At 36.9% G+C, this 121,892-nt stretch overlaps 5 protein-coding genes and 1 non-coding gene across 6 annotated transcripts; 3 read left to right on the forward strand and 3 right to left on the reverse strand.

The window, feature by feature from the left end:
* Positions 1-13,193: 13,193 nt before the first annotated feature.
* Positions 13,194-18,607, reverse strand: LOC107806382 (pectin acetylesterase 8-like). The gene is made up of 13 exons (XM_016630527.2): positions 18,008-18,607; positions 17,557-17,678; positions 16,998-17,080; positions 16,347-16,476; positions 16,182-16,261; positions 15,984-16,070; positions 15,764-15,888; positions 15,597-15,657; positions 15,440-15,493; positions 15,287-15,364; positions 14,600-14,705; positions 13,716-13,861; positions 13,194-13,578 (listed from the first exon to the last, which is right to left on the reverse strand). Exons 2-13 carry the CDS (start codon positions 17,675-17,677, stop codon positions 13,441-13,443), a joined length of 1,209 nt encoding a protein of 402 aa, XP_016486013.1. The 5' UTR covers position 17,678; positions 18,008-18,607; the 3' UTR covers positions 13,194-13,440.
* Positions 18,608-23,445: 4,838 nt separating this feature from the next.
* Positions 23,446-24,633, reverse strand: LOC107821078 (uncharacterized). Its single transcript, XM_016647481.2, has one exon. It carries the CDS (start codon positions 24,631-24,633, stop codon positions 23,446-23,448), a length of 1,188 nt encoding a protein of 395 aa, XP_016502967.2.
* A 581-nt stretch (positions 24,634-25,214) lies between these two features.
* On the forward strand, positions 25,215-25,319 carry LOC142181359 (small nucleolar RNA R71). Its single transcript, XR_012710027.1, has one exon. It is a non-coding gene; the product is annotated as a small nucleolar RNA R71 (small nucleolar RNA).
* Positions 25,320-49,182: 23,863 nt separating this feature from the next.
* Positions 49,183-56,890, forward strand: LOC107821499 (pectin acetylesterase 8-like). The gene is made up of 13 exons (XM_075252748.1): positions 49,183-49,611; positions 53,806-53,947; positions 54,054-54,136; positions 54,207-54,336; positions 54,439-54,509; positions 54,606-54,692; positions 55,035-55,159; positions 55,246-55,306; positions 55,400-55,456; positions 55,779-55,856; positions 55,975-56,065; positions 56,297-56,445; positions 56,565-56,890. Exons 1-13 carry the CDS (start codon positions 49,183-49,185, stop codon positions 56,661-56,663), a joined length of 1,602 nt encoding a protein of 533 aa, XP_075108849.1. The 3' UTR covers positions 56,664-56,890.
* A 54,248-nt stretch (positions 56,891-111,138) lies between these two features.
* On the reverse strand, positions 111,139-112,747 carry LOC107774576 (aspartic proteinase CDR1-like). The gene has a single exon (XM_016594152.2). The coding sequence runs from the start codon at positions 112,674-112,676 to the stop codon at positions 111,321-111,323; it is 1,356 nt and encodes a 451-aa protein (XP_016449638.2). The 5' UTR covers positions 112,677-112,747; the 3' UTR covers positions 111,139-111,320.
* A 6,204-nt stretch (positions 112,748-118,951) lies between these two features.
* Positions 118,952-120,480, forward strand: LOC107814374 (aspartic proteinase CDR1-like). Its single transcript, XM_016639789.2, has one exon. It carries the CDS (start codon positions 118,963-118,965, stop codon positions 120,313-120,315), a length of 1,353 nt encoding a protein of 450 aa, XP_016495275.1. The 5' UTR covers positions 118,952-118,962; the 3' UTR covers positions 120,316-120,480.
* The last annotated feature ends 1,412 nt before the right edge of the window (positions 120,481-121,892 follow it).

Consider the following 121,892-nt stretch of genomic DNA (forward strand, 5'->3'; position numbering starts at 1 on the left):
ACGAAGGCAAATCGGAATAACTCATCATTGATCTAACCATTTCCATAAGAGTCCTATTTCTTCTTTCAGCTACACCATTTTGTTGTGGAGTTCCAGGTGCAGATAATTGAGATGTAATTCCACATTCTGATAAATAACCAATAAAGTCTGTAGAGAGGTACTCCCCACCACGATCAGATCGTAGTGTCTTGATATGTTTATTATGTCGCTTTTCAGTCTCAGTCTTGAATTCTTTGAACTTTTCAAAACATTCAGACTTTCGACGCAACAAATAAATATATCCATATTTTGAGTAATCATCTGTGAAAGTCACAAAATACTCAAAACCACCTCTTGCTTGGACATTCATTGGACCACACAAATCAGAATGAATTAATTCTAATTTATCACTTGCCCGATTTCCTTTTGAGGGGAAATTTCGTTTTGTCATTTTCCCTTCTAAACAAGATTCACAAGTTGGTAGTGCCTCCACTTTCAATGAACTTAAAGGTCCATCCTTGACCAACCTGAAAATTCTGTTCAGATTTATATGACCCAAACGCAAGTGCCATAAATATGTTTCACTCAATTCAGAAGAACGTTTTCTCTTGCTTGGTAAATCAACATTATTCAGTTCTTTAGGTGGTAACGGTTTAGGAATAGAGTCAACAACAAAAAGACCATTAATCAATGTAGCCGAAGAGAGATAACACTTATTATGAGTAATAACATATTTATCAACGTCATGACAATTAAAATCATAACCATCTCTCATAGCGCTAGAAACCGAAATTAAATTCCTTCTAACGGAAGGTACATATAATGTGTCTTTTAAAGCTAAAACTCTACCACTACCAAACGAAATACTAATATTTCCTAATGCTAAAGCTGGGGCTGCTGAACCGTCTGCTTGATAAACATTGATTTCTCTTTTACTTAGCCGCCGCGTTACCTGAAACCCCTGCAAATAAGTGCTGATATGATTAGTGGCTCCCGAATCTACACACCATGACATGGTAGAAACAGCCGCTAAAAATGTTTCAACGACAAGTAGATGTAAATCACCTGGTTTATTTTTCAGCTTGGCCAGATAAGTTGGACACTGCTTCTTATGATGCCCGGGCTGCTTGCAGTGATAACACTTGCCCTTAGCCTTTTTCACACCAGCAGTCGCGCCACCAACAGAGGGTTTTTGAGCCTTTTTCTTTTTCTGCCCGCCTCTCGGCTTAGAAGAAGAACCTGCCTCAAAATTCAATGCCACGGGAGGAGCTTGGGACTTGATAATAGTCTCTGCCGACTGCAGCTCATTCAACAATTTCACAAGGGACAAATCCATTTTGTTCATGTTATAATTCAGGCGAAATTACTAAAAACTGTCAGGCAAAGTCTGCAGGATCATTTCAACCTGCATGTCCTTATCAATGTTAGCTCCAAGGACCTCCAGTTCATTCAGAAGACTCATCATCTTCAGAACATGGTCCCTGACCGATGAACCTTCAACCATTATGGTATTCAGAAGGGCTTTCATGGCAGTCTGCTTAGCCGCACGATTCTGATCTCCGAACATTTCTTTGAGATTTTCCAGAATGTCATAAGCAGACTCCATCGACTGATGCTGATTTTGCAGACATTCGACATGGATGCCAAAATGTAACACCGCGCCATCTCATCAGCCTTAATCCATTTCTGGTAAGCCTTCTGTTCATCATCTGTGGCATCATCTCCAGGTTTTTCTGGACACACCTCATCGAGCACAAATTTGTACTCTTCAGCAATTAGAACAATATCCAAATTTCGTTTCCAATCAACATAATTTGGACCCTCAAGTTTATTTTGGGTAAGAACGGCAGTAAGGGGATTAAAAGCAGTCATTGTTAATCTGGGAGATATTAAATATTTAAATAGATCAAATCAGTTTGTATTATGAACATTAAAATTCAAAACACATTATATATATACAATCTATGCACCTTGAACAACAAATTTCGATGGGAAAGAAGCTATTCTTGCAATATACATATATAATGACAGATTTTCACTCCATAAACTTAAACATGTCATACTCATATGGAGAGTAAACTGTTAATTTAAGCCAAGTGAATATCAACATTCAACATATATTAGTCTCATTGAACCAACATGCATACTCAGATGGAGAGTAAATACAAATAATCAATGACTAGTATAACATAGTGATTATTCATAATATTTTTATCCGATATGGAAGAAGACCTACGTCAACGTGTAAAAACATTATATCACTGATTTTTTAAGTCCAGGGACCAAGGGAATTGATCCCCACAATTTCTGGAATTAAAAACAACTAAAAAAAATCAGAATTTTAGAAAAACAGCAAAAACACCATCTAAACGACCCCGAACGCCCAAAAAACGACTTCAGTCATGCATAAAATCCATGAGTATTGCTCACTGGGCCGTTTCGCATGGACCTGCCAAGTTTCAGGTCAATCGGAGCCCGTCAACTTTTTGACCTCCGATTTTCTGCCCTAATTCAACAGAACGTGTTTTTCCGTTTTACATGATAAAATTCAATTTTCAGATTATTCTAACTCAACATCACCAATATTAAAAGGATACATCAAGTTTCCAGAATAATCAACACAACCCATAACAGATAATCACACCAAAAAAACAGTGCAGGTTTTCAGAAAAACAAACTTTGCATGTAATTCAAAACTTGCATATAGAACATGATATTAATCCTTATGGTTTATCCTAATTATTTAATTAGACGTGAGTAAGCTCTGATACCAATTGATGAAATATATACCACAGCGGAAGCAATAACAGAATCTTATTCACGTGTAATCTAAACAACTAGCACGTATGGAGATTTTAGGATTACCTCTTGAAGCGTAAACACAACAAATCTAGGTCGTTCTCCAGTTCCTCAGTTGAAAACACGCTAGCAGATTTCCACAGTCTTCTACTGTGTTACCCAAACAATAACCGAAAAAAAGAATTTTGGGTGGGCAAAATTCTAGTAGAAACCGCAGTCCGAATCATGTAAAAAACGTCCAGCCCTTATATCCATATATATAGCTGCGTTTTTAGGTCAAAACCGTTTTCAAAACCTGTTAGGTTTCCTTCTCCCACTAAGGGACGGTTTCCACGTTTTCTTTCCCACTAAGTAACAGTTTCCACTATTTTCTATTATTTAGGCACAGTAGGGACCACAAAATTTAATTAACAAGGCTTCCTATTATGATATTAATTTCGAAATTCTGAAACTAATTTCCATCATAATAAATTACGAATTATTCCACTAAAAATTCGTAATTGCACTCCTTAGATCAATTTCGAAATTCTTCCATAAAACCTTATTTAACTCCCCATGTTAAGATACAGATACTAATCAATCAAATTAAATTACTGACTATTTAATTTATTGATTACTTCCTTTAGACTTACACTTAACTTATTTCATGTGTCGGATACAAAATCCACCGGCCGGGTTTACACATGAAAACTTATAAGCTTTCATAAAGGAGTATTATCAATCTCAAAATTGAGACATGGATTCCATCAACTAATTATTACTTCGCCAATGTATATCATTGTTATCCAATTTACCAGGCTTATTGACTCGCGAAAGAATCTCGCCTTTTAATAAATCAAAACAACAAGTGACATACACAGCTATAATTATATCAGGATTAAGAGTATAAGTACATTAAATGGACTAGAAAAATTATTTTATAAAGTCAGTATAAAATACTCATCTCTATTTGATCCGTTCAATACATACAAAATGTACTAGCACAAGAAGTTGGAATTAAACCATTCCCATAATCAAGATAAATTATATTTAATCTTGTGCTACAATCATTCCGATGATTTGTCCAATTCCATCATTAGATTGTGAACATTAACTTTTATGTCTTACAAGAACCGATGATTTAATCTTCCGTGTATAAGCTAAACTCTATACACTAAATCATCTACTATGTAAGCAATGGACGCACAAACCAACACATGATCTATTTAAAATGAAACTTTATTGAATTTAAACAAATAAATAAATAATTGTTCATAAAGAATACTATAACAATACCCATGGCTTATAGTATATTCTAACACTGGCACCTTTGATTTGGTATTTTGTGCAATTTAATGTCCGAGCACAGTACAGGAGTATGGGGGCTTTGGAATTCTTGATTATTTCTTGGTTTTCGATCAAAAATGGATATTAATTTTTGCTGTGCTAGGAATCAATAATTAGAAATTCTTCCCATATTCGTTTCTTGGTTCTCTACATATGTCTTGTTTTCTTTTATAGTTTCTCTCTGATTTTTTCGAACTTGATCACATAATTGTCTTCTAATTTATATCATGGAATTAAAAGAATGATTTTAGATAGAATTGGCAGCTTCTTTTATCTTCAGTATAACAATCTAGTATTTTGATACTCACTGGCTCGATTAATTGAGATTCGCTTCGCATGAGGCTCATTAAAGAGAATTGCTCGATAATTGAGATTCATATGCCTTGATGAATTCGACATACAAAAATTTCACACCCTTCTTTATCTCTAAAGATAGGGTGTCCTAACCATCCAATCGTTATTCCATCCCGTTATCCATTGAGCCCGCTCGGAACAATCCCCTTTTTGCCGTATTATTGCCGATGTAATCATAGAAAGCAAATATTTCAGAAATTTTAGACCAGACTTCAAAAAGGGCGAAATCAGGGGCTAATCTACCTTTTTAGTCCGAGTTAAGACAAAGGAATGGTCTCACTCAGGGGGAATGCACCCTCATTAAACAAAGAAGCTGAGCGATTGACAATTCAAACATGGGTTTGATCCACATTCCATATTCCATGAAAGATTTATCATCCGAAAAGAGAAAAAAACGGAGTCTTTGTCAAAAGAAATGCGTTAAAAAAGGACATATGTATAGAACCTTTCAACAAGATAGTGCCTTTTCAACTCTCTCAAAATGAGAGAATTTTTTTTATGTATGGCTAGTGGTGGAATCACATAGTTCTAAAGAGTGTAAATTGATACTTTTTTGTCAAAGAATTACATTATTTTGATAGGTAAAGACGATATATATATATATATATATATATATATTGACTACAGTTTCACTGAATCATTAAACGAATACTTGAAATCTTGTTCAGACATTATTTCATTTTTTGTAAGGCTCTTTTGGTTAGCCTGGTCTTTCTATGTTTGAAAACTCTTTAACTTCAAACTTCTTATTTAAATATCATGATATGTTTAAAATCACAAAATATGTATGAAAAATCTTTGTTTTTAAACTCTATGCAAGTTAAATACTTCGATATAAAATGAAACTGAGGAAGCATTATATAGTTTCAATCAATGGATCCAATGTTATGGAAGTGCTAAAGAGCATGCAACAATGGTGAAAATTTTGAGACTGTAGTTTTTTTCCTAATCCAGCACCAAAGGGAAGAACTCGGACACCTAAAATTTTCAAGAAGATTCTGATTATATACTGAATCTTGAATCTGGAAGCCTTGAAATAACGGTAAAGTTGTCACTGCGACTTAAAAGTTACGAGTTCAAACCGTGGAAGCAGCCATTAATGCTTATATTAGGATAAGTTGTCTACATCACACCTCTTGGAATGCGACCCTTCCTCGGACCCTGTGTGAATGCAGGTTGCTTTTGCGCACCCGGTTGCCCTTTTTTATTCTGACTAGGTATTAGTGTACGCGCGTTGCGCGTGTGCCAATATTAATGAGAATAAACTTTTTAATAACAATATAATTAATATAATATCTAAAAGATTTGTTTGCATTAGACCTCTTTTATTTTCACTGTCGTGATTCAATTCTGAAGCCAAAGAATTTGATGGCTCCCATTCTTGATTAATAAGAATAATGAACGCTACATGACTCCTATAAAAACTTAAAACGATTCTCTATGTAAATGGTTTTTTTTTTGGTTGTTTAATTTAATTACATTCAGTTACTTTTTAGTCGAGACGATACGAGGTGATTTTAATAGCCTTCAACTTCATAATGATTTTTCGGTATAGCAATTTTTCTTATCGAGTGGGATCAATCATTCGTATAGCCATATACTTTGTGATCACTAAAATGATATTAATATTGATAATATGTTTTACATTTACCTTCTAATAAATATTTTTCTAATAGGTATGCAGTAAAAAAAGTAAATTGATTGTTTTGTACTATCAAGTGTATATGCTTGAATATTTTTAGTTCATTGGTTTGGAAGAAATTGACAAATAAGGGTACTTTTATAATTATTAAAACTAAAGCTACATATCAATGTGATGAGATTACTTCATATCAATAATATTTTGATTGACCAACTGGCCGATTGCTTCATGTATTATTACTTTGTGTCTTGTCTTTAAGGCATGCTCCAAAATATATTATCAATAATATTTAAATAATAATAATTACTATATTTAAAAAAAGTACACCTTTATAAGAGTACATCGTATCGAAACTAGCACGAACTTGTTGCTTTTTCTAACTTCGTGTGGGAATTTATAGCTCCTGTAAATAATTTAAAAGGTTAATAAATAAATTTTAGTTAATTTTAAGGTATCAAATTTTAGGAAAAGTAATATGACGAAGTTATAATTATGTTATATAGTTGGAATAAGGAAAATATTTAAATAATGTAAAATCTTGATTATTTTAAAGTTCTAAATTTTAGGACTTCCTACATATTTCAAATAAGAAGAATTTAATAATAAGATTTTAAAGTCCTAAATATTAAAAAACTAATTAAATTATAAGATTGTCCAATATGAAATAGCATCATAATTGTTAAACATTAATTTTTTTCCTATTACAAAATTGATAATAAAAATATTGTTACGATTAAGTTGTCACGACCCAAAATCTCACCATGGTCGTGATGGCGCCTATCGTGTTACAAGGCAAGCTTATTTCTAAAATATTACTACTAATTTGATTATAAAAATTTAATAAAACATTTCCAATAATTTAATTCCTAATAAACTAAACCAACTCTAAATATAAATAATATAAAATACGAAAATGAGCCCCAAACATCGGGGTGTCACTAAGTCATGAGCGTCTAAAACTATGAACTAAGATATATAAACTGTCTAACTGTCCAAAATAAGAAATGACAAAAGGAGTAACAAGGTCCTGCGGACGCTAGCAGCTACCGTGCAATCTCCACAAATAGCTGGCCTGAAATCAACTATCGCCGCGCTCTAACTCACATGAATCTGCACATAAAGTGCAGGGTGTAGTATGAGTAAAACCGACTCAGTAGTAACAGAAATAACTAAGGAACTGAGCAGTAGTGATGAGCTAAGCAAAACAGTCCAATTATTTATTTTTCACAATTTTAAAAAATAACAGGAATAAACAGGTAAATTCCATAACTCAGTAAATGCCACAAAGAAATTTAACAGTTAAATGCAGCAACAACAAAAAGTAAATGCAACCTCACAGCAAGGTCACTCCATCACTCAGCACTCGCACTCAGCACTCAACACTCAACACTCAATACACTCAACACTCTGCGCTCACTGGGGGTGTGTACAGACTTCGAAGGGGCTCCCAAATCCTAAGCGCTAAGTACGGACAACTCACGTGCTACCATATCAATACCTGAATCCGCACGGTCAACTTACGTGCTACGTGGACAACTCACACGCTATGGTATCAAATACGTGGACCCTCACGGTCAACTCACGTGCTACGCGGATAACTCACGCGCTATGGTATTAATATCCTCACAACCAGGCAAACGGCCACACTCAATCATGCCATCATATCAATACTTGGATCTGCACGATCAACTCACGTGTTATGCGGACAACTCACGCGCTATGGTATCAATACCTGGACCCCCACGATAAACTCACGTGCTATGCGGACAACTCACCCGCTATGGTATTAATATCCTCACAACTAGGCCCTCGGCCTCACTCAATCATGTACCTCTCCAGCCTCACAATGCACCACCAATAAGGGGACACAACCCACATCAAGTATCACAACATATCAGTAAAATAATAGAGACTGAGGTAAATATGTACAATAATGTCTATGACTAAGTACAAATATTGTGAGCATGAATAAAGCCTAAGCACGATCTCTAACATGAAGGCAAACAAATTCAACAACAAGTAAATATATAACCACAGATAATAGCCATTTGGCCTCACAACCTCACGGGCAGGACGAACCAAGTTTCAATCCCTCGCGGTGCATACCCATACGCTCATCACCTAGCGTGGGTTTCACCGTCAAACAATCACATGATATAAATTTCTCCAGGTTTTATACCCTCAAAGCCAGAGTTAAAACTGTTACTTACCTCAACAACGTAAAATCCTACTCTGGGATGCCCTTGTCTCTGAACTCGATCTCCAAAAGCTCTGAATCTAACCATAATCAGATTAATACCATCAACATGTGCTAAAGAATCGAATTCCACAATAAAAACTATAAAATATGCCAAAAATCCGAAATCGGCCAAAATTCGGCCCCCGATCTCACATTTCGGAATCGATCAAAAATGGCAGAATAATAATCCTCGTCCTCTTCCGAGTCTAACCATATAAAATTCGTCAAAATCGGACTCCGTTTGGTCCCTCAAATCCTCACTTAAAACTCTCCAAAACTCAAGTCCTAACTCCCTCAATTTCACTTTGAAATCATCAATCAAATCTCAAAAACCAAGATGGATTTATGAAATATAATCAAAATCAAGTACAGAACACTTACCACAATCCCTATGGTGAAAATTGCCTCCAAAATCGCCCAAATCCGAGCTCCCCAACTCAAAATATGAGTGAATGAATAAACCCTAGTTTTATATATTTTCTGCCAGTTATTTTGCCTTGTTTCTCATGTCAAATGATCCCAAAACTCATATTTTATGTCTCCAATAAAAATTTTTGTGAAATTCTAGCCAAGTTAGGCTTTTGAATCACTCAATTTGACCTTATAATGAATGAGATATGTAGGTTTTAATATATGCAAATAGTGCAGATTTTTTAAATACGCCATCAGTGGCAATTTCGTAATTAATATGAAAAATCTGGCAACCTAATTCTTAGTAAAATGACCATAAAATCCTCATATGATGTCCAAATTCGATGGTTCTTTTTTTCTATGGGTTCGTAATTACGATACGGATCTAATGCTTCAATCAAAAAAGAAATCAGAGCTCATTTGTTCAATATGATATCATTTATGCTTGAAGAAACAACGTCGAAACATAAGAAAAACGAGCGCAATACAACCCAAACCTATCCGAATCTCACTCGAAGACCTCGGGACCTCAATAAATTATTCCAACAAGTTATATATTACTACCCGAACTTAGTCGAACCTCCAGAACATCCAAAACAACACCAAAACACCAAATCAACCTCGGATTCAATCCTAAGAACTTCTAAACTTCCAAAACTACTCTGAACCTAAACCTACTAACTCGATACAACTCAACACAGCTGAACATCACATAAATAAGCATAGATGGGGGAAATGGGGCTGCAACTCTCAGAACGAACGACCGGGTCGTTACATCCTCCCCCTCTTAAACAAACGTTCGTCCTCGAACGAGTCTAAAAACATACTTGGAGTCTCAAATAGGTGAAACCTTCAGCAATACCTTCTCGTCACATTCAAATCATATGAACTCATCTCGCGGTCACATCATACTCATCACGTATCCATCCAGCCACCATTTCCACTAATAGGGATACTACTGGACATATAGGTTCACAAGCACATGCTCACATAATCAACACCTCAATGCTCAATCTACAATCAAAATACGGCCTCAAGTCCTCCAGACTAGCCCAACATCAACACACAGAAATCGCATCTCGCACCTCATTGAGGAAATCACAAGCCATCGTTACACAACTGATACCGAGCGCTTACGTGCGCATACGAATGCGTGGAAGGAATTTAAAGAGTTACTCTTCAATCTGAATCAATATAGCACGATAAGAATTCAAGAATGTGAAATTTTCATAAAGGTTATGCAGCCTCCCGAAGATAAGTACAAACGTCTCTGTACTGATCCGCAAGACTCTGCTAAACCCGCTCATGACTCGTGAGACCTATGTAACCTAGGCTCTGATACCAATTTGTCACGACCCAAAATTTCACCATGGTCGTGATGACGCCTATCGTGTTACAAGTCAAGCCTATTTCTAAAATATTACTACTAATTTGATTATAAAAATTTAATAAAACATTTCCAATAATTTAATTCCTAATAAACTAAACCAACTCTAAATATAAATAATATAAAATACGAAAATGAGCCCCAAACACCGGGGTGTCACTAAGTCATGAGCGTCTAAAACTATGAACTAAGATATAATAAACTATCTAACTGTCCAAAATAAGAAATGACAAAAGGAGTAACAAGGTCCTGCGGACGCTAGCAGCTACCGTGCAATCTCCATAAATAGCCGGCCTGAAATCAACTATCGCCGCGCTCTAACTCACATGGATCTGCACATAAAGTGCAGGGTGTAGTATGAGTACAACCGACTCAGTAGTAACAGAAATAACTAAGGAACTAAGCAGCAGTGACGAGCTAAGCAAAACAGTCCAATTATTCATTTTTCACAATTTTAAAAAATAACAGGAATAAACAGGTAAATTCCATAACTCAGTAAATGCCACAAAGAAATTTAACAGTTAAATGCAGCAACAACAAAAGTAAATGCAACCTCACAGCAAAGTCACTCCATCACTCAACACTCGCACTCAACACTCAATACACTCAACACTTTGCGCTCACTGGGGGTGTGTACAGACTTCAGAGGGGCTCCCAAATCCTAAGGCCCTCTGTCTCACTCAATCAATATCAATACCTGGATCCGCACGGTCAACTCACATGCTACGTGGACAACTCACGCGCTATGGTATCACTACCTGGACCCGCACGGTCAACTCACGTGCTACGCGGACAACTCACGCGCTATGGTATTAATATCCTCACAACCATGCCCTCGGCCTCACTCAATCATGCCATCATATCAATACCTGGATCTGCACGGTCAACTCACGTGCTATTGTATCAATACCTGGACTCGCACGGTCAACTCACGTGCTATGCGGGCAACTCATACGTTATAGTATTAATATCCTCACAACTAGGCCCCCGGCCTCACTCAATCATGTACCTCTCCAGCCTCACAATGCACCACCAATAAGGGGACACAACCCACATCAAGTATCACAACATATCAGCAAAAGAATAGAGACTGAGGTAAACATGTACAATAATGTCTATGACTGAGTACAAATAATGTGAGCATGAATAAAGCCTAAGCATGATCTCTAACATGAAGGCAAACAAGTTCAACAACAAGTAAATACATAACCACAGAAAATAGCCATTAGGCCTCACAGCCTCACGGGCGGGACGGACCAAGTTTCAATCCCTCGTGGTGCACACCCACAAGCTCATTACCTAGCATGGATTTCACCGCCAAACAATCACATGATGTAAATTTCTCCGGGTTTATACCCTCAAAGCCAGAGTTAAAACTGTTACTTACCTCAATAACGTAAAATCTTACTCCGCAATGCCCTCGTCTCTGAACTCGGTCTCTAAAAGCTCTGAATCTAACCATAATCAGATTAATACCATCAACGTGTGCTAAAGAATCGAATTCCACAATAAAAACTATAAAATATGCCAAAAATCCGAGATCGGCTAAAATTCGGCCCTCGGCCCCATATCTCTGAATCAGTCAAAAATGGCAGAATAATAATCCTCGTCCTCTCCCGAGTCTAACCATATAAAATTCGTCAAAATCGGACTCCGTTTGGTCCCTCAAATCCTCACTTAAAACTCTCCAAAACTTAAACCCTAACTCCCTCAATTTCACTTTGAAATCAGCAATCAAATCCCAAAAACGAAGATGGATTCATGAAATATAATCAAAACCGAGTAAAGAACACTTAGCCCAATCCCTATAGTGAAAATCGCCTCCAAAATCGCCCAAATTCGAGCTCCCCAACTCAAAATATGACCGAATGAATAAACCCTAGTTTTATATATTTTTCTGCCAGATATTCTGCCTCGTTTCTCGTGCCAAACAATCCCGAAGCTCGTATTTTATGCTTCCAATGGATTTCTTGTGAAATTTTAGTCAAGTTAGGCTTTTGAATCACTCAATTTGACCTTATAATGAATGAGGTATGTAGGTTTTAATATTTGCAAATAGTGCAGATTTTTTAAATACGCCGTCAGTGGTAATTTCGTAATTAATCTGAAAAATCTGGCAATCTAATTCTTAGTAAAATGACCATAAAATCCTCATACGATGTCCAAATTCGATGATTCTTTTTGCTAAGGGTCCGTAATTACAATACGAATCTAATGCTTCAATCAAAAAAGAAATCAGAGCTCATTTGTTCAATATGATATCATTTATGCTTGAAGAAACAACGTCGAAACATAAGAAAAACAAGCGCAACACAACCCAAACCTATCCGAATCTCACTCGAAGCACTCGGGACCTCAATCAATAATTCCAACAAGTTATATATCACTACCCGAACTTAGTCGAACCTCCAGAACACCCAAAACAACACCAAAACACCAAATCAACCTCGGATTCAATCCTAAGAACTTCTAAACTTCCAAAACTACTCTGAACCTAAACCTACCAACTCGATACAACTCAACACAGCTGAACAACATGTAATTAAGCATAGATGGGGAAATAGGGCTGTAACTTTCAGAACGAACGATCGGGTTGTTATATAAGTAGAGGATTGTATTTGATTTTGTCCTTGAGATTGGGAATATATTAATGTTAAGATTATGAAATATTCTTGGTAAAAGGTAAGTGTTTACCTATGAAAACTCGTCTATGAGTGAGATAATTGTTTTTGATGATAGTTCAAACTTTCCATATTTATATTGTATTTAATTGTCCATGCTCTATATTTATTATATAAGCTAAAATCATAATGGAATATAAAGTCCCAAAATATTAGGATCTCTCACATATTTTAAATAAGGAAAGATTTAATTAGTAAAATTTTAGTTGAATTAAAATCCATAAATAGTAGGAAGATAATTAAATGATTATTTTGTCTAGTGTAAACTCTATTTTTAAAAGGGGTAAAAAAGGCGAACGACATTTCGCTAAAGGCCTTCGTACTTTTAATATAGTATAAATAGATTATTTACTGAACTGTAAAGCATAGCATAAATTTGATATAAAAGCTGAATTACTAACTCTTACATTATAACAAGATACATAATATTGACCTCAAATTAAAGATCCATAATAGTTTCTCTTGGGGATACCAGAGCACACAATTCTGTGCAGTATTGGCTTTCCCTTATTGTAAAGCAATTGATGCATAACTTCTCTAATTCAATATTTTTCTTTCTCACTTTCTGGAAAATTGAAAGCCCGTATATTAATAAACCAGAGAATAACTTCCATTAATAAACCTATAAATCCATATCGACCGGCTGAACGTCCGATTCAAAATTCCGATTTTTGCAGGTTTTGTCACAAGGGTAAGGACAGTCAATCTCTTGGAATCGATTTCTGTCGTAAAACCAGTCTCCAACTGCTTTGGCAATTGTCTGCAGAATGCAATGTTTTAGCAGTGTCAATGGTTGACTAAAACAGGAAAACAGAAGTAAAAGACATTGAAACTATGAAATTTTTTTTATAATAAACCTAATATCAAAAAATAGTTTTTACTGCCCGGATTGCATACCGTGCTAGCTAATCTCGGAGAGTCATCCCTTAGCCATGTCTCCTGTGTTCCGGTTTGACAATGTGCATAACACGAATTGATGTAATACCCTCTTGTTGAGGATGGTCCAAGCCCGTTTAATGCTTTTAAGAACTCGTTCCTATAACCTGAAAAATAACTCCATGTATTAGACATAAAGAGCAAAGTACACCTTACAAGGAAACCAGGGGCGTACGTAGGAGTTTTTGTAAGCAGTGTCACCATTTTAGACATGAACAAATAAGAAAATTATTGTAATAATATCATGTTTAAAAAAACAATCAGAAAAAAGATATAACACAAGCAGCATCCCTCCAATTCAAAAAATCTATGTGCTAGTCAAGTAGTACAAACGTATTGATACATAGAATGAGGCTACACTAGTTCGAATTCACGGCCCTGCACAAAAATCTTCAAGCTTTGACCAGATAAGCTAGACGCCTCTTTGTGACAAGTGGTGTCACCTATTATATTTCACCTCTTTTCTTGTTTTTTCATTTGAATTATATATACATAATTAGTAAAGATTTTCAATGAAGTGGTGTCACGTAATGCCGCTTGGGCTAAGGTAGATCCGCCCCCGAAGGAAACTGAGCCCTCTGTTTGTATCGTTCTAAATGAACATATTTCATAGAATGATTTCGCACCTTCACGCTTGCTATAACTAGTTATTTTTTAGATTTAAGTATTAGTCACAAAGGACGGCCTTATTCCAGATTGTTGTTACTCTGAACGGGTTCTAAATTCCTATGACCGAATTTTTCTGGCCTGTCAACTTTCTAATGTAATAAAGAACAGCCTCTTTTTTTTATTTTCTGTTTGTTACTTTAGCATGGAAGCTGGGAAAAGGGCTTAAGAATCTTGACCTTGCATGGTTTCGAGCTGAGCAGACGAGCATTTCAATATGTCAAGCTTGCAGTTGCGCCAGGTTCCACGAGGATCAGCAACACCAGGGGCTAAAATGTTCTTTATCTGAATATTTTAAAAATAATAAGTAAGCAAAAATCAATTATTTAAAGAGCAAGATTATTCTCATATATATGTACATATATGATATATATCTATATAAAACATTACTTTGATATAGTGAAGACTGAATTTTATTGCAGCTATAACCAAATAACAAAATGCTAGCAATGCTTTACCTACATTAATATTATCGATAACACATTATAGGACAGTGATAAAGAGAACTTGTCTCATAAGAATAGAGTAAGCAGTTCGGATAAACCACAACTTGTCAAAGAAATTGTAGTACATTACCAGACGGCCTAGTCTCATTTTCCAAATAAAAGGACAGCCCGGTGTACTAAGCTTCCGCTATGCGCGGGGTCCAGGGAAAGGCTGGACCAAAAGGGTCTATTGTACGCAACTTTACCCTGCATTTCTGCAAGAAGCTGTTTTCATCACTTGAACTCATGACCTTCTGGTCACATGGCAGCAACTTTACCAGTTACGCCAAGGCTCCCCTTTTTCATTCTAAATACTTCATAGAAATTGGAAAATTGCGGAAAGGAAGAGAAACTAAAAAGAGAAATCAGAGATGCACTGACCTGCCAGGAATCATAGGCTGCATTTACCAGGAAAAGAGGTGTCTTGATTTGTTGCGCGACATTTTGTGGGAAAAAACACTGCAACATAAATTTTGGCGTTTTCACATAAGATGCATCAACTAAGGGGAAAATTATTTTGAAAATAACTCTTACCAATCCCGGTTTTAGTCTTGAGGTACATGATTGAGGCAAATTCTTAGCAGAACCCTGAATCAAGATAATGCAACACACTGAGGACGAGCAAAACTCAATATATAAACTTTCTCAGTGACATAAAGACCAGCAGAATATATGATAAAAGTAAGCATACATGTGTGTTAACAACATCGCTGTAGAACTGTTCAATATGAGACGCACCAGAAATAGTCTTCCTGCAAACGGACAAGCAAATTTTACCAGTAGCAAAGAGGAAAGCTAAATTTCTTGCTAATTTTGAGAGTGCCACAAACATTTAAAAAAAACAACAAGAACGCTTACGCATTGATAAAGAAACCAGCATCTGAAAGACATTTTACTTTAGCGCCCGGTGGAAGGAGGCCTTTAAATCTGTCACAATGTAGAATTGCAGCCAAACTACCAGCTGAACATCCAGCAAGAATAGCCTACAATTAGAAAACTCTCTGTTAGAAACTAAACAATATCGGACGATGAGTGTATAACTATCTCCAATAATTTGTGATCAATTGATGCATCGTACATTCTGAGCGCTCTTCATTCCTTTTGCTAAGAAATCCTCCATAACAGCTGAAAAAATCCTGGCTCCTCTGTAGTATACTTTTGTTCTCTGAATCAATGTAAATAATCCAACTCTAAAATTAATCTTTCATATTAGCAGACTAGGACAGTATTGTTATTTATATCAAATCAATAATTATAGTATTTACAATAAAATTACCGGATCGACTGCTTCAACGTCACCAGTAAAGGATGATCCATCACAATATCTGATTCTAATTCTGTTCCAATTGTAAAAGTCTACAATTTCCAAAACACTGTTAATCAGAAGAATATAAAACACAGGCACGAAAACCATGTAGATAAGACAAGGGTAAAGCTCCACCTGGGTTAAACTTAGCCTTGTTGCTCAAAATCCCTGAAAAAGACACTGTCTTTACCATAAGTTTAGATGATCCTAATCGTGTTTTTGTACGGGAAAGGCAAGTCGTGGCATTGTTGCACCATGCTCCTCCCTGAAATTCCAAAGTCATAGGATGAATTCAAATGCAAATTCATAAAAACAAACTAAAATTTTAAAAAATTTCACAGAATTCACTTAAATTATGTCCAAATTCTTCTTCGTTCTAGTCATCCAAGCAGTTGTGAAGCCACCTAAAACCAAGAGGTGTCAATTCTCAATTGACACCCTGTCGTCAAAAAATTATGTTATGTAGTTGGGTAAAAAAAATATTTGTGCATATATACTATAGGTTGAATCCACTTGACTTATTCGTGTGTGTATATTTTGACACTCCTTAGTGAAAATCCTGGCTCCACCACTGCATCCGAGCAATCAATTTATTTATATTATACCATTAAGAAACCTATAATCCAACTTCAAGTGCTTTTCATAACTAGTTACCAGAAATTGAATTGAAGTAAAAAGGCCAATTATTGGACAGAAATAAGATTATGAACTATAGAGCCTAGAAATCCAAGTCTTAACTCTGTTAAAAATTGGACTAGTAAACTTATAGTGAATTAAGAAACAAACCTCAAGTTGGATAAACCAATTGTTAACACCTGCTCCAAATCCTTTATCAAAATGGTATGCTGGTGGACTCCCATCCAAACATACTGCAAACATATGATTGGCATCAAAATCAACACATTTTTACATTTTTGAATTCTTTTTTCTCATAGTCAGTGGCGGATTCAGGATTTAGACGTTGTTGTGTTCTAGCCAGAGGCGGACTTACTTGTACCATTGAGGTGTAAACTTCGGTAGAAATTGTATACCTTAAAAAATGATTATATGAATAACTTGGCACCCGAACACTAAAAGCCTTTAAGAGACACTGATAAAAGAAATAATGATGCCCCATCGGATAAAAATCCTGAGTTCGCCTCTGGTTCTAGCTTCAAATATAAGTACTAAAATGTATATTCAACTCTATCTACCCTTGTTTTTCACATATATATACACTTAAGGTTGAGTTAGAAGTCGCGGGTTCTTGCCAAATCCGCGACTTCCATATTGGATCCGCCACTGCTTAGAGTTATTTAGACAAAAAATTAAAAAGATAATCACTTTGATTCAAAAAAATTCTTACCAGCTCCTTTTGCAACAGCACTCTGAAGATAAGTAATATCAACAGGGTGTCCTTCAGTTATTAAAAGAATAAGCAAAGTAATTATTACACGTAGCCATTGTTGCATTGCCCTTTTAACCATTCTGCAAATTATTTCATGAAAAATTACAATCAATAACATAATTAACCAAAAAAATATATATATGCAGAAGATCCTAAAGATTGACAGAAAAAGTGAAACAAAGAAAAGAAAGCGGTGACACTTCATTCAGAATTTTTTCATATATTTACCATATTTAGCATGTAAAATCAATGTCTCAAGATTTCATTCCTTGAAAATTAATTTAATGCTACCCTTTTTTTAAACTAAAAATCTATGATAAAGAAAGAACAAACAAGAATCTATAAATCCATATCAGAATCAACAAAAGTTTACTAAAAATAGAATTGAAATTATACTTCTATATAGTACCTGGAATACAAAAGAGATTGAAGAAAATCTCAAAACTGAGATTATTTGATGTAAAGTCTGTAGTAAATCCAATTATGTATCTTGTTTCTGGAGCTAAAACAATGGTCCAAAACCAGATGTTAGTCGAGACTCGAAAGTAGAAGCTTATATATATACTGAAAAGAAAAAAAAAGAAATCTAATTATATCCACTACGTTGTAAAATTTTCACACTATTATTAATATAATTAATATACTTTAATAGGTTGATCTGATATTGTAACATTTACACAGTGTCTAATTCTATTGGAAGACTGTAAAGTAAAAACTTTTCCAACAATATTGTTTGTTTGAGATTTAAGGGAAAAAATTTAGGAAGCCTCTTTAAAAGATTTTTTTAGTAAAGAAGCAAATGTATATATGAATAGTAATCCAAGAAAAATCATTCAATTCACAAAAATTCACTTATCTCAAGAAAAGATACATCTTAACATGCTTTTTTTATTTATTATTTATATGGTAGAATAAGAATCTTTTCAAAAGTATTTTTTCCAAAAGTTATTCAAAAGTATTTTTTCCAAAAGCAAAAATATAATAATGGAGAAGCAATGAAAAAAGAAGCAATAACAACAGCCAAATTCATTCACTTTTATGTGTCTAATTTGGACTTCTTACGTCCTTTAAGAAATAATAATTTTAATATGTATTTCACCATATAATCCCTAATAACGATAGCATTTCAAACAGTCTTGAAAAATAATTTTGCAAATAATATAATTAGTGCTAAAAGTAAAATAAAAAAATATACTTTTATTATAGTGGATAAGTAAAGGTGAACCTGAGGATTAAAAATCAAAAAAAAAAAGAATAAAGTGCTTATGTAGAAGGGGTTTTCGAACAGAATAAAGAAAGAAAGTAAAAAAGCAAAAAAGGAAGCTGCCGACACACATTCGGTTAAGACAGAGATTAATGTACTTTTGTTAAGAAAAAGGTTGCTAAATACAGACATTAGTGTAACGTTAGATTTGACAAGTGCATGTGCCCAATGACGAATATCTTATCGTTTTACGCGCTCCTCGTTCAATGAGCTGGAAACCAAATTTAGAAATAGAGACATTTGGAGTTTTCTTTATTCTTTTTTTCTTTTTCTTTTTCGGATTATTTTTCTTTTCTACTAGTATTATTTTTAACCTATTCTTCCAAGGGTCAATATTGATTGATTAAAAGTGTAAACTTATTAGTCGGTTAGTCTCGTTACCTTTTTAATTACCGTCTTTTATATGTTCATTCGTAATTATTACCTCCTCTATTTTAATTTACGTGAACTTATTTAACTGGTACAGAATTTAAGAAAAAAAAATATTTTTGGAGTTTATGGTTCTAAACAAATCAAAAAGAGAGCCAAAGTATTTGTATAATTATAAAAACTTCTCATTAAGGGTAGAATTGTAAATTTAAACTAAATTATTTTGTTCAAATTTAAAAATAAATCATTCTTTTTAAAACGTATCATAAATAAACAGATTCATATAAATTGATCGAAGGAATTAATTATTATCACATGAAAGTTGACTTTTTGACCTATATGCATGATTAGACGTTCCACAATAAGTGAGGTGAGAGGATTTAAAGGGGGAAAAAGAGGGGCGAACTTTAATTGAAGCAGGGGCCGAGCTCCTCATAGAGAGTTAAAAATATTAAAATTTAAATTTATTGGATTTATCAGATTCAAAATCTATAATTTAAAGTTACGTGAGCAGTTTAATTTTTAATGTCAAAGGTACCTAAATTCCTTCGGTTAGAATGCCTATAGTTATAGTGGAACACATTTATTGTAATTGATTAAAATTTATTGGAGACGTGTCATGATTTCTGTTGCCCCCAAACGCACGCGCAAGTATACGTGGTCGACAAGTAATATAATGATAAGTTGAGTGTCGAACCCACAAAGACTTGTGTAAACTACTCACTACATCACTAAAATTGTTATTCAATCCAGCTAAAATCAAAGTCCAATAATATGATTATATTATACTACAATTCTAAATAATAACTAAGTTATCAAGTAACGAGTTGATTGTTGTGTATTCAGTAGAGACAAGTATTACAGAGTGGTGATCGATTCACCAATCGTATTGTGTTCTAATTAACTCTCCCTTTCATATAATTCACGCATGGTTGCTAATTAATCGATAAATGCTCTCATAGCCTTCTCCCGAAGTACTACTCACATATTCTCAATAGATTAACGTCTATATTCCTATGAAATCAATCTATTAAGGACGCATTAAGATCATGATATTTAATTAAGCACGGTGACTAGGTATATTCCTATCCTAACCACAAATCCGCTCCCCCTAAGGGTTAAGATCATGCTCTCTCCAATTCTTCTCTAATCTAAACATGGCTTTCCCAAGCATAGCATAGATAGTAAATAGAACCTAACTGTTGGCCAGACAATTAAGCAATTAAACACAGAATTGAAGAAACAACCATATATTGGTGAATTATAATCAAGGTCAAGTCAACGTTAAACAATAATATTCATGGCTAAATCACAACCCCAGAACAATAGGTGTTTAGCCACTCATGATGTAATCAAACAATTGCATAAGTTTTGATTAATTGAAATTACAAGAAAAGATGAAGAATTCTGAGATGTTCTTGCTCCTCAATGTTTCTTGCATGTCTTTTTGCTCCAAGGTGCGTCTCTCCCCTCAAAAATAGGTTTAGTCTTGCTTTTATATCAGTTGGGTAAGTCTAGGGCCGAAATAAACTTGTCCCGGGCAAAATAGGATACATTTCACGTCACCAGCGCCCAGCCCGGCGCCCTCCACGGCGCCCCATTATTTGTGCATACTGTTTTTGGCACCACAAGTGGCGTCAGGCACGGCCTGTGGCGCTCAACTGGCCCTTTTTCCCGGTTTCATTCGTGTTGGCTCAAATCTCGTGTGTTTCGCCCTGTTCTATTTCGAATTTGGAAAAATGTAAAACGTGAAAGTTGTAACCCTTTGAGTTAGGTTTCCAACCATATATTGTGGAGCCACAATTGAGTTTTGAGCAAAAGGTTATGTGTATTTTACTAGACAGTACGCAATATGCCCTTTCGAGTCTTCGTTTATTCTTAACTATCAAAGTTGACCCCTGACACGATCCCGACTTAATTCCTTGGGCTTTTACTCAGACTTCAAAGCTCCAAATCACTTGAATTCATTCCATAATATCTATATAGCTCGGAATCACTCTTACAAGACATAAAATACATCGTTAGTGCAAAACATTAGCGATTAAAGCGCAAACTCAACTAAAGTGCAGTAAATTAGAGTGTAATAATCGACTAAAATACGTAATTATAGCCTATCATCAATACCCCACACTTAAATGTTGCTCGTCCTCGAACAATGGGACTATCTAATAAATCCCCTCAACTACGTACAAGTATCAATTATAGAGGAGCACTTTAACTTTTAACCACACACTATACCCTTGACTATGATCAATACCGGCACACAAGCATGAATACACAAAAATTCACATTCTTCCTGTTTAAGCAAGCCTAAGTATAATATTTCAATTCAATAATTTCCAATAACCTAATTGTCACCACCCAACCTCACAAGCCGACTTGCAACCACTAAGTACCCTCAATTTATGCACTTACCCAACAAGAAAGTTTACAACATTACCAATCATTCATGAGATCATGTGCGCTCACCAACAAACTGAGAGTGAATATAAATTGGTCCACATATTTAAATATGCTTTTGAACATAATTTAAGGACATCACACAATTGAACAAAATTCGCTCACTCTCACAAAGAATTCATATGCATCCCGTGGTCATTCCATAAGCTTGCCCGTAGTGTATATCTCCACTAATTTAAGCTAGTCAAATCTAGGATCAATTAGGACTTTTAGGTTGTAATGTAGGCTAAGGGACGGGTATGATATATTTAGAAATAGTGACTCACCCTCCTAAGCACTTTAATACACTGCATTTACACTTCAAGCACATATTCTTCTCAGCCAAATCACTTGTCATATACAACATAGCCCTCTTTTCACTTAAGCACTTCTCTATTTTGTCACTAGCACAAATCAATAAGAATTGGAGGTGTGTATTTTTCTACATTATTTGAACTATCATTTTTTTCTCTTTTCTTGCAATTTTTCTTTTCCTTTCTCTCTCTTTTTTTCTTCACACACTCCATACATTAAAGTTCATCGGCTAGTGACTTTTGATTTCAACTTTAGTGTACCAATGAGCCCTTCCATGTTTCCACTCGAAAACTACTCCCCAATATCTCACCTTACTTCTTTTAGCGACTAAGTGCATTAGGAGGTAAAAGTTCAATCAATATCAAATTAAGAACAAAATAGGGGTATGACTTGTATGTGGGTGCCAAAAGAAAGGTCTATAGGCTCAAAGGGGCTAGCAATGGAAAATTATATTTTTATGTGACAAACACATCTATGATCAAGCAAGAAAAATGCGTACATCATCTCCTAGATTAGAACAACTCACAATTTCGCTTCAATTAACACACGGAGCAAGTTCTAGACTACACAGGATAGCACAGAAAATTACGAATCCTCACACACACGTTACACATGACTCAATCAAGACGGTTCTGTTCAACTCTCAGTTCAAGCAAGCACAAATAAATGAGAAATTTAAGCAACATTGCACTATGCGGCATACAAGTCAGACAACTGAGAAAAGGCATCACAAAACAGGCTATTTACTTTACTTAGGCTTTACAATTTAAACCAAATACATGGGAAAACAAAATGTATGTCATAGCCTAATGTTCCAACATCAACCATGCCAGTGAGTATCTCAGAACGACTCTGTTTCTTCCTAAACTACTCCTGAAAAGAAATTAAAAGTGCCCGGTTCGAGCTACATCCTTGGAAAAGAAAAGGTGCCCAAAGAAAAACCAAGGAATACTACCTAGCTATTCAAAAAAAAATCTTTTTGGTGTTTTTTAAATCGGACTTTAATCCCTCAAGAAAATTGTCCAAAAGATCCATCGTCGGGAAAAGTCCGAGCTTTTTCAACTTTTTTATAACCTAGACTATGTCTATTACGAGTTATAAAAGAAAAACAATTATACTCCAAAAAGTAGTTTCCCCACCCCACAGTTATATTATGCATAGTTCTCGATGCATGATCATAGAGAAATATTAAAACAAGGGTGAGAAATACTCCCTGAGACCCTCTCAGACCTAGCTCGGACATGATCCTCAATATTAAGGGCTGGGACGACCCCACACTTAAGATCAAATATGCTCCTCAACTCCAACTTTGGGTACTCAGACTTCCCCTACTCTACAAAATAAAAACAACACAAAACTTGGCACTAAAGAAAATTAATCAATAGATAAAAGATATACAGGTTGGGTTGCCTCCCAACAAGTGCCTTATTTATAGTCGTGGCACGACTCTGCTATTCTGCTCAGGCTGGGCGCTTTCTCTTCTTCTTTCTCCCATGAAGTCTAGCCTTTTTGCACGCACTCGGAAGGTCTCCTCTTTCATCTCTGGTTCTTTTCTCAATTATCTTAACACGCTCAGCTGGAAATACCACCTCATTTAACTCAGTTGTCCCATCTGGATCACTATAATTCACATAAGGACTCTGCTTTATCTCCTTCGATTCTACCACAGTAATCATGCACAAGTCCTCATAATGCTTAGGAAGCTTAAGTGCCTTGTACACATTAAAAGTGACCTCCTCATCGTCAACTCTCATTTTTAACTTCCCTGCTCTCACATCAATAATTGCTCCACCAGTAGCTAAGAATGGTCGCCCCAAAATAATGGGCATTTCCTCATCTACCTTGTAATCAAGAACAATAAAATCAGCAGGAAGAATAAACTTTCCCACTCGAACTAACACATCCTCAATAATTCCTTCGGGCATGACTAGTGACCTATCTGCTAGCTGTAAAGTGATTGTATTAGGTATAAGCACCCCCAATCCGAGTTGCTTGAACAAAGAGGATGGCATCAAATTTATACTAGCCCCCAAATCACACGGGGCTCTACCAACTTCTTGTTTTCCAAGAGACAAAGGAATTGTGAAACTTCCAGGATCCTTCAACTTAGGAGGAAGTTTACTCTGAACTCTGTCACTGCACTCTTCAGTAAGTGCAACTGTTTCGAACTCTGCATGTCTTCGTTTGTTTGCCACAATATCTCTGAGATACCTTCCATACTTAGGCACTTCCTTAAAAATTTCCACCAAAGGCAGATTCACACTCACCTGGCTCAAAATATCTAGGAATTTCTTGTACTTAGCATCATCTTTTTGCTTCTGCAGTCTTTGTGGAAACGGAGGTGATGGCCTAGTCTCAATTACTGGCTTGGGTCCTTTATCATCTTTCTCATTCCCCTCAACTGGCTTGGGAGCTAATTCTCCTTCAGGATGATTTGTATTCTTCTTTTTCTTTGGAACTTCTTCTAGTGCTCTTCCATTTCTCAAGGTAACTGCATTGACTTGAGCTTTAGGATTGGGCTCAGTATCACTTGGAAGAGCTCCAGCTGATCTAGTGTTTTGAACACTGGCAAGATGTCCCATTTGACGCTCCAAATTTCTCATTGTTGCGGCGAGGGCTTGCTGTTTAGCCATCACTTTCTTTAACATGTCTTCAAGGTGACTTGTAGGATTCACTTGTTGATCAACCTGAGGTAGTCTATATTGCTATTGAGGTGCATGAGGCCTGTATTGATTCTGAGGACCTTGGTTTCCACCCCAAGAGAAGTTTGGGTGGTTCCTCCAGTTGGGATTGTAAGTGTCCCCATATTGATTAGTTTGGCATCGATTTGCATTACCCACAAAATATACAGACTCTGGATTTGCTGGGCATAGATTGCTCATGTGACCCTCTCCACATACTTCACAAATAATTGAACTTGTTGCACTGGTTGGGCTTGTTGCTTGTTAATGATCATGGTCATCTGATTGACTTGGTTGGTTAGCGTAGAGACATGTGCTGACAATGCTGAGACAACATCTAATTCGAGAACCCCTGGTGATTTTTGTATTGTGTGTCTGCCCATCTCTCCTTGCCAATCCGGATTGATCTTGGAGAATTTGTTCAATAATGTATATATCTCGTCAAAGCTTTTCTCCAACACTTGACCCCCAGCCACAACATCTACCACAATCTTTGTTTCAGAATGTAGCTCTTCTATGAACGTGTGAGCTAACACTTCATTCGTCTGATTGTGATGAGGACAGTCTCTGAGTAGGCCCTTGAACCTTTCCCAAGATGAGTATAAAGATTCTCTTACCTTCTGTTTAAAGGCAACTATCTCACTTCTGATCTTTGCAGTTTTGCCTGAAGGGAAGAACCTTGCCAGAAATTTTCTCGCTAAATCATTCCATGTTGTAATTGAATTAGCTGGTTCTACCTTTAGCCATCGCTTAGCCTCGCCCAACAAAGAGAATGGAAAAAGTGTGAGCCTCACATAATCTGGAGTAACCCCGTTAGTGATATAAGTATCACTAATCTCCAAGAAGTTCAGAATATGCTGCTGTGGATCCTCGTGTGGAAGACCCATAAATTGCCTGTTTGCATGAAGTAGCTGGATCATACTCTATTTCAGCTCAAAGTGCCCAGTGATTCTAGGTTTCACTATGCTGGAGGTATACTTAGAAATACTGGGCATTGCTACCTCCTGAACAACCATATGTTGCTCCTCTGCCATGTTCACAACAAATTGAATGAGTGCTTGAATATTGTTTGTATCCCTTGCTTCCCTCAACATCCAGTGAAATGTTTTCTCAGGTTCGGGGTCAAAACCTTGAAGTCGGTCATGGCTTCTGACCCTATGCATTCAATCAAAGTTTCTGAGATCTGAGCAACAATCAAGTAACGTTAGACTACACTAAATAAACAATTAAAGCAAAAACTAGCAAGTACTTAATATTCAAGTCCCTGGCAACAGCGCCAAAAACTTGTTGCTCCCAAATGCACACGCAAGTATACGTGGTCGACAAGTAATATAATGATAAGTTTAGTGTCGAACCCACAGAGACTTGTGTAAACTACTCACTACATCACTAAAATTGTTATTCAATCCAGCTAAAATCAAAGTTCAATAATATGATTATATTATACTACAATTCTAAATAATAACTAAGTTATCAAGTAACGAGTTGATTGTTGTGTATTCAGTAGAGACAAGTATTCCAGAGTTGTAATCGATTCACCAATCGTATTGTGTTCTAATTAACTCTCCCTTTCATATAATTCACTCATGATTGCTAATTAATCGATAAATGCTCTCATAGCCTTCTCCCGAAGTACTACTCACCTATTCTCAATAGATTAACGCCTATATTCCTATGAAATCAATCTATTAAAAACGCATTAAGATCACGATATTTAATTAAGTACGGTGACTAGGTATATTCCTATCCTAACCACAAATCCGCTCCCCCTAAGGGTTAAGATCATGCTCTTTTCAATTCTTCTCTAATCTAAACATGGCTTTCCCAAGCATAGCATAAATAGTAAATAGAACCTAACTGCTGGCCAGACAATTAAGCAATTAAATACAAAATTGAAGAAACAACCATATATTGGTGAATTATAATCAAGGTCAAGTCAACGTTAAACAACAATATTCATGGCTAAATCACAACCCCAGAACAATGGGTGTTTAGCCACTCATGATGTAATCAAACAATTGCATAAGTTTTGATTAATTGAAAATACTAGAAAAGATGAAGAATTCTGAGATGTTCTTGCTCCTCAATGTTTCTTGCGTGTCTTTTTGCTCCAAGGTGCGTCTCTCCCCTCAAAAATAGGTTTAGTCTTGCTTTTATATCAGTTGGGTAAGTCTAGGGCCGAAATAAACTTGTCCCGGGCAAAATAGGACACATTTCACGTCACCAGCGCCCAGCCCGGCGCCAGGCCTCCTCCACGGCGCCGCATTATTTGTGCATACTGTTTTTGGCGCCACAGGTGGCGCCAGGCACTGCCTGTGGCGCCCAACTGGCCCTTTTTCCCGGTTTCGTTCGTGTTAGCTCAAATCTTGCGCGTTTCGCCCTGTTTCGTTTAGAATTTGGAAAAATGTAGAACATGAAACTTGTAGCCCTTTGAGTTAGGTTTCCAACTATATATTGTTGAGCCACAATGGAGTTCTGAGCTAAACGTTATGTGTATTTTACTAGACAATGCGCAATATGCCCTCTCGAGTCTTCGTTTATTCTTAACTATCAAAGTTGACCCCTGACACGATCCCGACTTAATTCCTTCGGCTTTTACTCATACTTCAAAGCTCCAGATCACTTGAATTCATTCCATAACATCTATGTACCTCGGAATCACTCATACAAGGCATAAAACACATTGTTAGTGCAAAACATTAGCGATTAAAGCGCAAACTCAACTAAAGTGCAGTAAATAAGAGTGTAATAATCGACTAAAATATGTAATTATAGCCTATCATCAATTTCTAATTAATAATTTTTGCCTATTTTACACTCTTCATTAAGGGTTATTTGGTTTTAGCCATGCTTTACTCATTATAGGGTTGAAAATTAATTAACTAGCAATTACGTGAGAAATAATTAAGTCGTCAATTAATTCTCCATAAATAATCATAACAATGCAAAAATGGCATCATATTTTATATTTCTTGTAACGTCCTGCAATGGAGGCCTAGCTAATGAAGATAATATATTAATGTGTATAACTTTATTACTAAACCAACACCCATGCTTAAAGTAGAAAATGGAATGTCTAAATTTCTTGTTTTCATTTTTCATTTTTCTTTTTGCCTTTTTTCATGTACATTTTTATTTACCTTGAAAATGGTATTAACAATTATATTTGATTTTTGTGGTTCTAAAATATGTGATTTATTTCAATACTAGTTCTTAGGCAATAGATGCTAACTGTAAGTAAAGAGAATAAGATATGCAAACCAATGTTGTCGCAAGACTGGGCCTCGAGCTGGTTAGAACAGGGGGCCTCGAGGTCTAGTTAGGGTAGTTAGCAATGAACAATTGATGAAGAAATAATGATATCGAAGGCCTCGAAGATAGCCTTTTGCGGTTAATAATGGGAAATAAATGAAGAACAATAAGTGCACGATAAATGAACAAGCAATAGATATGTAGAGTAATTGTTGAGCACGTTTAGGCAAGAAAAACAGAGAATGTTCTATTGTATTGAATATTCATATATGTTACAAAATGACAAGGGTCTCATTTATATAGGAGGGGGAATCCAACATAGTACATGTCTAATAATGACGAGAAAATGCTATTGGTACAGCTGTATAATGGCTCAATATGAATTTGTACTATTATTGCAGATCTGGTCAGCTCTAACCACGTGTCCTTGGGAGCTTTTCCGCCGTTCCATGACGATCATTGATTTGTACTACCCCGAGATTGACCACCGTAAACCTTCGATATGCTCCCTCGAGGGACGCACCTCGGGGGGGTTACACTTCAAATTCTGCTTCGAACTTTTCGAGGTCGGGCGTGGAGTGTCACAGTAGCCCCAAAGTCGAACTCCCTAATTTTAGCCGTATGCAATTTTCAAGTTATGTTTGCACGAACTTTTTAAAAATATTCTCCCATTCATATTAGATCTTCTAAAAATATTTTTTTTTTAAGAGACCGACACATACATGAGGATATTTATAAAGACTTCGAGCAGCATAATTTCTTAGTAGGACCGAGGAGAGAATGGAAAGGATGAGGTTGTTTCCTAGGAAAGCATATCCATGATTAAGCGGACGTTTGGACATAAGAATTATAAAAATTTGAAAAAAAATGTGAATGTTTATTTTCAAACGAAAATGATAGTTGAAAATTAAAATTGTGTTTGGACATTAATACAATTGTAGTTGTTTTTAAAATTTTATGAGTGATTTGATTTGAAATTTTTGAAAACTAATTTTTTGGAATTTTTTAATTCCGAAATTCAACTTAAAGAGAAATTTAAAAGTTTTATAATCAAACACCGATTTTAAAAATAAAATTATGGCCAAACGGAAACTTATAAAATGGAATTTTAGGCAGATACGTGAATGCCGGTGATTATTTTAAGGCATATAAGTTGATAGCGAGAGTTGAACTAAGCTGTCATTCACCAACTAGAGATCTAAAGCTGCATGTACTATAAACTTCACGACGACATTAAAGTGAAGTACTTCAAAGAAATATTATTTTATTTTCTTTTACTTATCACTTACTTTATCCAAAAAAAAAAAAAGGGGTAAAGAATCATTGCTTTTGTTTCTTTGTAATACTGAGGAGAGAATAATTCGCCTCCCCCAAACCAGAAGATGAACTTAATAAAATTAAATAAATAAATTATATAAATAAAAATGGATATGGTAAAGTAATACTTGTATCAATTAATTGATAAGAAATAAATTTTGGACCTAATTAAACCTCAAAAACTTCTATTATAAGGCAATAATTACACATAAAAGGAGACACACAACTCATCACTCCAACAATTCGGGATACTTAGGCCCCGTTTGTCCTTTTTTTTTTTTTTCAAACCGTGTTGTTCAAGAAATTTTGTAAGTTTTTGAAAATTTTACGAATATGAGTTTTTCAAAAATCAAAAAGTGGTTTTGACTACTTTTTTAAAATTTTCAGAATTTTTTTTTCCTCACTCACAAAAATGCAATATTTTTTTAACTGAAATGCATGTTCAAACATAATTTTAAATACCATTTTTCAACTTAACTCCAAAAAGTACTCTTTTTAAAAAAGTATTTTTTTCATTCCTATACACTATTTGAAACTTTATTACCCTTAATGTTCATATTTAGTTAATTACCCGGTATAAACAAGTTTTGTTTATGAAATATATACAATCTACCTTAAAAGGATCTTAATCCATTATTTGTGCCTTCAATCAAGGAATTTAGTTACACCATTTTCCTTTTTTCCTCTCCTCTCTCCCCTCTTCTCTCCAAATTCTCTCTTTCTCCTCATATCTTCGGCAGAAGCTATAGATCTTGCATAGAAGTGAATTTATCTTGTTTGAATACTATATCCACTTAGATAAGCCAAAAAGAAATAAAAATAAGGAGAAGCATATTATATTTATTATACTAGGTAAGGGAGTTACGTTGTTGGAGGATGGGGTAGTAAGGGGAGTAGTGTATTGTAAATCAGATTCAGCAAGTCTTTGTTTGCATTGTGATGAAAATGTGCACTCAGCAAATTCTTTATCGCGAAGGCATTCTCGTTCTCTCATTTGTGACAAATGCAGTTCACAACCAGCAGTTGTTAGATGCATGGATGAGGAAATGTGCTTGTGTGAAGACTGTGATTGGAACGAAAATGGCTGTGTCGAGACAGGGCATCGACTCAAACAGTTGAATCCGTACAATGGAAGTTTATATCTTCGGCAGAAGCTATAGTATTGCAGTTTTATGCACTTCACTAATTCAAGTCATTAATTTTGCTCTACAACCTACAGAAATTACTTTTATTTATCTCTTTAATCTTTTTAATCCAACTATAAGGAAAAACCAACAATTGTTGTTTGCAGTTCAATAATATTTTATTGTAACCCATAAGAAATGACACTATCATCGATAATAAAACAGGAATGGGAACTATGTTCATATAGAATCTCAACTTCGAAAGGAGTATTTGACTGCATTTTTCAGTTTCTTGCTTTTATCTAAGTTTTTACTCAGTACTTCAACCACATATCTATATGTGTGATGACCCAAAAGGTCATCACTTGAATTACAAGTCAATTATGTGTTCTGAGCCCTTAAAAACCTCTTTTTATCTTACCTTAATTTTCGTGCAGGGTCTGGACGTATATCAGGAACACTTTTATGTAAAAATTTAATAAAAATGCTAATTTTATCTTATTGAATTTAAGTTGACTTCGGTCAATATTTTGGGTAAAACGACCCGGACCCATGATTTGACGGTCCCCGAGGGTCCGTAGGAAAATATGGGACTTGGGCGTATGCCCGAAATCTAATTCCGAGGTCCCAAGCCCGAGAAATGAATTTTTGAAGAAAATTATTTAACTAAAATTATAAGAGTTTTTGAAAATTTAAAGATGTTTGAATTTGATGGTATTGGGCCCGTATTTTAATTTCGGATCCCGGTACATGTCTTATATTGTATTTAAGTTGTGCCTGTAAAATTTGGTAAGAAACGGAATTAATATGACGTGAATCGGACCCTAGGTTATGGAAATTTGAACTTAAGAGTTATTGAGATTTTTCTTTAATTTTGATGCTAAACTCGTAGTTCGAGGCGTTATTTTGGTGATTTGATCGCACGAGCAAGTCCGTATGATGTTTCTAGGGTTGTGTGCATGTTTGGTTTAGAGGCCCGAGGACTCGGGTGAGTTTCGAGTAGGCTTTAGGGTGGTTTTAACTGAGAAAAAGTTGCAGGTTTTTGCTGTATCTGGTGTCTGATGCACCATACATCGCGATCGCGTAGCAACTCTCGTGATCGCGAAAGGGAAACCGCGATGGGGGTGAATTTGCTCTATGCGAACGCAATGACAGGGTTGCGAACGCGGAGCACTTGGGGGCTGCACTACGCGAACACGACCTATGTCCCGCGAACGCGTATAGTAAATAGGGGTGGGCTGGGAACTTATCATTCTTCAACGCGAACGCGTACGTTGGTCCGCGAACGCGAAGTTCAGGGTGGCTTACCCTTCGCGAACGCGTGGAAGAATTCGCGAATTTGGGTAGAGTTAGAGCTTTTGAATAATTGGAATTTAGACCTCGTTTTTTGGATCGAATTTCGAAACTAATTGCATAATCGGGCTCGTGGGTGAATGAGTGATCGGGTTTTGGTCCAAACCTCGAGTTTTGACCAAGCGAACCCGGGATCGATTTTTGATTTTTTGGAGAAAATGATAGAAAACCTATAATTAAGCATTGGGTATGAATTCTTTAGTATTTATTGATGTTAAATTAATTTGGGTTAGATACAAGTAAATTGGAGGCGAATTCTAAAGGGAAAGCGGTGTTTGAGGGTTGAGTTGGTCGTGGAAGTTCGAGGTAAGTGTTTGGTCTAACCTTAACTTGAGGGAATAGGTATTGTGCCTTATTTGCTATGTGCTAGTGTAGTGTACGATGTCTAGGTGTGATGACGAGTACCTATAAGTTGATGTCAAGCATGCTCGTGGGTCTTAAATTGTGATCGTTGTGTTTCTTAATAAGTACTACAAATGCCTAAATAGTTGATTCTCCATGTTGAGCAAGACTTATGATTATCTTCTTGGTATTTATTTATTGTTGATCATTGGCTCCAGTTGAGGTTCCTTTGTGAAGTTAATTGTTTGTACAAGTTTGGTTATGGCTGATTCCCTTGCCGGGACATATATAATTCTTGTTGTTGATTCCCTTGCCGGGATGTATATATTCTTATTGTTGATTCCCTTGTCGGGATGTATCTATTCTTATTGTTGATTCCCTTGTCGGGATGTTGTTGTTGCTATTGTTTGGGCGAGGAAAGAGAGATAAAGCACGAAGGGTGATGTCGTGCACATTCATACTTATGCATTTGGTGAGGAAAGAGTGATAAAGCACAAAATGTGATGCCGTGTACATTTATATTGATACTTATGCATATGGTAAGGAAGAGAGATAAAGCACGAAGGGTGACGCCATGCACATTTCTAATATTTATATGGTGAGGAAGAAAGATAAAGCACGAAGGGTGATGCCATGCACATTTTCATTATTGATTGCATTGGTGAGGATTGAGAGTAAAAGTACGAAGGGTGGTGTCGTGCACTTATTGCCTGCTTGTTATGATTTCTTGTTGTTATCGGTTCAAGTACCTTAATTGTTTTATTCCGTTGTTACTGAGATTCATTATGTTGGTATTTCCCCCATAGCATGTTACCCATCCCCGTTACTTTTGAATTTTTTCTATTACTATTGTTCTGCTAGATACTGTTTATCTGGAGGTTATGTTGTTTGTTGTGTCCTAGCCTCGCCACTACTTTGCCGAGGTTAGGCTCGACACTTACTCAGTACATGGGGTCGGTTGTACTGATACTACACTCTGCACTCTTTTGTGCAGATCCCGATACTGGAGCATGTGGACCTTAGCTAGGGGTTGCTGCCTTCAGTCCATCGGAGACCCGAGGTAGTCCTGCATGCGTCCGCAGGCCTTGGCATCCCCTTCCTATATTGTTTCTTCTGTTCTTTTCTATTTTAGAAACAAACATATATTTATTTTGTTCAGACACTATTTGTAGTATTCTTAGATAGTCCGTGAGATTGTGACACCAGTCCTGGGTGGTTTTTGTTTATGGATTCGTATTGGTATTAGCTAATTTGTTAAATTTTGTTCTTCCGTATTATTATTTCCGTTGTTTATAATATGTTAACTTGCAATTGTTAAGAGATTAACAATGAAAAGGGTAAATCAATCGGAATAGTTGGCTTACCTAGCTTTTACTAGTAGGCGCCATCACGACTCCTAAGGGTGGGAAATTTGGATCGTGACAAGTTGGTATCAGAGCTCTAGGTTGCTTAGGTTTTACAATTCACGGACAAAATTGGTAGAGTCTGAGGGATCGGTACGGAGACGTCTGTGCTTATCCCCCAGAGGCTACAAGAGTTAGGAACAATTTCACTTTTATTCTTCTATGTCGTGCGATTTGGTTTCTCAATTCTAATTGAACTTCTACTCTGTTCTTTCTTAGATGGCGAGAACACGTGCTTCTTCATCCGCCGATCAGCAGCCCGAGCCCCCAATAGCAGCTCCCACGAGGGGCAGAGGATAAGGTCGAGGCCGTGCTAGAGGCTGAGGCAGGGTTAGAGCTCAGTCCAGAGCAGTAGCACCAGCGGCAGAGCCTCAAGTAGAGTTTGATGATGAGGTTCCGGCCCAAACAGTTCTAGTAGGCCCAGCTCAGATCCTAGAGTGGTTCATTGCTATGATGAGAGGTTCCGGCCCAGACAATTCAGTGGGCCAGACAAACAGGCTTACTTCCTGTAGCACCAGCCGTCTCTCAGGCTAGGGGAGGAGCACAGACTCCCGCTACCCGCACTCCGGAGCAAATGGCTCCCCAGTTTCAGACTCCAGCAGCTCAACTAGTTGGAGCAGTTCAGCCGGGTGTAGTAGCTCAGGCCGGTGATCGAGCAGCTATGTCTGCCGATGCTTTGTGGAGGTTGGACAGCTTCACCAAGCTGTTCACTACTACTTATGGCGGTACATATTCAGAGGATCCCTAGGATTATTTAGAGAACTTTTATGAGGTTCTTCGGAACATGGGGATAGTGAAGACCAATATGGCCGACTTTGCTACTTTCCGTCTGTCAGGTTCTGCCAAGAAATGGTGGAGAGTTTATTATTTGGCCAAACCAGCTGGATCACCGGCTCTCACTTGGGACCAGTTCTCATAGGTATTTCTCGAGAAGTTTCTTTCCATCACTCAGAGAGAGGAGTACCGCAGACGGTTCGAGTGTCCCCATCAGGGTTCTATGACTATCACCCAACATGAGATGAGGTTTATTGATTTGGATCGTCATGCTCTTCTGATACTCCCCACCAAGAGAGAGAAGGTGAGGAGGTTTATTGAGGGACTCGCTCAGCCTATTAGACCGCAGATGGATAAGGAGACAGGTAGCGAGATTTCTTTCCAGGATACGACCAATGTGGTCGGGCGGGTTAAGATGGTTTTAGCTCAAGGGAGCGGTCAGGGGTCTGATAAGAGGCCTCGTCATTCTAGCAGATTCAGTGGTGCCTCGTCTGGAGACAGGGATTCTTTTGGTAGAGGACATCCTCCTAGGCCATTTCAGTCAGCACTTCAGGTTTCTCACAGTGCTCCAGGTGGCCATGGTTCTCATATGCAGTATTCTGATCAGTTGCCCTACAGTGCACCACCAGCTCCTATCAGTGCACCTCTGCTCCAGAGTTTTTAGGATGGTTATCCAGGCCATCAGGGTCAGCAGTCTCAGCAGCTGAAGTCTTGCTATACTTGCGGCGATACGCACATTGCTAGGTTTTTCCCTCGAGCCTCGAGCAGTTCTCAACACCAGGGTTCTCGTGCTATGGTTCCAGCATCGGGTGTTCCACCGCCCTCTTAGCCAGCTAGAGGTAGGGGTAGAGGTGTTATAGGTAGAGGTCAGACCACTAGAGGTGGAGGCCAGACAGTTAGAAGTGGAGGCCAGCCAGCAGGAGGCCGCCCTAGGGATGTAGTTTAGAGTGGTGGGGCTCAGCCCTAATGTTATGCTATTTCAACTAGACCTAAGGCTGAGGATTCCGATGTAGTTATCACAAGTAGGGTTTCGGTGTGCAGGAGAGATGCCTCAGTTCTATTTGATCCAGGGTCCACATATTCTTATGTATCATCTTATTTTGCCCCTTATCTAATTGTGCCTCGTGATTCTTTGAGTGCTCCTGTATATGTATCTATACCGATAGGTGATTCTATTGTAGTAGATCATGTTTATCGTGCTTGTGTGGTCGTTATTGGGGGTCTTGAGACCCATGTAGATCTCCTACTTCTCGATATGGTGGATTTCGATGTCATTCTAGGGATGGATTGGTTATCCCCTCATGCTATATTGGATTGTCATGCCAAGACCGTGACCTTAGCACTACTAGGGTTGCCTCGTTTGGAGTGGAGAGGGACTCCTGGTCATTCTACAAGCAGGGCTATCTCATATATGAAGGCTCGGCGTATGGTTGATAAAGGATGTTTGGCCTATTTGGCGTATGTTCGTGATTCTAGTGTTGTGATTCCTTCTATGGATTCTGTGCCCGTTGTTCGTGAGTTTCCAGAGGTATTTCCTTCAGACCTGCCGAGGATGCCAAGCTCCGGGCACTCAGCCCATTTCTATTCCGCCATATCGTATGGCCTCGCCAAAGTTGAAAGAATTAAATGAACAGTTGCAGGACTTGCTGGATAAAGGCTTTATTAGACCGAGTGTCTAGCCTTGGGGTGCGCCGGTGTTGTTCGTTAAGAAGAAGGATGGGTCGATGAGAATGTGTATAGATTATCGGCAGTTGAACAAAGTCACCATCAAGAACAAGTATCCATTGCCGAGGATTGATGATTTGTTTGATCAGTTTCAGGGTGCTAAGGTATTTTCGAAGATTGATTTGAGATCTGGCTACCATCAGTTAAGGATTAGGGCATCCGATATCCTTAAGACAGTTTTTCGCACTCGGTACGAGCATTATGAGTTCTTAGTGATGTCATTCGGTTTGACGAATGCCCCGGTAGCTTTCATGGAATTGATGAACCGAGCGTTCAAGCCTTATTTGGATTCCTTCGTGATTGTCTTCATTGATGATATTTTGATCTACTCCCGTAGATAGGAGGAGCACGAGCAGCATGTTCGAGTCATTCTTCAAACTCTGAGGGATAGTTAGATGTATGCTAAGTTTTCAAAGTGTGAGTTTTGGTTGAGTTCGGTTGCATTCTTGGGTCATGTTGTATTAGCAGAGAGTATTCAAGTGGATCCTAAGAAGATTGCGGCAGTTAAGGACTGGTTTAGACCCACATCAGCTATAGAGATCTGGAGTTTCTTGGGTTTGGCGGGCTATTACCATCGGTTCGTAAAAGGGTTCTCATCTATTGCAGCCCCGATGACCAGGTTGACCCAGAAGGGTGCCCAGTTTAGGTGGTCGAACGAGTGTGAAGTGAGCTTTCAGAAGCTCAAGACAACTTTGACTACGACGTCAATGTTGGTTTTGCCCATAGGTTCAGGGCCATATACAATTTATTGTGATGCATCTCGTATTGTACTTGGTGCGGTGTTGATGCAGAATGGCAAGGTTATTGCATATGCTTCACGGCAGTTGAAGATTCACGAGAAGAATTATCCAGTTCATGATTTGGAGCTAGCAGCCATTGTTCACGCGCTGGAGATTTGGAGGCATTATTTATATGGCGTGTCATGTGAGGTGTTCACGGATCACAAGAGTTTGCAGTACTTGTTCAAGCAGAAGGAGCTAAATTTGAGGCAGAAAAGGTGGTTGGAGCTGTTGAAAGACTATGATATCACCATCTTGTATCATCCGGGGAAGGCCAATGTAGTGGCTGATGCTTTGAGTAGGAAGTCAGCCAGTATGGACAGTCTTGCGTATATTCTGGTCGGTGAGAGGCCGCTTGCTATGGATGTTCAGGCTTTAGCCAATCAGTTCGTAAGGTTGGATATTTTTGAGCCCAGTCGTGTTCTAGCTTGCATGTTCGCTCGTTCTTCATTATTTGAGCGTATCCGAGATCGGCAGTATGATGATCCTCATTTGCTTGTCCTTAGAGATACAGTGCGGCACGGAGGTGCCAAGCAGATTACAGTTGGAGATAATGGAGTTTTGAAGATGCAGGGTCGTATTTGTGTGCCTAATGTGGATGGACTTCGTGAGTTGATTTTAGAGGAGGCCCACAGTTCCCGGTATTCTATTCACCCGGGCGCCTCTAAGATGTACCATGACTTGCGGCAGCACTATTGGTGGAGGAGAATGAAGAAGAACATTGTTGCCTATGTAGCTTGGTGTTTGAATTGTCAGCAAGTAAAGTACGAGCATCAAAGACCTAGTGGTTTGTTTCGGAAGATTGAGATTCCTGAGTGGAAGTGGGAGCGTATCACTATGGACTTTGTTGTTGGACTCCCACGGACTCAGAGGAAGTTCGATGCAGTGTGTGTTATTATGGATAGGCTGACCAAGTCAGCACATTTCATACCTGTGGCGGTTTCCTATTCTTTTAAGCAATTGGTAGAGATTTATATACAGGAGATTATTTCTCTTCATGGTGTGCCCGTGTCTATCATTTTTAATCGGGGTACGCAGTTTATCTCGCATTTCTGGAGGGCAGTACAACGTGAGTTGGGTACGCGGGTTGAGTTGAGCACAATATTTCATCCTTAGAAGGATGGACAGTCCGAGCGTACTATTCAGATTTGGAGGATATGCGCCGAGCATGTGTTATTGACTTTGGAGGTTCTTGGGATCAGTTCTATCCATTAGTAGAGTTTGCTTACAACAACAGATACCAGTCGAGCATTCAAATGGCTCCTTATGAGGCATTATATGGTAGACGGTGTCGATCATCGGTTGGGTGGTTTGAACTAGGAGAGGCTCAGTTGTTGGGTATAGATTTAGTTCAGGATGCCTTGGATAAGGTTAAGATCATTCAGGATAGGCTTCATACAACTTAGTCTAGATAAAAGAGTTATGACGACCGTAAGGTTCATGATGTGGCATTCATGGTCGGAGAGCGAATGTTGCTTAGGGTGTCGTCCATGAAGGGCGTGATGAGATTTGGGAAGAAGGGCAAGCTAAACCCTAGGTTCATTGGTCCTTCTAAGATTCTTAATCGAGTGGGAGATGTGGCTTACAGACTTGCGTTGCCGTCGAGTTTATCAGTTGTGCACCCAGTGTTTCATGTGTCCATGCTTCGGAAGTATCACAGCGATCCATCCCATGTGTTAGACTTCAGCACTGTCTAGTTGGACAAGGATCTGACCTATGAGGAGGAGCCAGTGGCCATTCTGGACCGCCAGGTTCGTCAGTTGAGATCAAAGAGTTACCTTTCTGTTCGCATTCAGTGGAGAGCTCAGCCTGCCGAGGCAGCTACCTAGGAGTTTGAGCCCGATATGTAGAGCCGATATCCCCATCGTTTCCCCGACTCAAGTACTTCTTTTCTATATCCATTCGAGAACGAACGATTGTTTTAGAGGCGGAGGATGTCATCAATTGAATTACAAGTCAATTCTGTATTCTAAGGCCTTAAAAACCTCCTTTTATTCTCACCTCGATTTGCATGTAAGGTCCAGATGTATATCCGGAATGCTTTTATGTGAAAATTTGATAAAAATGCTAATTTTACCTTTAAAATTGAATTTAAGTTGACTTCGGTCAATGTTTTGGGTAAACGGACCCGGACCTGTGATTTGATGGTCCCGGTGGGTCCTTAGGAAAATATGGGACTTGGGCGTATGCCTGGAATCAAATTTTGAGGTCCCAAGCCCGAGAAATGAATTTTTGAAGAAAATTGTTTAACTGAAATTATAAGAGTTTTTGATAATTTAAAGATGTTTGAATTTGATGGTATCGGGCCCCTATTTTGATTTCGGTGCCCCATACAGGTCTTATATGGTATTTAAGTTGTACTTGTAAAATTTGGTAAGAAAGAGAATTCATATAATGTGAATCGGACCCTCGGTTGTGGAAATTTGAACTTAAGAGTTATTGAGATTTTTCTTTGATTTTGATGCTAAACTCGTAGTTCGATGCATTATTTTGGCGATTTGATCACACGAGCAAGTCCGTATGATATTTTTAGGGTGTTGTGCATGTTTGGTTTAGAGCCCCGAGGGCTCGAGTGAGTTTCGGTAGGCTTCGGGGTGGTTTTAACTTAGAAAAAGTTGCAGGTTTTTGCTGTATCTGGTGTCTGATGCACTATGCATCGCGATCGTATAGCAACTCTCGCGATCGCGAAAGGAAAACAGGGTTGGGGGTGGATTTGTTCTATGCGAATGCAATGACAGGGTCACAAACGCAGAGCACTGAGGGGCTGCTCTACGCGAACGCGACCTATGTGCCGCGAATGCGTATAGTAAATAGGGGTGCGCTAGGAACTTATCATTCTTCTATGCGAACGCGTACGTTGGTCCGCGAACGCGAAGGTCAGGGGGCTTACCCTTTGCGAACGTGTGGAAGAATTCGCGATCGCATAAGACTGAGGAAGGCGGACTTTCGCGAACACGGCAGGCCCATCGCGAACGCGATGAAGGCCTGCCCAGTTTTCTTAAAACAGTAGAAAAATCGCGAATTAGTCCACATTTTCATATTTTCAAAACTAGAGAGCATTGAAGCGATTTTCAAGAAGCAAGTTCTTCCACAAAGTATTGATATATGCTTCTAAACCTTTTTCTTTCGATTTCCCTTTGCATTTCATCAATCTTCATCCAAAAATCTAGGGTTTTATGGTAGAGATTGGGAATTTGGGTAGAGTTAGAGCTTTTTGAATAATTGGAATTGAGACTTCGTTTTGGGGTCGAATTTCGAAACTAATTGCATATTCGAGCTCATGGGTGATCGGATTTTGGTCCGAACCTCGAGTTTTGACTAAGCGGGCCCGGGGTCGATTTTTGACTTTTTGGAGAAAATGATAGAAAACCTATAATTAAGCATTAGGTATGAAGTCTTTAGCATTTATTGATGTTGTTAAATTAATTTAGGTTAGATACAAGTAAATTGGAGGCGAATTCTAAAGGGAAAGTGGTGTTTGAGGCTTGAGTTGGCCGGGGAAGTTCGAGGTAAGTGTTTGGTCTAGCCTTAACTTAAGGGAATAGGTATTGTGCCTTATTTGCTATGTGCTAGTGTAGCGTACGACGTATAGGCGTGATGACGAGTACCTATACGTTGGTGTCAAACATGCTTGTGGGTCTTAAATTATGATCGTTGTGTTTCTTAATAAGTACTACAAATGCCTAAATTGTTGATTCTCTATGTTGAGCAAGACTTATGATTGTCTTCTTGGTATTTGTTTATTATTGAGCATTGGCTCCAATTGAGGTTCCTTTGTGAAGTTAATTGTTTGTACAAGTTTGGTTATAGCTAATTTCCTTGTCGGGACGTATATAATTCATATTGTTGATTCCCTTGCCGGGATGTATTTATTCTTATTGTTGATTTCCTTTTTCGAGATGTATCTATTCTTATTGTTGATTCCATTGCCTGGATGTTGTTGTTGCTATTGTTTGGGTGAGGAAAGAGAGATAAAACACGAAGGGTGATGTCGTGCACATTCATACTTATGCATTTGGTGAGGAAAGAGTTATAAAGCACGAAGGGTGATGCCGTGTACATTTACATTGATACTTATGCATATGGTGAGGAAGAGAGATAAAGCACGGACGGTGATGCCGTGCACATTTCTAATATTTATATGGTGAGTAAGAGAGATAAAGCACAAAGGGTGATGTCGTGCACATTTTTATTATTGATTGCATTGGTGAGGATTGAGAGTAAAAGCACGAAGGGTGATGCCATACACTTATTGCCTGCTTGTTATGATTTCTTGTTGTTATCGATTCAAGTACCTTAATTGTTTTATTCCATTGTTACTATGATTCTTTATGTTGGTATTTCCCCATAGCATGTTACCCTTCCCGTTACTTTTGAATTGCTTCTATTACTGTTATTCTGCTAGATACTGTTTAACTGTAGGTTATGTTGTTTGTTGTGTCCTAGCCTCGTCACTGCTTCACCGAGGTTAGGCTCGACACTTACTCAGTACATGGGGTTGGTTGTACTGATACTACACTCTATACTTTTTTGTACAGATACCGATACTGGAGCATGCAGACCTTAGTTAGGGGTTGCTGCCTTCAGTCCATTGGAGACCCGAGGTAGTCCTGCAGGCGTCCGCAGGACTTGGGGTCCCCTTCCTATCTTGTTTCTTCTGTTCTTTTCTATTTCAGAGACATACATGTATTTATTTTGTTCAGACTCTATTTGTAGTATTCTTAGATAGTCCGTGAGATTGTGACACTAGTCCTGGGTAGTTTATGTTTATGGATTCGTATTGGTATTGGCTAAATTGTTAAATTTCGTTCTTCCGTATTATTATTTCCGCTGTTTATAATATGTTAACTTCCAATTGTTAACAGATTAAAAATAAAAAGGGGTAAATCAATCAGATTAATTAGCTTGCCTAGCTTTCACTAGTAGGCGTCATCACGACTCCCGAGAGTAAAGATTTGAGTCGTGACAATATGGGAAAGTCATGACAAAGCAACGGAATGTTGCTTACGAATTAGCAATCTCACATAGAACAGTTACTCAAAATGAGGAGGAGAAAATAAATGAAGTGAAAGAAAATAGAAAAACAAAGCAACAAATCAGACATAACATAAATTGGGAAATCACAGTGAATTTGGGGGAATTCATTATATTGTTCAACTTTCATACAATATGTCTTTTGTATATTTTGTATCTGATTTATACATAATAAAAATAAATTTTATACAACTAATTATATTTTATATAATTTATCTACAACTTTCAAATATTATTTCTACCTAGTTAAATTGTGACGACCCGACCAGTTGTCTCATGAGTTACTGCTCTATTTCCCCTCATTTATGCTTCTAATTGCTTTGTATAATGGTTCTATATGTGATTGGGTTGACTGGTTAAGGTTCGGAAAGAATTTGGTAAGGTTTGAGACACTTAGTCTCTTTTAAGGAAGTTTAAGTTGAAAAAGTCAACCGGATATTGACTTATGCGTTAGAGGGCTCGGATGTGAGATTTGATGGTTCAGTTAGCTTCGGGAGGTGATTTATGACTTAGGAGTGTGATCGGAATGGGTTTTGGAGTTGATTTAGGCTTGAGTTGGCGAAATTGATATTTTGGCGATTTGCGGTCGATAGGCGAGATTTTGATATAGGGGTAGGAATGGAATTCCGAGAGTTACAGTAGTTTCGTTGGTTCATTTGGGATGTGTGTGCAAATTTTCAGGTCATTCGAACGTGGTTTGGTTGAGTTTTTTTATCAAAAGCGAAATTTAGAAGATTTTAGAAAGTTTGGCTTGAATCCGATGTGTTTTGGGTGATTTGATGTTGTTTTAGGTGATTTGATGATTGGAACAAGTTTGAATAAGGCATTAGGATGTGTTTGTGCTTTTGGTTGAGGTCCCGGGGGCCTCAGGGTGATTTCGGATGGTTAACGGGAAGTTTGGATTGTTGCTGCAGCTGCTGAATTGCTGCTACTGGTATTTTCGCACCTGTGGATTGGGAACCGCAGGTGCGGCGCCGCATATACGATAGAGGGGCCGCAGAAGCAGCCAGAGGTATGTTTGACTGGGACCGCAGAAGAGGTTAGGATTGCTGCATCTGCGAAGTCGCAGATGCAGAAGGCTTACCACAGATACAATTTTGGGCTGGTTAGTGATTTCCGCAGAAGCGGAGGAATAACCGCAATTGCGGTACCGCAGAAGCGGGTATTGTGCCGCTGATGCGAAAAGGTCTGGGCAAAACATATAAGTTATTTCATTCGCGAATTTGAGCTATTTCACCATTTTTGACTTCGGCTTTGGAGCTTTTTGGACGATTTGAAAGAGGGATTTCAAGGGAACTTCATTGAGGTAAGGAATTTGGACCTAAAACTCGTTTCTATGCTATTATTCTACGGATTAGAGCTAGAAATTATGGGTGAAATTTGGGAAAACTAGGGCTTGAAAACTTAGACCTTAATTGGGGATTTGGAGGACCATTTGGGGTCGGATTTGAGAACTTTTGATATGTATGAATACGTGTGGAGATAAGGAATCTATTGGTGTAAAATTTTTGAATTTCGAGACGTGGGCCCGGGGGTCGGGGTTTGGTGATTTCGGGATTTGTGTAGTATTTTGATTATTTTTGCTTGGGCTTCGTTCCCTTAGCCTATTTTGACGTCCTCGTTCTGATTTTGGATAGATTCGACGCGAGTGGAGGCCGATTCGAGGGGCAAAGGCGTCGCGAGCTAGAGATTTAGCCGGTTTGAGGTGAGTAATAATTGTAAATGATGTTCTGAGGGTTTGAAACCCTGGATTTCACATCGTAGTGCTATTAAGGTGAGGCACACGCTTGATGACGAGCGTGTGGTCGTGCACTAATGGGGATTGTGACTTGGTCCGTCCCGATTGATGATTTTACCGAATATTTGATTGAAAACTATTTGCTATCATCATTATTTGGGCTGAATGCCATATTTGGGCCTAGTGCCAACTATTTGAACCCTTCAGAGCTTTTTATTGATATTTCCTCACTGTTTTGACTTTATACTTGAACTCAGACATGTTATTTTCCACTGTTTTACTACTCAACCATGTTTACTCAATTTTAAGACTTAAATAATATTTTAAATGATATTTGGGCTGAGAAACATTATTTTACTATTGCCCGAGGGGCTTGTGAGGATTTTTGACTGAGTAAGGCCGAGGGCCTATGTTGTGAGGAAACACTGATACTGATTTGAGGCCGAGGGTGGCTTGATTGATATGAGGCCGATGGCCTAGTTTTGATGCCACGAAATGACTTGTTATTGCGTTTGGGCCGTAAGGGGCCCCTCTAGGAGTCTGCACACCCCCAATGAGCGCGGACACCCATTGTGATGTGAGATTGAGCCTGAGAGGCTGATATTTTTCTGAGATGTTGCCCGTGGGGCGAATTTGTTGATATTGTGCCTGATGGCGAACTTCTATTTGTTTACTTTACCTTAACTGCCTGTCAATTACCTGTTTACTTAAGGATTTTTACTTAACTTTTTCACTGATTTACTGCTTTTAAATGGTTTTACTGCTTCATTATAGAATGCCTTGTGCCTTACATGTTTTCTTACTTTCAGTAGTTATTTAAATTTGTTACTCACTGAGTTAGAGTACTCACTTTACTCCCCGCACCCTGTGTGCAGATTTAGGCGTAGCTGGTCCCGCTCCCGAGTGTTGATTCATTCCAGCTTCAGGCGGATCTCGAGGAGTCTTTAGGTAGCTGTTGCCGTTCGCAGCCCGGAGCTCTTCCCTATCTCTTTTCCTTTATGTCCTTAGTTCAGTATTAAACTCTGTAGTTACATTTGAGTATTCAGTGTTTTTAGACGCTCATGACTTGTGACACCCCGGTTAGGGCTGTGTCGGGTTGTACTTCCGTACTTTATTGATATTATCCGATACTTAGAATTATTAAATCATGTTTTAGACTGCTTTTATGTTATTTAACTGTTTTAAAAAGTGAATTGTGTTTAATTGGCTGACCCTGTCTTCAGAGAGGCGCCATCACAACCGGGTTCGGGTTTAGGGTCGTGACATAAATAAAACTACAATAACATACAACTTAAATACAAATTTTATACAAAATTTATACAATATGTATTTTGTATATTTTATATCTGATTTATACATAGTAAAAATAAATTTCATACAACTAATTATATATTATACAACTTATTTATAATTTTCATACAATATTTTTACTCAGTTGTATACAACTATAATATCATACAACTTAAATATAATTTTAATACAATATTGTTCAACTTTCATACAATAGTTAAATAAAATAATAATAATATGTAAACAACAGAATACAATTTTTCTACAATTGTACTTCAATTTCGTAAATATAATGTATATCATGTCTTCTTCTTCTTCTTCTTCTTCTTCGAGTTTCAATCTGAAATTCAGCCAAAATCAAGTCTAATCTTCACCAAAACCCCTCAAAATTGAGATATAAACTCCAAACCATATCCCAATTGTTTGCAACAACACCCAATCCAAACAAATAATGATTTTTGAAAACCCAAATTCGAATTCAAAGCTTCAAAGCTTTTTAATGGCTGTCAATGGTGGAATTACTGCTCTCTTTTCCTTTGCTTTACATTACTGAAATTAGGGATTAAGAGATAGAGAAAGACGTAGAGAGAATTCTCAATTCTTTGCAACAACATCCAATTCAAACAAATAATATTTTTTGAAAACCCAAATTCGAATTCAAAACTTCAAAACTTTTTAATGATTGTCAATGGTGGAATCGTGGGTGGGTGCAAGATACGTGGGGGAGGGGGTGGGATGTGGAGAGAGAGAGAGAGAAACGTGGGGGATTGAAAGATATGTTAGAGTAATTTTAGGATACTAGTTATTATCATTAATTCCCTTAAAATATACATAAATGGTAATTGGGTATATAAAATATAATTATAGTAAAACTTGAGTAGGGAAGGTAATATAGTTTCATATAGTGTATAGGAATGTAAAAATTCCTTTATATAATTAATTTTAGGACACTAATTATTATCATTAATTCCCTTAAATGTACATAAATGATAATTGAGTATATAAAATGTAATTATAGTAAAACTTGAGTAGGGAGGGTAATAAAATTTCATATAGTATATAAGAATGTAAAAATTCCTAATATAAATTATACTTAACCACAACTATCGAGAAAAATACCAAATCAACATACCTTCTTTGCATCTGGGACAAAAAACTCCAAAAAGAAGACAAATCGATTGTAAAGGAGCTATGTTCAAAAAAAAAAATATAGCTTCACTTCTCACGCAGATAATCGAAAATAAATTACAAGATCTGAATTGAAAATTCTAGATACTCCAATTTATTTTTACATTTACTCGTGTTACAAAGTAATAAAAATAACTCTGGTCAATTAAATAGAATTGGGCTGGTGGAGCGGGTCTAGTCCGTGAGATCAAACTGAACTGATTGGACTGAACGAACTTGGGCTGAAACTAAAACTTAAACTTGGCCTACAACACTAGTTCTCTATAGTGATGTTGTTAACTTACATGTATATGCTACTTTAACCCCTTCCATTATGATTTTTTGGGAAAGTTACAACATTGGCCCGCTTCGCCAAAAATATTTACAGCCCTTAGTTGGTATACATATATTATATATTATATACGATTATATATATATATATATATATATATATATATATATATATATATATATATATATATATATATATATATATGCATATATAATACACATGCTAGCTATTCAAATTGCTATCTGTGTTGCTAATTAATAAGTTAATAAAATTACCACTTAAGTGAATGCAAACTGTGTAATTAATGCTCAAGTTGCGCGATGCTGGAGAGAAGGCATGAAGCAGATATATTTACCAACTAGCTCTTTGACAAGTTGTGAATAATTGAAACAAGTTTTCTATCCTGTAATGTCTTCAATATAGTGAAACTGTTAATGTAAATAATTACTCTAAGTTAGCATTTGGGCATAGATTTGGTTAAAACTTGAAAAAAGAATTTTTAAAATTGTGTTAAAAAGTAATTTTATATTTTCTTCATTCTTTTGGATTAGAAATGTTACTATATCTAAGCATATTTTCCGACATTTCATGGTAAAATAACCAACAAAAAAAATAAGAGAAGCTCTTCTCTACTACATTAAGAAATTTGAAAAGGGCCAAAATTGCCCATAACTTATTCGATTTGGCTTATATATGTCTTTCGTTAACCAATCGGTTCATAGAAGCCCCCACAGTGTCAAATATACATCTGAATAATAAAAAGGGTCCAAATATGCCCTCTCGCACTAATAGTGCGGGTATAGATAGATATTTTTAATTGTTTAGGGATATAGTTGGACTTTGTCGATTCCTCTGGGGCATGTGTCAAATTAAGGGTTCTTTCTTAGCAATTCATCAAAAATAGTTTCCAGACCTATGGATTCATCTCAATTCTCAATTCAAAATTTCACTTCTAACTTGAATCTCCTGTTTTCTAATGTGCAACTACATGGAAGACATTCGTATGGAAGCTATATATTGGAGTTTCTCCCTTTTTTCTACCTTCTCTAGCTATTTTATGCTGATGATAGGCTATAATTGCGTATTTTAGTCGCTTATTACACTCTATTTACTGCATTTTAGTTGACTTTGAGCTTTAATCGCTAGTATTTTACACTAATTGTGTATTTTATGCCTTGTAGGAGTGATTCCGAGCTATGTAGATATTATAGAAAGAATTCAAGTGATTTGGAGCTTTGAAGTCTAAGTAAAAGCCCAGAGAATTAAGCCGACATCGTGTTCGGGGATCAACGGATGATAGTTAAGAATGAAACGAAGAATTGAGCGGGCATACGACGCATTGTCTAGTAAAATGCACATAAATTTTCGCTCAGAACTCTCCACAATATATTGTTGGAAAGCTATTTAAAAGAGCTACAACTTTCATATTTTACGTTTTCCAAAATTCCCACTACCGCGGTGCATGCAGCGGCGCAGGGCGCGCCACGCCTGTAGAAATTTCTTACAGCCTGTCAGAATCAGCTCTCTGAACTTCCCCCCCAAGCACACTGCATGGCTCGTCGCCCCATGAGGCACATCTGTGCAAATTTTACAGATCCAGAGTCCTATTTCGAGCAGGAAAAGGTGTTTCGTCTAGGCCCAATCCTATTTGATATAAATACATGTAAAAACGCTATTTTGAGGACGGAGGACATATTATTGACGTACTTTAGACCTAGGGAGAGCACGGAGCCGCCGTGGAGACCGGTGAATTCGACCTAAGGAGGCAAGAGCACTCTAGGAGCAAGGCGGATAATTCTTCTATGAGTTTTTCACTTCCTTCTTCCTATTTCCATTATTGTAGTTATGCATACTATTATGAATAACTAATTTATTATCTCGAGTTTCGATAGAACCTTTTGTAGGATAAATTCTTGTTATATTTTTATATAATTGAGCCGTTGTATTTCTCTATTTGTTCAACTACGTTTATATTGTAGTTGGTTGAAGAGCTCTCAATCAACTGTGCCTATTTAGTGTGTATTACTCGGAATAGAGTACATATTTAGGTAGTTGTTGATCAACATCACTCCTAACGTATATGAGGAATCAATACGAAGAGTTTAAAGGTGGAATTAGGAATAACAAAATCTTGGTGTGATCCGAGTGAGCCGTAACTTAGTGACAGCTAGCGTAATTCGAAAGAATATGTCTAGTAAATTGTGATAGTTATTCAGGAGAGAATTACGACACTCAGAGAGCTCATGATTGGTAGAGAAAACTTAGGCAAATTTATAGAAAACGTAGCAGAAAGGATTCCGACAATATAGGAAATCATAACTCTAGACCTCCTTAATCATGTCTCCAATTCTTATCCTTGTTAATTGATAGTTTTACTACTTTCTAGTATTTGTTAGTTAATTAGATAAAAATAAGCATTATAATGTTTATAACTAGAAAATTATTTGGACTTATGTTTCTTAGCAATATTGAACAGTTGTGTGCACCAACTCAAAATATTTTCGAGAGCGAGTTATGTACACCAACTCAATCTTAGGTGTGGAATATGTGTGATATGTGTGGTGGTCAAGATGGTCATTTTCATGGTTGTGCTTATATGTGTTATCCTCCCCCAACCCCTTATTATGATGGTTCTACTTTTTCTAGTGAAGTTAATAGGAACAAAGAACCTAGGGAAGCTGACGTGAAGGAGATCAAAGATATGTTAAAGTATCTAATGGAACGAAGTAATGAGAAATAACTACAAATACAAAGGCTAGGGGATACTAACCAAAGACAATGAGATACTATCCAACGTCAAGAGGTAAGTATTCTTAGCCTGGAGGCACAAGTGAGGCAATTGGTTGAGGCTTTAAATGATCAACAAGAAAATATTATGAATAGTAGCCAGGAACAATGTGCATTAGAGACTGAAATTGAGGTGATAATGGATGAGTTCAGAGTAGAACAACAACAATCAATCAAACTAGAATTTGAGAATGCCGATGTTGTAGAAGAGATATTAGTGTCAACCAAGGACATTGAAGATACATATTTAGTTGACTCTAGTGTCATTGGTGTTGAGGATGCTGACAGTCCCAAAGTTCTTGTAGTTGAGCGCATTGGTCCATACTCCAAAATTTTTTCCACATTGTGTTTGGATAATGATATGGAAATAAAGTCATCTGAACCAATTGAGGAGTCAAGCAATGAGGAACAAGGTGCATATATTCTGGAATTCTTCTTACCAGAAAGTCAGGATTACACACCTCATGTAAAGGCCAAGAAGCGTAGAAGATTACACTGTTCCCTAGGGCCAATTAGATTTGCTCCACCACCCCTGGAGCATAACCGGAAACTTGAAGCCAAAATGGGGGTCAAATTCATAAGTTCAAAGTGGGGGCAGAAAGTGATTCACGTCATGCCGCGACATTAAATCAAGCTCTTGTTGAGAGGCAACCCCGCTTTACCGCTTTTTTTATTTAATATTTTTATTTTTTTAATTGTATTATTTTTGTAGTATCGATTTTTGATTTTCTAGGAGCATGGAAAGCAAAACTATTGGAAGGATGCAACAAAAAATCAGATGGTTGGAACTAAGTGTAAGGTACCTGCACGAAGGACCAGGCCTGAGAGAAGTCTGAGTACCCCATGAGCTGCTAGTGCTTTGGCCTACCATGAAGTTTCTTTTACCCTCTTATTAGTTATGATGTGCATTGGTGACAATGCACAATTTTAAGCGTGGGGTGAGGAGATTGTCTGGTTGACTTTCTATGCTACTTTAGCCGTGTTAGTTTAATTGAATAATACTTTTTTTTATTAAAAAGATTGAACTTTTTCTGACGATGAATCTATTAAACAATTTTCTTGAGGGATTTAAGTTTAAAGAAAAAGGACAAAAAGATTTTCTTTATAGGTAGTGTAGCAACCCCCTTGTTTTTTTTGTGTCGCGGTTCTTTTCCAAGGATTTTGTTTGAACCGAGTAGTATTTTTTCCCTTTATCTTTTATTTTTATTTTTAGAGTAGATTAGAATTTAGGGAAAAATGGAGGAAGAAAGATGAGATTCCTAGTGCCCTTGACTTGTTTGATAGTAGCATATTTAGACTTTGTCATGTGTAGTATCTTCCCTATGAGCTAAAAGTGCTTATGATGCCTTGGTTATTTAGACTGCATATTTTGTGACGCCTATGTCTTATTTTCTTGACTTATGTTCCCTTTGTGCTTAATGCTTAACATCTTGTGGCTTTGTGAACGCTTGCATTTATTGAGCGTCAGAATGAGACCATTCTTAGTGAGTCATGTGCCATATGTGAAGTGAGATTTTTGTGTAGTCCATGTCATTGTACTTGTGTCTAGAACTTGCCCGGTATGTGAATCGAAGAGAAATTTTAGGTGATACTCAATGATTTTAGGCTTTCCTTGATCTTTTCGAGCGGTATCGCTAGCACAAATAAAATCTATCCCTATTTAATCCTTTTGAGCCTATAAACTTTTATTTGGCACCCACATTATAAGTCTATACCCTTTTTATTCTTAATTGACATTGATTTGATCCTTTTACCTCTTAAAGCACTTTAATTGTGAGATGGACGCTAAATGAAGTACGAAGGGACTAAGTGGTGGGTAGCTTTTGATTGGAACCAATTAAAGAAAGAATGGTGCATTTATTTTGTAAAATAATACACCACTACTGGAAATTAAAAAAGAAAAAAGGAAGAAAAATCTGAAAAAAGAGAAGAAAAAATATAAGTGAATAAATTGTTGTCTTATTCTTGCTAGTGGAGTATAAATTAAAGTAGTGCTTAAAGAAAAAGGAAATATTTTTTTGGAGGTGATATTGTTTGTGAAGTTGAAGTTGTATTGAGAGAATTTGTGCTTAAAGTTGATTATGTGATGTGTTAAAACGCTTAGGAGGATGAACCACTATTCCTAAATATATCCTACCCGTCTCTTAGCCCACATTACAACATTGAAAAAGTCCTAATTGATTTTAGATCGAGTGAGCTTACATTAGTAGAGATTTACGTTAAGGGAAAGCCTATGGTACCAATTGCATGCATGTGACTTCTTTTGTAAAAGTGAGTGATATTCTTTGATATATATGAGTCCTTAAAATATATTTGAGCATTTGATTTGAATATGTGGATTCAATTTACTCTCTTATTTTTGTTGTGAGGACACATGGTTTCATGAGGGATATGTAACGTTATTAGACTTCTCTACGATATTGAGTGTTCAAGCCATGAGTACATTGTGATATTGAGTTGGTTTTTGAGGCTAGGATTGTTAGGAGCATGTTGTCTTTGTTTGCATATTTTTGAAGTATGTCATAAGAAAAGGGAAGTGTATGTGATTGCATCTGCTAAGGTTTAATTGTTGCTATTTGTTGCTATCAGCCATGGTCATTGGTGTAGTGTGCCTCAACTGTGTAAAAACAAAGTGCTCAAGGAAAGTGTAGATTGATTGCTCGAGGACGAGCAATGATTTAAGTGTGGGGAGCTGATGATAGGCTATAGTTGCGTATTTTAGTAGCTTATTACACTCTAATTTACTGCACTTCAATTGAGTTTGAGCTTTCATTGCTAGTGTTTTGCACTAATTGTATATTTTATGCCTTGTAGGAGTGATTCCGAGCTATGTAGATATTATGGAATAAATTTAAAGATTTGGAGCTTTGAAGTTTGAGTAAAAGCCCAAGAAATTAATCCGAGATCGTATTCGGGGATCAACGGATGATAATTAAGAGCGAAACGAAGAATCGAGGGGGCATACGACACATTGTCTAGTAAAATGCACACAACTTTTCGCTCAGAATTCCGTTTGGGCACCACAATATATTGTTGGAAAGCTATTTAAAAGAGCTACAACTTTCATGTTTTACGTTTTCCCGAATTCCCACTACCACAGCACGGGGTGCGCCGCACCTGTGAAAATTTTCTGCAGCCTGTCAGAATCAGCTCTCTGAACTTCCCCACAAGCACACTACGTTGCTCGTCGCCCCATGCGACACGCCTGTGCAAATTTTACAGAGCCAGAGTCCTATTTCGCGCAGGAAAATGTGTTTCGTCTAGGCCCGACCCTATTTGGTATAAATACATGTAAAAATGGTATTTTGAGGACGGGGGACAAACCTTTGATATACTTTAGACCAAGGGAGAGCACGGAGCCACCGTGGAGATCGGGGTATTCGACCTAAGGAGTCAAGAGCACACTAGGAGCAAGGCGGAGAATTCTTCTACGAGTTTTTCACTTCCTTCTTCCTATTTCCATTATTGTAGTTATGCATACTATTACGAATAACTAATTTGTTATCTAGAGTTTTGATAGAACCTTTTGTAGGATAAATTCTTGTTATGTTTTTATATAATTGAGTCGTTGGGTTTCTCTATTTGTTCAACTACGTTTATATTGTAGTTGGTTGAAGAGCTCTCAATCGACTGTGCCTATTTAGTGTGTATTACTCGGAAGAGAGCGCATATTTAGGTAGTTAAACAACATCACTCCTAACGTATATGAGGAATCAATACGGAGGGTTTAAAGGTGGGATTAGGAATAACGAAATATTGATGCGATCCGAGTGAGCCGTAACTTAGTGCTAGTTAGCGTAATTCGGAAGAATATGTCTAGTAAATTGTGGTAGTTACTCGGGAGAGAATTACGACACTCAGAGAGCTCATGATCGGTAGAGAAAACTTAGGCAAATTTATAGACAACGTAGCAGAAAGGATTTCGATAATAGGGAAAATCATAACTCTAGACCTTCTTAATCATGTCTCCAAACATTATCCTTGTTAATTGATAGTTTTACTACTTTCTAGTACTTGTTAGTTAATTAGATAAAAATAAACATTATAATCTTTATAATTTGGAAATTGTTTGGACTTGTTTCTCAGTAATATTGAACAGCTGTAGCTAAGCCTTAGTTCTCTGTGAGATTCGATTCTGGACTTGTAAACCGGATTATATTTGCAGCGAACGCTTAGTCTTTTTTATAAAGCATAGTTGGGTGTGATCACTTGCCAAAACTTAGATGAAAAATGAGAAGAAACAACTTCCACTCTAGACATGATTGACCACAATCTTTAATTTAAAGGCCGCGCTTCCTTTATCCATTCGTGTTAGGGATGTATTCACGTCAACCACATTTGATATGTTTCAAAATCAATGGAATATTGATTGTGACCATATTGATATCGAGCATATTTGACATGTTTCAAAAGAAATGGGAGAAGTGATTGCATTGATTTCAACCACATTTGACATGTTTCAAAAGGAATAGGAGAAGTTATAACTTTGCTAATAATCTTTGGTTAGGTATGAGGAAGTACTTACTACTTCACCATAATCCTTATTGGTCACAAAATTCTGTCTTCAATAATTTCTTACTGTATTCATAGGTAGTTAATATCGTTATGGGCCATTGCATAAATTTTCAGCAAACCCATGTGGCTTGTTTTAGAACATTTACTGAACTCATTTTTTTTATATATATAGCCAAAGGTGCTGAAACTTTTTTTTTTTACAATAGATTAAGAAGATTTCAGAACCCTTCATATCATATATAACTAATTATTAACGGAGCTGAAGAAAATCACATCGGAGCAAAATGTTCCTAATATTTATGGTACTCCTTTTGACTATTTCTCAAGTCAGTGCACAATTTTAATAGTCAATACGACTATACTTCACAGTGCAATTGAAAAGGGAGCCGGTAAGAATTTAATTTAATTTTTAAATTTGATTTTGAATCATAGAAAAATAAAACATGTACTAATTAATATTATTTTACTCTTTTGTATGGTAATAATTAATTTCAGTTTGTTTGGACGGAAGTCCTCCTGCATACCTGATTGATAGGGGAAGTGGCTATGGAGTTAATAATTGGCTTATTCACATTGAGGTTAGAGTTAAACTTTTCGATATTTTTTTTTTTTGAAATTTATTTATTTAAACTTTAATAAATAATTCAGGGAGGGGGATGGTGTTCTACGATATCAGAGTGCATCAAACGTACCGGTACTAGGTATGGATCATCAATACACATGGAGGATCAATATTATTTTCAAGGAATTTTAAGCAACAAGCCTAACGAAAATCCAGGTAGTTATTAGGTTACATGCAAAAATAAATAATATTTTTTTCACGTTGAGATATTTTTAGAATTCCTAACTAATAAAAATCTAATTTTGTCAAAATGTTTAGACTTTTTAAACTGGAATAGAGTAAAGGTTAAGTATTGCGATGGGGCATCTTTTACCGGTGACGTTGAAGAAGTTAGTAAGTAAATATATTTTTTCATATTATCGCTAGAAATTTTGTGTTAATTGTAACTTTTCTATGTTGAAAAATGACATTTATTAATTAATTAGGTTACAGGGCTGCACTTCAGAGGAGCAAGAGTTTTCCTTGCCATCATGGAGGATTTATTATACAAAGGAATGTGGAAAGCTGAAAATGTATATTTCTTTACAAATTTATTTGGAAAAGTAGCTTTTTAATTCCGAAATTAATTATGCTATTAATGTCAACTCATGTCAGTCATGTCTACTGTCACTTAATTGGTACTAAAAAGGACAGTTCGGTGTGCTTATAAGCTCCTGTTACGTACGGGGTTTGGGGAAGAGCCAGACCACAAAGGTTTATTGTATTTGTACGTAGTCTCACCCTGCATTTCTGCAAGGGGGTATTTTTACGGCTCGAACCCGTAACCTCCTGATCACATGGTACTATAATAGAAATAGAAATCAACTAAATAACATAGTCTTAACTTCTTCTTCCGTTATATAATTTCATGTTAGGCCATTTTGAGTGGAACTTCAGCAGGGGGATTAACTGCAATACTACATTGTGACAAGTTTAGAAGTTTTTTCTCCACAAATGCTAGAGTTAAATGCATTTCTGATGCTGGTTTCTTTGTAAATATGTAAGTTTTATTCACGAAACGTGATTTGTTATATATAATTAGCATTATTGTTAATTACTGATTCTTAATTTTATGAATTTATGAAGAAAAACAATCCTAGGGGAACCACATATTAAGCAGCTATATGAAAGAGTTGTTACATTGCACGTAAGACGCTTTTGATTACTAATTTCACTTATTAATATACTTTCTGTAGATTATATGTATATATTTCTTGACTATGTTTTGGGATTTAATTAGGGATCAACCAAGAACCTGCCACGATCTTGCACCAGCTCCTACTTAGATCCAAGTTTGGTAAGATCAAGCAATTCTTTTGGGTTTATCTTTTAATTCGCACCAGAAACTACTTATATTTGATAGTCAAAAAAGTGCATAAAATTTATATAACTTTTATATATAACATAGATAATATATATATACAAAAAATATACTATATTTTTCGGCTACTATTTTGAAAGCGATTATACATTATCATTTTCCCAGTAATTTTTATGGAAGAAAACTGGCCCGTCTTAATTAATTCACTACATGATGTTTATTTCTTTTTAAAAAAAAATTGGTTTATTTTTATTTTTTGTACAAATTTTAACTAATACACAATACGATAATTTGGCAGTGCTTCTTCCCTCAGTATGCAGCACAACATATTCGGACCCCACTTTTCGTTATTAATTCGGCTTATGACTCTTGGCAGGTTAGAAATATATACGCGTTACTATTATTTATTTATTATAACTAAATTATTTTTATTTCTTTTATTTTCCTTCGGATTATAAATAAATTTCCCTTTTGCTTGATCATTAAAAATATAGATAAATAACAGCTTGATTCCTTATAATAACTGGAGGTACTGCAAGAAAGATATAAATGTATGCTCACCAAGTCAAATCCAAACTCTCCAAGGTCAGTACCAATTGATGGGGTTAATTAATATTATTCTCTTTTAACCTTATTCATGTGATATTCTTTTACCGAGGGAGTATCAGAAACAATCTCTCTACCTCTCAGGGTAGGGATAAAGTTTGCGTGTACACTACCCTCCCCATAACCCATTTATGGAATACTGGGTTGTTGTTGTTGTTAGTTTAATTATAACTCTCTATATATATGTTGATCTTGAATTATTGTTTTCAGATTTCAGGGTAATATTTATAAGGGCAGTTATAAATGGAATAAGACTAACTTCAGCAAGTGGATATTTCATAACCTCCTGCCATTCCCACAAGGGCATTGAAACACCCAGCTATTGGTTCTACCCCAACTCTCCTACATTGGTTAATAAGGTCATTTTATGTTTGCGTTTTACCATTAATCATTAATTTTCCTTTTATTTTTAAAAAAAATTCCCCTTTTTTTCTTTTGAAGATTATTTTGAGACTTGCTCATTATATTATTTATACAGGCTATTGCTCAAGCAGTTGGTGAGTGGTTTTTTGTTGAGAGTATTAGATTCCAAGAAATATCTTGTCCTTATCCTTGTGGAAAATTTTGCCAAAGCTAGGAACTTGGAGAGGATGTTCATATTTTACGCGTATTTCTGATATTTGTTTCTTTAATTTTACTTTGTTTTTAATGATTAATCCTACTCATGTAATTATGGGAAGTATATCAAATCACTTGAGATTGATTAAATTGTTAGTTAAACTTTATTATATTATTGTAAATTGGTATAATTGTTTCTCGTATTTTTCTTCAAAATATGAGAAAAATTTACATTCCCTCCTTCCATATTCATGAGCTCAAATTTACGAATAGATGAGAAAAAAATGCTAAAACCAAAGCTAAGAATCCGAAACTCCTCACAACACCATTTGATGCTATTGGTTGAAAATTAAGTTTTGATGATTAACAAATTTCTGTGTGCATGAGTTTAAGACCGTGGGTCTAGTGGTCATCGACTTAAATTCGTCGAAATTAGGCTGATCGGTAATAAATAGTGACCGAAGTCGGTTGCATTTTCCGACCGATTTCGGTCGGTCACTAAAATTTCATAAGTGACCAAAAAAGAAAAAAAATTCCGAAAAAACCGACCGAAGTAATCACCATCTGAAATCAAACGGGGGTCTGTACTGTGGCAATATATTATTCTACCACCAGACCATTGATATATTTGGGTTTAAGACTATCTTTTATTTTATTTGTACTCTTTAATTGTATTTTCACGCGAAAAATAACCCATCGATTTTGGTCGGTTTTATTAAAAATAAAATTACCGACCAAAATCCGTTGATTTTTTAAAATGACCGACTGAAATAACCCACCGATTTCGGTTGGGTTTTTGAATATTAATTTTTATTTTTTTGTATGAAAAATCGACCAAAGTTGGTCGGTTTCTTGAAAAATAAATTTCACGGAACGCCAAAATAGTTTCCCACATTTTTGTGCCAAAAGAACCGATTGAAGTTGGTCAGTTTCGTAAAAGAAAATTAAAAAATAAAATCGGTCAGTTTGCCGCGGCCGATTTTGACTGACTTTCTAGTAGGGCACCTACATAAAGAAAACTGAAATATTGCAACAACAAGAGCAAGACAAATTGGATAACCTAGATCAAGACAAATTGAAGAACCTAGATCTAGCCATTAAACTAGTTTAGTTTTTCTTGATCTTGTAACAGGCGATTTGAGTTGTAATCTTACATATTTTGTTCTAGAACAAATTTGTAAGAACATATTATGTGACAATCTTTCTGTTCTAGACTAAGAGCTTAGTTTGGAGTGTGCAACTACAATCATCTAGATTGTAGGCTATTTGAGTGACTAAATTTAGTCTCTTAGGTTGTAAAAGATTTTTGTAACTTGAAACTACTCGTTGTTTTAGTGAATTTTGTGAGAAAAAAATTTCAGAGTTAGGCCGTGACTTTTACTCCCTTGAGCGATGAGGTTTTCTATGTAAAATTCATGTCTTCTTTATTTTTCCACATTTATTGGCTACCTGAATTACAAGAACCAATTCAAAAACCTGGTTCTCGGGAAAACATACATTTCTGGTTGAAAATTTTAATTGGTAATTAATAGACTATTCATCCCCTACAGTGCATAATTTGTACACTAAACTAGTACATTTTAAAGCATGCGCACACATACACCAACAAAAAATTAATTGGACTGTGAAGAGATGGAACATAGGCTACAGGTGAGGAACAAATTGCCGCCGAAGCCACTGAAATCTACCAAGAGTTGTTTTCTCACTCTAATCAAATGGTTAACTTCAATGAATTATCTTGTCTTCCAAAACTAATCTCTACTGAGGAGAATAACATGCTAATCTTAGAACCCTCTGAGAAGAAATTAAGAGAGGTGGTTTTTTCATTCTATACAGATTCATGTCCTGGTCGTGATGACTTTAATGCCAAATTCTATTAGTGTTGTGAAATATCATTAAAGGGGATCTTCTTATGATGGTTAGAGCCTTTCTTTCAGGGATTCTATTCCTAAATCTCTTACTCACACTTATCTGATTATGCTCCCTAAAATTGATAATCCAGTCACCATATCTGACCTTAGACCTATCAGTCTTGGTAGTGTTTCTGTAAAGTTATTTCTAAACTATTGAATAACAGACTTGCTCCTCTACTACCTAACCTTGTGTCACCTAATCAATCTAGTTCTATTAAGGTTAGGTCAATAAGTGAGAATGTTATATTAGTTCAGGAGTTGGTGCATAATATTCCTAGGTCTAATAAGGATGGTAATGTAGTTTTTAAGCTAAACATGTCTAAAGCTTATAATAGAGTCTCTTGGCCTTTTCTTTGTCAGATTCTTAGAGCATTAGGATTTGGTGAACTATGGATTGATATGGTATAGAGGTTGTTGTCAAACATCTGGTACTCTATCAATATCAATGGTGTTAGGAAGGGGTTTTTCCATTCCTTCAGGGGACTTAGGCAAGGGGATCCCCTATCCCCTATTGTTTGTTCTATGGAGGAGAAAGGGAACATGGCTAGAGCTCCTTATTCTTCAGCAGTCTATATTCAATGGAAAAACTAGGACCTATGATTATACATTTGGCTTATGCTGACGACACTATACTCTTCACATCAGGAGGTATGGAATCTATCAGATTTATGATGCAATGCTTACACACATATGAGGAGATCTCTAAACAATTGGTGAACAAAGAGAAATCAGCTTTCTTGGTGGCTCCTAATGCAAGTCAGAATAATATTGAGGATATCATACTAGGTTTCAACATAAGTTGTTCCCATTCACATACCTCGGTGCCCAAATTTATGTGGGGAGGAAAAAATTTGTTACTTCAATGATATGGTGTCAAAGATTAACAACAGGATACAGGGATGGAACAACATGTTATTATCCCCTGGAGGAAAGGCTGTTTTGATAAACTCTATCCTATACTCTTTACCTATGCATATTGTTGGCCCAAGTGAAGTTTGTTTTGATGATTGACAAAGGAACTCAAGCATGAACTAGGTCCATACACAGTGCACATAGATACGGGCAGATTCGAGCATAAGGGGTGCACGTGAAGGAGATAAGCTTAAGTTGTTATAACTTATATCTCTTGATTGAAAAGGTTGCATAAATGATAAGGAGAATGACTCCTTATTCGAAGAGAACTTTATCCAAGATAAGGGAAGGGTTAGAAGTTGAAGATAACTAGAACTCTTCCACCAAGGAAGAGTAAAATATTGGAACTCTATTTATTTTTTATTCTACTAACTTTATATATTTCAGGATGTTCTCACTTTACATGCACGTACAAAATCTGAAGTTAAACGTGAGTTGAGAGCAAAATAGCAAGGCATTTTTCAAGCAATTCTTGTGTAATTCAATTGTACGAACCTGAAGCTACATGAACTAAATAGAAGAACTGGTTCCAAGTGTGTGTCTTTTTTTCCAGTTTCATTGTAGTAGGTGTTTTCAAATTGTACCTTTCAGCTTTATCTAGAAGCAATTGTATTAGGTACTCTAAGTATTCAGGTTAGAGTTAACTTGAAGTTGTCACAACAGTTAGAGGTTGGTTGCCACAATGGGATTGGAGGTAATACTTAGGTTTACAAAGAGTTTTGTAAATACTATTTTGGCTCAGTGATTTAGTGAAGTATTGGAAAAAATCCTACTGAGTAGTAGGTCGTAGTTTTTTCAGCTTTTGAGCGGGGTGTTTTTCACGTAAAAATACTTGTGTTCTTTACTTTCTGTATTTATTATTTTTGCAATAGCAGTATAAGAAACACATAGAAGAAACATGTCCTACAATAATTTGTGCACACAAAAATTGGACACCATAAAAATCACCCCCCTCTTGTGTGGCATTGAATTATAAAATATCAATTGGTATCAGAGCAGGTTATTCTTGAAGAGACTTACACCTTAAGAGAAGCTCAACATGAGTGCACCACCTGGAAACTGGAAAAGGTAATCCACTGCTAGACCACCACTCTTTAATGACCAGTACTACTCTTGGTAGAAAAACATGATGAAAGATCACATTATAGGAGAGGACTATGAGCTATGGGACATTGTCATCGATGGTCCACTGGCTACCATGAAGAAGAATGCTGAAGGAGTAGATGTGCCAAAGACAAGATCGAATTGCACAACTGAGGACTTGAGGAAGTGAGAGAAGAATGCTAAAGCCAACAAATAGCTTATTTGTGGACTTGGTCCAAATGAGTACAATAGAATCCAAGGTTGTACCACTGCTAAGCAAATTTGGGACACACTGCAAGTGGATCATGAAGGTACACCTTAGGTGAAGAGATCCAAAGGAACTCTACTGTACTCTCAGTATGAGAGCCTTGCTATGAAGGAAGGAGAAATCATTCAAGAAATGTACAAAAGGTTCAATACACTAACAAATGAGCTAAAATCTCTTGGAAGGATTACTCCTGGAGAAGAAAAGGTCGAGAAGATACTGATGAGAGTTTTGCCTATCACTTGGGATAGCAAAATTGTTGTCATCTAGGAATCAAAGAATATCACCACTCTTCCACTGGATGAACTAATTGGAAATCTTACTGCCTATGAACTTAGGAAACAAACCATGAAGATGGATGTACCTAAGAAGGAAAGGATCTTGGCTCTCAGAATGACTGAAGGTTTTGATCTAGAAGATGATAAAATGGCTATGATCAATAAAGATTTCAAGAAGTACTTGAGGAGAGGAAAGGATTTTTAAAGAAGTGGAAGCTACAACAAATCAAAAGCTCTTGAGAAGCAAACTAATAATAGCTTCTACAAGTGTGGAAAGATTGATCACCACATCAAGAATTGTCCGTTGTGGGAAACTGGATGGAAGAAGGAAATAGCTAAACGAAGAAACAGGAAGAAGGAATAGGTTCAACCCAAGAATAGCAACAACAAAGGATCAACCAAGGCTATGGTCGATGTTTGGGAGATAGCTCAAATGAAAGTTCAGATGATGATGAAGATGAACGAGCACTTATATCCATTAGAGAATCTGATGAAGAAGTTGAGGTAAGTGTCTCTCATCTCAAAGACAAAATTAAATTTTGTCTAAAGAAAGGTTATCTAAGTTGCTTGTAGAGCTAATTGATAAATCTGAGGATGTAAACAGTGAAAAGGAACAACTGTCAAAAGAATGTGTGGTTTTAATAGCTAAGTGCAAAAATCTGGAACTTAGGGCTAGTGAAACTGAAAGTGAAAATGTTGTATTGAAAAACCAGGTTAATGAACTTGATACAACTGTACTAGAACTTAGATCTGAAAATCTAGAAGAAAATGTGGGAAAAATGAAAGATGAGTTGTACAAAAGAGATGGGCAGATAAAAAGCCTAAAAGAGGATCTAAGCAAAGTCAATCATGAGCTATATAGAACTTGTAAATGGAACAGGTACTCCGATGCACTTTCATGGCTACAAGAATACCATAGTAGCAACAAAACAGGACTTGGCTTTGGGAACCCTGTACCTAAGTGGGATCCCAAATGCAAGTACCTTACACTTCCTAAGAACAAGATTTGCACACACTGTGGTAAAACAGGTCACTATAAAAATGAATGCACTGCAAAAGAAAAGGCAAGTCAAAAGAACAAAGAATTTGTTCCAGGAAAAATAGGCTACCAAGTTGGGCTAAAAAGAATTTGATTCATCCTTTTACCTATAGAAAGGGACCCAAACAAGTTTCGGTTCCTAAGACTAACCCTTGATTTTCTTTTTCAGGTTCAAGTGAAGGGAGCAACCAAATATGGTTCATGGATAGTGGTTGATCAAAACATATAATAGGAAGTAAGAACCAGTTCCTTTCACTTTAGGACCTTAAAAGAGGTAATGTATCCTTTGGAAATGGGGAAAAATGTGAGCATATTGGGGTTAGCAAGGTACGTAAGACTGATTCTCACTCTATTGAGAATGTCTACTTGATATATGGATTGAAGTACAGTCTAATAAGTGTATCATAACTGTATGATAGAGGTAACATGGTAGCATTCACCTTTACAAAATGCTTTGTGATTAATCTTACCACTGACAAGATAGTTTTGCAGGGAAAAAGAGTGAATAACATATATGTTGTGGATCTATCCACACTTTTAGTTAATGAAACACCTTGCTTAAGTATGTTGGATAATGATCCCCTCCTTTGGCATAAGATACTTGGACATGTTAGTCTAAGTCAACTCAATAAACTAGTCTCCAAGGACCTAGTGATAGGGCTGCCTAACATTAAGTTCAAGGAAGATAAAGTTTGTGATGCTTGTGCAAAGGGGAAGTAGATAAGATCCTCTTTCAAAAGCAAGAAGATGGTAAGCACCACCAGGACGATGGAACTGGTCCATATGTATCTTTATGGACCAATGAGAACATTGAGCAGAGGTGGTAAGAGATATGTTATAGTGCTTATTGATGATTACTCTAGGTTTACTTGGACACTATTTCTAACATCTAAAGATGAAGCATTTGACATGTTCACTCATTTTGTTAGAAAAACGCAGAAACAACTAGTAAACCAACTTGCATCAATTAGGTATGATCATGGTACTGAATTTGAAAATGCCAAATTTGCTGAATTTGTGATGAGCATGGCATAGATCATAATTTTTCTGCTACTAGGACTCCACAACAAATTGGAGTAGTTGAAAGAAAGAATAGGACATTGGAAGAAATGGCTAGGACTATGCTTCTTTCTAGTAAATTGCCCCATAGCTTCAGGGCAGATGTTGTAAACACTGCATGCTACATCATAAATAGGTGCATGACTAAACCTCTTGTTGAGAAGACTCCCTATGAATTACTTAAAGGGAGAAATCCAAATATATACCATCTTAGGGCATTTGGATGCAAGTGCTTTGTGCACAATTGTCACGACCCGAGATTCCCACTATCGTGACCGTGATGGCACCTAACATCACACTTGCTAGGCAAGCCAACATTATAGTTTTATTAACCAAATTCCTTTATGTTTTAGTGATTAAAAATAAATAAACTAAAACAAGTAGAAATAAATGCGGAAATAAGTAAATAGCCTCTTTATCTATATACTATTACCAATACTACTGCTAGTACTACCCCGAATCCGGTGTCATAATCCACGAACACACTAAGATTAGCTATAAATATTTGTTCGAAAGAAGATACAACAATGTATGAAGGGAATTAAAAATAGTAAATGTAGGAGCATAAAAAGGGACGTCAGGGCCTGCGGAAGCCATTAGGACTAGCTTGAGTCTCCTAGCTGAAAATTTATGCACCCGACCTCTCGATTAGCCACTACCTGCTCCAAAATCTGCATTGAAAGTGCAGAGTGCAGTATTAGTACAACCGACCCCATATACTGGTAAGTGTCGAGCCTAACCTCGATGAGGTAGTGACGAGGCTACGGTAGGGTAATTACAATATAACCTACATATAGTGTATAATAAAAGCAGAAAGAAGGACATGACAGAATAAAGCAGTAACTTGCAAGTAATGAACACAGAACTCAAGTGTCTTAGCAGTATCCAGCTATAACCAATCCTTAAGTAAAATGCAAAGCTACATAATGACTTACACAGTAGAAAAAAGATATATAAACACATAAACTAATGCAGCGTGTATCCCGATCCCACCATATATCAATATCAATGTGAATATTCACCCTTATTACTCCATATCAATCCACCCTTATTCCTCCTGTTACGGCGTGCAACTCGATCCCACCGTATAATAGCATTTCAACCTTATTCCTCCTCAATATATCACCCATATTCCTCTTGTTGCGGCACGCAACCCGATCCTACCATATCACATCAATTACTCAATAAGTACAAAAATTTCACAATTTAACTTAAAACTCTTCACAATATTTAAACCTCAAACCAAAGCAAACGGAAAGCTTGTACATTATGAAACTTCACACAAATAATACTACTCAGCGAAACCAATCCAAAATATACCATAAAACACCGATAAACCAGCTTAAGCCAATAATATGAGACAATGAAACTACAGGGTAGCTAATACCTTTAACAATGAAAAAACCAATGTCTGACAAATAGCAATTAAGCATGGAAATACCGATAAAGCATGTAGCAGTTAAGGCAGAGAAAGGGCAATATAAGAAGAACGGGAAGGAAACATGCAAAATAGATAAATTCGCGGCGCATAGGTACTCGTCACCTCACCTATACGCCACTCATATGGATTTTCACATAGCAAATAATTTAAGGGTTCCTAATCCCTCGAGTCAAAGTTATACATGACACTTACCTCGATCCACAAGCCACTCACTGCTCAATTACCGCTTTTTCTCTAGATTCCACTTCCAAACCACTCATATCTAGCCATAATTAACTTAATAACATCAATATTGCTAAATGAATCAATTTCAATACATAAATTTAGGTTTCCCAACATTTCCCCCCAAAAGTCAAAAATCGACCCCAGGCTCGCTTGGTCAAAACTTGAGGTTCGGACCAAAACCCATTCACCCCCGAGTCCGAATATGTAATTAGTTCCGGAATTCGACCCTAAATTGAGGTCTAAATCCCCAATTTGCAAAACCCCTCAATTCTTCCAAAAATTCCTAATTTCTACCATGAAAGAACAAGGTTTAGGTCTAGGAATCTAATGGGTGATGATGGAAATTGAAGGAAGTAAGTTAAAGAGTACAAACATATGATTTGATGTTGAATACACCCTTCAAAAAATCGCCCTAGGTCGAGTTCTAATGAAAGAGAGATGAAATTTTGAAGAAATTCCTGTTTCAGGTCTATTTTAAAATTACTGGGTAGGCCTTCTTCATGTTCGCGAAGGACCTACCATGAGCACAAAGCAATGACTCTATTAGCCTACGCATTCACGAGATACACTTCGCATTCGCGACAGCTTAGTCCCACCAGCCTACGCATTCGCGAGCTACGTGTCGCATTAGTGAAGAGTATACTTCCCCTCCCCCAAGTCCCAATGCTTCGCGTTCGCGGTGGCCTGATGGCATTCGCGAAGTGTAATGCCCTCAACGCTTCGCGTTCGCGACCAGTCTATCGGGTTCGCCTAGAAGAAAGTCTCTTACATGCCAATTTACTCTTTGCGTTTGCGAGAGTCCCTTCGCGAACGCGAAGAAGAAGACACCAGATGACAGCTTAAGCCAAAACATTAGATTTTCCAAGTCTAAAACATCCTGTAGCCTATCCGAAACTCACCCGAGCCCTCGAGTATCCAAACCAAATATGAACACAAGTCTAAAAACGTCATACAGACTTACTCGCGTTATCAAATCGCCAAAATAGCACCTATAACTACGAATTTAGCACCAAATTGAATGAAAATTTTAAGAATGTTTTAAAACCTCTATTTTCACAGTCGGACGTCCGAATCACGTTAAACCAACTCCGTTTCTCACCAAATTTCATAGACAAGTCTTAAATATCATAATGGACCTGTACTGGGCTCCAAAACCAAAATACGGACCCGATACCAATAAAATCAAACATTAACCAAATTCTTAAAACCATTTAATTTTCTTAAAAAAATCATATCTTGAGCTAGGGACTTCAGAATTTGATTTCGAGCATATGCCTAGGTCCTATTTCGATACAGACCCACCGAGACTGTCAAAATATGAATCCGGGTTCATTTACCTAAAATGTTGACCGAAGTCAACTAAAATTAACTTTTTAGGCAAAAATTATTATTGTCATCAACTTTCAATATAAAAGCTTTTCGGAAACACGCCCGGACTGCGCACACAAATCAAGGAGGGATAAAATGAGGTTTTGAAGGCCCCAGAACACATAATTTAGTTTTTAATCATAAAATAACCTTTTGGGTCATCACAACAATAATGGTAAAGACTCCTTAGGTATGTTTGATCCCAGAAGTGATGAGGGAGTTTTCATGGTATATTCTTCACATAGTAAAGCTTATAAGATTTATAACAAAAGAACTATGTGTGTAGAAGAAAGTGTATTTTTGATGAAACTAACATTCTTTCTGAGAGGCGGGAACATGAAGATGAAGCGGTTGGTCTAGTAAGCAACACAAATGAAGCCACAACCCAGACTGAAGCTGCACTAGACGAAAGAACAGGTGATGGAACAGGTCCTTCCACCCAGGGAAACTTGACAATGGGAACTGAACAAAGAGGAACTGATCCTCAAACCTTGAGGGAAACTGTCCATGAACTTGTTCCTCATCAACAAAACATTGAAGGAACATCTAGGGGAAACTAGCTGGTTGTGAAGCCTTACAAGTATCAAAGTTCTCATCCTATTGAGAACATAATTATTGATCCAACCTCTAGAGTCAAAATCAGATCTTCTTTGAAGAATCTCTGCATTTTTTATGTTTTTTTATCTCTTATTGAACCTAAAAAATTTGTTATTGCAGGTTGCAGACTGGGTGAATGCAATGCAATGCAAGATGAACTCAATCAATTTGAGAGAAGTCAAGTTTGACATTTGGTATCAAGACCCAAGGAAAGATTAGTAGTTGGCACAAAATGGGTCTTCAGAAATAAAATTGACGAAGATGGAATAGTTGAAAGGAACAAGGCACGATTGGTGGTTCAAGGATATAGTCAAGAGGAGGGCATAGATTATGATGAGACTTTTGCTCCAGTTGCAATATTGGAAGTAATTAGACTCCTTATAGCCTTTGCTGCTTACATGGAATTCACTCTCCATCAGATGGATGTCAAGAGTGCCTTCCTCAATGGCTATCTAAAGGAAGAAGTGTTTGTCAAGCAACCTTCGGACTTTGAAATCAAGAAATGCCCAGATCATTGTACATGCTTGACAAGGCACTTTATGGGCTCAAGCATGCTCCAAGATCATGGTATGAAAGATATCAAAATTCTTGCTTGAGCATGGATACAAGTGAGGTAAAATTGACAATACTTTACTCATGAAAGAAAAATGTAAGGATCTCTTGGTAGTTTGGATATATGTTGATGATATAATCTTTGGAGCAATTACTAATAAGTTAATTGAAGAATTTGCTAATCTAATGGGGAGTGAATTTGAAATGAGCATGATGAGTGAGCTTAATTTATTTGTAGGCTTATAAATTAAATAAAATTCAAATAGAATTATGATCCATCAGCAAAAGCATGTGAAAGAGTTGCTTAAAAGGTTTAAAATAGAAGAATCCAAAGAAATTGATATTCCTATAGCAACAATCACAAAATTGGATGTGGATGAACCTGGTTCATCTATTGATAAGAAGTTGTATAGGGAAATGATTGATTCTTTGTTATATCTCCTTAGGCAAAATACATAAGTTGCCACCTGACCTATGGCCCAAATCCCCCTTACACACTTTCTGTGGACGATAATAATATTACACGCGCAACCTTTCTAAAGTGTATCTAGTACACACCATCTTTTTGTTGACCAGCTTTTCAAAATATGTGTAATATCACGCACCAATAATATTGTGACATGTGTCAAAATAGAAAGAAAATACACTAAAATACCTAATTTACACCATAATTAAAATTTCTTCTTTAAAAAGGAAAAAAGAAATAAAAAATATCCCCCTTTCCCGCTTTTAGTAATTCCTTCCCCCCCTGCCCCAAATCTTTCCACCATTAATGGAGCTTGACTCTTAGAGATGAATAAGAGCTAAAGATGCCCATCTTCTTCTATAAAAAAGTTTTTATTTTTATTAAAATCACCATTGTCATAACAGTACCACTATCGCCATTAATTTTTAGAGCAAAATCCACAAACATTATAAACCCCCTTTTCAAAACCATTCAATTAAAAAAAATTGAAGTCAAAGAAAGAATCAACAGATCTGAAAATAAAATTATGAAAAAATATAGAGAAACTAGTCATTGATTTCATTAGCAGATCTGAAAGGGTTAAATCTTGGAGGAGATGACTAATAATTTAGAACTTGGATCTAGCTCTACAATTATTGTTGTGTTTTAGAGTTTAATCTATGGAGAAAACAAAGTGGGTAGCTAGGGGAAGAGGAAAACGTGTGAGGTGGTAGGGTGTGGAAAATGAACCAAATTATCTGGAGATGAAATAGTTAAAAATAGAAAAAGAAGAATTGACTCAAAAAAAGTTTAAAAGTAAAAAAGGCTAGACATATGGCATTTAAGTAATGATTAAGATCCAAAAGTTTTATATTCACCCGCCTCTTTTACGTGTAAAATACGCGCGCGCCATCTGTCAAATGTGGTGTGTACTAGATACACTTTAGAAAGGTTGCGTGTGTAATATTATTATCGTCCACAAAAAATGTGTAAGGGGGATTTGTGCCATAGATCAGGTGACAACTTATGTATTCTAGCAGACCTGACACTGTTTTCAATGTAGGACTTTGTGCTAGATTTCAGGTAAATCCAAAGGAGTCTCACTTGATTGATGTCACGAGGATCTTGAGATACCTGAAAGGCACCACTGACCTTTGTCTATGGTATCCAAAAGGTAGCAATTTTAACATAGTAGGATATGCTGATGCTAATTATGCAGGTTTTCTTGCGGATAGAAAGAGCACCTCAGGTATGGCACACTTTCTTGGCTCATGTCTTCTGTCTTGGACACTAAAAAGCAAAATTATGTGGCCTTATCTACTGCTGAAGCTGAGTATGTTGTTGCTGCCTCATATTGTGCTTAATTATTGTGGATCAAACAACAATTAATGTACTTTGGAATTGATGTAGGTTGTATCCCCATCTTTTGTGATAACACTAGTGCAATTAGTATGACCAAGAACTCGATTCATCACAAAAGAACTAAGCACATAGATGTTAGGCATCACTTTTTGAGGGACAACTATAAAAAGGGTTTGATCACTGTGGAATTCTATGCTACTGACAAGCAAATAGCTGACATCTTCACAAAATCTCTAAGTAGATATCACTTTGAAAGGAACAGGTTAGAATTAGAGATGATTAAGATCACCTAATAGGAACTAGTTCTAACTCATAAATTTTGGTTAGAAGTTTGTGAATTTTTATACATAATTAGATTAGATCTTGCTTAGTCTCAAACTTTCATTAGTATACTCTTGTGCCATGTTCTAAAATATATTATTAATCTCTAATGATATTATCTTTATTTTCTTGGAAAATTCAGACTCACATAAGAGATTTCTCAGTGAAGAACCTGGTTCATCAAGATTATATGGTACGTACTCTCCACTCTGCATAATTTATATATTTGGATTATAATAAAAATGAGAGTCCCATTTAATTCTAACCTCCTTGAGCTTATCCGTTATGAAATAAACTAGTTTCATTCAAACAGATTCCCAAAAATGCAACAAGTACCTAGATTATAAGAAAAGTCTTCAACGTCTTTTCAAACTGACTTCCAGTTTGATTAGACTTTAGGCTAGTAATAACCTACCCTAATTAAGGTTCTTACCAATGACCTTCCTCCTGTGTGATTCCCGCAATGTTCCTCGTGTATTTCTTTCATTACATACTCCGTTTGTGAAGGTCTGAGGCATCTTTCTAGGGGACCACCAAACATTTTACAATACATATTGTCTTGCTTTAAGCAGTACCGAGCAGCCTTCTTTCGAAGCGCATGATCTTTCTTCTTATTATCAGGGATGATACCATACTGCAAAAAAGCAACAATCTCATTACTCCACTCCCAAGTTAAATTATTAAAATTTACCTCATTCTTATCAAGACCAAGAACTGAATGAAACAAATGTATAATTGAGGTGTTTGCATCGCTTTCCACATCAACTACATATGCGAGATTAGCTAGGGCGTCTGCTTCAACATTTTCATCCCTTGGTGCTTTTGAAAAAGTTATCGTTACCCAATTAAACTCTTCCACTTTAAGTTGATTAGTCCTTAGTTTTTTCTTCACTACTAATTCACAACCGTCAAAAAAATCTCTCTATCTTCTCTCATCTTCTAAACACACACATCTTCTCTCATACCCAAACACAACAATGGCTATCCCTTCTGCGAATCCCTCATCACCACCCAAAGAAAATACACCCACACCATCCATCACACCTTCAACCACACCCACCTCTAAGAAAGGAATATTCAAGATTCGTGTTGGCAAGACTATGGCCAGAAGTGAATTATCCAAGAAGTTGAATAAACAATTGAAAGCAAGCCAGCCCCAAGAACCCCAGAAATCTATAGAATCATTCAAGTCTGCTACTGAGGGGGGGGGGAATTGTTTCTTCCGAAATAGAGCATGAAATATCTTACCCTAAAATTACATCTAAGTAATATCTGAGGTTGCTGCAAATCTGGAAAATAGATTTGTTCTGGTAGGAACTGTGGCTGGGGTTGAGACCACTGAGTCTGGGAAAATTGGTGGTAAAAATAAAAAGAGAAAAGAAAAGGAGAGTGAGGGTGCTTAAGGTGTTGTGAGGGGAATGGGAAAAGGAGTGGCTGAGCCTTCACCCACTCCTGTTGGTTTGACTGAAGAAACATGAGCGATAGTAATATAGAGTGAGGAATCTGCTGGATAAGAAGAGGGTGTGAGAGAAAAAGGGAGAAGTAGGTCTGGAAAAACTGCTAAGGGGTTGGTTAGATTGGGGAAGATTGTTCAAGAACGTGTTCCATCTGAGTAGGAACCCCTCCAATACCTACTGAGAAAGGTGCCTGACAGTTACAATCCTAGAAAGAAAAGAAGTTAAGGAGTTAAAGTTCTTGGTACTGCTAGGGCAAACAAGAAGAGAAAGGCTGCCTTTTCTATCCCTGTAGAAACTCCTCCCAAAAGTGGAAGAGATACAAGGAGTCAAGAAAAAGCAGAGTGAGGCTTAACTTGAGAAGGCTTTGAAAGAAAGCTAGAGGAAAGCTGCTGCAAAGGGAAAGAAGAAAATAGTTGAGCCTGTTAAGGCTGTTGAACTTGAGGAGATGGACCTGGTTCTTTGTGATGAAGAGGAGGCAGAAGAGGTGGAGGTTGAGACTCCAAAAGCAAAAAAATCAAGACTATAAAAAAGAAGTCTCTTTCGAAACCAAAGTCTACCGAGCCTACTACCTTGGCTAAAAGAACCAGGTCTGCATTGAAATCTAGAAAAGTGAAAGTAGTGGAAGAATAATAATGGAGTGAAGAAGAAGAATCTAATGCAGAGAAAGATAAGATGGTTAAATTTGGGAAAAGAACCATCTTTAAAGTAAGACTCCTGAGGAACTTGGAGGAGGAAGGTATGATGATGTTGTTGCTAGAAAAGGTACAAATGCAGGGTTGGAAGGACATGGTCCTTCAGATGGATGGAAAGCTTGCCAAAACTGAGATTGTGGAGTTCATGAAAAATTGTGAGATAAAAAATGGCAGAGTCACCAGTGTGGTAAAGGGAGTTACAGCGAATTTTGTGATAAAGAATTGGGAGAGATATTAGGTGTACATGCTTAAGGGTACAACGATTATAAGAAGCTCAAATGACCAAGTCTAGAGGATCTTCCTACCTCCATTTCCATTACATGGAAGTTTGGTGACAATGAAGAAGAACTTCAGCCCAAGGATATATACAAAAGTGAGATGAAGCCACCCGACAAAGTGTTATTTGAATTTGTTAACAAAGTTATGCTGCCTAGGCAGGAAAGGAAGAACATTGCCACATTTATAGACCTAGTCCTTATGGAATGTTTTGATAGTGGGAGACAAATAAATTGGCCTGGGTTTATCATCCAGCTTCTTGATAAAGTTCTGACTGGCACCAAACTCATGTCATACCCTATGATTTTATTCTCACGGTTGTACTTGCACAATTCAAAGTACCCATCAAGAAATGGAAAGTTGGTACAAGCAAGGAACATTTTGGGGCAAACACTTTGACTGCTTGTGACTATAAAGTTCAAACTACTCCCAATGAACCTAGTTCATCCAAAAAGGTACCTGTGAATAGCAAAATGCGGAGCCTCGGTGCAAGAGAGTGGGGCTAAGGATGCTGAAATTAAAAGGCTGAAGAAAAGGTTGGCAGAAGTAAAAACTGAGAGAGATGCTCTCAGAGCTAAGCTTGCTAAGGAGAAGGAGAAGAATGATGGAATTCTTCATGATATGCTAAAACTGCTTCAAGCCAAGAACCAAGAACTTAGTCCTTCCCAGCCTTAAGACCTTCCTAGCCTAGTTAGATAAATCAGTGACCCGGATGGGATTTTATTTGCTCATGATCCAATGTTTTTATTTCTCTTTCTTCTTTGTGGATGACTAATATCAATGACAATTACTATTTTTATGCTCTAACTCTTTGTTGATACTTCTTAGATGTCTAATACCATTAGATTGATAAATGATGCTTGACTCAATGTTTTCATTTGAAATAACCCCAGTGGCCATGAGTAATTTCTATTAAAATCAAGTTATCTAACATAATTATGCAACTTTTTGATGATGCCAAAAGGAGGGAAGATAGGTTTTGCCTTTTGTTTTAGGACTGTGATGTTTATAACCTAATGAACCTGGTCCTTGATAATTTATGATTTTAAAATGGAAAGTATTCTAACATGTGTTGATGTTGAGCTGAGTAGAAAAAGGGCCTATGCTTATGAAAAGCATAGAGTTTGTCATCATCAAAAAGGGAAAATTTTGTTGGCTGAAGTTTGTTTTGATGATTGACAAAGGAACTCAAGCATGAACCAGGTCCATATACAGTACACACAGACACGGGCAGATTCGAGCATAAAGGATGTACGTGAAGGAGATAAGCTTAAATTGTTATAACTGATATCTCTTGATCGAAAAGATTGCGTAAATGATAAGGAGAAGGGCTTCTTATTCGAAAAGAAATTTATCCAAGATAAGGGAAGGGTTAGAAGTTGAAGATAACTAGAACTCTTCCGCCAAGGAAGAATATAGCATTGGAACTCTAGTTATTCCCTATTCTACTAACTCTATATATTTCAGGATATTCTCACTTTACCGGCACACACTAAAGCTGAAGTTAAATGAGAGTTGAGAGCAAAATAGCAAGGCATTTTGCAAGCAATTATTATGTGATTCAAGTGTGTAAACCTGAAGCTACATGAACCAGATAGAAGAACCAGTTCCAAGTGTCTATCTTTTATTCTAGTTTTATTGTAGTAGGTATTTTCAAATTGTACCTTTCAGCTTTATCTAGTAGCAATTGTATTAGGTACTCTGAGTATTCAAGTTAGAATTAACTTGAAGTTGTCGCAACAGTTAGAGGCTGGTTGCCACAATGGGATTAGAGGTAATCCTTAGGTTTACAAAGAGTTTTGTAAATGTTGTTTTGGCTCAGTGATTTAGTGAAGTGTTGGAAAAAATCCTACTGAGTTATAGGTCGTGATTTTTTCACCTTTTGAGTCGGGTATTTTTTACGTAAAAATACTTATGTTCTTTACTTTCCACATTTATTATTTCTGCAACAATAGTATAAGGAACATATATAAAAACCATGTCCTTCTATAATCAGTGCACGCGATAATTGGACACCACACAAATTACCCCTCCCCCACTTGTGTGGCATTGAATTATAAAACATCACATATCTTATCAGAACCAAAAACCAATTTGAAGCGTACTTAAAGGGTGATAGTAAATTTCTTATGGGGAGAACTATAAGGGAAATCTATGCATCATTAGTTTTCTTGGAACTCATTATGCTACTTGTATGAAGAAGGATGAGTGTGCTTCAGGTCCATCTAGGACACGTGTCTCATGTTTGCTGCCAAGAACTGGTGGAGGTTTAGAGCAAAGTAACCCTTATAGAGAGATTTCACTAAGGCTAAATATTGTAAGAGAGGACATCCAGTAGTCAAAGTGTGGGCTTCAGGACAGTCCTATGTCTGGAAACGGCTCATGGAGGTTAAGTCCAAAGCTTAAAAATTCATCTTTTGGCAAGTTAAGGATGGAAATGTGTCATTATGATGGGACAACTGGTCAGATTTAGGTTCTCTGGAAGAAACAAGGAATTCAGGGCCTAAATTTGGTAAAACTAAGTTGAAGCAGTTTATGGAGGGGGAAATACTGAATCTAGATGCAATCAAGGATCGTTACCCCAACACAGCATTGATAAACTAGTTGCAATCAAAATAAGAGTAGAAGGAGAGGATAGTGCCATTTGCACTCCAACTCCTTATGGTGTTTTCACTTGCCAGTCAACTCATAGGGTAATGAAACAGAAGAAAGGCACCACATTTACTGGGCAAAAAATTTGGAACAAAATTTTACATTTTAAGGTATCTTTTTTTATACTAAGACTACTCAGATCAAGGCTACCTACTGATAAAGTTATCAAGAAGTTTGGTATCCATGATCCTAGTAGATGCCATTGTTGTAGGTGTCCTCCAGGAGACACCATCCAATACATTTTTAATACTAGTTAGAAATCCAAGAGAGTATATATGGCACTTCTTTGGCCAAGCTCTAGGCATTTCACATGTTGCAAATCTGAGACAATTTATAATGAAATGGAAGTTGTTAAAGCCTAAGAATGAAGAACATGATTTCATACTTAAGTGTGTACCATCCATCATCTGTTGGGAGTTATGCAAAGATTGGTGTAGTGAAAAATATGCTTATGAGAGATCCGTTGCGAATACCATAATATTCTAGGTTACGTACTCCCTTACACACATACTACTCAGAATTGAGTTTAAGGGATTAGAATGGAGTGGCTAATGGTTACAAATTTGTTCCAAAGTTAGAAGTTTTCCATCATATCTTGTATATTCAGCCTGTTAAATGGAAATTTCCACCATCTGGCAGACTGAAACTAAATATTGAAGGGAGTAGCAATGATCTTCATAGGACTGTTGGTATTGTTAGAAACAGAAATGCAGAGATGGTTATGGCTTTCGCCAACCAATCCAGCTTTACACTGAAAATATGGCAGAATCCAAAGTAGCACTGTTTGAAATTTCCTGGTGTCAATTTCATAATATCAGGAATATTACTATAGAGATGGACTCGTTGCTCATTGTTAAATGTCACACCTCCTTTTTACACACGAGGGTGGGTATATGGAGTTTTTTCAATTAAAGTGACATTAATCGAAATGGGATTAATAATTTATTAGAGTCGCCATTTGAAATAGTTTATTCGATGTTCCAAGTCACCGGTTTATAAAATCCCAAATCGAGGAAATTTTTAATTTTTTTTTTTAAAAAAAAAGTCTGCGAACCAGAAATTCTAGATAAGGAATTCTGTTAACCCGGGAGAAGGTGTTAAACATTCCCGAGTTCCGTGGTTCTAAAACGGTCGCTTAAACTATTAAAATTGGCCTATTGTCCGATTTATTACATGTTTTAACCTATGGTACATTTTTAGCTTTAGAACCGCTTTTAATTAATTTAAACCGCTTTTAGGAAGATTCAATGTCGTTTAAAACACGTCTTAGACCACGCTGCATGAAATGCATCCGTGGTTCGCGACACGTTCTATTTAACATTGTTTGGAAAATTGAAATTGGTTTACATGAAATATTCACCCGAAATTTAAAAATTACAACTATATCACCGGAACCTTACCCGTAGCTATGATGAGTTATTCAAAGAAACGCGCCTGAAGCAACTACGAAGGTTCGAATTAACAATATTTATGAGGGCCATGGAGAGTTGAATTTGTGGCACACCTCAATTTTACTAAGCTTGAATTAAGTTCATGAGGGCCATGGGTTATTAAAGGGAAAATGGTACACCTCAAATTTTCTACAAGAGTTAACTAAGTATATGAGGGCCATGGACTTAGGGGTTTTATTTGGCATGACACACCTCAAACGATTTTAAAAGAAATGTATTTAATTAAGGGATTCTAAGGATATTCTTATTTTAAAACTAACTTAAACTTAACAAGAAAGCTATTGATTATAAACTAGTTTTAGTCGTTTTGTACAAGGGTAATAGGCCGGCAGCGTCTCCATATTTAGGCAATTCAGCTTTAGAAGCTGTCTTTGGGCTCACAAGTTGGCCCATGAGAATAGAACTCCAGGTTCATCTACCCAAGTCATAACTTCAATTAATCTTACCCACATTGGGCTCATACCAAGCGGGCCCAATTATGGTTATCTACATCTGGGCCTATCTATATTTACATATGTGTATGAATTAGTGAAGAAAGGCTGAAACAAAGTCATTCTTGAAAGAAAAATCGAAGCACAAGGCTAGCTTGAAAATTAATTTCTACATTGATTGACATGATTCATCAGACATACACCTGTAATTTGCTAAAGAAAAGCATCTACAACTGGGCTGAGTTGTTAAGTCCAACTGTCCAGGCCCAATGGCCTAGGTCGGACTTGCTCGAATGAACCCAAGACTTGGGCCTGTCTGCAAGTGCAGCCCAATTTATATTTACATACAAACCTAAACATGTCCATTACAAAAGGAAAATCTACTATTGAAAGTCTACTAATAACTAAACTTAAATTAAAGATTAACAGTCCATTTACAAAATTATCGATCCAAGACTTTATACAAGAAGGATTTTAACCTAATGAACCATTATCCTACCAATCCCTCACAGCTATCATCTAAAGGAAAGAAAGAAGAACTTCTAAAAAAGTAAATAAAAGGAAAATGTCTTTTAGCCTTCATTCCTGCCATCAGATTCTTCACAACCAAGGTACTAGCTTGCAAAAGATCAGCTACAGAGCTGCTTCTCACAAGCTGGTTGTTTAAACACCATAACTGAAGCTTCTTACTGCCTAAATCAGCCCCTATTCTACTAGGGATTTCATGAATCTGATCATTTAAAGAGGTTAGATCCACAGAAATGCCTTTAATTAAACCAACTTAATACATTGTCAGACTCAAACATAAACACATAATGCAAGAAACAGTTATGATTCATGGGTTTAACCATGGTAAAGGTTAAACTCATGAACCAATATAGGGTTCAAGCCCAAAATCATGGCATACTGCCTTGGAAAATACTAGAATAAACTCAAAGGGAAGGAAAGGAGAAGTTCAATCCATGAACCTGACCATGTAAGGGTCAGGCTCAATGGACAAACCTGGTTTTGAGGAAGGGAGCCTGAACATGTTGTTTAATCAGTGCAAGAAGAAACGGAAATGCCTACTAGCATGAGGTAATCAATACTAAAGTCTAACAAAAAAACAGAACATTATGATATAAACTAGAGGTAAAGAAACTCATGCATTCTGAGAGAGAAAGAAAAGCTTTAGCATTACTGTAGTTCCAACATGTAAAACATAACAAGCACATACACACAACGTCAAACAAAAGGAAACAGCTCATATTCATCTGAAGTTTAAACTACAAAACAATCAAACAAGGAACAGGTCATATGTACCTTGAAACAGCAATTAAGTAACAGCTAAAATGAAGATAAGACTATTGGAGGAATTTCAGAAGCAGAAAACAACAAAAGGAATCAACACAGCTTCAGCAACCAAGTAAAATCCCAGAATTTCAAAACCAAACCAAACACTTGAATACCAGAAAATCCCAAGTAAATAAACCTCAGAAAACTCTTTATTTCAGGCGATTTCCAACTTGTAAAGAATCAGAACAAAGTGAGAAGTTTTGGAGTTTTCAAGGTTTCTGAAAAATCTAATGTGTTTCTAGAGATCTTTTTGCAGAAAATTAAGGCTAAATGTCTGTGTATCCTCCTTGTGAGAGTGAGGGAAGGTTTCTTTATATAGAGTGTCACAAATAGTATCTAGAAAAGAATATTCTGACCTAATTCTTTCTATTGCAGAATACTATAGCATTTCTACACAGCTGTCTGTTCTTTCCTTATCCAATTCCAGCATTTTATGCTAAAGAAGGGGACAATTGTGATATTCTAATATTTCCCTAATTAGAAAATCCTAAATTACCCTTCTAAAGCCTAAAGTTCTATTGGTTTCCAAATTAAGCAAAAAAAAAGGCAGAAACAAGAAGGGATTCAAAATCTAAATCGAAATGACTAAAAGAACATGATGATGCAATTTAAAATCAAAACTAAACTAATTAGTAAATGAAAGTGCTTATCTAATTAATCCTAAATGAAAACTGAATTCAAACGAATACTGGTGGCAGAAATGGTAAAAAATAAAGAAATAAATATGGTAATGCAATGAAAGCTAATAATTAACCTAATTAATCTAAACCTATGCACTTTGCTTAATAAAACTTAAACATGCTTTGACCAAGAATAAATAATTAAACTAACAGTTGTGAAACAATGAAAGAAAAATCTAAAATAAAAATTCCTAAAAACATGCAGCTAAAACAAGAACAATTAAACATCCAGAAAAGAACCAAAACAAAAATCAAACAATCAAAAGAAAAAGAAAGGGATTTACCGGGTTTTATTTCAAAAACTTGATCAACTCACGAACTCGTCCAAACTCTCTGAAGTATAAATGGACTTTGACTACCATTAATCGATTGTTCTTAACAAGAACAATCGACTAATGGAGGTTTCAAGTCCACTTGACCAATTTTGACCAAAGAAATCAGAAAAGGGAAAAAGTTAGGGTTCGATGATTCTGAGATTCAAGATTCGTGTCTGGATTTTTGATGAAGCAAAGGTGAGACAGGGGTGAGGGAAGGCTGAGGGCTATATGGCATGAATTTGAGATTTTTTGGGCGATTTAGGGTTTTGAACCTAAATTTCGATTCAAGATTCGAGAAGTTTGGCAGTGCTTAAAAGGAAGATAGCTGGACGAATGGATCGAGGAGGTGAAGGGGAGTTCAAGGTGTAAATTTGGTGGGCTTTGGACTAGTTAGGTTTTCTTAGCCGGATTTTCGATCTAATATTCGAGGAGTTTGGCAGTGATTCAAAGAAAGATAGCTAGAGATATGGATTGAAGAGGCGAAGGGGAACTCATGGTGTTATTTTGGGGAGCTTCGGACCACTGAAACCGCCGTGAGGCGATTTCCGGTGGGTAGTTTGCGGTGGAGCGGAGAGGGGATATGAGGGCGGCTAGGGTTTCTTTAGGTTAGAGAGACTGAGTGAGAATGAGGGGATCTGATGTGGGGGGGGGGGGGGGGGGTCTTCAAAAAAAGAGGGGCAGCTGTAAGCACGTGATTTTTGCCCTATGAAAGAATTACTCCCAAAAAAATCAAAATAAAACGATTTTCCTTTATGTGCAATTTTTGAGAATTTTTGTGACATTTTTGGATAATTATTTGTATTTGTCTGTGCATGTTTATTTGTTAAATTAATAAAAATATAAAAATATGTCACATTTGCATTTAATATGTAATTGTACAATTAGGAGTAATTAAGTTTGTTTTACAAAATGATTTTTTTTTTTACAAAAATATGCATCTTTTGCATTTTTAGCATTTAACGTCCAAATTGTGTGATTTTATTTTATTGATGTTTAATTTTGGGTGATAATTATTATTAGAAGTTAATTAGTATTTCTAGATAATTTTGGGTTTTATAATTTAATCTTAGCATTTTAGCTTATTATTTAGGAAATTGAATAAATAAAAAGGACAAAAATAGAAGAGATCGGATTGGGCCTTTTCTTCAATTTTAAGTCACATGCCCAAAGATGCCCAACCTTCCCCTACGACCTGGTCCATTTCAAACCGGGTCGACCCAGTCCATAACCCAAAACCACACCCCACCCTTTCTATTTTCATTCTTGAAAAAAAGAATTTACTAAAAAATAAAAAAACCCTAAACCTAATTAAGCTCCAAGCTACCCGCCCCCCTCCCTATTCTTCTTCTCCAAAAGTCCAGTTGCCATGGCTGCCCTCCTCCGTCGCCCTCCTTCCTCACGCCCCACACACCATAACCATCGAACATGGCTGCCCATCATAGCCTCCATCGTCTTCGAACCAACACACTCACACCTCGCGACCAAACGACCACCTGAAGCAGCACCTGCTGCCACTGCTTCTTCTTCGCCACCCCAGCCAGCCACCACTGCTTCATCGTCGACCACCAACAGCCCAAGAACCCATCGTCTTCATCGTCGACTGCTTGTGAAGTGTGTTGGTTCGAAGGAGCTCCAGTCGTCGACATCCCCGTTCCCCGACGTGAGCCGCTGCTGCGTACAGCTCCACCAGTTGCCTCATCTTCGTCGACATCAGCTCCTCCATCGACGGACTGCCCAGCATGTGCAGAAGTAGCAGCTGCTACTGCTTTACCACGTCCATGGCTGCCATACTGCTTTGTCTTCTTCATCGCACATCACTCTCACATATCGTTCTCACTAGACGAGATCTTCCAGTCATGAGTCGTCCGTTAATGGTCGTCTTCGTCGTCGAATTATTTTGGTGCGATAATGGTCTCCGGGCAGATTTGTTTTCGTTCGAGTTCATCATCGTTCCGATCCGGTTAGTGGGTTTAAGTTTTGTTTTTGTCCGTATTTTGTTTTGATGTTCTCGGATCTAAAATCGGTAAATATTTGATTCTTGTTTTGTTCGTGTTTATCGTTTTGTTAATTGGTTTCATTTTGTTTCATGTGTTTTTTTTTTATTTATTAAAAGAAATTGTTAGTTTAATTTTAATGTTGTTAGATTCAAATTGAAATTTAACTAATTAGTTTTTCAGTTTGTTTCATGTGTTTTATTTATTTTTATTTTTTTAAAAAGAAATTGTTGGTTTAATTTTAATGTTGTTAGATTCAAACTGAAATTTAATTAACTATTTCTTCAGTTTGTTTCCTGTGTTTTTATGTATTTTTTAGAAATTGTTAATGTTGTTAGATTCAAGTTGAAATTCAATTAATTATTTCTTCTTCGGTTTGTTTTTATTCGTTTAAAAGAATTTAGTTGTAATATAGAAATATGTTAGTTTAATCGCTTGAATCATCCATCTTTGTTGATTAGTTTAGATTTAATTCGTGTTCATCTTTTTGTTTGAAGTTCGTTCTTAATCCGGTGATTTAATGTGAGTTTATGTTTTAATTCTTGATTTAATTTGAATATTCATCTTGGTTGTAATGTTGTTGGATTTAGTTTAAAGTTCAAATGATTATTGAATTTAGAAATTCAAATCTACTTGTTTGTTATGTTCAATTTGTTAATATTATTGAATCTGAAAATATATGTGTTGTTAAAAATATCGTTCAGTCAAAATAATTCCGATTGTTGCTTTGTTATTCATCGTTTAAAATTTGAATTTGCTGATTGAACTGGATTAAGGATTGGTTATAGCTGGTAATTTAATTTTAAGTTCTTAGATAATTTTGAAGTTTGAATAGATTTTGAATCAGGGCAGTAACAATAGTTTTAGGGGTAAAACGGGAATTAACCAATTGCATATTATTCAATTATGGTGGGGGACAAGACATAATGATAAAAGCAAAAAGAAAAAGGTTAATAATGATGTCTTCTTTTGACCATTCAAAAAGAGGGAACATGGGGGGCCCATGCTGACTACTTTTACTAAAGTAAAAATTAGAAATAGTGTAGGTAATAATAAAAGTTAAAAGGTGCACATAGTAAAAGAATATTGGGTTAAAAAGTAAAAGAGGTAAAAGAGGTAGTAATAATAGTTTAAAAAAGGTAAAAAGGAATTAGGTAAAAGAAAAAAGGGAGGAGTCTTGCTTTAGATATAAAAGAGGACTCATTTGACACTTAAAGGGGATTTTTGGAAGAGAATTGAGAGATAGAAATTGAAGAACAAAAGGAGAGAATAAAAACTGAAAAAAGATCTTCTACTTTCCTTCATTGTTTGAAATCAGCATTAATTGCTATTGTTTCATCGAAGCTTGAAGCTTCTTTCTTGGTTGTAGTCTCCTGGGTTTTCTGCTATTCCTACTGTTACTGGTCTATTCCTGTGTTGCTGGACTGTCGTTGCTGTGCTGCATTGTTACTACTACTACTGCTTCTCATCTTTATCTTCTCTTGTTTCCAATACCAGGTACACGGCTGTAATACTAGCTATTGCAAGCTAAAACTGTGGAAGCATGAATACATATGAAGAATGGAATTTTGAAGTTTTAATTTCGCTTTTTCTTTGTTCTTTTTATTGATTGTATTTAGGCTATTTTATGTATTATTGAATAATGATTGGAATAAGAGAAAATAACGTAAGTTAGTCTTTAATGAATCGGCTTGGCAAAACGGGTTAATTCACTAGCTATGAAGGTTTTAAGACTATCAACAGTAGGTTATCGTGAACAAGTAGCTAAATTTAGCTAAGGCATGAATTTGAACTAAATTTCGTGAATTATGTATTAACGCATGATTTGAGTTCAAACAAAATTAGAAGAACGTTTAAGTTTAATAAACTTTCTAATAAACTTTAGTAATTATGGTTAAATCCAGTTTCAAATGGTTGTGAATAATTAATCTCAATAGTTTTTTTTATAACAATGCGAGTTTTAATCTAGCTATATTTGATTCTTTTGAATATTAGTTGTCTAATTTTTATTTTATTTATAATTTCAAATTTTTTTTTAGTAAAATTCTTTTTCATCAATATTTGTATTAATCTAGCAATTATTAAGCCATGCTTTCTTAAATAAAATAAATAAAAAAGCTTGTAATTAATTAGGATTTTCTTTCTTTATTTTAGAGACTAATTTTAATAGAAAAAATGTAGTCGCTTTAGGATTTGTCCATTTAAAATAAATGAGATGAGCCTCGCCTAGTAAAATGTATATATTGCGGGGCCCTCACAAATGTATGCATTAATTACTTAGAACATCGGAGTTGGTCGTCTAGTGAAATTTTACGGCTTTTCCCAAAACAACAATACGCTAGTCGCTCTAGGCGCGTCTTTAACAAATTATTTTCTTAAATATGGGTGTGCATTTATGTAACCCAAATCCAAATCTCAACAGAGTCGAAATGTGTCGATAACCACGAGTGCATTGATTGCGACGTGGTTTGAAATACGTTTTCACAATGTTACAATTCTCCGTAAAATAATAACAATAAATAAAAATAATAAAAGCGGCTAAAAGTTAAAATTTGCACATAAGTTCGTAATTGTATAAAATCAGATATTTAAGCCAAATATGACAGTTGAGCGACCGTGCTAGAACCACGGAACTTGGGAATGCCTAACACCTTCTCCCAGGCTAACAGAATTCCTTATCCGGATTTCTGGTTCGCGGACTCTTAACAGAGTCATTCTTTTCCTCGACTCGGGATTAAACCGGTGACTTGGGACACCATAAATCTCCCAAGTGGCGACTCTGAATTAAATAAACAAATCTCGTTTCGATTGTCCTTTAATTGGAAAAACTCCCTCTGCGCCTTGCGGGTGCCGGAAAAAGGAGGTGTGACAGCTCTGGCGACTCTGCTGGGGACCGAACCCAGAATCACTGGTTCAGGGTTCAAGAATTCGAGCTTAGAATAATTGTTGTATTTGGCTTTGTCTATTATCTGATTTTTACCTGTTGAGCCTAATGTGCTAAATGCTGCTCTTACCGCTTTGATATTGCGTGAACTGCATATAAACTGTGCCGAAACCTTTCTCTACTCACCTCCAGGGATGTGCTTGCTGGTCGAGACTCCATTTTCTGTTAGTGTCATACCCTAAAATAAGAAAGAGGTCGGACAAGTTACTAAGCCGGATAGCCTTTTGGTTCCCGGAAAGTTGCCCCCTCCTCGACTCGAGTTGTCCGCTCGGGTAAGCCAGGTCTAGAACAAAAACTCAGGTTTGAAACCTAGTATAACAAAACTTCATGCCGGATCCCTAGTAGGAACGCTTATTTGTATCACGTTGCATTTGACTTAAGAGACTCAACACCGGGGTTGGGTTCGTCTAGGAATAGCAACCTGAAACAGAAAAGACTATCTTGATGCATCCTACTTGCGCTCTGTTCATTTATTTGTTCGAATCCACATGTTGATCGGCTTCGGAATTTAAGGGAATGTTAGAAAATTTTTGAAAAATTTGAGAAAAAGAGAAAAATAGCAAGTGGAGAAGTTAGAAAAAAAAACGGAGTCCAAGTACTGTCGGAACTCTGCCGAATTTTTTTTTTTAAAAAAATATTTTACTTTTAAAATTGTTTGTTTACCTAAAAAAAAGCAGAAAGTGTGCAGGAAAGAGTCCTTTATTTTAGTTTGCTCTGTTTTCAAAAAAAAAAGAAAAGGAAAGGAAAAATAGTTTCTTTTGCTAAAAAAAAAAGAAAAAGAAAAATATGTTTGTTTTCAAAATTAGTTAGCTTATTTGCCCGAACTACGTCGGGTCTGATTCTCACCGGATGTGAGATACGTTGGCAAACCTCGTCGGTTCCGGCCCATAATTTTTAAAAAAAAAAATCCAACAAAAAAAAAATATATTTTTTTTCTTTACCTTCTCTCTAGGAAAGTTTTTTAGACCCCCAATTTTCAAAAAAATCCAAATATATGTTCCACTATTTGCTTCTTTAGAAAGTCTTTTTTTTAGACCCTAATTGTTTTTTTTTTTTTTAAAATTATAAAAAAAATATTATCTTTTTTCCAAAAATCAAAAAAAAAAAAAAATCATTCTTCCTTCAAAATTGAAAAGAAAATTCAAAAATATTTTTTTTAGAAGCATTTCTTTCATAAATTGAAAGTAAAATTCCAAAAAATATTTTGTGTCTTCTTTAGAAGTTTTTCTTTCGAAACTAAAAAAAAAATCAAAAAAAAAAAATCTTTCTTCTTTAGAAGTCCTTCTTTGGAATAATGCTGAAAAAAAAAATCAAAATCCAAAAATGTTCCCTTTATTCTTTATAAGTCTTTCTTTCGAAAAATAAAATAATAATTCAAAAAAAAAGTTAGTTTATTTACTTTACGTATGATATGGCTGAACTACGCTGGTTTGATTCTCACTGGATGTGAGATACGTAGGCAACCCTCATCGGGTCCAACCTCCCTTTTTGTAAAAAATAGCCAAAAATGTCTATTTTAATTTTCGTCATAAATAAGTCGGATGATGCCGTTTTTGCAAAATAGCCGAATGTTCCTAAACGGGATGCCGGAAGGCTGACATTGCATAAACGGCCATCTTTGGTCATCATTTTGATTTTTGACCGGTTGACTCTCACAGGCTTAAAATCTTCGTTCCCGAAGTGCTGAAAGGCCGCATTTGAAAACCGAGTTCATTGTTTTGAAAAAAAAATCTTGGAAAATATAGATAGTTTTATTTTGAGTCAAATAAAAGTTTTTCGTTGGCGTAATCACCTTAATAAATGTGCAGGATGAGCACAATACAAAACGAACCCTTTTCAATAATGACCAAGATCCCTTTTGAGTTGCGATTATGGTGGAATGACCTAGGCAAGGAAGGGCAAGACGAAGTAAAGAAGTATCTGAAAGATCTCCCGAATTTACTAGACATCTAGCCTCGGGGTGATATTATCAGATCATTGGTCACTTGCTGGGATTCAACACATAATGTATTTCATTTCTCGGACTTTGAGCTCACCCCGACATTGGAAGAAATAGCGGGATACATCGGAAATGATGAAGCTCCGTTAAGGTTCAAGTACTTGATTGCACCCAGGGCCGTCATTGTGCACCGGTTTTTGGATTCCTTGAAAATAACCCGAACATTTCACCATCCAGATCCCCACTTTCTGTTGATGGGACTTAAAAGCATCCAGCCATATGCACCGTATTGGGTTTTGACGCATCTTGGGAGGTATCAAGTAGTGCCGAAAGATGAAGACTTGAGTACCCAAGTGGTTGAAATCAGTCCTGACGGTCGGTTCCCCGAAGAAGAAGTTCGCCAGATCTGGAGTGAGTGTCAACATTTGACGGGTAAATACTTGTGTGTTGGATACGGCTAAAGGAGAAGTTTCCATTGGGTATCACGCTTGGTTCAGAGGTGACAGGTCCTGCGGGAAACCAGCTAAAAGACCTCATCTCAAAGATTTCGTTGAGTCATCCCAGGAGCAATGGAACTGGTTAGCAAAGGAAGAAGGTTATCGGGCGGAGATCGGTAAGTTAAAGCAACAGGTTGAAAGGCTGAAATTCGATAACAGTATGCAAGTTGCTGCGGATCGAGGCGAAAAGAATAGATTGGCCCAAGAAAATGAAGCACTTAGGGACCAAATCCAGAAATTGAGAATGGCTGCTGATAAACAACCAAGGAGTCGATCAGATGAGCAGTTCATAAAAGGGCTGAAAAATGAAGTCAGGGAATGGCGGGATGGTTTAGAAAAGTCTGAGAGCGGCATGGCAGAGCTCAAAGCACAGTGGGGTACAAGAGCAGATAAGCGTCGCCGATACGTGAATCAATTAAAACGGGACCACGAGAAAACTGTTGCTAATATAAAGAGAAAGGTGGCTACACTTGAGGGTAAAACAATTAAGCAGGCTGAGGATTTCCAAATTGAAAGCGGACACTGTTACGACCTGTTGGCCCAAATGGAGGTAGAAGTGCAGCAACTGCAGAATCAACATATGCAAGATTCTCAGGCGTTAAAGACATGCAGTGATCAGATAAAACGCCTGCTAATAGAAAAGAAGAAAGCAAGGGACAGGATTAGAGCCATTGCCCGCGCCATTGTTAGAAGATGTCGCGCTTGTGAAGACATCACCCATGCTACTTTTGTCTCAGCAGTGCTAATCTATGTGAAACGGACCATGAATGAATTAGAGCAACTCAAAAGGGATTTGGAACCTAGGCCCGCGGCGAGGCCGAACGATGCCCCGCGGGCACTCATATTTGAAGCTTTAGAGTATGCGTAGTTCACGTCTGTATTGCTTTATTTTTAGCCTGTGGTTTGTCCATCCATTGTCTTTTCGTGTCAAAGTATTTCTGTAGAATTGGAACTGGTATTTGACCTTAGTTTGCATTTGTTATTTTCTTTCTGCAAAAGGGTTTTAGTTTGTAATAGTTTGTTTTAAGTAATGAAAAATTGAAAATCTTTCTTTCCGAACTACGCAAGGTCTGATTCATGCGGGGTCATGATACGTAGGCAATCTCCATAAGATTCGACCACAACAACAAAAAAAAAGAGAAAGAAAAAATGAAAAAAAATCGCAAAAAAAAGAAAGAAAAATGAAAAAAAAGAGAAAAAGGGGAAAAAAGATGTTGTTAATAATGAAGACCGACTGAGTCCATTCTAACCTGTTTTGTTTTGAATCGCAAGAAAGCTAAGGTGGTCGGTTTGTGGTAAGCCGGAAACACATGATCCAGGAAACCCTGATTGTAATCCAAGACAATGACACCCAGAATATCGCGCAGAATCCTTTACCTGCACATCATGATACACACTTTGCGGGGATCAGGCTTGATAACAGAAGCACTCGAATCCTATCGGGGACTTGTTGACTAAGGTTGATGATATTGAAGTTGGAAATGGTCTGGGGAATACTGATGCGAAGCTCAGTGGCTAAGATGCCAGTTTTGATAAAGTGGGAGGATGCTCCGGTCCTTGGTTAGCAAGAGAGAAGCTTGTGGTGGTTTATTTTGTCTGGATTATTAGGGTTGTAATTCGGATATTGTCCTATGTCAAACTTTCTTATCTTTCCATTTTTGTCATAGTGGTTTGTTTAAGTTTTGTCCAGGTTGTTTTAGGATTTTATTCTGGTTTGTTTTTGTTTGTTTTGTTATTCAAACCATTTCACCGTTAGTCTAATGCAAATCCGGTCTTTTATTATTTCAAGTCATTTTTTTGTTTAGTCCTTTTATCATTTTTGTTCAGCGCCAATTCTAGTGACATGACATGCGCACGCAGTTTGGGCCTAATCTTAAAAGTTAATCATAAAACCCCGGAAAGGTGATCAGAACATTTAAAGGAAATAAGGACGGTTTGAGATTATTCGGACCTCGAGTCATGTGGAACTAGGGCAAGTAAAACACAAAGAAAACCGTTAAAAGTAAGATTCGCCAAATTGGCATGAGGGTCGTTCATGATAATGAGAGTGTCGCCCAACGGTTCTTTAGAAATGACAAATGAAAAAGCAAATGTGAATATAATTGTCAAGTCCAGCACCATCAGAAGAGACTGCAAATCTTTGTTTAATTGTGTTGTTTGCACTTGACATGTTTTGAAGACTGGAATGATGAAGGCATTTTGTTCTGCTACCTAAACACTTTATCCTTTGTTACCTCTTTTGAGCCTTATTTATTTTCTTTTATACCCCTCGTTCAGAATCAGTAGCAATGACTAGAAAACGCAAGCATGGCAGGTAAACAAAAGAAAAAAAAGAAAAAGAAAAGAAAACAACAAAACGAAAAAAAGAGAAAAAAAAGAGAAAAGAAAAGAAAAATGATAACAAAAAACAAAAGAAAGTCAGAAGAAAACGGAGGAATTGGGAACTACGTTTGACCTGATTCCTCAAAAGAGGATACGTAGGCACCTCACGGCTCGGTCATAGGGTGCATAATGTGCGTAATGTGCATAGTGTGCATAGTATAAAATAATATAACAAAAATAAAAATCCCCAAGCTAGACTCTGGGGCAAGAGTTGCGCTTGTTGTAAGCAAATATGGTTCCGAAGGTTGTAATTGTGAACCCCAAATTTATTTTGTTTTTTAGCCTTTAATACCCTTCTTTCTAGCCCTATCCAAAACCCCACATTACGGTCCAAAGAAAGACCTTTTGACCAATCTTCGAAAGATGCCAAGTCATACAAACAGAAGTCGGGGATAACACCCCGATTCCCAACAGAGAAAGGATCATGGATTATACATGAATTGATAGCCGAAAAGAATCCCCAGCAGAGAGAGTCATATCGGCAACACTCCAAATCCCCAGCTGGAAAGTGATACAAATGAGAGAGTCTTATCGGTAAAAATCTTTACGGACACCATAAGGCGATGAAAGCTGAGAGAAAACCAAAATGAGAGAGGCTTGATAGTGAAAACCCTTCGGGCAGTACAAGTCGAATAAGATTAAGAATCAGATGGGGAATCGCCATGGGAAGATCTTAAAAAACGATTAACGGCAGAGGATAGGCCACATGTGCATGTCATGATTATTAGAGTCTGTATCTGCGTTTGATAGGCTTTTATTTATAGTTTCTCTTGTTAAAGAGTCATCTTTTTCCTTTGTCTTTTATTCGGTTCCCTTTTTGTTTATCTTTCTCCTTTCGTAGAAAAATTCCCCAGTAGAGTCTGTTTGGTCAAAACAAGTGAGAACTGACTTCAAAATCTGCCATCAGTTTTCCAATTATGCAAGACCAGATCTGATTAGAACATCCAAATGGTCTAAATCAAGAAGGAACAATGCAGAGAGCAATGGACATGATTTGGGAAATTCATATGAGACTAAAAGGTCGGGGGAAATGCCAGTTCCACTTGCTATGCCGCAAAAGAAGAGGGATATCCCCAACAGAAAAGGTCGCTTTCAGTGACACAACTAAACAGAGATTTGGAGTGTTATCCCCAGCAGATCATCTCAATGAACATGCACGATTTTCAAGTTACATCGGCTGTCATGAAATGCATGAGGTCAGATAAGGAGACCGGGAAAATGGTTAAGAGGTTTGGGAATGATGAATCGTCAAGAAGGGCGGAAGGTATCAACCTAAGCTTCAAGATGGACAGACAATGCATAGATGGAGAATCGTTGATGGCATCCCCAGCAAGAGTATCGCAACCAACCATCACATTTAAACTGACCAAATTTTCTTTGATTTGAAGCAGGGACAGGGAATGCTACCGATGACAAAAAGATGCGCCACAAGAAAGATTGGCAAACTGGGGCAGGAAATTTTTGTTCATTTCGAGAATTTTCAGGAAAGTATAACACAAGTTTGGTGAAAAGTGGTATCCCCAGCAGTTTTTCGGGGAAAGGCAAAACGAGTTTTAAGGGAGGTAGTCTTCGAAGGAAGAAGCTAACAAAATAATAAAAAAAAAAAAACAACAACCAGTTCTGCAAAAGGAAACAGTTTGCAGAGGAATGAAACATCCTGCTTAAAGGAAGTAGTTTTGGAAAAAGTAAGATAACATATTTTACTCAGCAGAGTTATCCTCAGCAGTGTTATCCCCAGCAATGGTACTCAGCGGTTTGCAGTGTTATCCCCAGCAGATCATCGAGATGAAGAAGCATCCTCGACAGATTTTCGACCAAGTTCCAAGAGGGTCGGACAACACAGAGTGGGGAAGGAAGAAAAGGAAAATTCATCCCCAGCAAAATAATCCCCAACAAGTTTTGATAGCATAATGAAACACAGAGCGGGGAAGGGAGAAAGGGAAAAACCATCCCCAGCAGGAGTGGCACGATCACTCACCATGTTTTAAAACTAACAAATTTTCTTTGATTTGAATCAGGAAAAGGAAATCCTAATAATGGCAAAAAACCTACCACAAGGAAGAGCACCAAAACTGGGGCAGAAAATTTTCTGCCATTGTCGAAAATTTTCTCGGAGGAACGAGGAAATCAATTCAAGTTTTAAGGGATAGCGAGACAACACGATTTTAAGAAAAACAGTCGGAGGTAAGACAATTTCAAGTTTTGAAGTCGGGAGCCCGCCCGTATAATAGAGGTATACAGTTCACTCTTTAAATTTCAAATTTTGAAAATGGGTCTATCCGCCCTCGAATAGGATATTTTGGGTTCATCCCCATCGAATAGGACATTTTGGGTTCATCCGCCCTCGAATAGGATATTTTGGGTTGATCCGCCCTCGAACAGGATATTTTGGGTTCATCCACCCTCGAACAGGATATTTTGGGTTCATCCGCCCTCGAATAGGATATTTGGGTTCATCAGCCCTCGAACAGGATATTTTGGGTTCATCCGCCCTCGAATAGGATATTTTGGGTACATCCACCCTCGAATAGGATATTTTGGGTTCAACCGCCCTCGAATAGGATTTTTTTGGTCCATCCGACCTCGAATAGGATATTTTGGATCCATCCGCCCTCGAATAGGATATTTTGGGTTCATCCACCCTCGAATAAGATATTTTGGGTTTATACGCCCTCGAATAGGATATTTTGGGTCCATCCGCCCTCGAATAAGATATTTTGGGTTCATCCGCCCTCGAATAGGATATTTTGGGTCCATCCGCCCTCGAATAGGATATTTTGGGTTCATCCGACCTCGAAGAAGATATTTTGGGTCCATCCGCCCTCAAATAGGATATTTTGGGGTCATCCACCCTCGAATAGGATATTTTGGGGTCATCCGCCCGCGAATAGGATATTTTGGGGTCATCCGCCCTCGAATAGGATATTTTGGGTTCATCCGCCCTCGAATAGGATATTTTGGGTTCATCCGAGCTCGAATAGGATATTTTGGGTTCATCCGCCCTCGAATAGGATATTTTGGGTTCATCCGCCCTCGAATAGGATATTTTGGGTTCATCCGCCCTCGAATAGGATACTTTGGGTTCATCCGCCCTCGAATAGGATATTTTGGGTTCATCCGCCCTCGAATAGGATATTTTGGGTTCATCCGCCCTCGAATAGGATATGTTGGGTTCATCCGCCCTCGAATAGGATATGTTGGGTTCATCCGCCCTCGAATAGGATATGTTGGGTTCATCCGCCCTCGAATAGGATATGTTGGGTTCATCCGCCCTCGAATAGGATATGTTGGGTTCATCCGCCCTCGAATAGGATATTTTTGGTCCATCCGCCCTCGAATAGGATATGTTGGGTTCATCCGCCCTCGAATAGGATATGTTGGGTTCATCCGCCCTCGAATAGGATATTTTGGGTTCATCCGCCCTCGAATAGGATATATTTGATCCGCCCTCGAATAGGATATTTTGGGTTCATCCGCCCTCGAATAGGATATTTTGGGTTCATACGCCCTCGAATAGGATATTTTGGGTTCATCCGCCCTTGAATAGGATATTTTGGGTTCATCCACCCCCGAATAGGATGTTTTAGGTTCATCCGCCCCCGAATAGGATATTTTGGGTTCATCCGCCCCCGAATAGGATATTTTGGGTTCATCCGCCCTAGAATAGGATATTTTGGGTCCATCCGCCCTCGAATAGGATATTTTGGGTCCATCCGCCCTCGAATAGGATATTTTGGGTCCATCCGCCCTCAAATAGGATATTTTGGGTCCATCCGCCCTCGAATAGAATATTTTGGGTTCATCCGCCCTCGAAGAAGATATTTTGGGTCCATCCGCCCTCAAATAGGATATTTTGGGGTCATCCGCCCTCGAATAGGATATTTTGGGGTCATCCGCCTGCGAATAGGATATTTTGGGGTCATCCGCCCTCGAATAGGATATTTTGGGTTCATCAGCCCTCGAATAGGATATTTGGGGTTCATCCGCCCTTGAATAGGATATTTTGGGTTCATCCGCCCTCGTATAGGATACTTTGGGTTCATCCGCACTCGAATAGGATATTTTGGGTTTATCCGCCCTCGAATAGGATATTTTGGGTTCATCCGCCCTCGAATAGGATATTTTGGGTTCATCCGCCTTCGAATAGGATATGTTGGGTTCATCCGCCCTCGAATAGGATATGTTGGGTTCATCCGCCCTCGAATAGGATATGTTGGGTTCATCCGCCCTCAAATAGGATATTATGGGTTCATCCGTCCTCGAATAGGATATTTTTGGTTCATCCGTCCTCGAATATGATATGTTGGGTTCATCCGCCCTCGAATAGGATATGTTGGGTTCATCTGCCCTCGAATAGGATATTTTGGTTTCATCCGCCCTCGAATAGGATATATTTGATCCGCCCTCGAATAGGATATTTTGGGTTCATCCGCCCTCAAAGAAGATATTTTGGGTCCTTCCGCCCTCAAATAGGATATTTTGGGGTCATCCACCCTCGAATAGGATATTTTGGGGTCATCCGCCCGCGAATAGGATATTTTGGGGTCATCCGCCCTCGAATAGGATATTTTGGGTTCATCCACCCCCGAATAGGATATTTTGGGTTCAACCGCCCTCGAATAGGATTTTTTTGGTCCATCCGACCTCGAATAGGATATTTTGGATCCATCCGCCCTCGAATAGGATATTTTGGGTTCATCCGCCCTCGAATAAGATATTTTGGGTTCATACGCCCTCGAATAGGATATTTTGGGTCCATCCGCCCTCGAATAAGATATTTTGGGTTCATCCGCCCTCGAATAGGATATTTTGGGTCCATCCACCCTCGAATAGGATATTTTGGGTTCATCCGCCCTCGAAGAAGATATTTTGGGTCCATCCGCCCTCAAATAGGATATTTTGGGGTCATCCGCCCTCGAATAGGATATTTTGGGGTCATCCGCCCTTGAATAGCATATTTTGGGTTCATCCGCCATCGAATAGGATATTTTGGGTTCATCCGAGCTCGAATAGGATACTTTGGGTTCATCCGCCCTCGAATAGGATATTTTGGGTTCATCCGCCCTCGAATAGGATACTTTGGGTTCATCCGCCCTCGAATAGGATATTTTGGGTTCATCCGCCCTCGAATAGGATATTTTGGGTTCATCCGCCCTCGAATAGGATATGTTGGGTTCATCCGCCCTCGAATAGGATATGTTGGGTTCATCCGCCCTCGAATAGGATATGTTGGGTTCATCCGCTCTCGAATAGGATATGTTGGGTTCATCCGCCCTCGAAGAGGTTATTTTGGATTCATCCGTCCTCGAATAGGATATTTTTGGTTCATCCGCACTCGAATAAGATATGTTGGGTTTATCCGCCCTCGAATAGGATATTTTGGGTTCATCCGCCCTCGAATAGGATATTTTGGGTTCATCCACCCTTGAATAGGATATTTTGGGTTGTTGCCCTCGTATAGGATGCTTTGGGTTCATCCGCACTCGAATAGGATATTTTGGGTTTATCCGCCCTCGAATAGGATATTTTGGGTTCATTCGCCCTCGAATAGGATATTTTGGGTTCATCCGCCTTCGAATAGGATATGTTGGGTTCATCCGCCCTCGAATAGGATATGTTGGGTTCATCCGCCCTCGAATAGGATATGTTGGGTTCATCCGCCCTCAAATAGGATATTATGGGTTCATCCGTCCTCGAATAGGATATTTTTGGTTCATCCGTCCTCGAATATGATATGTTGGGTTCATCCGCCCTCGAATAGGATATGTTGGGTTCATCTGCCCTCGAATAGGATATTATGGTTTCATCCGCCCTCGAATAGGATATATTTGATCCGCCCTCGAATAGGATATTTTGGGTTCATCCGCCCTCAAATAGGATATATTTGGGTTCATCCGCCCTCGAATAGGATATTTTGGGTTCATCCACCCTCGAATAGGATATTTTGGATTCAACCGCCCTCGAATAGGATTTTTTTGGTCCATCCGACCTCGAATAGGATATTTTGGATTCATCCGCCCTCGAATAGGATATTTTGGGTTCATCCGCCCTCGAATAAGATATTTTGGGTTCATACGCCCTCGAATAGGATATTTTGGGTCCATCCGCCCTCGAATAAGATATTTTGGGTTCATCCGTCCTCGAATAGGATATTTTGGGTTCATCCGCCCTCGAATAAGATATTTTGGGTTCATCCGCCCTCGAAGAAGATATTTTGGGTCCTTCCGCCCTCAAATAGGATATTTTGGGGTCATCCGCCCTCGAATAGGATATTTTGGGGTCATCCGCCCGCGAATAGGATATTTTGGGGTCATCCGCCCTTGAATAGGATATTTTGGGTTCATCCGCCCTCGAATAGGATATTTTGGGTCCATCCGCAATCGAATAAGATATTTTGGGTCCATCCGCCCTCAAATAGGATATTTTGGGTCCATCCGCCCTCGAATAGGATATTTTGGGTTCATCCGCCCTCGAAGAAGATATTTTGGGTCCTTCCGCCCTCAAATAGGATATTTTGGGGTCATCCGCCCTCGAATAGGATATTTTGGGGTTATCCGCCCTTGAATAGCATATTTTGGGTTCATCCGCCATCGAATAGGATATTTTGGGTTCATCCGAGCTCGAATAGGATACTTTGGGTTCATCCGCCCTCGAATAGGATATTTTGGGTTCATCCGCCCTCGAATAGGATACTTTGGGTTCATCCGCCCTCGAATAGGATATTTTGGGTTCATCCGCCCTCGAATAGGATATTTTGGGTTCATCCGCCCTCGAATAGGATATTTTGGGTTCATCCGCCCTCGAATAGGATATTGTTGGGTTCATCCGCCCTCGGATAGGATATTTTGGGTTCATCCGCCCTCGAATAGGATATTTTGGGTTCATCCGCCCTCTAATAGGATATTTTGGGTTCATTCGCCCTCGAATAGGATATTTTGGGTTCATCCGCCCTCGAAGAAGATATTTTGGGTCTATCCGCCCTCAAATAGGATATTTTGGGGTCATCCGCCCTCGAATAGGATATTTTGGGGTCATCCGCCCGCGAATAGGATATTTTGGGGTCATCCGCCCTTGAATAGGATATTTTGGGTTCATCCGCCCTCGAATAGGATATTTTGGGTTCAACCGCCGTCGAATAGGATTTTTTTGGTCCATCCGACCTCGAATAGGATATTTTGGATCCATCCGCCCTCGAATAAGATATTTTGGGTTCATCCGCCCTCGAATAGGATATTTTGGGTTCATACGCCCTCGAATAGGATATTTTGGGTTCATCCGCCCTCTAATAAGATATTTTGGGTTCATCCGCCCTCGAATAAGATATTTTGGGTTCATCCGCCCTCGAATAGGATATTTTGGGTTCATCCGCCCTCGAATAGGATATTTTGGGTTCATCCGCCCTCGAATAGGATATTTTGGGTTCATCCGCCCTCGAATAGGATATTTTGGGTTCATCCGCCCTCGAATAGGATACTTTGGGTTCATCCGCCCTCGAATAGGATATTTTGGGTTTATCCGCCCTCGAATAGGATATTTTGGGTTCATCCGCCCTCGAATAGGATATTTTGGGTTCATCCGCCTTCGAATAGGATATGTTGGGTTCATCCGCCCTCGAATAGTATATGTTGGGTTCATCCGCCCTCGAATAGGATATGTTGGGTTCATCCGCCCTCGAAGAGGTTATTTTGGATTCATCCGTCCTCGAATAGGATATTTTTCTTTCATCCGCCCTCGAATAGGATATGTTGGGTTAATCCGCCCTCGAATAGGATATGTTGGGTTCATCCGCCCTCGAATAGGATATTTTGGGTTCATCCACCCTCGAATAGGATATATTTGATCCGCCCTCGAATAGGATATTTTGGGTTCATACGCCCTCGAATAGGATATTTTGGGTTCATCCGCCCTTGAATAGGATATTTTGGGTTCATCCACCCCCGAATAGGATGTTTTAGGTTCATCCGCCCCCGAATAGGATATTTTGGGTTCATCCGCCCCCGAATAGGATATTTTGGGTTCATCCGCCCCCGAATAGCATATTTTGGGTTCATCCGCCCTCGAATAGGATATTTTGGGTTCATCCGCCCTCGAATAGGATATATTTGATCCTCACACGAATAGGATATTTTGGGTTCATCCGCCCTCGAATAGGATATATTTGGGTTCATCCGCCCTCGAATAGGGTATTTTGGGTTCATCCGCCCTCGAATAGGATATGTTGGGTTCATCCGCCCTCGAATAGGATATTTTGGGTTCATCCGCCCTCGAATAGGATATTTTGGGTCCATCCGCAATCGAATAAGATATTTTGGGTCCATCCGCCCTCAAATAGGATATTTTGGGTCCATCCGCCCTCGAATAGGATATTTTGGGTTCATCCGCCCTCGAAGAAGATATTTTGGGTCCTTCCGCCCTCAAATAGGATATTTTGGGGTCATCCGCCCTCGAATAGGATATTTTGGGGTCATCAGCCTGCGAATGGGATATTTTGGGGTCATCCGCCCTCGAATAGGATATTTTGGGTTCATCCGCCCTCGAATAGGATATTTTGGTTTCATCCGCCCTCGAATAGGATATTTTGGATTCATCCACCCTCGAATAGGATATTTTGGGTTCATCCGCCCTCGAATAGGATACTTTGGGTTCTATCGCACTCGAATAGGATATTTTGGGTTTATCCGCCCTCGAATAGGATATTTTGGGTTCATCCGCCCTCGAATAGGATATTTTGGGTTCATCCGCCTTCGAATAGGATATATTTGATCCGCCCTCGAATAGGATATTTTGGGTTCATCCGCCCTCGAATAGGATATTTTGGGTTCATCCGCCATCGAATAGGATATTTTGGGTTCATCCGCCATCGAATAGGATATTTTGGGTTCATCTGCCCCCGAATGGGATGTTTTGGGTTCATCCGCCCTCGAATAGGATATTTTGGGTTCATCCGCCCCCGAATAGCATATTTTGGGTTCATCCGCCCTCGAATAGGATATTTTGGGTTCATCCGCCCTCGAATAGGATATATTTGATCCTCACACGAATAGGATATTTTGGGTTCATCCGCCCTCGAATAGGATATATTTGGGTTCATCCGCCCTCGAATAGGATATTTTGGGTTCATCCGCCCTCGAATAGGATATTTTGGGTTCATCCGCCCTCGAATAGGATATTTTGGGTTCATCCGCCCTCGAATAGGATATTTTGGGTTCATCCGCCCTCGAATAGGATATTTTGGGTCCATCCGCCCTCGAATAGGATATTTTGGGTCCATCCGCCCTCAAATAGGATATTTTGGGTCCATCCGCCCTCGAATAGGATATTTTGGGTTCATCCGCCCTCGAAGAAGATATTTTGGGTTCATCCGCCCTCAAATAGGATATTTTGGGTTCATCCGCCCTCGAATAGGATATTTTGGGTTCATCCGCCCTCGAATAGGATATTTTGGGTTCATCCGCCCTCGAATAGGATATTTTGGGTTCATCCGCCCTCGAATAGGATATTTTGGGTTCATCCGCCCTCGAATAGGATATTTTGGGTTCATCCGCCCTCGAATAGGATATTTTGGGTTCATCCGCCCTCGAATAGGATACTTTGGGTTCATCCGCCCTCGAATAGGATATTTTGGGTTCATCCGCCCTCGAATAGGATATTTTGGGTTCATCCGCCCTCGAATAGGATACTTTGGGTTCATCCGCCTTCGAATAGGATATGTTGGGTTCATCCGCCCTCGAATAGGATATGTTGGGTTCATCCGCCCTCGAATAGGATATGTTGGGTTCATCCGCCCTCAAATAGGATATGTTGGGTTCATCCGCCCTCAAATAGGATATTTTCGGGTCATCCGCCCTCGAATAGGATATTTTGGGGTTCATCCGCCCTCGAATATGATATGTTGGGTTCATCCGCCCTCGAATAGGATATTTTGGGTTCATCCGCCCTCGAATAGGATATTTTGGGTTCATCCGCCCTCGAATAGGATATTTTGGGTTCATCCGCCCTCGAATAGGATATTTTGGGTTCATCCGCCCTCGAATAGGATATTTGGGTTCATCCGCCCTCGAATAGGATATTTTGGGTTCATCCGCCCTCGAATAGGATATTTTGGGTTCATCCGCCCTCGAATAGGATATTTTGGGTTCATCCGCCCTCGAATAAGATATTTTGGGTTCATCCGCCCTCGAATAGGATATTTTGGGTTCATCCGCCCTCGAATAGGAGATATTTTGGGTTCATCTACCCTCGAATAGGATATTTTGGGTTCATCCGCCCTCGAATAGGATATTTTGGGTTCATCCGCCCTCGAATAGGATACTTTGGGTTCATCCGCCCTCGAATAGGATACTTTGGGTTTATCCGCCCTCGAATAGGATATTTTGGGTTCATCCGCCTTCGAATAGGATATGTTGGGTTCATCCGCCCTCGAATAGGATATGTTGGGTTCATCCACCCTCGAATAGGATATGTTGGGTTCATTCACCCACGAATAGGATATTTTGGGTTCATCCATCCTCGAATAGGATATTTTTGGTTCATCCGCCCTCGAATATTATATGTTGGGTTCATCCGCCCTCGAATAGGATATGTTAGGTTCATCTGCCCTCGAATAGGATATTATGGTTTCATCCGCCCTTGAATAGGATATTTTGCTTTCATCCGCCCTCAATAGGATATATTTAATTCGCCCTCGAATAGGATATTTTGGGTTCATCCGCCCTCGAATAGGATATATTTGGGTTCATCTGCCCTCGAATAGGATATTTTGGGTTCATCCGCTCTCGAATAGGATATTTTGGGTTCATCCGCCCTCGAATAGGATATTTTGGGTTCATCCGCCCTCTAATAGGAGATATGTTGGGTTCATCCGCCCTCGGATAGGATATTTTGGGTTCATCCGCCCTCGAATAGGATATTTTGGGTTCATCCGCCCTCTAATAGGATATTTTGGGTTCATCCGCCCTCGAATAGGATATTTTGGGTTCATCCGCCCTCGAATAGGATATTTTGGGTTCATCCGCCCTCGAATAGGATATTTTGGGTTCATCCGCCCTCGAATAGGATATGTTGGGTTCATCCGCCCTCGAATAGGATATTTTGGGTTCATCCGCCCTCGAATAGGATATTTTGGGTTCATCCGCCCTCGAATAGGATATTTTGGGTTCATCCGCCCTCGAATAGGATATTTTGGGTTCATCCGCCCTCGAATAAGATATTTTGGGTTCATCCGCCCTCGAATAGGATATTTTGGGTTCATCCGCCCTCGAATAGGATATTTTGGGTTCATCCGCCCTCGAATAGGATATTTTGGGTTCATCCGCCCTCGAATAGGATATTTTGGGTTCATCCGCCCTCGAATAGGATATTTTGGGTTCATCCGCCCTCGAATAGGATATTTTGGGTTCATCCGCCCTCGAATAGGATATTTTGGGTTCATCCGCCCTCGAATAGGATATTTTGGGTTCATCCGCCCTCGAATAGGATATTTTGGGTTCATCCGCCCTCGAATAGGATATTTTGGGTTCATTCGCCCTCGAATAGGATATTTTGGGTTCATCCGCCCTCGAATAGGATATTTTGGGTTCATCCGCCCTCGAATAGGATATTTTGGTTTCATCCGCCCTCGAATAGGATATATTTTGGGTTCATCCGCCCTCGAATAGGATATTTTGGGTTTATCCGCCCTCGAATAGGATATTTTGGGTTCATCCGCCCTCGAATAGGATATTTTGGGTTCATCCGCCCTCGAATAGGATATTTTGGGTTCATCCGTCCTCGAATAGGATATTTTGGGTTCATCCGCCCTCGAATAGGATATTTTGGGTTCATCCGCCCTCGAATAGGATATTTTGGGTTCATCCGCCCTCGAATAGGATATTTTGGGTTCATCCGCCCTCGAATAGGATATTTTAGGTTCATCCGCCCTCGAATAGGATATTTTAGGTTCATCCGCCCTCGAATAGGATATTTTGGGTTCATCTGCCCTCGAATAGGATATTTTGGGTTCATTCGCCCTCGAATAGGATATTTTGGGTTCATTCGCCCTCGAATAGGATATTTTGGGTTCATGCCCTCGAATAGGATATATTTGATCCGCCCACGAATATGATATTTTAGGTTTATCCGCCCTCGAATAGGATATATTTGGGTTCATCCGCCCTCGAATAGGATATTTTGGGTTCATCCGCCCTCGAATAGGATATTTTGGTATTTTGGGTTCATCCGCCCTCGAATAGGATATTTTGGTATTTTGGGTTCATCCGCCCTCGAATAGGATATTTTGGTATTTTGGGTTCATCCGCCCTCGAATAGGATATTTTGGGTTCATCCGCCATCGAATAGGATATTTTGGGTTCATCCGCCCTCGAATAGGATATTTTTGGGTTCATCCGCCCTCAAATAGGATATTTTGGGTTCATCCGCCCTCGAATAGGATATTTTGGGTTCATCCGCCCTCGAATAGGATATTTTGGGTTCATCCGCCCTCGAATAGGATATTTTGGGTTCATCCGCCCTCGAATAGGATATTTTGGGTTCATCCGCCCTCGAATAGGATATTTTGGGTTCATCTGCCCTCGAATAGGATATTTTGGGTTCATCCGCCCTCGAATAGGATATTTTGGGTTCATCCGCCCTCGAATAGGATATTTTGGGTTCATCCGCCCTCGAATAGGATTTTATTTTCAAAGTTGTTGTCCAAGGGACGTTTAATTTCGACCCGAGTGGTCCTGCTTGTATGAACATTGCCAAAATATATGTTTCATAAATCATTGCCAAAGGCATTTTATTTTTCAAAGTTATTGTTGAGGTCAGGAGCCCGCCTGAAGAGAGGAAAGGCGTTTTATTTTCAAATTGTTGACGAAGTCAGGAGCCCGCCTGAAGAGAAGAATGACGAATTTATTTTCAATGTTGTTGGTTGAAGTTGGGAGCCCGCCCATTTAATAGAGGAATACATTGAAAGTCAGTAAAGTAGAAGAATCCAACAGGAATCCCCAGCAGGAAACGAAAAAAATCCCCAGCACCGGAAAGCAGAAGATTGCAACAAGAGATCCCAGCGCAAATTCAAGCGCATGAGTCAAAAGGAAGCAAAGACGCATCTTGAAAAAAGCTGCCTGTGAGCATTGAATTATGCCCAGCATAACAAATTTGATGAAGAAAGTCGTATCCCCAGAGGAACCACCGAAAAGCTTAATGAATGAAGTCATATCCCCAACGGACCGAACTAGACAGTGAGAATGGGTATTCAAAGTAGCAAAAGGTCGGTGTCATCCCCGTCAGTTCTCGGAAGAAAGAAGCACCAGAATAGACGCAAGCCGACAAGACAGCAAGGCATCAAGAACAAATGGAAGATAGATGGGATCTTGTAATCCGTAGTCTAGCCTAGCTTCTTGATTTTGCTTTTAAGCACGGTGTAATAAGGAGATCAGTAAGCAGTAATAACAACATGCAGCAGCAGTAACATTGCAGTCCCACGGTAGTCCCAGCTACCAAAACTTCCCGAACTACATTAACCTGATTTCCTTCTAGCCCGGGATATGTAGGAAACCTTTGAAGCAAAGGTTCGGTTAAATCTTTCTCAAAAAAATGCTTCACACGGAGTACTCGGATGGGCAAAAATCGCTCACTTTATCTTTGCACGAAAACCCTTCGTGTCTTCAGGCAAAGAGGGGCAGCTGTAAGCACGTGATTTTTGCCCTATGAAAGAATTACTCCCCAAAAATTCAAAATAAAACGATTTTCCTTTATGTGCAATTTTTGAGAATTTTTGTGACATTTTTGGATAATTATTTGTATTTGTCTGTGCATGTTTATTTGTTAAATTAATAAAAATATAAAAATATGTCACATTTGCATTTAATATGTAATTCTACAATTAGGAGTAATTAAGTTTGTTTTACAAAATGGAATTTGTTTTTTACAAAAATAGGCATCTTTTGCATTTTTAGCATTTAACGTCCAAATTGTGTGATTTTATTTTATTGATGTTTAATTTTGGGTGATAATTATTATTAGAAGTTAATTAGTATTTCTAGATAATTTTGGGTTTTATAATTTAATCTTAGCATTTTAGCTTATTATTTAGGAAATTGAATAAATAAAAAGGACAAAATAAGAAGAGATCGGATTGGGCCTTTTCTTCAATTTTAAGTCACAGGCCCAAAGATGCCCAACCTTCCCCTACGACCTGGTCCATTTCAAACCGGGTCGACCCAGTCCATAACCCAAAACCACACCCCACCCTTTCTATTGTCATTCTTGAAAAAAAAAACCTAAACCTAATTAAGCTCCAAGCTACCCGCCCCCTCCCTATTCTTCTTCTCCAAAAGTCCAACTGCCATGGCTGCCCTCCCCCGTCTCCCTCCTTCCTCACGCCCCACACACCATGACCATCGACCATGGCTGCCCATCACAGCCTCCATCGTCTTCGAACCAACACACTCACACCTCGCGACCAAATGACTACCTGAAGCAGCACCTGCTGCCACTGCTTCTTCTTCGCCACCCCAGCCAGCCACCACTGCTTCATTGTCGACCACCAACAGCCCAAGAACCCATTGTCTTCATCGTAGACTGCTTCTAAGGTTCGAAGGAGCTCCAGTCGTCGACATCCCCGTTCCCCGACGTGAGCCGCTGCTGCGTACAGCTCCACCAGTTGCCTTATCTTCGTCGACATCAGCTCCTCCATCGATGGACTGCCCAGCATGTGCAGCAGTAGCAGCTGCTACTGCTTTACCACGTCCATGGCTGCCATACTGCTTTGTCTTCTTCATCGCACATCACTCTCACATATCGTCCTCACTAGACGAGATCTTCCAGTCATGAGTCGTCCGTTAATGGTCGTCTTTGTCGTCGAATTATTTTGGTGCGATAATGGTCTCCGGGCAGATTTGTTTTCATTTGAGTTCATCATCGTTCCGATCCGGTTAGTGGGTTTAAGTTTCGTTTTTGTCCGTATTTTGTTTTGATGTTCTTGGATCTAAAATCGGTAAATATTTGATTCTTGTTTTGTTCGTGTTTATCGTTTTGTTAATTGGTTTCAGTTTGTTTCATGTGTTTTTTTTATTTATTAAAAGAAATTGTTAGTTTAATTTTAATGTTGTTAGATTCAAATTGAAATTTAACTAATTAGTTTTTCAGTTTGTTTCATGTGTTTTATTTTTTTTATTTTTAAAAAGAAATTGTTAGTTTAATTTTAGTGTTGTTAGATTCAAACTGAAATTTAATTAATTATTTCTTCAGTTTGTTTCCTGTGTTTTTATGTATTTTTTAGAAATTGTTAATGTTGTTAGATTCAAGTTGAAATTCAATTAATTATTTCTTCTTTGGTTTGTTTTTATTCGTTTAAAAGAATTTAGTTGTAATATAGAAATATGTTAGTTTAATCGCTTGAATCATCCATCTTTGTTGATTAGTTTAGATTTAATTCGTGTTCATCTTTTGTTTGAAGTTCGTTCTTAATCCGGTAATTTAATGTGAGTTTATGTTTTAATTCTTGATTTATTTTGAATATTCATCTTGGTTGTAATGTTGTTGGATTTAGTTTAAAGTTCAAATGATTATTGAATTTAGAAATTCAAATCTACTTGTTTGTTATGTTCAATTTGTTAATATTATTGAATCTGAAAATATATGTGTTGTTAAAAATATCGTTCAGTCAAAATAATTCCGATTGTTGCTTTGTTGTTCATCGTTTAAAGTTTGAATTTGCTGATTGAACTGGATTAAGGATTGGTTATAGCTGGTAATTTAATTTTAAGTTCTTAGATAATTTTGAAGTTTGAATAGATTTTGAATCAGGGCAGTAACAGTAGTTTTAGGGGTAAAACGAGAATTAACCAATTGCATATTATTCAATTATGGTGGGGGATAAGACATAAGGATAAAAGCAAAAAGAAAAAGGTTAATAATGATGTCTTCTTTTGACTATTCAAAAAGAGGAAACATGGGGGGGCCCATGTTGACTACTTTTACTAAAGTAAAAATTAGAAATAGTGTAGGTAATAATAAAAGTTAAAAGGTGCACATAGTAAAAGAATATTGGGTTAAAAAGTAAAAGAGGTAAAAGTGGTAGTAATAATAGTTTAAAAAGGTAAAAAGGAATTAGGTAAAAAAAAGGGAGGAGTCTTGCTTTAGATATAAAAGAGGACTCATTTGACACTTAAAGAGGATTTTTGGAAGAGAATTGAGAGATAGAAATTGAAGAACAAAAGGAGAGAATAAAAACTGAAAAAAGATCTTCTACTTTCCTTCATTGTTAGAAATCAGCATTAATTGCTATTGTTTCATCGAAGCTTGAAGCTTCTTTCTTGGTTGTAGTCTCCTGAGTTTTCTGCTATTCCTACTGTTACTGGTCTATTCCTGTGTTGCTGGACTATCGTTGTTGTGCTGCATTGTTACTACTGTTGTTGCTTCTCATCTTCATCTTCTCTTGTTTCCAATACCAGGTACACGACTGTAATACTAGCTATTGCAAGCTAAAACTGTGGAAGCATGAATACATATAAAGAATAGAATTTTGAAGTTTTAATTTCGCTTTTTCTTTGTTCCTTTTATTGATTGTATTTAGGCTATTTTATGTATTATTGAATAATGATTGGAATAAGAGAAAATAACGTAAGTTAGTCTTTAATGAATCGGCTTGGCAAAAAGGGTTAATTCACTAGCTATGAAGGTTTTAAGACTATCAACAGTAGGTTAATCGTGAACAAGTAGCTAAATTTAGCTAAGGCATGAATTTGAACTAAATTTCGTGAATAAGGTATTAAGGCATGATTTGAGTTCAAACAAAATTAGAAGAACGTTTAAGTCTAATAAACTTTCTAATAAGTTTTAGTAATTATGGTTAAATCCAGTTTCAAATGGTTGTGAATAATTAATCTCAATAGTTTTTTTATAACAATACGAGTTTTAATCTAGCTATATTTGATTCTTTTGAATATTAGTTGTCTAATTTTTATTTTATTTATAATTTCAAATTTTTTTTAGTAAAATTCCTTTTCATCAATATTTGTATTAATCTAGCAATTATTAAGCCATGCTTTCTTAAATAAAATAAATAAATAAAAAGCTTGTAATTAATTAGGATTTTCTTTCTTTATTTTAGAGACTAATTTTAATAGAAAAAATGTAGTCGCTTTAGGATTTGCCCATTTAAAATAAATGAGATGAGCCTCGCCTAGTAAAATATATAGATTTGGGGACCCTCACAAATGTATGCATTAATTACTTAGAACATCGGAGTTGGTCGTCTAGTGAAATTTTACGGTCTTTCCCAAAACAACAATACGCTAGTCGCTCTAGGCGCGTCTTTAACAAATTATTTTCTTAAATATGGGTGTGCATTTATGTAACCGAAATCCAAATCTCAACAGAGTCGAAATGTGTCGATAACCACGGGTGCATTGATTGCGACGTGGTTTGAAATACGTTTTCACAATGTTACAATTCTCCATAAAATAATAACAATAAATAAAAATAATAAAAGCGGCTAAAAGTTAAAATTTGCACATAAGTTCGTAATTGTATAAAATCAGATATTTAAGCCAAATATGACAGTTGAGCGACCGTGCTAGAACCACGGAACTTGGGAATGCCTAACACCTTCTCCCAAGTTAACAGAATTCCTTATCCGGATTTCTGGTTCGCGGACTCTTAACAGAGTCATTCTTTTCCTCGATTCGGGATTAAACCGGTGACTTGGGACACCATAAATCTCCCAAGTGGCGACTCTGAATTAAATAAACAAATCCCGTTTCGATTGTCCTTTAATTGGAAAAACTCCCTCTGCGCCTTGCGGGTGCCGGAAAAAGGAGGTGTGACAAGTTTTATATAAAATAACTCCCTAGTTCTGAACCGTTGGATTGCTAAAATCCAACGGCTGTGATCAGGCGTTACAAAAAGGGGATCGTTTGGGTTTTTGGGGGACCTGGACCGGGTATAATTGGCTTTGGGCTTGAGTTTAGGTAGGATTTGGACGGGTTTGGGGCAATTTGGGCTGGTTTGGGTCAAATTAACCCGATTTCAAAAATCAAACTCTTTATTTCCCCTTTTCTTTTCTTTTATCTTTTCTTTTCTCTTTTTTTTTTTAATTGAAAATCCTGAAATTAAAAATCCTATACTATCTAAAAAATGTGAAATTAAACTAATTAACTAATTATAAACATCACTTAATTCTTAATTAAAAGAGAACAAATCAATAAACTAAAAATTAAAAGACAAAAATGTAAAAAAAGAGTTATTTTTGTGATTTTCAAATTTCTATAAAACGAATAATCACTGATTAATCCAAAAATTATAAAAATAAATTCTAAATGCAATGCATGATATTTTTGGTATTTTTTCATGATTTAAATAAAAATTAAACATGCACATAAATGCAAATAATCAAGAAAATTCTACAAAAATTTCTAAAGGGGCAAATAATTAATAAAAAAACCTATCTTCTTGGGATTTTATAGGAATGTTTCATATAAGGCAAAAATCACATGCTCACATTAATATGTTAAAAGGAATCTTTAAACATGCTTGGGAGATTGCAGTTGATATTATGGAGATGCATTGTATCATTAAACATCTGCAACTTGAAGTAGTGCATTGTTTAAGGGAGGGGAATATTGTTGTAGATATTGCTAAATTTGGAGGCACAATGTAGTATCAAGGGATTGTTGATGTGTTCTTCTCAGTCCAAGAACTACCAGAAGCTGCTAGAGGTTCTTTCTATATGGAGAAAGCTCAAGTGACTAACTTCAGAGTTAGACAAGCCCGAATGAGTAGTTAGTAATTGATGTATGGGCTACTACCATTGTTTAACTTTTTTGGTTACCTTACTAAGGTCAATTGTAAAGGAGGAGGAGTCCTCTAGCCAGAAACTCTCTTTTGAGCAGTCCACCATAAGGATGTTTAAGAACATTCTTCACTCTCTAATGGAGGCCAAGGTTTATATCCTCCATGTACTATTTTTTTTGTGGTATTAATAAATTGGTAGGGATCGTGGCCTAACCCCACCACCATAGTAGTTTCTGATTTTAAAAGAAAAAAAAAAAAGAACTAGCAAAGTTCATATAAATGTAAACTAGTCAACTAACTCAATGTAAATGGGATGTACGTTCATTAATTCCTTTTCCTAATTGATTTTTGCCAACTTTTCCGAAACCCCCCTAAAGAGTAAATGCACTTGGACTATGCGTTACAATATCAAGCACCTATTTATTGAACTTTCCGTTTGTCTCAATTAAACTCGATCAAACCAAAGTATTTGTCAACATTAATGAAACAATAATTTGACTTCTCAATACTGTAAGATATCTTTATTCGATCATCTTGAAAATATTCTAGCTATCTCCATTTCTATTAGTTCCGTATGATATTATCGTTGTGGCTATAAATATTTTTTATTTTCTGTACTATATGGATATAGTTGTGTTTTTTCTGTTACAAATATTAGTTAGTATGATCTTGGTGCAATAAATAAAAAGTTGGTCGCTGCCACATGAAATTAATTTCATAAGAAAATGATCTCTTGGGGCTACTTACAATTTAAATAGAAGAAAATGATCTTTTTAATCTCTTTTGTGTTATTATTAAATCTCTTATACATAAAAATGAAGATCTTTTGCAAAAGAAATATAAAACTAAAATCAAGTTTAAAAAGGACTACAAAACCAGTTCTCCCGTTTGTATTTTGGTTGTATAACTATTTGAAAAGACGGATAGCAAAAAGTAAGATTTATTTTATCTTAACCAATAAATAATTTTTTTTTGCAGGAAATTAATTCAAAAAAAATGTCAGACAAGCAAAACATGGCGTTGTTGCAAATTTGCACATTTCTCTTAATATTGTTTTCTAAAGAAATGGTAAATTGTACAATATTAACACCTGAACAAAAGGAAAAAAATTGTCAGCAAGAATGTGTAGATGAATATACGCAACTCTATTGGGTGGGTCTTACTGCAGAAAAGGAGAAAGAATATGCAGAAGCTTGTAAAAGGGGTGAAAGATTATCTCCATGTCCGCTAGATCTCAAAGAACCAACCTTCCCATTTGGACGCGGCCCGAGGAGCAGTTACATCCCGGAAAATTTCATTAATTTTTATAGTCCGACCTCTCTATAACAGTATCTCTATTTAACGGGCATTCATATTATAAAAGTTAAGTTTTTTTCGAAATCGATTTTTATGGTATGTTATAATATATGTCATCTATAACAGTACTTTATTATATCGGAACAAACGTTATAGAGAAATTTGGTTATACATGTTTTAATATATTGAGAGGCTTCCTTTAATTATCACAATGTTGGTTTGCATATGAGCTTTTGAGTTATTTCTTTAGTGTCGCTCTTATTTTGGGATAGAACTTTAAGATGGATGTGTGATAATGTTGACTTATTGACTATAATAGTTGGTAATTAATCTGAATTTCTAGAAGTTCAAATTTTCAACCCGAAACAGACACCACATGTTTAACTTCAACTTTCAACCCAAGTGATGAATAAGATTTTATACCCCAAGTGATCAAAGATTTCAGCGCAGAGCATGTCAGAAGTGAGCACTCAAGGGTGTGATCCGATGGTCAATGAAATAGGTGAGAACCATAAGGCTTGATTGTCATAGGCGGACCTATGTCAGCGGTCACCGAATCCCGTTAACATCGACAAATTTCTAGATATATATATATGTTGAAAACATTTATATATTTTACCTGAAACCCTTAGATTAGATGTCTGATGAGCTACTGGTTGAGCAATCTGCTCATGTGCCCCGCCAACTTCAAATTCTGGTTCTGCCTCTAATGTTTGTAAAGTGCGTCCCCAGCACGTAAAGTTTCAGATACCTGGCCACTCTTTCTGGTCTGACTGCTGGAGGAATCACCATATCTACTTGAGCAAACAAAGATATCAAATAGCTAAAGGTATCTTCAAGAAATGCGATTTTAATTTGCTTCTCACCCTAGAGCTAATTTAATCGTAACAGATAACTAAGGGCGAGTACAAAGCCACCTTTTATGAGATGGCTTAATAGACCTAAGTGACAAATCAAGCAAGAAAGGGTTAAGCATGACTAAGAAGGATTTGAGAACACTTTCTACATCGTCAGTCAATATTTAAATCTACTCATAGGCAATGTCTTTAAATATCCTTGAAAATTAATGTCTCATTTCACATCAAGAGAGGTAATGTTCCATTTTTCTTTTTAATCAAAGTGGTGTTTGAGCCAGCTTGTGCGCACTAGACTAATTTCACCAAGTACCTGCTACCTTTCACCAACATAGATACTGAGTAACTTTGCCCGCCTAAGCTTGGGCAGATGGGAAGAAAACAACAGGACAGGAGAAGATGAGTTTGAGAATAAGGCAACTGTCTTACGTGCATCAATTGAAAACGCCTGTCTATATTTTGTCTCTTTGTTGTAATTTAAATGATGTAACTAACTTGAACAGCATTATAGACTTTTGTCTTCAGGCTTCAGACTAACTGTTGCTCTCTTGGCGCTAAGCCGCTAACTATTAATGTAAAGAATTACTTTTCTCAAAAATAAAAAAAACTTGGCAGTTTTCCCCCATAAAAGTATCTCTAGATGAGGCCACAACTTTGTCAAAAAGGTCTGAATGGTTAGCATGGGATGAATTTGGAAGGAACAACTATTTTTTGCTCATAAAAGGTGGGTATAGGCCATGAAAACCAAATTATGGTTTTAAACCATCGATTTTGTTTGGATCCCACCTTTCTTCCGAAAAAAGGGAAGGAGAAGGATCTTCTTCGGTGGATCCCTCTTGTTCCCGTTTAGTCCCCTTCATTTCGGAAGTATATAAGCTACCTCGTTCCCACTGCCATCTTCGGTGGATGCGCCCCTTCACTTAAAGGCGGATAGGGCACGGATGCGCCTTGATTTCCTCCAACTCCTTACTTAGTGCCGCAATGGAGTCCTTACACCTGTCTTTAGAAGAGAAAGCCTTCATACTATATTCGACTTGTAGCCCATTACTCCAGCAATGGCTCCAAATGTGAAATAAAGAGTCCATATATCCTTGTGGTTAGTGGAGAATAGCCATTGATCGAATTTGTCGTAAAATTGAGATTATTTCCTTTTTTTCCTTATCAAATTGAAAAGGGGGAGTGAGGGGAAGGAAGAATGGAAAGCCTTGGCTTTTATATTGATGGAACATTTTGATACCTTTTTCCTCTCATCCTCCCCGGTTCTGATTCAGGAAAGGGTCAATGCAAGGATCTTATTTCGAAGCAATCTCTAGAGTTTTCCTTATCCGAACGGTGCAAGAAAATAGGATTTCATATTGAGCTCCAAATGTTCAAAATATAATTTTTTTTCTCAACTTTTATTTTGCAGTATATTTATTAAGATGTTAAGCTTAATATGTTCCTCCGTGATGTCAGTTTAATCAAAGGAATAAGAGAGGTCATGACTGGCTTTTCAAAACCAGAAACTAAGCCACTAGTCCACAAGCTAACAGAATGGTAAACGCTAATAATCAACTAAGCCACTTTGCTTCATAAAATGCATTCCCAATTTTTACTTATTAAACTTAATCACCCCATTTCTTACAAAAGGTGGTAATACACTTTCAAAAGTATAAACAAATCAAAACCACTAAAACACCAAGATTAATAATAATTGTTCATTAAACACATAAAAATCTTCGATCCATTGGTTTGCATCAGAACGAAGTAATTAATTATAAGTCAAGAACTGAATACATTTGAATTCACTATATATACTATTAACTTTCAACTCCATCTCCACAAACCTAGCTAATCTCTTTAGTACTTAGTGCAATCTGTAGGCTGGAAGGAGATTTTGTTGGCCACAAGATCATATCCAATTAGGAAATTGGCCTGAGCCAAGTTTCCAAATATAGCAACTTCCTCAGCTGGCACTATCGTAAGACAAACCAAACCTTCCTCCACTTCTGCAAATGTGCTCGAAGGCGACAACTCTAAATCTGCATCTGTAAAATGCGCGACAATCTTGGGAGCATCGATAGTACCATTCTCAGACTCGTAACAGAGATCAAAAGTGCCAGAAGGGTCATCCCTCCTCGTAGCATTGATCGAATCCACTAACGTTGATTCCAAACTCGAGTAAAATTCACTAGGCAGCAACGTTAATGTCGTACCAGAATCAATTATAATGTTTCCTTGACCGTCATCACCAGGACCAGAAGAAGTAATATTAGGAGATTTGAAATCCACTATCTTATCTCCAACGCTAATATCTTCCAAATTTAGATAGTAGAATGTAGACGGTTCCTTTTTTATCAAGGGAGTTGAAACGACATTAGGGCCAGACACAGTGGCACTATCGCCAAAGTTGATGTGACTTGTGGCATTGGAATTTGATGATTGCAATGGAATTGGGATTAAACAATAAGAGAATTTCCCATTAATTTGTTTATCCAATTGGTTGATAATTGAGACTTCACCACCACCTAATCCAATAATACCAGAAGTATAATTATTGAACGTGCCATTATTGTCATGACCGCAACCAAACACAACATTAGGAATGGAAACATTATTTCCAGAAGTAGAAGGAAATGTAAATTTGTCAAAAGCAAGATCACCAATAGTTTGTGATTGGTCACCATAACTCATTTGATATTCACAAATATTTCCTCTCACACAAGAAGAAGTCCCTAGTGATGTACATTCTTCAGCGTTACACCCCACAGTTTTATAAGTAGAGCTTTGTTTGGAATCAAAAATAGGGGTTGTTTGTTGGAAACAATTAGCGCAAGGCATACATTGTGTCCATGTTAAATCACTACCAGTGTCAGCTATGGCTACAATTTCAACTGGTGGAGTTCCAATAGAGATTTTCATGAGGTATTCTCCTGGAATTGGAAAAATATCCGATTGGATTGTGTCAGTAGCACTAGCAAAGGAATTTTTCTTGAAGAAGGAAGCCCGAGAAAATGATCGATGGAAGGCGTTTCGAAGGCGGTTTGATGGGTTGTAGAAAGGCGAAAGAGGAGAATCACGATGGATAAGATCAAGAGTGAAGCCGTTTCCACCATGGTTGCCTTTTATTTTGCGACAAGAAACCAAAGAAAGGTGAAAAAAAGCTAATAAGACTAATGTAGAAAAGAGAGTGCTAGCTTTAGTATTCATCTTCATGACTATAGGGTTTATGAGATTAGATATGGTTTTCAAGAATGTTGAGGAATGATGAAGAAAAGTTTGTAATTATACCATTTTATAGGTGAAAATAATTAAGCGAATGGGAATGCATGTAAGAATATAGAAAGTCAAAAGGACATATTAATTTGGAAGAAATGGTAAAGACACCAAATGCAAAGTATAAGATGTGAAACATTTCTTGAAAATTAAAGAAGAATTAAATTAAAGAAGAATACATGAGGAGTTTCATTTTCCTTAGAAGAGACAAGAATATTTTTAAGTGACTATGTCCAAAATGATTCATTTAATATACTTTTTTCCCCAATATTTACATTCACACCATGTGTAATAACATGCATTGATTTTCTAGGCATGGATTGTTTAGCTTACGTTAAGAAATATAACATGATAATCATTATATAAACATTTAATACTGCATGTGTACGAGTTTTGACCTATTACCTTCCTGCTGTAGAAAAACTTTCTAATAAACGATATAATATTCACGTAACAAAAGTTTTTGTATGGTTTAGAACAATGAATTTTGGAAGTTTTCTCACTTAGAAATAAATGAACTCCCATTTGAATGCAACATGTCATACATTTACCTTTTGCCTTCTATTAATGACTGGTTGAGCTTCATCTACCACCCCTCCCCCCCCCCCCCAAATAAAAGAAAACACACACATCCAAAGTGGATTCGATATATTAAAAAAAAGGAGAAATCTATCATTGCTAATAGATAAAATGAAGGCAATGATAGTAATTACATAGCACTACTAGAATACTGTGAAAAATCGTCCAGAAATACCGATCGAAATCGGTCAAAAAATTAGAAAAACTTATCGGTTTTCGACCGACTTTAATCCGTCGAAATTAGACTAATCGGTAATAAATAGCGACCGAAGTCGGTCGTAATTTTCGACCGATTTCGATCGGTCAATTAAATTTTATAAATGACCAAAAAAGAAAAAACCGACCGATGTCGATCTGTATTTTTAATTATGTAATTAAAAAATGTACCGTAAGAAAATCGATCCGGGGTTTGTATTGTGGCAGGATATTATTATATCACTAAACCATTGGTATATTTTGGTTTAAGACTTTTTATTTTATTTGTACTCTTTCATTGCATTTTCGCGCGAAAATAACTGACCGATTTCGGTTGATTTTACTAAAAATATAAAATTACCGATCGAAGTAGGTCGATTTTTAAAATGACCGACAAAAATAATCGAAAGATTTCGATCGGTTTTTTAAATATTAATTTTAATTTATTTTACATGAAAAACTGACCAAAGTTGGTTGGTTCTTAAAAAATAAATTTTGCGGGATGCCAAAATAGTTTCCTTTTGCGCCCAAAAAAACGCCCGAAGTTTGTCGGTTAAAAAAAACAAAATTGAACGCGGTCGATTTTGGCCAAATTTCTAGTAGTTTAATAAGATAATTTTTAAATTTTAATTAAAATTAAATAAGTATTTTATATATATGTGTGTGGGGGGGGGGGGGGTGCTAAAGAAATTTTAACGCGTGACAAGTATACGTTTATCTAAGAAATATTACTTTACTATGTATATTAAAATACATACTTTACGGTTGAAAATAATAAATAGTAGTAATATCTTAAAGAATAAATGGTCCAATTGCAAGTCTGAAAATTAACCAACTGACGTGAATATAATCCAAAATTCAGGATCTGTTTCCTTTTTACAAGACCAAAAAAGACAAATATGAGGTATGAACAATATTTACAATCTTTTAAACACTGATTTGCGTTTTAAACTCTGATGTATATAGTTTTTTTTAATTTACATTGTACTGATTTGCGTCCTAACTTTATCCCTGAAATATTCGATTTATCTTATATTTATTATCCAGTTACCTTTTGGACCATGAAAGGTCTACCATTATCTTTTGTCTCAAATATACTTCTCCACTATTAGTTTTTCACGTGAAAAGTTTTGTTTGTTTTGGCTGATACAATGAAAGAAATATAGGGATATATTTGAACCTTTTCAATTATTCATAATTTTAGTTGTATATTTCCCTATTTTATCCTCATGAGTAAATTAACAAGAAACTTTTTATAGTTTTGCAACTAAAATAAAGATCATAAGGTGCAAATAATAAAAATACACTAATACGATAAGGTGCTACTCAAAAACAAAATTTATAAAAAATGTACAATAAGAATATTAAATTGAAATAACTAGGCTAAAATATAGATAGTTTTTATTATTTAACTGAATGGAAATTAACTTGAGCAAATATAATCCAAAGGGCCTTTTTCTTCTAACATTTCAACATAAAGGGGCATTTACCCATATTTTAAATTTTGTGGATGTTTTGAGGAATTTCACTCCAAAAAAAAAAAAAGAAAGAAAGAAAGGAAACATCGTAAAGTCCAAAATTTACCGGCCTTAACTATCCATTACTACTTTGTAATTTACTTCATGTTAAATATTTTTATGGTAATTGTTTAAAAAGATGTACTTTTATGGTAATGATCGACTTTTTACAGCTTGTCGATGGTTAAAATATGAAGTTTTGCCCAAAATATTTGATCGTAGCAATCAAGAATGTTGCAAATGAAATTTTAACATTTATAATTTACTTTATACACATCACATCTTAAATGGGGATTATATTATTCATAAATAAATGATCAAAATCTATTGGATTAGCCAATTAGTGCGAAAGGTATCAAGATATCGGCTTGATATGATTTTTAAAATTTATAAATAAATTTCTAAATTAGGCTCTACTTTAAATTATTTTGTAAAGTTAATTTTACTTATTTTTACTAACTATTCTTAGGGTACGCGCGTTGCGCGTGTATCCCGTCTCGATGAGTATAAACTTTCAAAAAATACTTATAATGTGTTAAGTTATAAAATAAAATTTTAAAAAAGTGTAAGTTTTCAAAAACTATGACTATTGATCATATTTAGCTAATTTAATATAGGAAGCCCCGTAAAAATCTTTAGTCATCTCAGTCAATCTATTTAATTTAAAATTTGTCCAGTTTTATAATTGCTTACTTCAATTTCAAAAGTCATCATGGGCAAAAAAAACACATAGCTCTTGAATATTTAAGAGTTTTTTTCGTTTTTTTTTTGGAAAAGGCATATTCTTAAGGCAATACCCCATCACCTTGGAGTTTATGGTCGCACTTTATTCTAGAAAGCATAAACACTTAAATGGTGTTAGTTAATAATGGAAGCAGTCTTTTTTTCTCGTGAGCAAAATGCACAATATTCTAATTTCATTAATCAATAAAATATACTTTAGGAATTGTTTTCAACAAATTAGAAAAGAAAAGTTTTCTATCTTAAAAGAAGAGTCCAACCTATCACCTGAATCATGCTTATCGTTCCTGAATGAAAAAATAACAAAGAAATATAAAAAACTACAAAATATTTACAAAAATTATGGTTCAATAGTTGTGCATCCAACCTCAAGATTATCAATTATTTTTCTACAAGTCTTTAGCCAAAAGAAGTGCAAACAATACTCAGTGAACAAGCAACCACTGTTGTTCTTACTTATGGTGGCAATGAAATTAATCCAATAATGGGGAAAATATCTTGTTGTCACTTGGATCCTGAAAGTCCATATACCAAAGCCAAAAAGTAGTTATACTTCCAAGTTTCGAATATATTAATTTAGCTAAAGTTTAAGATATTAATATAGTTACAAGTTACATAATATGGTTGTAAATTTACTTTTTAAAGGATATAATGTTGGTCAAATAAGGAAAGCATTTATATAAAATAATTTTAATTGCTTTAAAAATCCTAAATATTCGAAGTTCCTGCATAATTCTATCAAAAAATTAATATGTAAAATTTTAATTGATATTAAAGTTCTAAATATTAGGAAAATAATAAAATAATAATTTTATTCAATGTAAAATATATTTTAAAATTATATAAAGATCAATATTTCGTAATGGAGTTTTGTGCTACATCATATTAATGACTATATAATGTTAAAAAGATATGTTAATATTGTTGAATAATATACATGAGTTATAAAATAAAAATTTAAAAAGTGTAAGTTATCGAAAATAATAAATGTTATCTCTCGACTTTCATGAGTGACGATTGAAAAATTTATAATTATCAAATTCTTTACTTCTATGTCATTCAAGTAGGAATATATTTATGACCAGTGCCAATTAAAAAAAGGCAATAATTGAGTTTAGTTTATATAGATGTCAAGCCATCACAATATACATGTCAAAAAAGTCCTAAAATTTTCTCGATTTCTGCTATGTGCTTTTGGTCGATTAGAAACCAAAAAGAAAATTAAAGAAGATTGCTATATTTTAAATTAAATGTTGCTGCAATCAAATTCATGTGTATCAAATCAGTGTAGCCCCATCTCAACTCAAACTTACTACGCAACAAATCGTACTAAAATTTACAATTCATGAACAAACATACTTCTTTATAAGGAGAGAAATATATGCTCCGGTAATATTTTATAGACATTTAAAAATTAGAAGGAATTGTGCTATTTAAGGAAAGAGATTTAATTCACCGTCTGCATAGTGATGTATCTATAGTTAAAATCCAAGAGTACAATAAAAATTATTAAAAAAAGACATAAGAAGCTTGCCCCAAAAAGGGTTGAATGTAAACAATTCGTGAATGTAAACAATTCGTGGGCGATACAGATTGTATCCCATTATGATATTTACATGTACGAATTGTAATTTACTTAACACGGAAAACAAAGTTCTTGTTGGTCAACCTCATAATTTGGCACTTAGCAAAAATTATTTTTCTCCATTAATTAGAGATTTTGGAAAAATAGGATAGCAATATCTAAAAAATAAACATAAAAATAACTAATTGGAGAATCGTACCTGAAGCAACGACGCCGCAACAAAAATATATAGAGAAATTAACTACAATCATACATATAAAATCCCGAAATAAAATTAAAAAATATATAGAACGGAAACCTAAATAAATCCAGAATCATACCTGCGAATTACAATTCTCTTTTGGTACCAATAAACGAAACAAAACTGCAAAATAGATAGGAAATCAAGTAAATTTAACTTGCAAGTCCTTATCTTGAACTTAGGTGCGTACGTTACTTTAGCATTGCGCAACAACTGAAAGACCTGCCATTTACAACCACAAACAAGCAAAAGATATAAATCAATTAGGGGGAAAAATCGCATAAGTTGGATAACAAAAATCTATTAATACTTAAAAGTATTGATTAATGAATGAATGAGTTACGCAGAAATATATTTTCTTTATATAACTTGTTTATACTATGTTAGACAGTTATTAGGAGTAAGAGATTTCTTGCGTAAAAATCAATCAATTTCCTTGTATAACCTTAGAAGTATTAATTAATTAATAAATACAAGGAAATAATAATAAAGCTTTTATAAATCAAAGATACAATGTATGTAGTATTAATTAATTAATAAATACAAGAAAATAATAATAAAGCTTTTATAAATCAAAGATACAATGTATGTACAAATTAGGACTCGTACATAGTTAAAATAGGAAAATGTTTAGTAACATATATTTTAGTCGATTTCAAACTCTTAAATATATGTAATAATTAAATTACTATTTTGCCTAGTGTGAAATTTATTTTTGAAGGGTAAAAAAGGCGAACGACATTTCGCTAAGGGCCTTCGTGCTTTTAATATAATATAGATATAGATATAGATACAATATTTTAGTCTCCCTCAAATAAATGGTCAAAATCTGTTGGATTATATTTTTGTTTGTTCTTATTGTTTTATCAATAAAAATCAACCATCTCTTGGTGATTTTAATTCAAATGGAAAAACAAGATCTTTTTTACCGACTGACCAAAAGTAATATATCAAACTACTCATAAATAGAACCATTTCTCACATTAGATGTATTATCTTAAATGATTGTCGTGTTTTATTTCAAACTAAAGCTAAACTATTAATGCCAATTGAATTAATGCCTAGTATTACACATGGTGTGAATGGAAAAATATGGTAAAAATGATTATTTAAATGAATCTTTTTTTTTTTTTAATATAGTCTCTTAATCTCGCCTCTTCTATGGAAAATGAAGCTCTGCATTTGGTATATCTTCTAAGATTTCGTCCAAATTTGTTTAATTGATATGCATTCCCAAAAATCCCATATTTCCCTCGACTTTCCATATTCTTACATGCATTTTCCCACTCTTATATTTTACCTATAAATTGGTAATAATATTTAGCTTTTTTTCCCATCATTTCTAATACCATTTCTACTCTCATAGTCATGAAAATGAATACTAAAGCTAGTACTCTCTTTCCTACATTTGTCTTCTTAGCTATTTTTCACCTTTCTTTGGTTTTTTGTCGCAAAATAATAAGCAATTGTGATGGAAGTGGCTTCACTCTTGATCTTATCCATCGCGATTCTCCTCTTTCGCCTTACTACAACCCATCAATTACTCATTCAAAACGCCTACGAAACGCCTTCCTTCGATCATTTTCAAGGGAATCTTTTTTCAAGAAAAGTAATGATACAATCCAATCGGATATTATTCCGATCCCAGGAGAATATCTCATGAAAATTTCCATTGGAACTCCACCATTTGAAATTGTAGCCATAGCTGATACTGGTAGTGACTTAACATGGACACAATGTAAGCCTTGCACTAATTGTTTCAAACAAACAGCCCCTATTTTTGATTCCAGAAAAAGCTCTACATATAAAACCATAGGGTGTAATGCTGAAGAATGTGCATTACTAGGGACTTCTTCTTGTGTTAGAGGAAATATTTGTGAATATCAAATGAGTTATGGTGACCAATCACAAACTATTGGTGATCTTGCTTTTGAAAAATTCACATTTCCTTCTACTTCTGGAAATAATGTTTCCATTCCTAATGTTGTGTTTGGTTGTGGTCATGACAATAGTGGCACATTCAATAATTATACTTCTGGTATTATTGGCTTAGGTGGTGGTGAAGTCTCAATTGTCAACCAATTGGATAAACAAATCAAAGGGAAATTCTCTTATTGTTTAATCCCAATAGAATTACAATCATCTATTTCCAATGCCACAAGTCACATCAACTTTGGTAATAGTGCCACTGTATCTGGTCGTGACGTCGTTTCAACTCCCCTGATAAAAAAAGAACCGTCCACGTTCTACTATCTAAATTTGGAAGGTATCACCGTTGGGAATAAGAGGGTGGAATTCAAATCTTCCAACCTTGCTTCTTCTAATGCTTTTGATGGTGATGAAGGTAACATTATAATTGATTCTGGTACGACGTTGACTTTTTTACCTAATGATTTTTACTTGAATTTGGAGTCGATATTGTTGGAATCGATCAATGCTACTAGGATTGATGATCCTTCGGGCACTTTTGGTATCTGTTACGAGTCTAAGAATGGTACTATTGATGCTCCCAAAATTGTCGCGCATTTTACTGATGCAGATTTAGTGTTGGCGCCTTCGAGCACTTTTGCAGAAGTAGAGGAAGGTTTGGTTTGTCTTACATTAGTACCAGCAGAGCAAATTGCTATTTTTGGAAACTTGGCACAGGCCAATTTCCTAATTGGATATGATCTTGTTGATAACAAAGTCTCTTTCAAGCCTACAGATTGCACTAAGTACTAAAGATTTAGTTAAAGGTTGAAAAATTATGTAATGAATTTGGCTTGGCTAGGTAGTGTTATTTTATATATCTTCTACGTTTGTTGGTCGATCTTTTAATGTCATTTTCAGTTTCAAATGTTGTTGATCAATTCTTATGACTTATATTTACTTCAGTCTGATCCTTACTAATGGAGACCTTTTTATTGTGTTCATTGAGCAGTTATTGTTAATTAGTCTTTATGTTCAATGATCTTGTCTGATTTCGAAAGCATTTTTATATGTCAAAATGTTGATCTTAGACAAGCTAGTCGAGCTTTTTCTACTCCATACTTTTTGAGGGTTTGATAGGGTTGATCTTAGACGGTTAGGGGTTAAGGTTGAGTCCACACTATCCTTTCTGTTTATCATAGCCTCGGACCTTAATTACTGGTTATTGTTATGCATATCATCTATTTTATGGTTTTTATGCTTCTATTACTATTTTTATGATTTCTGCTGACGTTACTGATGAATTGTGTCTTTTTGTTTTATGCTTTCCCTTAATTTATGGTTTCCCTTAATTTTGCTACTTATTTCCAACTTCCAGGTAGCACTGGTGTACATAAAATCTGCAAAAATTAAAGTTTATTCTTGCTACTTTATTGTTTTACAAATACTTTTTGGTTCATGTGAATTATTTTCAGTCACTCCAGCCATTCAGATAGACAAGAGACGTAGGCACCTTGTTTCAAGTGACCTTGTTTCAAGTGATATTACGTGATACCGCTTCATTGATTTTTTTTTTTGTAATTATGTATAAATAATAAATAAAATTAAAATACTGAGTATAAATATAAAAATGAAACCACTTGCCGTTACAACATTTTTTCCATTTGTTCACTTTTAAAATATTGATACCGCTTACAAAACCACCGCAGATAGATATGTGCACTGTTTTGTCCAAAGCTACTTGGATTTGAATTTTAGTGATACATAGCCTTGAGTGTATGTCTAGCAATCATAGTAACGATTATAATTCAATGATACACACATTGCAGCAACGTCCAACGTGGCAGCTGACTTGGCGGTTGAGTAGGATTATATGGAAGTTAGCTGAGTAGGATTATTTGAAAGTTAGTTGTCGTGAAAAGTAGTTAGTTGCAATTCTCTATTTTTCAGCTTGTTTTCAACTTCATTTTAATTCCCATTTGTATAAGTAGTGAATTGTAATAGATGGAAGATTATTCTGAATAGAAAATACTGATTTCCCATCTCTCTTCTCTCTCTGGTCTCTCTCTCTCTCTCTCTCCTCTTTTCCTCTAATTCCCTTCTTTGTTCCTTCTTCTTCTTCCTTCATTTCACTGTCTATCGCAACTTGATACCTTATTGGTATCAATTGGTATCAAAGCTAATCGATTCCGATGGGACCACGACGAGCTATAGATGAGATTCAAGGTGTTCCAGCCGCTAATCTTTAGGAACAATATGAGGATTTAGCAGCTCAGCAATTGGATCTATGAGCTTACATGGATCAGATGCATCAGAAGCTTAAGGAAGACATGGACCGCGGGCAAATTGAGCTCGTTCAGTTGGTTAGTGCTCTTAGAAGCTCATTCGAA

The sequence above is a fragment of the Nicotiana tabacum genome, chromosome 5 (genome assembly GCF_000715075.1).
Source record: "Nicotiana tabacum cultivar K326 chromosome 5, ASM71507v2, whole genome shotgun sequence".
NCBI classification, from domain to species: domain Eukaryota; kingdom Viridiplantae; phylum Streptophyta; class Magnoliopsida; order Solanales; family Solanaceae; genus Nicotiana; species Nicotiana tabacum.

Excerpts from the sequence above, each read along its gene's own strand:
- LOC107806382 (XM_016630527.2), bottom strand. The coding sequence starts at position 17,677 with ATGGTTAAAAGGGCAATGCAACAATGGCTACGTGTAATAATTACTTTG. Across the intron at positions 16,262-16,346 it reads CAAGGCTAAGTTTAACCCAG|ACTTTTACAATTGGAACAGA; the intron begins GTGGAGCTTTAC and ends TGGAAATTGTAG. Across the intron at positions 15,889-15,983 it reads GAATGAAGAGCGCTCAGAAT|GCTATTCTTGCTGGATGTTC; the intron begins GTACGATGCATC and ends TTCTAATTGTAG.
- LOC107821078 (XM_016647481.2), bottom strand. The coding sequence starts at position 24,633 with ATGTTAAAGAAAGTGATGGCTAAACAGCAAGCCCTCGCCGCAACAATG.
- LOC107821499 (XM_075252748.1), top strand. The coding sequence starts at position 49,183 with ATGGATGAGTTCAGAGTAGAACAACAACAATCAATCAAACTAGAATTT. Across the intron at positions 53,948-54,053 it reads TGCAATTGAAAAGGGAGCCG|TTTGTTTGGACGGAAGTCCT; the intron begins GTAAGAATTTAA and ends AATTAATTTCAG. Across the intron at positions 55,457-55,778 it reads CCTACTTAGATCCAAGTTTG|TGCTTCTTCCCTCAGTATGC; the intron begins GTAAGATCAAGC and ends ATAATTTGGCAG.
- LOC107774576 (XM_016594152.2), bottom strand. The coding sequence starts at position 112,676 with ATGAAGATGAATACTAAAGCTAGCACTCTCTTTTCTACATTAGTCTTA.
- LOC107814374 (XM_016639789.2), top strand. The coding sequence starts at position 118,963 with ATGAAAATGAATACTAAAGCTAGTACTCTCTTTCCTACATTTGTCTTC.